Here is a 123,421-nt window from a genome sequence, read left to right on the forward strand (position 1 = left end):
GCTCGTATCCCAAAAAGTCATGCTGCACTGCCTTCTCTTAGCTGTGAGAAGGCCAGCGAGGACCCAGCCTGCGCTGGTGAAAATCTTCCCCACTTTTTCCAATGAAAAGCCAACCCTGCCAGGCATCGTGAGGGCCTCAGGGGAAGCGCAGCTGAGCCAGCTAGCCCAGGAGTTACACAAGTCCCTCCGAGACAGGGCAGAAAGGGGACAGACCAGGGCCAGGGGCTCATTATCCGCCTGAGGCCCGGCTTCTCTGGAGCAAAGTTGTGGCTTCTAGAGCCTGTACTGTAAACTGATTCTACCCGATTCTACTTTACTACTGTAAACTGATTCTACCATCTAACTGATGCGGCCTCAGAATCATTCACTGGTTTGATTTTGTTCTTATAGACCGCATTTTTACCTTCTTGGTATGGAGGAAAAGTATAAAATCTCTCCCCTGTTCCTGAAGTCTCCTTCTTTGGCTACTGAAATGAGTTTGAGGATTCATTAATAAAGCAGCCAATTGATTTAGGAGTTAATTTTTAAGGACGCCTCTGGGAATGGAGCACTTGTGCCTGTATAAATTTTATCTCAAATAGTCTTTTATAGCAGAATGAGAGATCCTTCAGGCCCTGCTGGAGTTATAACTTAATGAAATGAATTACACTTGTATGCAGGTTGCACTCAGAGAAACTCGATGGCAGGGACCGTAAGGATTCATTATCGCTATTCCAGGCACTCATGATTTGTATTTACAGACAAAGTTAGGACAACGAGCAGACTCCCCTCTACCAACAGTATCTCAGGTGGAGCAGCAAAAGAACTTAGTGGGAGGAACGTCTATGTGTGATGGGTGCTGCTAAGTGCAAATGAGCCACACAGCCCAGAAGTGGGACTGCATGCAGCCACAGACCCACTAGCACTTTGCAGTGTGAATCTGCTGGTGGTTAAACCAGATTGGCATGGCCTTCCTTTGCACTTACCTCCTCAGCCACCTCTGAGAGGCCACAGGCACAGTGTATGGGCATACCAAATCTCCTTTTTCTTGATTTTTAATACCTCTAAAGAGGGCCTGGCCAAGCATTTGGAAATGTGACTGTTACATTAAGCATATTAATGGCTTGCAAATTAAGATTCTGACTCATTATATTCCAGCAGCTTCATTATGTTCCTGTGATGCAGAGCTCTTATAAATACAGCCCAGGTAACTAGTAAAAATTAAATTAAACCCAAACACTGTCAGAAAGCTAAAGATGAGACTTCTGTCTGATACAGTTATCTTTTCAAACAGCTGAAGACCTTGCACTGGGGCTACTTAGAGCTTCATCCTTTACCAAATCCCTAGTCAAAAATTGAATTATGCCTATCCAATGAACTTGGAAAGAGTTCTGTCCAGGTACAGTCTGCACGAATATCTGCCAAATACTATATTTCTGTCTCTGTGCTGGTTGTAGAGTTTGTGGATGTCACGTTGGAGAGCAGGGACAAGTCTGTGTGATTTTAGAAATGGAGGAACATGTGTGCATCTGTGCGGCATAGGAAAGGAAAGAATATGTTGTGTGAGAGGAATGTGCAAACATTCGTGTCTCTCAGCAGCTGTGAATCAGTGCTGGATTTGCAGGCAGAGAAGAAAAGCTGTGCTAACAAGAATGCAGGGCTGAGGCCTTGTGACTGACTGGTTTACACTTCAAACATTAAATGCTGAGAAAAGTGACTTTTAAAACAGAGACAAGAGCAGAGGGCAGTCTCACTCTCTGCTAACAAAATGACTAGAGACCAGATGTTGCAATAGAAAGCTCTGCTTCAGCAGTGTAACTGGCACAAGAATCACTGAGAGTTCGAAAGGGCAGAAAATAAATCCCCATGTGTCTGGATGAGGGATCAGTCACTAGAACAGGATTCATCTCAGCTAAATGGAGCCAGTAGGTGTTAAGTCTGTGCTCACCATCCAGACTTCCCTTTGCTAATAGGGTGAGCCACAGAAGCACACTGTGATTGAGGTGGGAGGGGAGCTCTGGAGACCTGGTCCAACTCCCAGCTACAAGCACAGTCAATTTAGATCAGTTGCTCAGCTCCTTGTCCAGTCCAGCACCTTGTCCAGACCAGAGTTTACTATATCCTAGGATGGAAATCACATAGTTCTCTGGGCCTCTGTTCTAATAGCTGATACTCCTCCCAGGATCTTTTTTTCTCTAACATTGAATCAGAATTTCCCTTGGGTTTGTTGCTTCTCATTTGACCACGCTGCCCCTCAGAGAAGAGTCTGGCTCCGTCTCCTCTACGCCCTCTTATGACGTAGCTGAAGACAGCAACAAGATCCCCCTTTAGCCTTCTCTTCTGAAGACGTAACTAACCTAGCTCTCATATGTCATGTGCTTGAGCTCCCCTAATCCGCTGGGTGGCCTTCCCTGGACTGACTCCAGGATGTCATGTCTTTCCTGCATTTGGGAACCTTAAACTGGACACAGTCTCACCCCACAGAGCAACACAGCCCTTCCCATTCTGGGCGTCCTTCTCAAGTGGTCATAACTGTCTCTTCTTTCCCCTTTCCAAGGGATAGGATGAATGGTGACAAGATGCTAAAATAACATGTAATTAATATCCTGGAACTTGAATTTAGGTTTACTGAAGTCGATGGACCTTTCAGAAAAGGAAATATAAGTGGCAGAATGCCACATTGTATTCTCCCAGTCTCACATCCTGCCCCTACACTGGGCTGGGGTGCACAGAGGATGTGAGACTGGGGTGTGCACAGAAGGAATTGTCTCCAGAGTGTTCTAGGACTTAATCACTCAGAGACTTCTTGACCAAAAGCGAGTGTCTTTCTCCAGAACAAACATCCAGATTTTCCTTCCACATATTCTCTGTTTCTTTCTTTCTTTTAAATTCCTATTGATGTTCAGCAGCCACAGTATTGTGCAGCAAGCACCTCCATTGCTCAGTAGCAACACGCATGAGGAAGCACCTCTATTTTATTGATTTTACCACACGGTAATGTCACTTGGTGCCCCTAGAGTTATTTTGAAACACAGTTTCTCTCCGTCATTCAGGATTGTGTGGACCTTTATCATATGCACCTTTGTTGTCCTTCCACTGAGGAGTCCACATCTCTGCAGTTGTTCTTCAAGCTTGTTCATAAGCTCAAAGCAGGTTGGTTTCCCATCATGAAGACCACTCTTTACCATAATATTTTCACTTTTACAGCAATGCTTGTTGCTACCATTCTTATGTTCTTCCTACTCAAGAATATACCAGATAGAAGACAGCAGTTCTTTAGCTTCAACTCTGAGCCTCTTTAGTACCAGGAAAGCTCCAAGAATATGGTCCCCTCTGTATTACCTGTCACATGCCCCCATTCTTCCTTAGACTATGTAGAAAGTAATGATACTCCTGGTGCAAATGAACGTTGTAGCACAATATATATCGCAAAGGAGCTTGCAGAAGCAGAGAGAGGGGGAGTAATGTGACGGCTGAGAGGGTGGTAAGGTGCAAAGGAGATGTAGTGCTTTCTGTCTCCTAGGGTCAGGTTGATTTTGGGAGCATAAGCATTCCTCCTTAAGCAAGGCAGCCATAAGTGCCCCACACTTCAATGGGGCTGGTGCCCCACTGTGCTATGGGAGATGGAAAATGTATTAGGACGGATCATCCATTACAACAGACAGCGTAAAGACCACAGCACAGTGGCTAGTTCACCAGCTGGGAGGTCATGGGCAGACAACAGATCTGGACGAAATTTGTTCTATCAGTCAATGCTGTGATAGAAAGATCTGGTTTTAACACTTAAGTGCCTTCGGCATACAATACAGCAGCTTGACAAGCAAGATGAAAGTGGAACAAAAGCAACTTCAATTCTATTATGGATTGTGTTTTCATTCGGTATTAAATCAGTCTCAGTAATCTTCTGTGACATGTAGCCACCTTTTACAGCCCTCCTTTGTGCTGTCCTCTTCAGGGAGACAAAATAAATATCTCCACAGAACTTCTCATTGGGTGCCCAGGAGGAAAAAGCAGGCAGACAAGACATAAAATGTTCCTGAGACTAACAAGAGGACGTGACTACAATGATTATGTTGAATAATACTGCCTGTGAGGGCAGAAATATTGCACTGCCGACATAACGGGTAATTTTGTAACAGAGCCCAAGGCATCTCTGAGGTGTCAGAACCCCAAAGCTGACCAATGCATATGTAGGGGAAGATAGCTGTGAGAAGCTACTCTAAATGCCAGATTATATATTCTAACCCCCCCAAAATGAACTTGAGCTTGAAAAGATGAATTTGAAAAGATTTGTGGTCAGTGGCTGAGATAAAATTTTATGAGATAAAATTTTAAGAAATACTGCAAGTCTCAGGCTGTGATCTGCAGAAAAACTACAGTAAACCCAGTCATTAAATAGTAAAATGGCATTTAAATGAAGAGAGGCCCTCAGGGAGAAGGAAGAAATTCAGCTCCAGAGAGAAGGGGAAGAAATAGCAGTTATCCTGGATATATGCTTGGTAAAGTTTTCAGAGACATAGAGGTCCAGAATGAAGACTAGAGCTTCAGACACTCCTTGTCCTGTTGAATTCTCATTCGGTGGTTGACTTGGTCCTTTCTTCGGGAAAGGCCACCTCCGTGCCATGTGAAGGAGACACACCATCCCACTCTGAGTTGTGGCACTTTGTCATATAGAGGCCCCATCCATACTGTGAGGTACGTGAGGGAGGCATGTGACGCAGTGGCCTTCATCTAGGTGAGCCCTCTCGGTGCCATGAACTGTATGAGGGAGGTGTGCAGCGTTCATCTAGGAGAACCCTCTGGGTGCCATGAATCGTTCGAGAGAGGTGTGTGACACCACAGCCTTCATACAGTAGAGCTCTGGGTGCCCCGAAGTGTGTGAAGGAGGCCTGTGGCGCCATGACTGACAACATCTGTCTATGCAGGGCAGCCCTGGGTGCAATGAACAGTGTGAGGAAGGCACGTGGTGCCGCAGTTGATGGCACCTGTCTGTCCAGGAGAGCTCTGTGCGTGCCATGATGGAATGAGGGAGGTGTGTGAAGCCAAGGCCTGCATCTAGCAGAGTTCTGGTGCCCTGAATGGTGTGAGGGAGGTTGTGGCGCCATGGCCTTCATCCAGGAGAGCCCTCTGGGTGCCATAAAGTGTGTGAGGGAGATGCATGGTGCCATGGCTGCTGGCACCTGTCTCCATCCAGGAGAACCCTGTGGGTGACATGAGTGGCATGAGGGAGGCATGTGGCGCCATGGCCTTTGACTCGGACAGTCCTGGGTGCCACGAATGCTGTGAGGGAGGCACATGGCACCACAGCTGACAGCACCAGTCTCCGTTCAAGAGAGCCCTGCAGGTGCCGCCAGCTACTGGGGCAGCTGCGGTGTGTCGGGGCTGGACACCGTGGGAGGAGTCCAAGGAGCGTGTGGGAGCTGTAGAGACCGTAGGGGCCTGAAGGGACTGGCATGTCCCAGCCCCCGCCCCATGGCCCCCGAGTGACAGCAGCAAGTGCAGCGTGGCTATAAATGTCGGGCGGTGATTGACAGCCTGGTGGCGGCGGCGGCGGCAGCGGGGCAGAGGCAGCCCGGCCGCCGCCATGGGCTCGTCGCACCGGGCCCTCGACCAGTCCTATGTGGGCAATGGGCTGCTGTTGCCGCGCCGCTCGAGCAGCGTCGAGAGCGCCGAGGAAGCTGAGAGCGAGGCCTGGGCCTCGCGACCCGACCGCCGCAGCTACCTGCTCAGCATCCGCCCCGAGAACAGGTGAGGGCGGCCGCGGGGTCCCCTGGTGAGCCCCATGCTCCTGAAATGCAAGCCCGGTGGCTGTGCCCTGCTCCACAGGAAGGGTTCAGTCCCGCGTCCCCCTCGGCTGGGAGCCTGAGTGAAGCTGCTGGGAGGAGAGGCTAAATCCAAGGAGCGGGAGTGCTGGGGGTGGTGGGGAGGCAGCGGAACGGGGTGCCAGGACACTGCGTTGGCTCTCAGGGCTGCAGGACGGAGGTGCTGACTGCGAACAAGATGTGAAGGGACAGTGGCGTTGAGCCCAAGTGTCTTGAGCGACTGAAAAAGCAGCGCACAAGAGATGGGGCAATGAGGCCGCCTTGTCCAAAAAGAATTTAAAGAGGAGAGGGATGCACTGCACCCCCCAGTTCCAAGATCGCAAAGTGTTTTTGTGCTGGTGGGATCAGCAATTTCCTTTATTTTTAATTATTTCCCCGGTGAGGTGATGCTTCAGTGTAAAGCAAACCGATGCGACGAGCAAACTCAAAAGGGTATCGCAGCGTCTTTTGTCCCTGAAGACGCATCTCTTCTCCCAGCACGCGCAGCCAGGAGTGATGTGCCCACGATTCCCTGCAGGCTTCTTCCATGCTTAGAAGAGGAAAGAAGCTGCCTTGACGTCTGGCACTCGGGTTCTCAAAAGCGATTTGGTGCTTGCTTGTTTGTAGCCCAGGAGGGGAGGCCGAGCTTGTCGCTTCCCAGAAAGGGGATGTATTTTTGTTTTAGTTGCTGGGGCAGGGATTGTCACTGTTGTGCATCTTTCTATAACAGGGCAGGTATGTAAAGTAGACAGTCTTGCTGTAAAAATCCTGATGGACACTAGCTCCTGTGTCTCTTCTTACTTCAGTAGACCCAAGCCGAACTGGCAGGCAGGAGACCGCGCTGACTTCCCCAGCTTCGTTGTAGTGAAGCTGCTTGAGTGTTATCTACGCCAGGCTCCAGGCAAGAGGCCTGGTGTGTGTGTGTGTGTCTTATCTTATTGCCAAAAAGGAATTTCTGCAATGTAGATATGGACTGAGTAGCGATGAGAAGTACATTCCAGGGTTAGAAGTGGCCTTAGGCATAGGCTCTGTGGTAGAAATAAGGCTCTTCTCTCATGGGAAGTGTGAGAAATATGTTGCCACCTTAGGCTGAGGCACAAATAAAGCCCACAAACTACGTAAATGCACTAATCTGCAACTTGCATGCTCTTAAAATGAGTGTGCATTTTCCGTAATGATTTTTTAAATGAGTGATTGCTCAAGGATTTATGCCTCAAAGAATCTGAGATGCGAAAATTAATAAATAGGACCCTGAAAGATTCCAACTTCAGAGTTAGATGTTGAAGATGGGGTGATGCCAAAGTTTAGTTGCTTAATGCAGAACCTTTGTGCTTGTATCCTATCGTGCAAGCTATGTGTATATATGTGTGTGTATATGTTATATACCAGGCCACCTTCAGCACCGGCTAATGCTCATATAGCATCTACAACTAATCTGTGACTTCAGACTTCAGAGTACACTTAATCCCAAAAGGAAGTCTGTAATGGAGTACAATATCTTCCTTATACTGCTTAAAAAGTCCTTAATAAATAAGCTGTTGAGGTCTTTGGGTTTTTTTAAAGCCTGTCTCTCCTCCCCCCTCATTCCCCCACAAGTATATTGCAGCTTTAATCAGTCTATTTGTAAAGGCGGGTTCAGGTAACATCTCCAGTGCTCCAAGCTGTTTTTCCCAACTCCTGGAAACTCTGTGGCCAGTGAAGAAAGTGCCAAGCAACGTGGAGCTCACATGCAGTGAGCCTGACATGTTCCGGATGTGTTGACGACTCTGCAGCTCGAGCACAGGAAATCCAGGCTGGGTCTGCAAGACTCCGAGTCCTCAACATCTTGAGCTTGGCATGCTGGTAGTGTATAGCCAGTACACGCCTATTTCCAAGCAGCAGAGCCTTGAATTTTTGAAGGCAAAGGTGTATTACCTTCATCTTGACATTTAATCTGTAATGGCTTTGTTTTCCAAAAGTTTAGCTGATCCATTTTCCAGCTTGCTTATGTACTTGATCATCAAAGCCTACAGCAAGGCAATTTCATTTTGCTGTGAAAGATGCTCTCCGAATAGCAAAGCTGACGTTTTTCCATTTTTCTTCTATCCATCTATTCATAAAATAGCTTCCAGTTTCCCTGACCAAAAAGAAAAAAAAAAAAAAAAAGGCACTAATACAGAAAGGTCTTGTTCCCTGCTTGGCCCTGAATGTATCTGCAAGCGCTGAAGACTTGAGCCAGGTGCAGTGGAAATTCACAGTAAACTGCCTTGTTGTCTGGGATGCGGGGTTTTCAAACGAAAAGGGCTTTTTGTACAGTAATTAAATAATGCATCCTATCAGTGCTCAAAAGCAAGCAAGTGGAATTGTGTGGCAAGACTTTCAGAAAGCAATTGAGCTTAATGAAATGCAGAAACATCTGGAGAGCTTCCCTGGGAACATTTGAAAAGCAAGATGAGTGAAAGGCAGATAACATTCAGCGGTTTTCTTTTTGACGCCGAATGTATTTGAATTTGGTGGGTTTGAAGCTAATGGAAGCAGAAAACATAAGGTGCAGGCACAGAATTGAAATTGGAGGCTGCTGTGGTTGTTGAAAAGCGGAGCGCATATTCTGATCTGAAGAAAGTGGGTTTTTTCAGGCTTCGCTATTCCTGTCATATATATTTATAGAGTATATTTAACTGGAGTCTTTACGTCCACTCTCTTCACCCCGTCGCGGAACAAAGCACTAGAAAGTGAATAGTGACATGACAGAGGCACTTAAAGGCATGGGAATGCCTTTTGAACAGAAACTGAGTTTGGGATCCTTACTTCTGAGGAGTCTCACGGGAAAGTTTCATCTCTACAGTTGCATTAATGAACTGTGTAGAAAGAAGAGCCTGGGTGGTTTTACTTGGTCTAATTCCTCAGGAAGAAAGAGACACTATGTAGATTGAAAAGATACTGATTTGAAAACAAGTATGTGCTTTTTCCCCTGATTTTTACGTGCAGAAATTGGCTATAGTACTATAGAGTCTGGAAGATCAGGGGTGTTTACAGTTGTCAGAGAACATTCATCCCTTATTACAGAGAATATGGGGGCTATTTACTTTCTTTGTCCTCCCCTTGGAGCTGCTCTTTAAGAAAAACCTTTCCCTTGAAATGGGTAGTTTAGTGGCAGTATATTCAAGGCACAATTTCAAGCTGTCTTTTTTGGGTACCCTTTTTGTAAGAGCTCTCCAAGTTTAGAGGGTATCTAGTTCAAAGATGCAATTTTATGTAGACTTGTGACAGGGGCTTCATCCAAGTCCTAGGAAATTCCTCTGTTGTCTTGGTATGAAACAATTTGCACCTCTTATTTAAGGCAGATGTCTGCCCCGAGGTCTTGCTAAACCGTTGATTCCCTGCTTGAATACCCTTCTGCTGTGGTAGCTTCATCTATGTGGCTATTTATAGAGTATAGTGACATTGCCTCTGATCTCTTCTTGGACAACTGCCTTTACTTCTTGTGGCAGTTCAGCTCAGGAGAGTGCTTTGCAATGATTCTATCTATTTATTTATTTTCCCTAAGCCCCTGGCTCTTCTGTTTAAGAACCATTCCCCATCTTCTATCTCTTTCATTGCACATGAAGGTAGAAGATCTGTTGCTGTAATCGAGCGAGCTGAAAACACAAAGGTGTTAGTTCCTGAAAAACATGCTTAGCTTCCAGGCTGGGGGGCTTCCCTGTTCAGCAGTTTGATGTCTGTGACTTCTTATGGGCCCTGGCTTTTGCCAAGAGGTATAAATCTCTGCTAAGAAAGCCACCGAAGCATCTGAGGGAATTGGGGTTTTCTGTCTTCTCTGACTAAAGTGTCTGAAACCCTGGAAGAAGACACGCCTGGTACTCACTCAAATGGCAGAACTGAGTCTATGAATGGGTCGGTCTCTAGTCCGTAGGCTCCCTAGATGTTGGTAGACTATTGGTACAACTACCTGCACAGCAGTGCCCTGTTCAAACGAGACAGTTTTATGTTATGCAAATAATAATCCCAATAATAATTCCAAGATGCGTTATTGCCTCCCTTTCTAGAGCACCCTCACCATATCTGCTAGAAGTTAAGTTGATCTGAGTAAAGACTGATAGATGACACTGAGGAACTGGACGAGCGGTGCTCTTGGTGAGCACTTTTAAAATCCCCAGAGATACATTGCAGGTGCAAATTTTGCTCTTCTCTGGAACCATCACAATAGAAAAGTTTTCCAAAGCCCAGGATCTCTTCATATTGCATGGTCTCATCTAAAGCAGATGTCTCTTGTGCCAACGCAGAGGCAATTTCCAGGAGACAGGATTAAAATCTGCTCTTATTCTCACTCCATCTCAGCTGGAGAAGGGAGCTCTCGGGTGAATGAAGCTGCTGCTGTGCTGTGCTGACTCCATCTCAGATTTTATAGCCCAATCCAAGGAGTGCAAAGTAGAAGAGCTGTTGGGGGACAAACCTATTTTCACCTTTATAATTTTACAGCCCAAACCCACGAAGCGTAGCAAGTTCAGTGAGACTGCAGCAAGTTCATCGGAAAGATGTCAATTTATCTGAGCATTTTGTTGTACAATATTTGCTTTGCTTTCTGTTGTGCTTCTCTTAATTCTTTGATTTCTTTCAGCCAGCTGCCAGGCTAATGTGGACCACAGAACAAGCAATATGTTAGAGTTTGGTTACAGATCTGCCTCATCCTCTGAGTGTTAGAGGTTCATCCAGGAACACATAACTTAATCCATTTATTGTCCTCTCTCCTCGCTGTTAATGAAATTTAGCTCTAAATTGTTTATATGCAACTTGATGTTCATCTCGGCTCAAAGTGAGTTACCTGCAGGAAAATGCCTTATTCCTCCAGCTGTAACATCGCTTCATTCTGTGACCTTGACGAGCAAAGCCTCCATACATCCCTTTTCCAGCCTGTAAAATAACAATGTGCCTTGTACAACTTCAGAGCACTCGGAGCTGCCCTGTCACAAGATTGCTGGTAATGTTTGCCACGGCATATGAAATACAAACACAGTTGCCCTGTGTGTGCATGACGCGCTTGATAAAAAGTGGGGCACATGGTAGGGAAGGAGACGTAGGTGTAGCCACGTGTACATGAAAGCTTTGTTGTTGGCTTTTCAATTCCCAAACAGCCAAGAAAGTGTTCAGAGTGGCTTGCGTTGGTCTCGGGCAGTGTTAACCTTGGAGGCGGAGAAGTTCATGTGAAATCTTATCCCTAGAAGTCTGCATGTGCAAAGCATGCCCAATAATATCATGGGTCAGAACGGTGGTGGAAGGGAGAGTCTGCAAAGTGTTGTCAGGGTGAGCCCTCGCTCCTGCCCTTAAAATCGGCAGCGCTGCCCTGCTTTTGGTGGGCGCTTGATCTAAGGAGCTTTTGGCAAATAACGCTTCCCTAAAAAGAGTAATTTGGAGTATTGAGACTTGCCATCGTTGACACATTTCTCTCTTGCATTTGCTGAGCTGGGCGGCTAGTGCAGCTCGATCAAATTTTTATGCTGTTGAGAGCTCTGAAATGTGTTCGTGTCTCGGCAGCCCGAGCAGATTGAGTGCGTGTGCTTGTACACATGGGTTAGGGGCCGTTGTGCCGTGCGCTTCAGTGTCTCCTAAGCCCTTGTTAGCTTCCATATGAGGACATGAGCTGGAAGGAGAATGATTTCTTTATCTGAAGGGGGAAAAGAAACAAGGAAAGAGAATTTCCTAAAGTGATTGCATGAGAGGACTTAAAAAAGATGTTTTTTAAAGAAAGATTTTAAATCTATATGTTTTTAGAGCAATTAACTTTTCAGCGTGAGTGAGGTGATGTGCTGGCACAGGCCATCAACTTGAGCAATATTTTTAGTGATTAAAAAGTGAGTGTGCATGACAGTTTGGCCTCTTACCCTTGCAGAAGGACTGAAATTCAGGAAGTGTGAGGAAAAATAAGGGAAAGACTGTCTTCATTCCAAAGAAAATTATGAATAGTCAAAGGGTGAAAAACCACAAGAGGATGAGAAATGCCTGCAGATGTTTAAAAGCATCTGAAGATTTAAGGGAAGTAGAAACTACCCAGAAAAAGAGTAGAGGGGTATAATTCTCATGCTCATGCTGAAGTTAATAACCAGGTCAGTGTTTTTATGGCTAGCTCTTAACAAGATGCAGTTTGCTTCCTAGATACCCCAGGTTGGATCTCCTTCCACGGGTTTTAGGTGCAGTGGACATCTCTGAGCTAACCAGCCAGAGCTCCCTTCCTCCAGTGGAGAGCAGCTTGCACCTTTAGACCTGTGTTTACCTGCTTTGTATGAGGAGGAGAGGAGCTGCTACCTTGATCCATTGATTAAAGCAGGCGCTGAGCTTGCTCGGAGGAGACGAATCCTCTGCAGATGCTGCCCTTAATCAGCTGAATCCTGTGCTCTGGACAGTAACAAATCTCTACAGAGATTTGAGGATACACTTTGAGCTTGGACTGAAACTAGGCACACAGTTGCTGAGGCATATGGCATGCCTTGCTTGGCAGTCCCAGCTATCCAAGTTAATATATTGGTTCGGAGCCTGATGTAGATCTGTTAGTGCAGCCCTACGTGGAGATACTGTCAACTTAACCGAAACAAGGTGAAATGCCAGCTGCTTGTGGGCAGGCCTGTTTCGTTCAAAGCTTTTAGAATTTGATCTTCCTCTCGCTGGGTCTGCAATCTCTAAAAATTCTGCTCGTCTCCTTAGAAAAATGAGGTTAAAATTGAGTTAGTACTTGGGCTCTTTGTTTCGGGTTTTGTGTGTGTGATAATATCGAGGCCCCCCAAGAGACGGTCGGTCCAGTACTCAGCATTGTGTTTGAGGATGTGCAGTGAATGAAGCCTGGGTTGCGTGCTCAACGCCGAGAATTGGAAAAGCACTGAACAGTGTTTAATTACATGATCACTGAACAGTGTTTAATTGCATGATCACATACACAAGCACTAGGGAGTTGTGATACAGGCACCCTTTATTCCAGCTCTTGTCTTCTCAGCGATTGACTTTGCAACCAAGAAAAGACTCCTTCCCATTTATCCGCTGCAAGTAAGCGTCATTAAAAATAGATATCTATAGATCTGCCTATGCTAGCATTCTCCAGCAAGCATTTTAGGATCTTCCTTCTTAGCGCCTCAGGAGATGTCCTTAGTGCATGCTGTATTGGATCAAGGAGCTGACCATCAGTCTGTTATGGTTAGTATTTTATTTTCCAACCAGTGAGCCCCTCACCTGCTTGTCCTCTGGCCGCGTGGACACCAGTGTTGGCACTGGGAAGCCGTGAAGAAGGTGCAGCTGGGGGTGGAGAGGGTGAAGCTGCTGCCAAAAGGGCAAGTGCCACCCGTGTTTGCTGGGTTAAAGCAACTTCTGAGCAGCTAAGGCTTCTCTATTCCCCTGTCTGAACCGTCTTTGCTTCTCTGATCTGAAGGAGAGGAGTTAGAGCTCCTTGAAGGTTTTGTTTTGTCCCAGTAAAAGTCTCTGTGTAAGTAATTATTTATTTCAAAGAAAGTCAGCTTAAAGACCCGGTCTCTTTTGCTATTTTTTTCCCCAGTTCTTCTAGTTACGTGGAGGCTTTGCCTCCACAAATGGAAGTGTTGCATATTTTTTTCAGGAGCAGTTTTCAGAATCCCTCTGTGGTCATTTTTTCAGACAAGACTTTGAATCCTGCTAATTTCTGGGTTCTGTGCAAGTCCTGGTCATGCAGATCTGCTCACTTGGACCTGAAACCATGAACCTCCTTACTTCATGCTGTCTCCCATAATGCCCAGGAGAAGTTCAGGTATCTCATAGTGGTCTAACACAAACGAGGCTGGGAAGGTTCGAGTCATCTGCCCACACCAACGCGGGCATTTGACTTCCTACACAGCGTTGCCCTGTAGGTGTCTACTCTGTGGTCAATCCTGAGGCTATATGGTGAGATCGCCGTGATTTTTTTTTTAAAAAGCTAGATTTTAGAGATTTGACTGGTGTATCCAAAGCAGTATATAAAGACTGTGGAGTTCTCAGTTTCTCCAAAAAGATGATACCTCTGAACTTGAAGTACAGAGAGTGACCAAGTTGGGCTGACAGTGGAGAAGGGGGCTTTGCGGTGGTCCACGCTCTCGAGCGCCGTTGACTCGACCATCTCCTGGGTGAAATTGCCTGCTTTGCGCCCGAAGCTGCGGATGGTGCATGGAAGGCTCAGGTGCTGCTTCTTGGAAACCTACTTGTATAAATGCTCTTACATTTCCTCTCTGTGGTTAACGACCGTTTCGTTTTTACAGCCTTTGATTACCATTTACCATGCGGCTTGCTCGTCCTGGCAGTCAGCCTGAGTAAGGCAGCTGTACCTTCTTTTAATAGGAACTCTGACCTGTGCAAAACGACTCATCATTAATGCATCTCTATAACGGTTTGTTGATTTCTGCTCCTTTCCATGCTTTTGGTTTTTTTGTCTAATGGTTTTTGTATGCTGTTTTTTGCTTAGCTTATCAAGCAGCAGATTCTCTCTCTCCAGTTTAGGAAGGTAAAAACTACATTGCATTAAAAACTTCTCTGACCCAAGCACTTTGCTGAATCTGACTGCATGTGATTAATTTGCAATGCCTTGGTACTAATTAAAGAGAGCACTGAAGTGATGCAATGGCCTTACTCCGTATGACCGCTTCCCTAATATTTGCTTGAACTACAGGCCGTACAGTCATAAATCCTGTGTAAGGTGCAAGAAATATTCATCTTTGTTAGCCAAAGGATGGGTATACAGTTTGTCCAGTTATTTCTTGATATTAAAGTGAGACTTCCATACAGAGCCACATTAAGCAGTAAAGCATATGACTGCGCTGAGATGTGTTCGAAGGAGACGTTTTCTTCTTTCCCCACTGTCCTGTGCTTTATCACTCTGCACTGAAACACATTCATGCAGTTGTACAGTTTTGCCTCTGGCAAAACATCACATTTGGAAATCCGTTGGCGTCGCTGATATGCAGCAGAAGCAGTTAGAGAACTGACTGTGCAGGGAAAGACCTCTCCAAAATGCTCTGCTAGGGTAAGGAAAACGCTGATGAAGCCCACACATCACAAGTCTCCTGTTCCTGAAGATGGCTTTTGTATGGAAATCCCTCTTTAATGTACAAAGGCTACTGAATTGCCAAATGCCTCCTCTGAGGCTGCAGGTCTTTTTTCTGCAACAAGGATGCTCTTTTGGGAAGGCTCTGAGACACGGTGGCTGCCACCTTCTATCAGCTTTCCTGAATGCTCCAAATTACTGTTTTAGAAAGCGGTTTGAATTGGACAAGTCTTGCTGTTGCTGGAATAAGTCAACTGGGAACAGCACCGTGCTGCAGTCTCTCAAACCTGCTGGTGATTAATGCATCGGTTTCTCGGAAAAATTAAATTGACCTTTCAAGGTTTTCTGCTGAGGGCATGGAGTTTATTGGGCCAGTCTTGTCCGATTCACCCACTGTGGCTGCAGCTTCCCCAGCTTCTGGGTACGCTGCCCTCCCAAAGCATTCAGTAGCCTTTGCTGGCTGTCACCTGACCCTGAGGTTTGCACTGAATAGACTAGACTTACTGGTGCTGCCTGCTGGTGTCGGTGGCATGGTGGCACTGTGGTTCTGCGTGCAACTGTGTGTGTGCATCACTTGCACTTACGTATTTTGTCCTTTCTGATAAGGTGCTGGCCATGCTATTCTGTCGCCGGGATGTGAAATGTTGCATTGATGCTTGGGAAGTGCTAACCTCACTCTGCAGAGCGAAAAGGCATTTACTGGTCGGGGGCTGGGAATCAATGGGACCATCAAAACTCCCACCAGTAACTGCCTTGGCACCAGCTGATCTGCCTTGCTCTTTGGAAGTGGGAGATTTTCCTCCTGCTTTTGGAGTATGGAAAGGTTTCTTTGGTTTGAAGCAACTCTTGGCTTCCAGAGCCGTCTGCTGGCCCTGTGGTGGTGTGGGGAGGTGCTTGGCGGGACCAGTCTCCTGGGGCCCGTTGTCCTCTGCAGGACGGTGTCTGAGCTGTGGCATCTGCTTTTTTACCCCCTGTGCCATGTGTGCGTTTGGATTAGACAGTGTTTATGACCCTTGCTCAGTAGATGAGGCCAGTTGGCAACAGCCCTAGCTGCTCTCCCCTTTCCTTGTCATTACCCCATGGAAGTGGTGCCGAGGAGCTAGGTGAGGCTCCTGCTGCATCCCAGTTGCGTGGCACCCAGGGAATTCTTCTCCCTGGATCTCTTACAAACTGAGGCTAGCAGGAAGCCAGAGTGAAACTCATAGCACTGCACCCTGCAGGTAAGTCTTCTGGTGTGGGGGATGAAACAAATCCCTTCTGTGCTTGGAGCGATCCGGGGCCATTCAGCCTTGCGTGCAGCTCAGTCCCTGCTGCAGAGCTTCTCAGTGCACCTGACCTGGCTGCATCCATACCGAGAAGTGTGTTTGATTTTTTCTTTGCCCCTGGACAAGTCTGCTTTCCGAGCAGGTACAGCATGAGTAATAGTGCCAGCATCCTGCCTGTGAGCTGGGGGCTGCTTTGAGGCAAGGGTCCTCCTGGTAGAGCGCTCACTACGTGCTAGGAGCCCTTCTGCCCACGGTGGAGCTGTGTCGGGGTGGTCTGGGGGCTTGTTCCATCTCTTGCATGTCTCTAGGAGCTGATCACTTGTTCAAGGAATATGTCTTTCACTGCTGATAACAGTGTAAGTAGAGCTGCCAGCTACCACTCCTCTGGCAATTCTTGCTATTTCTTTGGAGGTCCTAGCACTTGAGACCTTGGGTTCATCTCCTAGTATAGACATTTAGCTTTCTAATTGCAGAGAAAAATGTGGAAAAGAGACTGCTCTTCACTTTTAAGAGCTGCAGAGCAGTATCCAAATAAAGACCCCACTGGGAGATAAATCCGTTTTCTTTCTCAAATAAAGTCAAGGTCTTCTGGGACCTCCCTTGGTGGCACTTTTCTGTCTCCCAGGGTTGGCAGTGCTGCATGAATACAGTGATTTAGTGCTATCCTCAAATAGTACTTAAATGACTGGGAAATCTAAGATCCATTTTATGAACTTCCGAGATGGTACTGGCTACTTGGATAGTTCTGGCTCATGTCCTGGCCTGAACTTCAGGTCAGCGCATGAACTCCTGGTGCATGTGGCCTGTAATAACTACATGCAGCAGCAAGGAGTGAACTGCTGTCAGCTTCACCTGGAGGTCCTAAGCTCAGGAAGGTGTCAGCCAGGCTCCAAGTATCCTTCAGTGAACTATCCCTGAAGCAGGGAACAGCTTTGGATTCAGAGGTCACGTGTTAAGGAGCCATATTTAGTTCACACTTGGCCTGAAATCCTCATAGAAGTTTTTTCACAGGTAAATTCCCAGTGAATGGAGCAATGCTAGAAACCCCACTAGTGCAATACCGGGAATGGGAAAGTGAAGCTGGCTTTGTTTGGTCTTAAATCAAGATCACAAACTGATTACAGAAATGCTCAGATGTAATCCAGAATTAAATTTATCTCCGCAATTATTTCTGATAGCATTATAGATCAAGGAGATGTCTCCCAAGTGACGCTTTAAATTGACAGTGTCATTTTAGGAGTGAAAAAACAGTCAAGTACCATCACACTATGCTGTGGACAACAAAATGTTGGGATGGTGGGAGGGAAAAAGGGCAGCTAAAACAAGAAGGCCCAACCATGAGGAGCAGCACAGATGGATCTCTAAGACCAGATAGAAAGGCAGGGAAGCCTATGATTTCTTTCTAGGTCCTTCACCTCTAAGAAATGCTTCTTGAATCTTCCAGGAGCACCTTCTGCGCAATCATTTCTCAGCTGACGGAAGAAACCCAGCCACTATTTGAAACCACTATCAAATCCCGTTCTGTGTCCGAGGACTCTGATGCTAAATTCACGTGCATAGTGACAGGTAACTGTCTTTGGTGAATAACCTGGTCCTGCCTCGCTTGCCGGACTTATGCTAAGAAAACTCTAAAGCAAGGGATAACAAGATGACACACAAGTTCGCTGTTGCCCAACTGCCAAGCAAAGATGCAGCAATTGCATGAGGTTCTCAGCTTTTATTTAAAGGAGGGGAAGCAGACATATAACCTTATGAATTAAAAGAAACAAATTTAAGAACTGAGAATGGAAAATGCTACTCACTCCTTGGGCTTGTAACAACTCATTGTCCTCCTCTAATCGCTGTTCCTCTTCTAACCGTGGAGTAGGTAACTTGGGAACACGTAGCTTTGAAGATTACAGCTATTGTGCTGGAGCAAACTTTGGCTTTTGTTGTCTGCGAGTGGCTAGACCACAGCTAGGGCTGCACATCAGTGATAGATCTGAATATCTGAACATCTGAAATAAAAGCCAGTTTCTGCCCAGGGCTAAAAGCTGGGCAGCTAAAAGCTAACCTTGAGCAGCAAGGGATCTGGCCAACAAGGCAGGGAAGAGGGAGGCTGAAGAGAGGAGTTCATACTAAGCTGCTGTAGTGATGTGGCATGGTAGTGTTGATGTTAATGCAAGCAACTGCTTGGCCTGTGGGCTTTTCTTTTCTTTCTGTTTTTTTTTTTTTTAAGTATAGAGACTAAAGCCTCTACTTTTGTTGTATCTGTCTAACACTCTGTCGATCCTTCCTGCTGTTGCCCAGGATATCTATTCCAGCAGGCTACTCTGTGGGAGAAGTTTAGGCAAGTCTAAGTCTTGGAAGAAGGAGAAAATCTCCAGTGAAACTCTACCACAGTACGAAGCCCTTCCTATGATGCAGGAGATGGAGTATGCCTTTGGAAATATGCTGCAAATGAGTTGCGTGCTAACACGGGCAGGCTGAAGCTCTTGTGTGGGAGCTGCCAACTTCGAATTCTTGGCTCTTCCCCTATAGGCTCACTTGTCAGAGGTCAGACTCTCATCTTGTCGGGGTGCCGCTAGTGTATTGAGGTCACAGACTGCTTAACTCCAACAGAACATTTCCAGATTCCTAGAGCAGAACCGGGCTGCTAGGATGAAGCTGCCAAGCCATGTTGTTCAGCCCTTCGTTAGGAGGGCTCAGTCAAAGTTATTTAGGTGAAAAAGCTTTTTTACATATTGCACAGGGAGGTGGAACTCACGAGCACTGTGTATTGTACAAGCCAGTACCTCGGTGGCCAAAAAATGACTCATTTTTAGGTATTTGAAAAATCCTGAGCAGTAGCAGATACGGTGGTTCTGTGTCTTCTGTCTCACCTAGCCTCTAAGTGTAGAAATGACTCAAAACCACAGCTTCCCTCAAAGATGGCACTGCTCTCCCTTCCAGGATTTCGTGCCCCTTTTAAAGTACCTAGTCATGGCTTCTCACACTGGCTTAAGCTTTTGCTGACTGCACCTCGGGGTTGACCGTTCCTTCTAAAAAACGTCATCTCTTCCAAAGTCCCAATGATACCTCTCAGTCCATGTGGACTGTGTCAGTGCAAGAGCCCCAGGTGTGCAAATGAGCTCTGGGTCACTTTTAAACTGGCAGGTAGCTGATGGGGAAGGAAGGACTCAGTGCATGCAACTCCGAAATGCAGTATTTGCTCTTAATAGGAGATGGAGGAGATACTTCAGTACCTGATGCAAGGCTTCCTTGGCAGCAGAAAGTAAAAGCCATTTCTGTGTCCTCCCCATTACCACTCCCTAAAACACCTGGAGAAACTCTTCACTGTACGTTGTACAGGAGATGTTGCCAAGGAATAACCATCTTTACCAAACTGAAGTATCAACCTCTGGAGGTGGATGTGGTCTCTGTCTGGTCTGCCGCCCTTCCTGCAGTGCAGGAAGATCCAACCTGGCAGATAGGAGGCTGTCTCCCAGCTTTGGGTGACCTGCTGTGCTGTGTGGCACATTGCCGCTTCTTCGTCCATCGAGTGCAAAACTTGACCTGATGCTGCTCTCCCCTTTTAAGATGGAGGAAAATGTTCAACGTACATCTTCAGCCCGTGGCTTATTGCAATATTTTACACCAGGAAACTGAACTACAGGAAGTTTTTATACACTTTAAGTAAACAGACCCACAGAACGAGAATTTTGGGGAAAATGTTCTTAAAACCTGTGATCAGTCTGAGAAGCTCTTGAATGCAGTAGGCTCTCCTGGGAGCATAGGATCGATTTGGGAGAGAGGGTCTTGAGGCGGAAAGTTAGCTCCGGCTGCAGGATGTAATCACTAGCTCCACTCTCTCCACTGCTGGGAGACAGCACAGAGAGAAACAAAGTGCCTCTCTGGCCAGCAACCGAGGGGGAACCAGCATGTGTCCCAATGTTGTGGCTTGGGTCCAAGGACGCTTTGGTTCGTAGGTTTTTAGGAGGCAAAAGGTAGACTGTCAGCTACTGCTGCTGTTGTGACTCTCAAGCACTGAATATACGTACGTGACCTACAAGAATATGTTCATGTCGTCTGCTTCTTGGTTGAGTTCCTCTGGGATGGTTGTGCAAACCTTCCTTTCCTCCTGTTGTCTAACTCTGCAACCCTGCCTGCCTGTTACCGGTGTCCCTGCTATGTTTGATTTGACTATTTTGGGTCAAATCCTGCATCAATTATGGCACTTTTTCTTCTTTGGACCAGTTCCTCCAGGCTGGGAGAGTATGACTAGAGGTAAAGTGAGTTGCTTGTGTGGTGGGTGAAGGTCTGACTGTCCACAAAAATATACACATGATAGATCAATGGAGGGAGCTGGGAATAGGGAAGGGGTGATTCAAGAGGAGAGTTGGCCGGGGGGAGGTTGAGGTAAGGAGGGTGAGTAAAAGGAAGGAGACTGAGTGTCACTTGCTCATGGCATGGAGAGTTAGACTGTTCTTGGTGAATTCTAGTACCCCCTTGTTCATGTTACTGGAAGTCTCTTTGCCTTGGTAGGTTTCCATCGTTGCGGGGCAGAAAGGAACGGATCTTACCACGACTCTTCCTCCCTAAGTAGCCTGCAGCCTCTGCTTCACCTATCTTGTGTGGAGAGCAATGGAAGGCCGAGGCAAACTGGGAGATGGCTTCTAAACTTCTTCTGTTTTGCTAATTTTCAAAAGCCTAACTCCTACCTCCAGCCTGATAAGTGGTTTTAAACATAATTTCTCCGGGCAGTTTTGGATGGCCCTTGCAGGAGTTTGTTTTGCATAAGGTCCCCACAACTTTGAAGGCTCCTCAAACTTCAACGGCTTGAGGAAAAAGAATATTTGATCCTGACTCAGCAATTTCTCCATGGGAAAACCTCTGCATGGAAAAATCTCTCCGGCCCCATGGAGCGGCAGAGGACGGTGCCCGGCTCTCACGGTGCAGCAACGCCTCCGGAAGACACACTTCCCAAAAGCTTCTGCTGGGCCTGAGGACACAGCGGGAACGCGGCGGGAGCCGGCCCTCCTCCCCAGGAATGCAAGGCACCGCTCTGTCTGTAAATGCGGGGCACTCGCTGCTGAATGCAGGAGACCAGCTGCTGGCAAATCCCTCTCTGCACCAGCTGCTTGGAGAGGGGGGTCTGCGGGAGTGACAGATTTCCCAAGGACGAGCGCCCGAATTTATGAATGGCCTTGGCCTTGCAAAGTGCTTCTCGTTGCGTGCCGGTGTCCAGCGCCTTGTAGCGCGGTGCTGCCCGGAGCGTCTGTCCTGGTGCCATCGGCTCGCTCGAAAGCGGGTGATCACATCGTCCATGAAGCTGGGGATGCTGTGGCCCCTCGCCGGCCCTGCGTGCAAGCCCCGGGGTTAACCCTGCCCCCAAACTGAAGGAATTCATTCCCCAGGCAGCCTGCACATGGGCTGCCTGCAAGGCGATCGGTGGCTCCCCTCCCTGCCGTGACGCAGGGCATGCCAGCGAGCGCGGCCGCGGCCTCCTCCGTGCTCAGGCATCTCTCCGGCCCCTGCTTGGCTCCAGTTACAGCGCGCAAGGAGGGGCGGGTGGCGGTGGAAGGCACAGGAACGCCGCGGGGCAACTGCTGTTGCTAAACTCTGCACGGGCTGAGCACAGAGAAGGGGGAGAAGCCTTGCCCTGGCCCTCCGTGTACGGCTTTCCAGCCCGCGCTTGTCCGTAGCTCCTTTTTGCTGCGGGCTGGAGCTAGTCCCCATGACGGTGCCACGTTAGTCCTGGGGAGGAGGCAGGTAGTCTTATGGGCACCCGTGGCATGAGCAAGAGAGAGTTATGCTTCTCCCTGGCAGATGTCAGCCAGGAATGGCAATCAGCTGCAGGGGCCATGGGGGGACATGGCAGGACTTCTTGGAAATGAGACGCTTGCTGTTCCTAGAATGAAGGGCGGGGATGGGTGTTTGCAGGATATTAGGAAAATCCACCTACTGTGGAGGCCTCCTGAACGTCACATGCGTGGAACAGCACTTGGGAAGGACAGGATTGCTCTGGACAACACAGTTGTTGTGCATGGAAGTTGTTTTGTTTCTAGTTCCTAGAACGGGAAGAAAGAACAACAACCAGAAGCTCATTCAGCCCAGGCCCTGCGGCCAAGCATAGTCAGTAGGTAATGTCGGAAGAAAAAACATAGGCAAAAGGCTCGATCTACAGCACTCCCTTGTCTGGGATAGTCTTGTGTCATTCTCCAAGGAGCCATTTAGGGCTTGTTCACCTCAGCCACCAGTGTCTGAGGGTTTTGCTCTTGTTCCAAAACTCCAAGGAAGACCTGTGCTATTTGTGGAGCGTGAGATCATGAGCCTCACCTCCACCCATAGCAGAGCTGCCAATGGCAGCAGTGCAGAAGTGAATGAGAGGGTAAAGGACACACGCTGTACAAGCAGAAAGGTTGGAGAAGGTGTACGTTAGAGGCAATGCAGAGCGAGGAACCTCAGACAGGAAAGGCGGAGGGTAGAGCCAAATCTAGAGGACTGTTTGTGCTTTGGGGATGACAGGCCTCTGCCTGAGAGAAGAGCAGGACAGGAGAAGTTACCTGAGCCTATGTCCCCAGCCCGATCTGTTTGCAGTGAAGTCCAAGCAAATAAGAGGCAAGGGACCAGAAGTGGAGACAGGAGAGAAAACCAAATGGCGGACGGGGAGGATGTTTGGTATGTGCTGCTCTTTCTGGTCAAAGACCTTCGGAATCAACCAAAATCAGGACTACTTCTTCAGCCAAAATCAGAGTTACTCCTTGCTGACGAGTCTTTGCTCCCTATCCTGCTTCTGCAGGGCCTTCTTCATGAGAGTAGATGTAAGCTGGCTTGGCCATTGCTGCAGGTTGCCAGTGTCTCTACCTCGTGCCAGGAGACTCCTCACTGTGGAGATTAAAAGGGTCCCGGCCAGCCTTGAAGTGTGTAGATGGGCAACTGCGGGTTAGTCAGTGCCCTGTCCCTGCCTTCTCTGCACCTGTGAGGCATTGGATCTGGACATTTTGTATATCCCTGAATAGCCATCGTTGGATGATTTCCAATCCAGCCACTGTTCCCACAGCCCTCAGGGGCATTGGGGCTAACAGGGGGACATTGGAGCTGGAGGTGACAGCCTCCCTCATCCCACAGCGCATCACGTCGGCAGGGGCATTGGCAAGAAATAAGCTTCAGGTTCCTACCTTAGACTTTGAACACATTAATTTAAGTTTGGGGTATGACGTGGCTCTTGAAACTTGTATCCCATGTCCTTAGGATTAGTTTGGCTCTACCCAAGAGCCCTGTCTGAAGTACAGAAGTGAATGGTGGACTGCTTGCTTGAGCTGTTTTCAACCTGACAAACAGGCAACTTGAATTCCGAACAAGAGCCGCTGTCAGGGAGATCCGAGGACTGTGGTTAGCGTGGGGCGTCCTGGTGATCCACCACCACCTGTGCTGGGGGAGGACGTGTCTGTATGCCTGGCGGGCTTGCCAAGAAGTCACACATATCATGATGTCATTCTCCTGAAAAGGCAGGTGACATCTGTTGTCAAGTGACATTTGCGGGACACGGAACTGGCTGTGATGCAATCAAGGTTGTTCCTGGTCAATGGAAACTTTTGGATCAGCTTACAGACTGACGCTTAGTGAAATGTTGTTAGCACCGTGGAGGGCTGAATGCCTGTTTTCTAACCTTAGGCTTAATCTCATCAAAACATGCCTCTTCGTATAAAAGTGACAGTGTGCTCACCTTCTGCTTGCAGCCAGCGTTACAGGAGACGATCTCATGATCCACTGTCCTCTGTTCAGGAATGAAGGGCTGAAATTTTTTCCCTCAAAAATAGCCCTATTCCTAGTAGTGATAAAAGATTTGGACAAGTGCATCTTGTTTCCACTCACAACACTTCTCTGATGTGTGATTTAAAGAATGGAATGAGCCCAGAATAACATATATCCTCTTCTGCCAGTGTGTTTCCTTTTGCTATTGATTCCTTGTCCCTGCCAGACCAAACTTGCTAGGTTGTTGGCTGTAATGGTGTTCCACGCGCTGACATCCTGCTTCCTCTCCAGGATACCCGCAGCCAGAGGTGACCTGGTATAAGGATGATGAAGAGATGGACCGCTATTGTGGTTTACCCAAGTATGAGATTTTCCGTCATGGAAATCGCCACACGCTGCAGCTGTATAAGTGAGTAAAAAAGCTGAAGAGTAGTGGATTTGCCAACAGGAGCTTTGAGTCTGTTTTCCTTGCCTGGAGAAGCTGGCTCCGTCCAATGTTCTCCTCTGGGGCCCGTGCTGGCTCCCCATTGCCATGTTCCAGTTGTCCCCTCCCCTTCTGCTCTTTGCTCAGATGGCTCCCGACATTACATCTGTATGAGATCCGTTATTGCATCCAAGGATGGCTGTCACTCTGGAAGCAAGAGGACTTCTAGTGGTGGTAGCAGGGCAACCTGGGTGATGAGCCAGGACGAGAATGCTAGGGCTGAGAGAAAGCAAGAGAAGGGAAAGCAGTGACTGGACCCAGATGATGATCCAGGAGAACAGGCACGATACGGACAAAAGCAGTCCATAGGAGTGAGCCTCAGAAAGTCACAGTCACAGTCCATCTGTGAGCATCAGAAAGGGTGAAGGAGGGGAAAGGGACTGCAGACGTGTCCCAAAGCCCTTGAGCACCTCTCCTAGCTTTCACCTTGACTGCAAGAGTCAAGGGCCTCCATTACACAGACAAGACCAGCAGCTGCTTCTAACGCAGAACGGTGGCTGTGTTTCTGGCGAGCCGAGCACACAGTATCCTCAGCCAGCAGAGACTATTGTAGTTTGTGTCCTGGATTTTGGAGGTGGGAGAAAGATGCCTGTCTCTGAAAGTGCAGGATATTGGTATTGCTAAGTCCTGTGAGCCTTACAAGTCTGGTTTGGGCTTTCCTGCCATGCTCCAGGTTTCTGCGAGAGCCCAAGTGACCCGTCGCAGCAACAGGGAGATCCTCAGGCCAGGAGTCCTTCGGAGGCGAAGGTGGAAGCCGTGTGTGTGTGTCTGTGGAGCCGGGTGGGAAGGCTTTGGCCTGACAGCAGGATGGAGGAAAAACAGGAACATAAGAACCAAGCTTAGGCAGTGGGAAGCTGAGAGGAGAAAGTCTTAGAGAGGGATGTGGCTGATGACGGTGGGAATGTTTGGTGCTCGCTGTTCTTCTTTCATCACAGCCCTCTGCTCTCAGTGTTACAGCCCGGGGGGAACTGAGCACTGATTTACATCCGTCTTCCTTATCTGCTAGTGCTGAGAACAAGCAGAGGCCGGAGAGGGAGGCCCGTCCCAGCCACAGGTCTCCAGCTCTACTGCAGGCACCTCAGGGCAGCACCTTCATTTGCTGGCCCCTCTCGAGCAAGCAAGGGGAGAACATGCGTGTGTGCAGCTGTGGAGCCTTGGGGAGGAAAGGTTGGTCTCACGCAGAGCTTTTTGGTTTCCAGGTGCAGAGAGGAAGATGCAGGCATTTACCAGGCCTCAGCTAGAAATCACAAAGGCATCGTGTCGTGCTCCGGGGTGCTGGAAGTGGGAACCATGACGGAGTTCAAAATCCATCAGAAGTGGTTCGCCAAAATTAAGAGAAAAGCCGAGGAGAAACTGCGAGAGATAGAACAGGGCAAGAAACGTGGGAAAGAAAATGTGGAAGTGGAGAAGCTGCAGAGGATGAGCCCTGATCGGCTCCAGAGAAAGCGGAGGCTGACTAGGGATCTGAGTTTCCGGTCAGGAACCTCCTCGTGGGAGAAAGAGGATGTGGCCAAAGTGCACGTTGCTGATTCTCAGTCCAGATTACGCGAGGATATTGCTGAGTCAAAGCAACCGTCAGTGAATGCAATGAGCGGCTTTTCAAACAAACTCATCACACCTTTGAAAGCAGAAGTGACCGCCAATGGAGATGTCTCTCTGGAAAGTGGGGAGGAGAATGGGAACAGCTTTCTTGCATACATCTATGAGACAGTGGAGGAGCTAAAAGACAAACCCACAGTCAAAGACTCTGCTGCTAAAAAGAAAAAGAAGGTGGTGGAACCTCCAGCAGTGAAACAGGAAGCTTCAAAGAAGGAAGAAAGTGGAAGAGAGAAGGTGAAGCCCTCCACAAATCCAAGGTTTGCCCCTCCTGTCCCCTTGCGTAGGAGCGCACGTTTGAGGGTAGCAAGTGATCAAGAGGTGGAAAATATTCCAAAAATCAAAGAACCTGGAAAACCTACGAATGTGGACACTAAAACTAAAGTGAATCAACAGGACTTGCCACCTCCCAAAGGTGACATGCACTTCTCTTTGAAAGAGATGTATTTCAATAATCAAATGAAAGCCACAGTGGGAATGGAGGAGCCAGGAGCTACGGAAGAAGCTATGAACGAGGCTGTGCTGCAGCCCGGGGGCACCAGCAGACAGACAGAGACTGTTTCACCTGCCTCAGAAATGCCCAAGGCAGGACGTGCCTCATCCGAGGGACAGGAAGGTCAGCAGGAAGAACCGAAGTCGGAGGGAAACAAAGCTGCTGATCCTCAGGTAACGGGGCCAGGTGGTAGCCAAGAGAGGGGTTGCACCAAGCAAATATTTGTGCCAGCTGTTTGCGCTGGTTGTGCTCCTCAAGGAAGCTGCTGCTGAGACTTCAGAGATCTCCCCTGCCAAAAGCATCCCACCCCAAAAGGCGTGTTGGGCTTTGTGTGCCCGAACAGCAGAGCTTCCAAATGGACACCCCATCTCTGAATAAATGTCAAACAGGGTAGAGAGGGGAGCAGCACGTCAGGGCCCTTCAGCTGAACAGCTGGTCTCCGAGCGGCCCGGGGGGTGCCGTAAGCCCTCCTGTTTAATCCGCAGGCTGACCTCATGCAGAATGTTTCCAAATCAGTTAAGCAGCGGGCACTGAATGGCTATTTATAGCCGGGGGGTGGATGCCTGGTGCGTGCGCCGCGCAGCGAGACCGGTGACATCTGTTCAGTTCAGCGCCTGAGCCTGCGCCGCAGCCTGCCGCGTTCAGCGAGCGGCCCGCGCAAACGTGTGCCGCATGCCAGGTGTGCCACGTGAGCGCTGCCAGGCAGGGCTCTCAATTTTGTTTACAGTTCAGCATGTATACAGTAGAGCTGGGCAACCGCTGCTGCTGCTTTTTCTTTTTTGGCTCTTCAACCATTGGAAAAAGGCTGCTGCAAGACGTGCTGTGGGGATGCAGAGCCAGAGTGCTGCACCTGCTCCTGACTCTCACTGCATCTTTTCATCAATGTCTATTTTTGTCCCTTAACCTGAAGCTTTTTCCATAAAAATACAAGACTGGAAGCTAGCGGTCTAGTATTTTTTATGTCCTTCTTGCCCCCATTTTCCTTTTTTTTTTTTTTTTTTTGTTAATGACCCCTGCAGTGGTGAAGGATTCTCCAAGTCTGATCAGCATGTGCAATCAGGATGTGACGTTTGAACAGTGGTAGGTTTCTTTCCATAAAGACCAAAGCTGTCAGCGGAGCGCTCAGGGCAAAGCACATCTCTCTTGTGCATCGCTCCCTCGGCGAGTGAAAAAATACTTGAGAGTGGGAAAACATCCACAGGGTGAGAGGGGGGACTGTAAGGTGAAAGAACTTCTCCAGTGAAAGAATTTCCTTTCTCGTCTAGATTTCTTTCTAGCCGTGCAGCCATAGGTAGGTGTACCAGTTATTGGTAAGCAACCTATCATGTTTTACAGTAAACTGCGTGTGTCTGGATGCTGGGGTCATTGCAGTGCAGCACTCCGAGCCCGTCGTTAACGTGACCCGTCAGCATCATTGCAGCACATATGGCCACACAGGACTATGCAAAAGGAATTTCCGCCCCCCTCCTCTTTCTCTTGTGTTTTCATGACACTTGCTCTTCAGGAATCTAGGGCTTATTGGTATACAGTAGCTAGGCTAGGGCTGCCATTCCAAAGCCTGGAGCCTGTATGAAGATATTTTCCTCATAGAATAACCATTCACAGAGGAGAATGTGAGCTCAGTTATCATGCCTTGTTGCAGACAAAAGCAATACAGTTTGAGTGCTTTAGCTTTTTAGGTGATGCTGGGAGGACTCAGGCCTGTATATCACCAAGCAAGCCATTTTTAACCTAGTTTTCAAAGCTGGCGTTTGAGAATATTTACACCCTCCAGTACAAGGTCTGCTCAGCTTTTTCTTCTTTAAACTTTTTCCTCAACCAGAAAAGGTCATAGCCTTAGTGTTGACCTGGCTTTGGCACCTTGTGTTCAGGACTTCTCTTTCGATCTGGGTTTATCTGTTGCAGAAGGTCTCTGCAATATGTCAAGGTCTAAGCTTCCTCACACACAGGGGCACAACTGGTTTGGATCAAGATCATTCTTGACGTATGTCTTCCACAATTTGGAAATTGATGTTTTTATTCTAATTCTTTATGCCCCTAATCTGGTTGTTTTGCAGTTACTTAAGGACAGGCACCGTGTCCCAGAAACCTTTACTGAATAAGCTTTAGTTCCTTCACCCATGCTAAGCAAATTTGCTTTCCTCCTGAAGTCCTCTTCAGCTCAAGATACGTTCTCATTGAGTCTCACTATCCTCTAGAGATGAGTTTTTGTGTAAAACTGCCCCTGTAAACTGCCCCCTTTCCAATTTCCTCTTCCTTTGGCTGCTGTGGTGCTAAGCTGCTTTTCTCTGGACAGAGGGGCCTGGACCTGGACGTACCCTTAGGCTGGCTGTGTCCACCCCATCCCTTTCCATGACACTGAAGACCAAATACTGTGAACTCCCCGTGGGGTTATCCTCGTGGGAAACCTACCTTTCTGCCACATCCCTCCATCCATCAGGGCTTATTGAGAGTCTAGCATTATCTTTCCTGTTTTTTTCCTAAGCACTCGAGCTAAGCTTATGTGTCAGGAAAGTAGAAGGCCTAAGGGGCACAGCCTACCTACCCCAAGGACTCCATTTCAGAGGCATAAAGCTTAAGCCAGATCCTTAGGAGAAAAACTTCAACAGCAGAACCTCTGAGAGGCAGAACCTTCTGCCCCTCTTGCTTAGGGGAAGGGGAACCTTTCCCGTATGTGTGTCACTCCTGGTGAGGTTGTCCTGATGTTGCTATCTGAGCATCCCTCAAGTACAGCATGTCTGACCAGTATCACTGCCTCCCCTGAGTCTCACCCTTGGCTGAATGATTTCACCTGATCTCCTCAGGATGAAGCTCAGCCGTCATGGTGGGCAGCTTATTGAAATGTCTCCTGGGGCACAGCTGTAGTCGGAAACATTTGAGCTTCCAGAATGTCAAAGAAATGGGATGGTTGAATAGTACAGATAATGTTACGGTGTACAATTTCGCTATAAATCATTTGGGCAGCCTCATCTAGAGACTGTGTGACATGTGGGTCGCACCATCTCAAGATGAAGATTGCAGATACAGGCTAGGGGGACATCCAAGCCTTAAGAAAGAGCAGGAAAATTATACAAGGCCTCAGCAGTGGCTGGTGAAAACAGGGAAAGTTTTGCTGCTTGAGAAGGAGCTACGTTGGAGGGGATCAAATTAAAAGTGGCTGAAGATTTTAGGGAGGTAGGGCAGCCTGCTCTGTTGTGCACAACCGAGATGGTGAAAGACAGCAGAATTGGAGCCAGTTAAATGAAAAACTGTTTTTAAAACTGAAAACCATGTGACAGCAAGCTGTGGGACACACCACCACGAATGCTGGCGAAGCCATGAGGGCCTCCAAGGTCCATGAATGTTGAAGATGCCAAGTTAGAATAATTGATGCTTCAGATTCAAAGAGAGGCCACGCACTGTGGTGTAGTATAGAGGAACCATAGGCACAGCTACGTGGAGGTGGGCAGTAGTGTTCATTTTCCATTTTCACTTTATTTTTTTTCACTAGGTTGCAGTAACAGTGGGAGCACAGCCTGCTAGTGACTTAGAACATCCAGTGCCTAGTCCAGCAGTAGACACTGGGGAGCAAGTCAGCACATGCGAGGAGCTCAGGAAAGAGACACCCATCAGCCAGGAGACCAGAGAGTCTGGAAAAAGGACAAGCCCCAGGCTGAGGCCTCAGGAAGCACCCAGGCCACTGGCACCCACTCCTGACCATGCACAACCTATCGAAGAGCTCCCTGCCTCTTGGAAAGAAGCAGAAGGCCATTCCCAGACTCTCGAAGGTGGAGAGACCCAACAAGGACTGTCAAATGAAGCGATCAAGAGCCAAGTGGAAGGAGAGCCGTTACTAAGTCAACCGAGTGCTTCGGTGCCTGGAGATAATCTTCCTCTCCAGCAAAGTGCCCATCTGATGGCAATAGAGCTTGAGGAGAGCAAAGAGCATCAGGCAGGGGCTGAAAAGAGCTGTGCAGCAGCAGGGCCATCTCCCGAGGCTGCCGCTGGGGAGGCGGGCGGGATGCCTATGGTGCTGCAGGAGCCTGAAATGCCGGCTCCCGTTTCAATCGTAGCTTCCAAGGAAGAGCCGCTTCCTGCTCCTGCAGCAGGGATGTTGGTGCTTCAGGAAGCACCGCCTGCACCGCAGGGCAGCCCCGGGGAAGAGGCTGCAGCAGGAGGAATCCCAACTGCAGCCCCGCTGCCGCCACACGTGAGCCGAGACATGGAAATCAAAAAGGCAGATGAGTCTGCTTTGCAGGAGGAGCTTCTGGTGAAGCCTTCAGAGGAGGAGAGCGCCCAGCCAGTGCCTATGGAACCTCAGAGAAAGGAAGGAGGAGAGCAAAGAGCTGCAGCTTCAGGCCAGGAGCCAGCAGCACCATCAGGCACCTCTGAAGGAGTCACTGAGGTCCAGCCACAAGTACCGCTGGTTTTGCCAAGCCCTGAGAAACCTCAGCAGGTATCTTTGGAGGAGAAGATACAACACAAAAACCTTGTGACTTCCTTAAAGAACTACCTACTGCTGCTTTTGAAAATGTCAGACAGCAGTAAGGAGCTCAGGAAAGATGACGCTGACCCCCATGAAGAGGAGCAGCCTGCTGTGGAGGAAGCAGCGCTCCCAGAAATTGGCATTGCAGGCCTGAGTCCCCGAACCTCAAGGAGAGTTTTGGAGAAGGTACAAAACAATCAACTCTTCCAGACAGCAGAAAACTTACTTCTGACTCCCAGGACATCCAGGCGAATCACGGGTATGATCAATGAGGAATTCATCACCAGCAAGGAGATGCTGGCTAGCAGGCCTGTGCCGCCAAAGAGACGCACCAGGGTAGCTCCTGAGGCGGAGGGGCCGCTCCAGCTCTCCGTGCCCTCTATCGTGGTGGGCGGAATGCCAACAGCAGGAGCAGGGCAGTCTCCTAATGCCGCTTCTGATTTGCATCCCGCGAGCCGCGAGAGAGAGAGCCACGGTGACCCTCTTGCGATGCTACCTTGTGCCACCCCAGAGGAGCTTGCTTCTGGGGCGCGACGCAAAATATACCTGCCAAAAACCAAGCAGGCTGGGGACGAAGAGGATGCAAGCCCAGAGAGCCAAGGGCATATGAGAAGCCCTACTGTTTCTCCACGGCAATCCAGGAAAAATGCAGCCCTGTTGCAAACCCCTGTCCTGGCTCCGGCTCCTCCTGCAGAGCAGCGCTCACCGACCCTCATGAGAAAGATGGCCACATTGGAGGTCCCTAAGCTGTATGAGGAGCCCACGGGCGACGGTAGCAGTGACCGTGAAGTCCCTGAAGATGCTAAGACAGAAGGACAACCGGCAGAGTCTAAGAAAGAAAGTAACCCATTTAAAGGTAAGAAAAGAGATAATTCCCAACTCTGCACTCTGAATAGCAGATGAACTGTGCTGTAGAAGCATGTTTCCCTGTTGCCTACAAAGGGAGCCTGTCCAACCAATGTGGTCTCCTGAACAGAGCCCTCTGTGATGGCCGGCTGGGGCCACGTGAACTTTGTGCATTTTCAGGATTTTCAGTACCAGCCTTTGGCTGCTGGAAAGCCAAAAGTTGGATGCAAATATTTGCAGAGTCAGATGTAGCTGGGAAATATGGACTAGAGAGAGAACTTCTGTCTGAAGCAGAGGATAAGCATGAACACTGCCGAGAAACCACTGGGTTCTACTGTACCCTTCAGGGATTAGTGCAGGGATGGCAGAGGAAGGCCAGGAAAGCTAGTGCTGATACTGGTTGTCAACACAGCGCAGACTTCCCTGTCCAAAGGAATTACATAACACTCTTGTTCTTGGGCTGCCTGTCTTGGGCCTTGCCCTGTCTCATGCTGCTTAGGGATCCAGTGGGTGTGAGCAGGTTGTGTACTCCTTTTCCACTTCCACGGTCACTATTAGTTGGATCCCTGGTGACACAGAATGAGGAGAGGGGCAGCCTGGGTGCTGGGATGCTTGCGGGAGGCAGGCAATACTTTCACAGAAATCAGTATTTTCACAAGTGTAGGACTAACCTTGATAAATCCCTACTCGAGTGAGTAAATGTTGCCTTCTACATTTCCTCTACGTTCCTTTTTTTTTCTGCATTGCCTCTTACTGAGCCCAGCTTGGTAGTTCCATGCTGCACTGCTGAATTAATTTGTACCACTTTTACCCCATTTTATTTATCCAAATAGACATCTGAGACCTTTCTTGGGAAGGTAATGTCATACCAGGGTGTGCAATGTACATGGGGTACCTAAATCCTAAGCAGCAATGTTGGGGTTGGCTAGCTTGTCCCCGCAGCTTGTCTCACTGTCGGTCTCTTTGCTCCCTTAGCTCCACAGGTGATTCGTAAGATCAGGGCAGAACAATTTTCCGATGCCTCAGGAAACCTGAAACTTTGGTGCCAGTTCTTCAATATTTTGAGCGATTCTAAGCTGATGTGGTACAAGGATGAGATCCCTGTAGCAGAAACCCGAAGGAGGTAAGCTGCCAGTTCTGCTTTGCTTTAGTCTTTGTGTGTAGCCGTGGATTCATGTCTTAAATACAACTTGGGCCATTATGTTTACTGGACTGAAGGTGCCTCTTCTGTTAAGGCTCCTTGCCTGGCAAGGGAGCTCCTTGCATGGAATGATCTTTTGTGAGCTCACAGTGCCTGGAGAGGGAAAGATTGCCTGGATAGGGAATGGCTGCCCTGCTTATCCTGTTGATACTCCATCCAGAGTCTGTTTGCAGTCTGGGGGCTGATGTTTTGAATAGCAGAGCCCTGAGGTGGGCCGAGGTTGAACCCAGACCTTGGTGAGGTGAGGGAAGGGACTGTGTGCTCAGAGCTGGAGTTGACATAAGCTGAAAGCTGGGACCCCTAGTGATACCCGTGATGGTGGCAGTGCTGGGAGGGTCTGCTTGCTTCAAACAAGCAGACACATCCATACAAGCAACCCTGGTAAGTGTCAATGAAGCAAAACAAGCTCTGGCCATACCCTCTATACCCTTGGCATTGCCCTTGGGCTTGGAGAGCATCTTCAAACTTCTGGATGGCTTACTATCTTCTGATATTCCTTTGCATGCAGTAGGGAAAGCTGTTTGTTCCGAATCCTAGGCAAGCAATGACTTGTGTGGCAACATCATCCACTGGGATTTGTCTGATGTATCTGAAAGTCACCTGAGCTCCCTTCATGGCGAGCAGGTAGAAAGAGGTGCGTGTGGGACACAGATTGTCTCCTGCGGCAGGTATCTGAACTGGGGCAGAGGGACTAGGAGCAGCTGAGTCTCAGGTTGAGGGTCCCACCTCTTCCCTGTGCATCAACCCCCTTGTTGATTCATGCTGGCCACCCAGGGTAGAGATAGACTTTTTTTTTTTTTGGGGGGGGAGCTATGTCCACTTTGGCTAAAGGAATTGCCAGCCCTAAGCTTGGTGATACAGACTGGAGAAAACCTGCTGATATGAAGCTGATTCTCTACCACTTTGGAGAGGGAGAGGCTGCAGGATGGAAAGCAGTGTTTTCCTGCATGCCCTTGGGCTAGCTGGGAAGTGCAGGTCCTTTTCTCATCAGACTTTGCTTCCTTTCTAGCCGTTTCCCAACGCTCCAGAGGCCGTGTGGTGCCCGCGGCAATGTACTAGCCTCTGGTAGGACTGACATGATGCTCTGGTTTCTCGCAGTGCTGGCGACGAGGGCCAGGCAGCCTTGGCCATTGTGCAGGCATCCCAGAAGGACTGCGGGGTCTACCAGTGTGTGATAAGCAATGAGTACGGCACCGACTCCACCGATTTTCTGCTCAGCCCAGAAGGTGAGGAGCCCTTAGCAAGTTGGGCAGCTCTCCTAGTCTCTGGAGTGAGCAGTGGGGTGGTACAGAGAGCCACGGAAAGGGCTTGGTGTTGGATCATGATGGGGGAACAAAATGAGTCCTGTCTCCAAGGTGTGTATCTAACCAGCTCCTAGCAGCAAATCCCACCTTGGGATCATGTCTCCCTGGAGCACTGTGAGGGCAAGAGTAGTGGCACAGGGCACAGATTTGGGCTGCGGGGGCCCTGGCTTCAGTTTTGGGGAGAAGGCAACCGTAATGACCGTGGGGTGTGTGGTGAGCCTGGGCAAGAGCCCCTTGAGGCAGCAAAAACAGATCTCAAGTAGAGCAGAAGCTGATGGCCAAGCCAGGATTGTCCTTATTAATTTATGAGTGATTCAGGACATTTTCTTTGTGATCCCTTCACGTGGGAGTGCAAAGGGCCTTGGTGGCAGGGTGAGATCCCGACAGGACCCTGAATGCCCTCCTGCCTTGTGTCTCCTCCAGTGCTGTCAGGATTTGTCTTGCGGGAAGAGATTGAAGGTAAGGGTGACCTGCTGACGAGCTGCGAGTGCTGCTGCAGCCACCACCTCTTGCTGCGTGGATGCAGGCAGCTCAGCGGCGGGGGCACGACGCGCTTGCCGTGTCCCTGCTCACCTGCTCTTCCCTCCACCAGTTGGTGAGGAGATCGAGATGACGCCAATGGTGTTTGCAAAAGGCTTGGCTGACTCGGGCTACTGGGGGGACAAGTTCTTTGGGCGCGTTGTGAGCGAGGACATGGAAGTGGGTGCCGGCTTCCTGCGCAAAGCCTGTCGCGCCAGGGCCATCTACGGCCTGGAGCCTGTCTTTGAGTCTGGCCGGACCTGCGTCATCAAAGTGCACAATTTCATTGTCTTTGGGACCAAGAATGAGAACAGCCTCATCGAGAAGAACTACGATATCACCATCCAGGTGGGCACTGTGGGCTGGCACCCTTGTGGGGCTCTGGGTGCCCTCCCCTTATCTCCTGCACTCCTTCACTGTCTGACTGAGCCATAGTACTTGGCTCTGTTTCCTATTTCTTTATTTCCTTCAACTTTTCAAATGTTCTGGGTGGGCTGAGCCAAGTTGTTCCTCACTCCAACTCTTTTCTCAGAGCAACACAGGGCTGCTTGTAGGATTCCTGTCACTTGTCCTTTGACTGCCAGGACAGGGAACAGACCAGTAGTGGTACCAAGGGACGTGGCAGGGAGTCCCAGGGAGACTTGGGCACTGCTTGATGTGAAGCTCTGACTCTTCTGCTTGAATTCCCAGGAATGTAAAATCCAGAACTCCAGCCGAGAGTACTGCAAGATCTTTGCTGCAGAGACACGAGCCGTTCCTGATTTCGGAGCAGTGCCTGAGTAAGTAAATGCTATGACTCTCTGTTGGCACAATAGCAGGACAAAGCAGCTGGATGGTGGGGAGGGCTCCCACAAGAGCTGGAGCGATCCTGAAGGGTGGTGTGCTCTTCCCCCATCCTACAGGGCATTAAGTCCAAGGGAAAAGCCCAATGCCCGGGCATGTTAAAGCCCCAGGAAGTTGTGTTTAGGGGGAAGAAGGGTGCCAGGGACTGCCAGGCTGATTTCTAACTCTGGCAGAGATGGAGAAGGCCATGCCTGAAGACGTCTCCATCTGCTGAGGTGGGAGAGCTTGTCAGCTGGTGCTAACCCGAACTACACGTTGCTTTGCAGGATAATTCCTCTGTATCTGATTTACCGACCGGCTAACAACATCCCTTATGCCACAGTGGAGGAGGATCTGGGGGGCCCCTGTGAGCAGTACTGCGTCACCGAGAGAGATGGCAGCCTGGTGGCAAGGGGCACCTCGGAGGTTGTGCTCAAGTGCTGCACCTTCCAGCACTGGGTCTACCAGTGGACAAATGGCAACATCCTCGTGACTGACATGGAAGGTAATGGGACCTCCTGCCTGATTCCTGTGGCGAGGAGGGGGGAAAGCCCTTAGGCCCGTGTGCCATGAGCACGTTGTCCTTGCTCCAGGGGCACTGGCCTTGCCTGTGCTACTGCTGCATCCTTGCAGCAGTACCTTACTGTCCAGCATCCTTGTCTGGACATAGACTGGTTGTTCTGTCTTTCATTGCAGGGGTGGGATGGAAGGTGACCAACGTGAGGATAGCTACCAATCTGAAAGGGTGAGTGACCCTCCAGCCGCTGTCTCAGGGCAGCCCAGGCTGTCTGCTTGCTGCTTGTGGCACAAAAGAAACAGTGCTGTGGTGCACACAGCCACCTCCATCTTCACTAGCCAGTGGCCAGCAGCTCAGTAAGACCAGGCCTGGTGTCTCGAGTCCCTCCTGGCCCACATTGCTGCTGGTGCTGGAGAACCAGGTGAGCGGGAGGTCTTGTGTGAGCCAGGGCTGAGTGTGGCTGTATTGCAGGTACCTGGGCCTGAAGGAAAGCTGCTTCCCATCACTGTTGGAGCAATTCGCAGCAACCCACCAGTGTAACCACTACTGTGCCATCCTGGGCCTGAAGACTCTGGAGCCAGTCAAGCCCAAGGGCTCCAAGAGCCCCTCCACGGGCAGGAAGTCTACCCAGTCCAGCCCCCAGTTTCCAAAGAAGGGCCTGTCGAGCCCCCAGGGCACCCGCAAGGCTTCCGTGAGCCCCAAGAGCTCCCGGAAAGCTGGAGAAACAGCAGAGGCCCAGGCAGCCTCCAAACACCGGGCTGGAGAGAACGGCAAGTCCGGCCACCCTCAGTAGCCAGAGCCGCCTCGGCTGGGACTCTCCACTCCGGCCCCGAGCCCACGGGGCCAGGCAGCAGCGTGGCCCCGCGTGGCCCCTCGGGAAGGGGGAGGCCGCAGCAGCAGCCGCTGCCGCCACTCGCCTTCCTCCGGCTCCCGCCCCGGCTCGTAGCGTTCGTGTTGTGTGTGCTGTGCTAGTGACAGAGCGACCCGGCTGGACTCAGGGCCGGGGGCGTTCACGGCGCTGGCCCCCAGCCACCGTCTCCGTTACCTCTTTAATGTATGTGGAGCCTCCTTATCGTGGAGCCTGGGGGGGGCTGCACAGCCCTGTGCACTGGGGCTCGCTTGCCGCTCTAGGCTGTCTGTTCAGCTTTCTTAAGCTCAGCACAGGTTAGCCCTTGCTCCCCGGGCTTTGCCTGCGCTGAGCTGATCCCCACGGCCCATGTGCTGGCAGTGTCCCCAGCGCTTGCCAAGGTGTCGGGCAGCCTAGGCTCTTCTGCCTCCCAGCATCTTTGTGCTCCCCCTGCGCGTGCCACTGCACATATCCCTCCTAGTGAAGACACTGCATCAAACCCTGCCCGCGCTCCATGTCACGGCTCTGAAGGGCCACGAAGGGCCGACACCGCTCACCCCAGCAAAGCGCCAAAAAAGCCCACACTTGGTTTTAGCGGCGAGCTGCAGCTCTTGTGCTTCTCTGCTGCTGCTGTTTTGGGGATCCTGCCATGCGGGAGGGCACTCATGTCAGTGCTGGTGGCTGATGGCGACAGAGGTTTGCACCCCTGCCTCCCTCTGCCCACCCAGCTTCCTCCCGCACCCTGGGACAAGCATCGTGGGGTCCCAGCACCCTTGCCAGGTGGATGCTGAGGCCGGGGATGCTGCCTGCGGGTGCCAGCCCTGCCACCGCAAGGCTGCTCTACCTCACACAGGGCACCTGGCAGCTGGGGGAGGCCTGCCCTGCATGCGAGGGCTGCTGTGGCACATGGGGTCACTCCAGCTCTCTGGGTCTTGCCACCCCTTGCCCATTTGCCATATGAAAACCCTGCCCAGCCACATAACACCAGCCGGTCACCCTCGCTTAGCACCACCTCTGTAAGGCACCAGGCCATGCCCCCATGGAAGGGTGGGCTGCCCAGCTCTGGGACTTTAGCCTCTCAGCCTCAGCAGGAGGCGGCAATGGATGGGTAGCGGTGCTTGGGCTGCAGAGTGAAGTGCCCCAGTTGCATCAAGCCTCCCTCAAACTCATCAATTCTTCAAGGTGACCACAGCCCGCAGAGCATGGTGATGGGCAGCGCTCGCTGCGGTGACGCTTGCTAAGAGCTCCTGTCCCAGCTCTACCTGCTCCTGTCTCACTGCGGAGCCTCCCCTTCTCTAGGGCTCTGGGGGATGGGGTTCGGTGCCTGATGCCACAAATCACGTGGGCACTGTTGTCCCATCCCAAATGTGGCTTATGGCAGCCAAGCAGAGGAGGGGATGGCTCAGGTCATTGCTCCGGGGCCCTGGTGCTTGCCGTCAGGTCATAAAGACGACATACGTACATGGCCACGTTGGCAAATGGCTGTGCTCGAGTGCAATAAAGCGAGAAGGACTGGCCTGGTTCCCTGTGCTGTGGTCCCTGCGGAGAAGACGCCGCAGCTCCCTGCGGGCAGGTGGGACTGCCTGCGTGGCACCCAACGAGATGGTGCAGCTTGTGTTCGGAGATGGATGGGGCTTCCAGGAATGGCTCTGCTCTTTGGGGACAAGAGGGTGGTGGGGACCACTTCCTGAAGGTGGCACCTGGCAGAGGCTCACCTTGCAAGGTCTGCAGCAAATATCAGCTGTTGTGAGCTCCAGTTGCAGAGGACAGCCCCAGCAAAGCACCCCAAAGCATCCTGTCTTCTGGCTGGGTGCCGGAGAGCAGCACAGTGGGTTCATGGCAAGTGCACAGACATTTGTAGGGTTTATTGAGGAGCTGTCGCCTCCGTCTGCAGGGCCAGCACCTAAGCGTGGGTTGCAAGGCTCACGGTACTACCTGGCACCCATGGGGTGGAGAGGAGAAATACAGATGCACGGGGTTGTGCTGGGGATTTCTGTGCCTCGCAGGACAGGCCTGGCAGATGCCGGTGCTTGCAGGCCCGTTACCCGGAGCAGGGAGCTGCCTGCGCCTTCAGGTGCCGCGGCAAGTCCAGGCTCACCCTGCGCAGGCCGTGTGGTTGTAGTGTCCACAGCACTGCGTCAGGCAGGGCACACTCGCCTCCGCGTCTGCCCAGGCGCCCATGAAGGAAAGGGTCCCGTTCTCCCCAAGCACTGAGCTGGAAGGAGAGAGAGACACAGTCAGGACAAGCTTCAACTTCTTCAGCTGCCACCCCAAAGCCAACGATTTGAATCCTGCCCATCCGCTGTGCCATCCTGGCAGGTGCTGGGTGCCAGCCATGGGTGACATGGAGCTGTGGGGTGTGAGGGTGAAGAAGATGGGATGCCTGGACAAGCTGCCAAGTCCACCATCCACCTGTGGCTGCAACCCTAGCACATGTGGATCCCTACCTAGGACCAGACAGCGTGGGCCTCCCACAACCTGACCATCACCCACCTGGCAAAGAGCTGCTTGCAGCATGTGTACATGGTGTAGCTGGTGGAGCTGAAGTTGGTGTTGCTGAGGAAGGTCACACAGTCGCTCACCTCTTCTGGCAGGTAAAGGAGGCCTTGGAGAGAGGACTTTGTGGTTAGGGATCCTGGACCATGTTTGAAAATTCTCTACCCAACCCATGCATGCAAATTCTGTACTTGGACTGTGCGTAGGAATTCTGTATCCCACACCTGGACATCCCCATCACAAGCTGCTTCAGGGAGCCTCTGGGAGCCACTTGCAGTACCACAAACACCCACCCTTGAAATATCATGATCCAAGCTCTGAAGAGAGTGGGGAGCCCCTGCAGAACTGTGAGGAGAGGTGGCTTTGGAGCCCTAACAGAGCCAAGGGAAGGACAGGTCAACTTTCCTCATCCTGTCACATGCATTTACAGAGGGTTTCACACATCTGCCTGCCCCTTTCCGGCCCTTTCTTGACTCTCGGCTTGCCCCGGGGGCTGCACAGCAGCAAGCCAGGACCCACCTGCCAGGCAAGCGTTGAGCATGGAGACGCAGATGCCGGTGAACAGGGCTCGCAGGATGGTGGAAGCAAAGTCACTCTTGCGCTGGGGTACCAAGGAGGCTGCCGGGACAGAGCAGACACCGGCACAAGCTGGACCCTTGTCCTTGCTCCGCTCCGAGTTGGGAGCAGCTGCCAAGGGAGCTGCATCCCTGGGGCCCCTCTGCCACATGATGCCTCCTGCACCCCCGGGTGTTTGATCAGGACCCCGGGGCTGTCGGCACTGATGGCGCTGCCCTTTTCCTTGATGGCTTGGTAGCACCCAGGCTCACGCGTTGTGCCATCGCCTTCACCTTTGGGTGCAGCACCAAAATCACCCTTACCACCTCATGGAAGTCCCGTTTCTCACCTGTGTGCTGGCAGAGACTGGATGCAGAGGCTCACAGACAGCCCGTGCCTCCTACTGCGGCCGACCCTGGGCCTGGGATCAGGGACCCTGGACATGGGTCGCACTCAGGACCCCTGTATTTGGGTTGTACTCACTCAGGGCTCCCAGCATGATCCCGATGGAGCTGAAGTTGGCAAATCCGCAGAGTGCAAAGGTGGTGATGCTCTCAGCTCGCTCCTGCAGAGCACAGCAGCAGGGGGTGGTCACATCAACACAGCAACAGCCCCAGAAGGCCCACAGCACCCAGAGATGAGCTCAGCACCGCGCTGTAGCTCCTGGCCCAGTTGGGCAGGACGGAGATGAGTCTCCCTGCAACCCTGCCCATTCCCCTCCAAACTTTTGGGAGAGCAAGCAGTTAGCCTTGGGCTAACTTGCTTATACGAGAGGTTGGGCCGAGAACATAGAAGGTATGGAAAAACCCTGTAACACCATGATCTGCCCCATGGAGAAGTGGAACAGGGCTTCACTGATTGACTCACGACAACCAGGAACCCACCAGGAGAAGCTGGCCGGCGCTGCCCTCCCACCTCAACACAGTCATCCCCCTGCACCCACTTCACCAGACTCTATCCTTGCCCTGTGTTGGACAAGGTGGCAGGTGCCTCTCACAGATATCCACTGCTTCTGGTTCCCATCCCACTCTTCCAGGCCTGCCAGACGGTTCTTCTTGTACGTGGCCAGCTGCTGGTATGCCACAAATTCGTTCAAGAAGATCTTCATCCCCAAGAGCTCGGCCACCAGTGGTGAGTCTGCCCAGTCTGCCCCCATGAGAAAGGCCACTGGCATGAGCACGTAGGAGCAGATCATCTGGGAAAGGCATCCCAGAAGAGAATTAATTAATTCAGAGCTGAACATCTGCATAGCTCCCAACTTGGCAGCTCCCAGACACCCAGCAAGGTGAATGCTGAGCATGAAGGCGTCTTGGCAGTCTACTGAGGCAGCACAGGGATGGAGGGATACCACAGACAGGGGATCTGGCAGGGTGAGGGCCATGGGCTGCCTTCATGGTCAGTGGTGGCTACCTGGAAGGAGAGCCCCTCGATGTCCACCATCTCCCCAAACCAGCGCAATGCGGCATTGATAAACTCCAGCACTGCCAAGAAGGCGATGAGGTTGGCCGCAATGTTAGCCACGAGCCCCACGGAGGCAGCAGCCCCATTGCTAGCAGCTTCCAAAATGTTCCGCTCCTCCCTGCAAGGGAAAAGAGCCTGAAGGGCTCATATAGCCAGGCGTCCCCCCATGTAGCATCAGCTCTTGGTCCCTGGATGTACCGCACTGTCCGCACATGACACAGGCTCGCCCAACTTCATGGTTGCTCATGGTCCCTGTATCTACCCCCAGATTGTTTCCACAGCTTCCCTGCCTGTCCATCAGCACAAGTGCAGCCCAACTGCTTCATCCCTCTGCCTCCACTTACCCACAGGAAAGGCGGATGCTTTCTTTGCCCTTGAACTTGGACTCTTCGACTTCGGGATAGATGAGCTTGGACATGGCCAGCGCGCAGGGCGCAGCCATCACAGAGGCTGCGATCAGTGACGCTGCGTCTATCTGCAACATGCAGACCCGCGCTCAGGCCTGGCGCCTCGGAGCGAGGCTGTGCTGCCTGATGTGCCACCCCTGGAACACCCTGGCTGGTGTTGGTGGAGCAAGGCTTGGGGCAGCTCAAGGCTCTCCATTTGCTCAGCTGGCTGATCAGGGCAGGATCCCATCCTAGCTACATGCTAGGGCAAACCTGCGTGAAGGCATTGCTGGAGCCACGGCTAGCATGGAGACATCCATCTCTCCTGCTCTTTGACCTCATCTTGATGGTTCCCGTTCCTGCCTTGTCCCTTTTTAACACTATCGGAGCAAAAGTTTGTGCAACCTTGTGAACTTTTACCTGCTGACAAACATCCAACCTTCCAGCAGGAACAGAGTATTATGGTAATAGCCTCTTCTCATCCCTCCTTTGCCCTCTGAGTGGTTATTCCTTATTTCCCTGATCTTTCACCCTTAGCTTTCTGTTTAAAGAGACTAACTAATGTTTAATTAGCAGGATCCCTGCCAGCAGGTTGAGGGGAAGGATTATTCCTCATTCCGGAGCACTTGTGAGGGCACATTGGGATACTGTGACCAGCTTGAGAGAGTGATAAACTGGAGAGAGTTCAGCAACGGATTCCAAACAGGATCTCCAAGGAGATGCTGAAGGAGCCGGGCTTGTTTAGCTGGGAGAAGAGAAGGGGAAGGAAGTCCTAGCTGGCATTTCCAATTACCTAAAAGTGGGTTGTAGAGAAGACCAAGCCAGATGCTTCTCAGAGGCACTCAGTGAAAGCAGAGGCTGCAGTAGGGGAATGCCAGTTGGACAGGAGGAAACCGGGGCAGCCATGCGATGCATCAGAATGCTAGAGGGGATCTCCATCCATGAGGATGTTCAGCACCAGGACAAGGCCCTGGCCACCCTGCTCAGGCTTTGCCAGGAGCCCTGCTCTGGGCAGGAGAGTAGATCAGAGACCCTCAGAGGGTCCTTCCAGATTAAAATATTCTGTGATTCGATTATAAGATTTGTGTAGATTTCTGAACAAGGACATGCAATGAGAGTACTGGGGCAATTCCTTTGAAGCAGTAGGAAGACCCATTTTTGGCCAGGCAAGCAAAGGTGAGGCCAGACATGGATACACCCCAGATATACCCATGGATGCTCCCAAGCAGGTGGCATGTGGCACATGCCTGCTTACTCATGCACTCACCCCGAAAGAAATGTAGGCTCCCATCACACTGCCTGCTATGGTGGAAAAGCCACCAGTCATCACAGCGTGGATTTCTGAGTTGGTCAAGTCTGCGAGGTATGGACGGATGAGCAATGGGGATTCACTCTGCAAGAGAGAAAACCCTCAAGGGATGGCCATGCAGGGCTGCAGGTCTCCAGGGAAGAGAGGGGAAGACTCTTGCTCTGTGGCAGGCTCAGCTGCACGGGCTAAAGAGATAGATCTCTTCCCCAGCTTGCTTACCTGTCCTACAAAAATATTCCCTGCCACACTCAGGGTCTCAGTGGCAGTGGTGCCCATTGAGACCTGAAGCACCCAGGAGATCTGTGGAAAGACAAAGACACCAGCTTCAAAAAGCTGCTGCTGTCCTCTCCTGTGGAGTGGGGCAGCGTCCAGCTCTCCAGCCTGCCCTCACCAAGCTGCACAGAGGTGATCTTGGTGAAGACTACATAGCAACATCAAGATGCACAGCCTACAAGCAACACCAGCCCAAGGGCCAGGCTTTCTCAGGAAGATGTGCAAGAAAGAGGGATTTTGTGTCTATCATTTTAGCAAGGCAAATCACCCCAGATTAGTATCATCCCAGTTTCCATGGGACACTCCCCAGCTGAGCAGGGTAGTTAGAGAAAGCACCAGATCCTTCCCCTTTCCACCATCATGTCAAAGTCTGGTGTGAGGCCCTACCTTGAGAATGAGCCACTGCATGACGCCAAGGTAGTAGAGGATGGATGTGACACAGCTCAAGAAAACGATGATGGGCAGAGCCTGAAGGCAAGGCACCAGGGCACAGGATTAAAGGGGAGCTGAGCAGCACATCTGAGTACACCTGGGGACCAGGGCTCCCCACTCCTTAAACTGGGCATGCTGTGGTGTTGCAAAGCAGCACAGGGCATGGGCCAGCCCGCGCACTTGGGGTACCGCTGCACTGGGCATGCCTGGCAGGGGGACAAGGGTCAGTTCCCAGTGCAAATTTCCCCTGGCCCAAGGAGATCCATGGGTGCATACAAGGCTGAAGGAGACTTGTCCTGGAGCTATTTGAGATCTGGTCCAACAACCATAGTTGCATTCAGTTCCATGCTCCCCAGATACTCAAACTGGAAGAAAACCAGGCTCCCTTCTCCCTCCCCATGTCCCCATACCTGAAAGGCAAAGACTTCTTCAATGAGTGTGTTCCCAAAGACAAAGCGGGAGCCAGCTGTGGTGTAACTCAGGAAAACCTGCAAGTGGAGATGTTACACAGTAGGACAGATATCTGCATTGGCTTTTTCCCAGATATCTCACTTCTACCAAGCAGAGTCCTCCTGCTCCAATCTCTCAGCTCAGTTCATTGCCCCAGTAGATAATGGTCCTGTGAAACCTAAGCTGGGGATACTGGTGGGCTGTCTCTAGGCCATGGGGCACTGCTCCAAGCCACAAGGGACACAACCTAAAGGTGTGGGCTGTCGTACCAAAGCAGAAAAGAGCTGGCTTTTCTCCAATCCCAAACACAGCCTTTGTTTTGAGCGTGAGGTACCTGCAGCTTCTTAACCCAATGCTACCCTTAGTTCTCCTTGCAGATTCCAGGTCAGCTACTTAAAGAGCACAAGCACAGGATGGGGCGAGCAGACAGACAGTACCTGAATCTGGTCACCCAGCCACTGGAATGCTTGGATGCCAGGGGTTGTTCGGAGGATGAAGAGTCCAAGTAAAAACTCCAAGCCAAGGCCCCAGAGAACAGCTCTCCAGGACACCTGGGACCAAGAGCAGAATGGGCACTGAGATGTTAGCAGGGCCTACAGACTTCCATCTCCAGCCTCCTTCCTCTGTCAACAATTGAACATGGAAGACACCATCACACAGTGCCCTGAGTGATGGTCACACGAATGCTTCTGAAGAAAGTGCCATAGAAACCTTTGAGCATAAGGTGCTGGTAGAGGAAGGAGAGAAAGAGTTGGTGGGACTCAGAAAATGGCTGATGGAACATAACCTACCAGGCTTACCCAGGAGAAGAGCACAGAGATCTTCTAGTGGTTTGACTAGTATTATACATTTCCTAGAGCTAAACCTGAAATTCACTAACTAATTTGGAGGAAGAGGGTAGAAGAATTGCCCAAAACATTTAAGCAGGTTTGAGATGGAAGTCAATGGGACATCACTTCAATTGCTTCTTCCCAAGCCACTCAAAGCGCCCTTCCACCTGGCTGAAACTCCTGAGAGGGTGCAGTGCTGGGTCTGCCCCAGCATGAAGGAAGTGCTGCAAAACAGGATGGAAGTAACAAGAGGTAACCCTGAGGTGAACAGTGAGAAGGAGAGCAGAGTGATGGCTTTGGGACTACAGCCATTTAGCCTGGTCTCTGCTCCCCAGGCTATGCCAGTTCCTAGCAATGCCCAGGAGCCCTGCTGCCTCCTCTGCTTCCTTTGAGGAACCCACGGGCTTCTCCTCTGCCTCAGTGTTGGGTGATCAGGGGATGCCAGTAGGCAGGAGGCACTTGTTCCCTGCTTCTCCCTCAGCTTTTGGTGCTGGGCAGTCACACCCAGCGAGGGGAGCAATGGCTAGGCCACATCTGACATCCTTACCGCGCCGTGGTGCTTCGAACAGACAAACAGGACCAGAACCAGAAAGCAGAAACCAGCAAACGAGATGAGCTGCTTTGGATTTTTGCCGGTGTCCAAAACCAGCCACGCGATCAGACCGCCCAGGAGGACCACACATAGCACCCTGCAAAAGAAACCCCAAGTTGTATCCCAGAGGGGATATCCCCCCGGGGAACAAATGAAGGACAAGCTCGGGAGCTAATTTGTCCAGGAGATGCCACCGTAAGGGCCATATACCTATTGAAACCTTGGGGTTAGGCATAAATGAGGGAAGCAAATTGCCATCACACTTGCTCTTTGGTTGAACCTGCCATAATGGGCATCACTACTGAGGCAGAGGGGTTGGCAGTAGGTCATTTTTGCCACCACTTTTAGTGTTGTCCCCAGGCTGGGCAGGCCTCATCATTCACAAGGCGCCTGCACAGTACACGGCAAGTGCCCAAAAGCTGTTGGCCATGCTGGCCCAGCTGTGGCTGGGAAGCCACACGAGTGTGGTTCCAGGCCCAGGGGAAGACGTGGCCTGTCTCTTCCTGACTCACCATTTCAGCCACGGCCAGGACTTTTGGAAGCATTTCCGACAGGGCCTGAGGAGCTGCAGTACCTTTGCCCCGCAGTGCTTCTGGAAGAAACTCCAGCACATGAAGAAGACAACCAGAGCAGTCATGATGACCAAGGCGAGGGCTCGCTGGAAGTTGAGCCAACAGGCTGCAGCGACGTAGCACAGGTAGGCTGGGGAGGATACATTCAGAGTCAGCAATGACAGGACCATGGGATCATAATACTAACTGGGCCCAGTGTTGATGTCTGTTTCTCCCCAAATCTCCTTCCCCAGCCTCCTTTAGAGCCCCAATCTGCATGTGGGGAGGCTTTAGGGAGCACCACCCCAGCAGCCTGGCCCATGCGTGACAGCATCTCAGCTGTTTGGGGGTATACATGGAGTGAGCAGAAGAGGAAAGCAAACCCTCTGGGTAGGGGAAGAAAGGTGAAGAGGATTGGAGGGTGCAAGTAGTGCTCATTGAACAGGAGTGGCAAGGTGAGAGAGAAGAAGACAACAGGGCTGGTGAGAACAGGTACAACCTCCAGGTAGATGATGGTGTTGGAGACTGGGAACATGACCAGCCAAGGGTGACAGAAGCACAGCCTCAGCATTGAGGAGACCTCACCTACACAAAGGAGCCCCAAGAAGACCTTCCGTATTGCCTTGGCATGAGCCTTACAGAAATGCTTTGCCTTGAATGCCGGGTGCAGGGCCTTCCTGAGGAGATTCACACAGCAGAGATATGAGAGGCCCAGAAGATGCATCTGGGCTCCATGACCAAAACTACCAGCGCCATATCACGACCTTGTCTCTCAGGCAGCATTTGCAGCAGTGGTATGTCAGTGTAGATGTGCCTTGGCCTTTGCCAGCTCTATCGCTCTCTCCGACCTCGCCACCGCTGCTTTACAAAACCACATGAAGCTATCAGGCAATGTACGTCCTACCTTATCGCTACAGCATGACCCTACACTGCTCCCTGATCAGGTATACGCAATCCAGGTTTGACAGTACAAAAGCTTCCTATGACTATTAGAAATATCCTGCAGGCAAAGTGCCACAGGCATCTCCAGAGGAAAATTTACCTCCAGTAAGAGAAGAATCTGCCTTTTCTTTCTCTTCCTCTCTCCTCCTTGGTCTTACTACATGGATCTTCAGATTTTTCATGGAGCTGCTCCTGCCCCTGAAAAACACCATTAGCCCGAGCATCCAGTGCCCAGATAGGAGGGGAAGGGGAGTCTTACCTGGGTGCTGAAAGCTGGGTTATCCAGGCCCTCCTCAAGGTTGACCAGGGTTATCCGGTTATCTTCCATCTTGAGATGGGCTGCAGCTTCAGTGTATTACTGAGACGGCACTGCAAAGGGTCAACACGCCAGCTGGGATCACCTCTGGAAAGGAGAAATATCTGACCCTGATTTTTGAGTTCGGGACTCTGAGAGGAGGATATCCTTTGCAGGAGAGATCCAAAGAGGCTCTTGTACCAGCAAATCGAGAGACTAACTTTGGGGTCCTCAAGTCATGGGATTAGTGTGCTGGCTTGCTTGCTGTTGTCCGACTCCAAGGTGTTCGTTCTTCCTTGCTTCCAAGGGATTATAGCTGAAAATTAAGCCTACGTGACTACGACGGAGTAGGGAGAGCCAGCAGCACTCCTGCAAGGGGCCAATGGTGACCACAGGCCTCAGTGTGGGTCCTCTTGCTAAAGTCCTGTGGAATTTTGAAAAAAAAAAAAGAAAAAAGAAAAAGAAAGACCACACCCATCAATGAAAGCTCTTAATATAACTATGTGACTGGAGGATAAGAAAGATGGTCCTTTCACACTGAAGGAGGAATAAATGGTGTTTCTCATGAGGATTGGTCAAAACAGACAAGTCAAACTGGGAAGGATGAGACAGCAAAGCTAAAAAACAGTATTTTGCCATGGCAGAAATCCTTGCAGCAATTCCATTTGGACCCCTCCTGGGTTCCTCTCCCTGAGTAAGGGGCTGGATGAAGAGCAGGAAAGACACAGAGGAGGTGGCAAGCAACCTGCAGATGCACTTCTGTCTGAGCAAGGAGAGAAGAGAGGAGTCCTTGTTTTGGAGGAGAGATGGCTGAAGGGAGATTAAGGCTTGTCACTTAAGGATGGCATAGAGAAGGTGAGGAAAGCAGGGTTATCCATAGTTTCTCACAGGATATTAGGGGAATTTCTCACAAGCAGAGGGGAACTCAGCAAATCCATAGGTCCACAGACAAGGAGGTGATCACAAACTGCGGAAAGGGCAGTGAGACGAGGCCCAGGGCACGCTCCGGGACCTCGCTCTGGGCTCGGAGTCTCCCTGCGTCTTGTTGAGAACTGGCTTTCTCAGTGCCAACCGTGGGCCCTGCTCCTCTCCGTGGCCCCGGGGACCCTGCTGACCAGCCCTGCCAGCGCTCCCCTCTCCCAGGCTCAGGGTGCTCCCCTAGGACACCCCAGGGCTCGAGGACCCCTCTGACCTCCTCCCAGGGACCCCAGTCTCAGAGAGCCCCTCAGGCCTCCCAATGAGGGGTCCCAGATCCACTCTAGAGCTCTGGGACAGCCTCTACAGCCTGTTCCCCCAGGCTCAGGGGGTACCTCAGGCCACCCCAGGGCTCATGGTCCTCCTAGGATTGACCCAGGGCACCAAGGGCTCAGGGACCCCCAGTCACCCCAGGGCCCAGGGTGCCCCCCCAAGGCCCAGTTCCCCCCGCCCCCACAGAGCCCCCTCCCCCTGCCAGCCCAAGGCTCCGCCCACAGCTCAGATAGCCCCGCCCCACCCTCTGGCCCCGCCCCCAACATAGCAAGCCGGGGGGGGCTCCCCACCAAGTCCTTCAGCGGCGCTTTGATTGGCTGGAGGGTATGGCTGGTAAACAGATAGCCAATAAGAAAGGGCCATGGGGGGGTGGGGGCAATCGTGCCCCCGCCCCCGAGGGTCCTCGCCCCGCCTCCCCCCACAGTGCATTTCCCCGACGGCCCCGGCGCGTGGGCGCTCCTGCGCCGCCCGCGGCCTCGCGCCCCGCCGCGGCCTCCCGCGCCCGGCCCCGTCCTCGCGCCTTCGCGGCCCCCGGCGCTCACCCGCACCAGCCCCGAGCCCGCCGGGCGCCCGGCCGCGCAGCTCCCTGCCCCGCACGCGGTTATCGATTAACAGCTCGGTCCAAAGACCTGGGCTTGGCCGCGGGGCCGGCCCGGGATCGCGCACGCCCTGGCCCAGCCCGGCGCGGCACGCGGGCGCTTCACGACGGCGGGCGCCCGAGGAGGCAGCACGTCGCTTCCCGGGCGGCCCCCGCGGTGCCAAAGCCGCCGTGGAGTCCTTGCCAGTGGCGGCTGTCATGGAAGCGGCTCGGCTGCCTGTCCTGACCCCGCATTCCTCCCTCTGCGACCACGCGGCCCCTCGAGCCCCGGCGACCGCGGGAATTCCTGGGTTCGGCTCCTTCCCGCAGCCCAGGCGCGGGGGCCCGCTCTGCGCATGCGCGCGCGGCCGCTGCCGTGAGCTCACCCGCCGCCCGCCCCTAAGAGCGCGCGCGCCGTGGCGGCGCCCCAGAGCCCTCGTAGCGCGCCGTGATCGTATAGTGGTTAGTACTCTGCGTTGTGGCCGCAGCAACCTCGGTTCGAATCCGAGTCACGGCATCGCCCTCCGGGCGGTCGCACGGCACCCGGGCTCCGCTTTTTTATTTTCTTTTTAACCACTCCCCGCTTTGCTTTTACTTCAGTTTTACAACTATATCCCTTTGGCACCCCAGCAGCGTTCCCGGCCCGGGCAGCTCTGTTCCCGGTGTCCCCTCCTGCCCAGCACGCTCCTGCCGGGATGCTGGGCTTTGCCCGCAGGATGCATGCCCGTAACGACACCTAGGTACCCCCGTGCTCACCCTGGTTCTTCGGCAGCCCCAGGGCGTCCCTCTGGCATGGAGCCAACTCCCCACGGCGGGCACGGCCTCCAAGCGTGCCCGCTGTATGGTGCCCAGGAGCTTGCGTGGCCGGGGGAGTATCCCCGTGAAGTGCATGCAGACTTCTGAGGGTGAAGGCAGCCCCCATGGTGGCCTGAGCCTGCCGGGGGCTGCCGCTCGCCACGGGCCCGCCTGAGCATTCACAGCCTGTGCGCTGGGGCTCGACTCCTCTCCCCTCCTGGAGGAGGCAGCCGGAAGCCGCGGACCGGCCCTGCCACTGCCCGCCAGGAGCGAGACGGGTTTTACAAGGCTGGCGGGAGGAAAAAGGGAATCATCTGAAGGCTGAGATGAAGGAAGACAAGCCCCCCCCCCCCCAAAAAAATTCATGAGCTCCCATGCCGTGCGACCGCCCGGAGGGCGATGCCGTGACTCGGATTCGAACCGAGGTTGCTGCGGCCACAACGCAGAGTACTAACCACTATACGATCACGGCGCGCTACGAGGGCTCTGGGGCGCCGCCACGGCGCGCGCGCTCTTAGGGGCGGGCGGCGGGTGAGCTCACGGCAGCGGCCGCGCGCGCATGCGCAGAGCAGCAGCGCGGCGGATCCCCCCCCCCCGCCCCGGGGCGGCGCGCGCATGTGCGAGGTTCCCCCGCCTCAGGGGTGGCGGGTCCCTGCGGCGCCGGCGGGGCCGGGGATGGGGCCGTCACCCCCCCGAAACACGGGGCACGGGCCTGTGTGTGAGGGGGGAAGTCCTCGTCCTGCCCTGTGCCCCTCTTGGCCACTTGAGCCTTCCCCCTTGTAAGCCAGTGGTGCTACCGAGCTGGGCCCTCAGTGAGGAGCAGCCTGGAGCCCTGCGCCACCCGCCCGCCCCTGCGCACCATCCCCTTCAGCTGCTGCATTGTCCCAGTGCGATGCAGGAACAAGGTGTGGAGGCCTCACTGTCACCCAGCGGCAGCAGAGAAGCCAGAGCGGATGCCCGCAGTGACCGGGAGGTCCTACTAAGGGACTTCTGTGGATGTGGAGTGCCCACCATGCCGTGGCATGGCCATGTGCTGGGCACTGCATGGGTGCAGGTTCTCCTGTGGGTTCAGAGAAGGGATGTGTCGCTTGGCTGCTCCTCGGGCCCATGTGGGTTGGGGGAAACAGCAGAATAGCAGTGATCTCAACCCTCGCAACAGGCACCAACGAGATAAAGGCTGTAGCAGCAAGGAGGGACCAGCCAAACACAGAAGCAGGCAAGGAGGTGACGAGTGGAGACGGAGATCAGTGGTGGAGGCTTTGCTGGTGTGCAGAGAGAGGCCCAAAGCTGCTGCCCCTCTTCCCGGAGGCAGGGATCCCACACCAGCACCAGGCTGTGCCACCCCATAAGTGCTGAGCTGGGAATGGGATAGAGCTGCTCCGAAAAAATCGTGTTGTCGTGATCTTTTGTGGCGTGGTTTGATCCACAGGACTTCACTGGTGTGGCCCAGATGGGGCAGACGCACTGGGATGGAAAAGGGATGGGGGGCTGGCTGAACTGCCTGATGGATGGTTCAATCCCTTTGGGTTTTCCTCAATGTCCAGGCAGGGCAGCTACTCCGGGCTGCTCTTCTGACCTTGCTGTGTCCCTTGGTGGCCCTCGAATGCCTGTGGCTTGTGTCTGATAGGATTTTAAGGGTGCCTGCAATGTCGAAAGCGCCAGCGCAGCCAGGCGGAGAGTGCTGCCGGGCCCAGCCATTGCCACTCTGTGGCATGAACATAAATCTTCCAGCTGGCACGGGGACAAGAGCAATTCATCACTCAGCGGCTCTGGCAGCTGCTCTGCCCCTCTCCGGCTGCTCCCCCGCTGGGGCAGCCCCCCGCCTCCTTTCCCCACCTCGACAAGGCAGACGGGAGGTAGCGCGAATGGCGCTGCCGCCTCTTTTTGTGATCTCTGGAAAAGCCAGGGCAGCAGAGCGGGGGCTCAGGGAGGCGTGAGGGACACCCGCGCTGGGAGTAGGTGCTCCGTGTCTTCCTGGTGATAGAAATTTGTGCGCTGTTGAAACCGTCACTGTCATTTCCGGGTAGTCAGAGGCCGTAAATTCAACCTGCGATTTTCTCTGCAGCTGGAAACCCACCTTCCTTGCTGAGAACATCAGCACCTCCCTACTGAGTTATATCTCCTAGCTCACCATCCTGTATCCGTAAGTACATGGGATCTTTTCATCTCCTAGGGAAGAGCACAATATCTGAGTCCCTCAATACTCTTCTGGCCTCCCACCAGTTGCAGCTCAAAGATTTCTTAGCCAAATGAGCTCTTCTAGCTCATGTGCCCCGTGTGCCAAGGACTGAAGGTGACGGACTCAGGGTTTTCTGGACATCAGCCCTTGGAAGTTCAGCTCGGATGCTCTTCAGCCACAACAGTGTGTGAGATTGTCATATTTTTCCTACAGCCCAGGCTTCAGAGGGCATTTTCCAGTCCACAAACAAACTAACTTTTTGCCCTTTTTTTTTTTTTTTTTGGCATTTTGCATTTTGGGGTCTCCTTGCCTGATTCCAACACCGAGGGATCAAGGAGAAGAATCCCCAAACTAACGTGCGACGCAATCACCAAAGCTTTTCCACCCAAACATCCGGGAGCACAAAGCCCAGAGCAACCTCTTGTCCCTTTCCCTGTGGGTCCCGCATGCAGCTGGGATGTGATCAAAGCGACCCAGACGCCACGCTGACGGTGTCCCTGCCCTATAGGAACGCTGCCACTTGTCCCTATCTGCCCTGTCTCCTTGTCTTGTTGCAGCTGCCAGCTCCGAGCCCTTGTGCTGCCTTTGTCTGCGAGACAAGCAGGAGCCTCCTCCGGCAGCAGGGATTTATAGCCCGCGTGCAGCCGCCTCTAACCCCTCTTTGTGACGCTGAGCGGGCGGAAAACAGGCAGCCTGCCCGGGATGACGTGCCCCTGCTCTGAATTCACCTTCATTTTCTGCCTCCCGTCCGTTCTGGAGACACCAGGGTGGAGGCTGGACTGGGGTGAATGCCACTGGCCAAAGGACTTGTGTCCCCTCTGCCTGGGGGAGCAGCCCCGGTTTTGCTCTTGTCCTCTGTGCCTGTCCTCGTGACAGTTGATGAATATCCGTCTTAGAGATGGATGGGGGGCACCAGCTGGTGGTTTGCAGCCCCTAGGCCACGCAGAGCTCCAGTCTAGGGATGGATATTGCAGCTGGATTAATCCAACCCACCATTAATGCTGTTCTGGGGTTCGCAGGTCCCTCACCAGCCCCAGAGCAGAGGCCTCCGACCAGCACGTTGCTCTGATTGAGCTGCAAATGCTCCAGCTCCTTAGTTTGCTCTGCCTCAGATCGATGAGCGCAGGCGGCTCCAATCAATTCCACTTTAGCGCTTGCTATTGAGTTCAGATCCCCGCTCTCCCAGCTGGTCCCGCTTCCTTTGTTCGTTCAGGGCAGGAATTCGGGCATCTAATCCCATGCGGAAGCTGCTGTGCCTTTGCGGGGCACGAGCCCCCAGTACGGGCAAATAACACCCTGCGGATGCAGATTTCCTCCCTGCTCTCCCCGTGGATTTCGATCACGGTATTGCTGGAGCCCTGCAGGAGTCAACCTGTCTGGGGACACTGTGAAAAGGGGAGTGACTAAATCAGGCGCTTTGCATGATATAATGATATGGCTGTTGCCACCAAGCCAATGTCTAGCACAACGTTCCCCTGCCACGAGCCCGGTTTGGTTGGGGAAACACCCAGGGCAGCTGCAGGGAGGTCCTGCAGCTTGGTACCCTCGTCCCCGCGGGCATCGAGTGCGGCTTCAGTTCTATGGGACTCTGAGCATTTGCAAAATGATTTTACTGATGAAAATGTAAAAAAAACCCCAGGGTTTATACAGTGACTGTTTGAAAATGTCCTTCCAACCCATACCTTACATTTGAAAAAACCTGTTGAGAAAAACAGGCTTTTTCTCATGCTTGGCGTATCAGTCCTTGGAGTAATTTTTTCTCATATCTGTCACCCTGCTCTCTCGCTGGCAAGTTTCCAGGGTGCTGGACCTGGATTTGTGGAAATGAAGCCCCGCACAGCTCTCCACACCTCGCCAAGTGTTAATGAGATAACGGATCACACTACAGAGCGGTTGTGGCGCTCCAGGTCATGGACATGAAGAGGGTTGTCGGTGCTGAGGGCAGAGGCAGGAACGGCGCTTGGGACAGCCAGGGTGACAACCCATGTATCTGGCTCCAAGCTGGCAGATGTCTGTCAACAAGTTGTCTCGTCTTCCTGTGGTCAATTAGCAGAGTTCCAATTATATTGGCAAATGCATAATGATTCCTTTTGACAGAAAGGTTAGGAAGCTGCAAAAATTGTCGGCAAGAATTTGTTTCGCTTGGTAAACGCACATGCTCTGGGCATATCCTGCGTGTCTGTGCAGACAGCAAGAGAGTGGCCTGGAGGCCCTCAGAAACCCTGGGTCCACATCGCTCGTGCAAGCGTTAGCACCAACAGAAACGTCCTGGTGTGTGTTGCTTGCGAGGAGCAATGTGTCACGTATGCTCCTCTGGCCACACCATTCACCCCAGACTTGGGAGCTGAGCTTCATGCTCTTCGTGTGTTCTTTGGCCCTTGCTGCTCCTGTACAGCCTGTTGCAGCGAGCTGGAGCTGCAGAGCGTCTTGTGCTGGGGCTTCTCTCTCCCATGCCAGTCTGTCCCCTGCCCTGCCTGGGGCATCCGGCTGGGATGTGCAGGGATGGCTGCTCCATGTAGACACATCCCATTTTCTTCCAGTCATGGGAAATTCGAACATGACAGGGGCAAACGCACTTGGTGGGTGGAGAGTGGACTGCTGGAAGAGGGATACTGCAGACCTGGAAGCAGTTTTCCAAAGCAAGGATGCTGCCTGCATGATGCATCTGGGAGCAATATCGCTGCTGCACAAGCGCAGCTGCCCTGGTGGGACTGTCCTGTCTCACCTCTCATGGCCAGGTCTTTGCTGGTTGCCCAAGACAGGCATGTAGCAACATTTCCTCGGAATACAATCCCTACGTCTCAATATTCCAAGGCTCCTTGTGCCAGGCAGGGAGTCTTTGTGTTTAGCAGTGTTTGACAGATTTCCTTCTGTGGGTTTGTCCAGTCTTGCTTCTAAACCATGTAGCATTTGCAACATCCTGGGGCTGCGCCGCAGTACAGCACCACTATCCACAGAGCCACTTTCTCCCGTTTCACTCTCCAGCCATGCAGATCTCACTCCCATGCCCCTGGTTGTCTCTTTTCCACGTCAAAGCCCCAGTACATGAGAAACCCCATGTGCAGAAGCTGTTTCAGACCTCGGGCCAACCTACCACCCTTCTTGGAGTCTGTTCAGCTCTGCCATATCCTTGGGATGGGGGCATCCTTGAGTGCTCGCACTCCCTTGAGTGCAGGTAACTAGGATGGACCCACCGTCTCTGATGCAGTCCCTATTTAACCTTTTCTCTCACAAACTATAGTTTTCATCTTTGCTGGGTGTAGAGGTCACATTTTCATGGACTGTCGGTGCCCACTGGCTCGGTTCAAGAAAGTCACTGGCTTTGGGAGGAAGAAATTCCCTTTAAAAGAGCTGTGCTGACTCTTTCCCAATATGTCATATTTACTCATCTGTCCCCTAACGATGCCAGTTTCCTCCTCCTTATGCCAGTTTTTGTTCATTTGTGCAGAACAGATGTGTCATTTATCAGTCTGCGTTTCCCTGGCTCTCTCTTTGGAAGCCTTTTTGGCGTCACAGTTGCCACCTGCCAGTCCTCACATCCCCTCCTGTGCCCTGAGTCGAGGAAGGCCATGCGTGGCCAGCACACGAAATGCTCTCCGAGTCCCCGAAGCTGCAGAAGAAGGATCAGGTGACACGACTTGCTGCCCTGCAAGTCAGGGGTGATGCTGGAGTCAGGGCGAGCAGCCGAGCCAGGACCTGACGGAAGCGACACGGTGGCAGTGCCCCCCCACCCTACAGGTGCTCCACAGGTGGAGCCTGTTCCTGCACTTCCTCAAGAGTGTCCTGGGGCACCAACACTCTCCTTTGAGGTGCCAAAATCCCTGATGATGAGAGATGGGCACCGTATCCAGGCCTCTGCAGGCTAATAGGCCTAAGGAGCACCTAGGCTGTGTCCACCCAGGGGTTAAATGGGAAGGGAAGGCCACATGACCTCCTAGACCAGAGGGAAAGGCTCATACCCTGTTCCTGGCCTGGAGTGCCTGAAAGTGCTCCCAGCCCGACTCGTGGATGTGGTGGCGGGAGCACAGGCAACCCAGGGCAGCAAAAGGGGCTTCTCACATCCAGGACTGATGCTGCTCCAAGAGGACAGAGGAGGACACGCACAGCGCTCTGCAGCTCTGGCAGGAGCCCGGAAGACATTTTCTGGCTTCTTCTACGTGACGCGTGCTCAGACCTGTTTGGGAAGTGTTTACCCAGGCAAGCGGCGTTTGCTGCCTTTGGGGGGAGAGAGGGCCCTGCTGTGAGCTCCAGCTCACAGAGACAACAGAAGAGCTTCAGGGGAGCTTCAGGAGCCTCCTGAGATGGAGTAGGGTGGGAACAGAGCTCCTGCAGGTAGATCTACCACCCGTGGGTCCCTGCAGGCCGCCTTCCTCACCTCTTTATGCAGTCCAAGGGAACGAGCCAAAAATCACTTCTGTGCAGCCATCAGTGGCTCTCCTCCCGAGTTAAGGGTGTGCGAGCAGCAGACCCATGGTGTCCTTTGCTCCTTCCTCAGGACTCCATGGGCTGATGGCCACCCGAGCAGCAGGCAGCCCCGGGAGGCCGAGCGTCCTGCCTGGGGCCTCTCACCATGTCTGCGTTCGGGAACGGAGTGAATGTTGAGTCTGGCACGCGAGCGGCGCAGTGTGTGCTCCTCTCCCATCTGCCGTTCCCACCCCGAGTTCCCTGACAGTCTCTACACAAGCCGTGCTACACGACAGCCATCTGCCAAGGCCATCCGCCGGGCTCCAGCCGGGCCATGGGGACTCACAGAGCAGAGTGGCATCGGGACCACCAGAGGTGGCATCAGGGCCTGTTTCTACAGCGCAGGGAACAATCCCAGCTACCAACATGCGTCGGATAAGAAGGATATAAACAGTGTCGCGATTGGAGCAACACCAGCTGCAGCGTGAGACACAGATGGAGCTTGGCTTTGGCAGTGTGAATGCAGAAATCTGTCACTTTTTCTGTAGAAGCATCAAACCTGAAATGAATGGCTGTGAATGGAGAGATGTCGGTGGTGCCTCGCCACAACTGCAGAAAAAAAGTATGAGCAGCTTGTGCCTGTGATGAGCTGTGCAAGGTGCAAGGAACACCTTCGGTCAGAACTTGACTCCCCTTTGAATCTGAGCACCAAGAAGTCTCCTCAGCCCGCCAGGTACCACCAACGCTCTCCTCATCCCGCCAGGTACACTATCATCCTGTGTTAGTGTGTTTGGCCTGTTCCCTTGGGAAGACACCAACCTATACAATGTTCCTCCCTGAAGGCTCAGGTGCTGCTGATTCCAGGATGGCATCCGGGGGTCTTGTTCTGGATGTGCCATGTGCATGGGGCTTTGCTACAGCCTCAGGTGAGGTCAGGAAGCCTCATGGTGCACAGGGAGCCCAGATTGAGGCTCTGCAGTGCCAGGTGCTGCACGGAGCCCACCTTCCTGGCTGTAGCAGGATGTGGAAGAGTTTGAATTGCAGCATTTGTAGAAGAATTTTCAAGAGACATAGGCCCCACGAATGGTCGGGAGGTCCTCCGCACTCAGCTACGTTCGGACCACGGGCCTTCTTCCAACCGTAACCATGGCCAGGCCATGGTGTGGCTGAACCTCAGCCAAGGAGGGCGGAGGGGAGGGATTTGCCAGGATGGGATGGTAAGGAAGGAGCTCTGCGATTCCTCTTGTACTGCAGTATTTGTGTGAAAAATAATAATAATAAAAAAAATGCCATAAGCCAGATCCCTGCTGTCTCACCTCTCAGGGGACTCAAAGCACGTGTTTTCCAGGCCGGAGGATTTAACAAGTGCTCTCTCCAACAGATGTTGCTGAGCATTCTCCTTGGCTATTGACAGCCGGTGGAAGTACTCTCAATCCTGTGTGCCATCAGCCCGGCATCCTGCTTCCTCCCCAGTGCAGGACAGACCGAATTACCAAGAACCTCTGGTTTCTCCGCATCTTAATTGCAATTTTATCATCTCCATCTGCTTGGATTTATCTTGTTGCTCCTAGAGCCCTGCCTTGTTTTCATGCCATTCCCGACAGACACTTCTCCCCCTCCCGATGCCTCTTATACCTTTTTTTACATTTTGAAATTTCTAATCTTAGTTGCTGAGTGCTGTGGTTGTCTTTTTCCCTAAGGAGGAAGCTGCCCCGTTGCCCAGCTGGAATTGGCAGCTCCGTCTGGGTTCCTGCTCAGTGAGTCTGGGATGCTGTGGACTCACAGGAGACGGGTTCAGCACTGGGGCTATGCTGCCATTTCCATGCGGGCAGCCTCTCTCCGCGCATCCTGTCCTCCCCGCCGCCGGCACCCTGCAAACAGCCAAGTGCCTGTAATCCCTGCAACAGCTTATGCAGCTGCGCTGAAACTGCTCCGAGCCAGGAGGCTGCGCTCTCCCAGCGACTCTTCATGCAGCCAAGTGCCTTGGGGACCCCAGTAACTGATAGGTGGCCACCCCAAGGGCCAGATACGCAGACGGGACCCTCTCTGCCCTCTGCAAGGCTCCAGCTCCACAGGGAGTCCCACTTGCGGGGAGGTCCCTTCCCTTTCCCCCTTGGTCTTGAGAGACTTTGTGGCACCCGTCGAGCCGGGCAGCGCATGGTCTGGGAGAACAGTGGCTGTCCGGGATCACCTGGACCCCTGTTTTCATGCTCCAGCATACGCAGGGCCACGTGGTGGTTCTCCAAGGGCCTTTGGGGAGAGGGCAGCGCCTGGGTCGCTCTGCACTGGCTGTCCCAGCGCTCCAGGGGTGCTGGGATCCAGCCGCCCAACAACAGGAGGCTTTTGGGGATCGGCTACGTGGGAACCAAGTCCCGCGCCCCCGCCGCGACCAAGCGCGCCAGGTGCTCTTGCTCACGGCCTCTGCCCCTGCGCGCCCAGGAGGGGACCAGGTTTGTGCTCCACGGGGCGCTGGGAGCAGCGACTGCTCAGAGGAGCGCGGGGGACCGTGCCGGGCCGGGCCGGGCCGGGCCGGGCGCGCGGGGCGGGCGCTGGGGGGAGCCGGGCGGGGCGGCGCGGAGGGCGGGCCGGGCCCCAGGGAAGCGGCGCCGGGGCGGGCGCCGCCGGAGCAGGGGGCGGGCGCTGGGAGCGGGGGGAGGCAGCGGGGCCGGGCGCCGCCGTCGCCGCCGGAGCGGAGCGGAGCGGGCGCCGCGAGGCGGGGGGGAGCGGGGCCGGGGAGAGCCCCGCGCGGAGCAGGCGGCGCCGCGCTCCGGCAGGTGGCACTGGCCGCCTCCCCCGCTCCGCTCCGCTCCCCCCCGGCCGGGGCTGCCGCTCCGCCGCCGCGGCGCGCACTCCGCGAGCGCCGATGCTGCTGAGCGGAGCGGCGGCCGGCTCGGAGCGCGGCGGCAGCGGCGGCGGCGGCGCCGGGGCGGGAGCGGCGGCCGGCGGGGCGCCGCAGTGCGTGGGCACCATGGCCCGCTGGCTCCGCGAGCACCTCGGCTTCCGCAGCGCCAAGCCCGCGCCGCCCGCGCCGCCCAAGCCCGACTACCGCGCCGGGCCGCCGCAGCCGCCCCCGCCGCCGGGCGGCGCCGCCGAGCCGCTCGCCGCCGCCGCCCAGCCCGACATCGTGGCCGCCTACCGCCTCCAGAAGGAGCGCGACTTCGAGGACCCCTACAGCGGCGCGCCCGCCGCCGCCGCCGCCGACGGGCCGCGCTACGTCTCGCCCAAGCACCGGCTCATCAAGGTGGAGGCGGCCGAGAAGGCGCCCGCCAGCCCCGTGCCGCCGCCCGCCGCCCCCGCCTCGCCCCCGGCCGGCCCCGAGCCGCCCACCGAGCCGCCGCAGGAGGTGAGTGGCCCGGTGCGACCCGGCCCGTCGGGGGCCCCTCCGCTTGCGACGGCCTCCCAGGGGCACCCAGGCAGCGCCACGGCCTGGGGATCCTCCTGCCCCGAACTGGGAGACGTAGAGTCCTGCAGCTTGGGATGCCCCTGCCCCAGACGTGGAGGTTCACCCAGCCCCACGGCCTGGAGTGCTCCTGGCACCCAACCTGGGGATCCCCCAGGCTCCCAACGCGGGGAGGGTGCTCCAGCCCCACAAATCGGGCTGCTGCAGGAGCCTGCGCCCTTCTGGCCTCTGTGCTGGTTGTGAGCGGCAGGGCCTGGCTGGCGCGGAGGGCAGAGAACCCCGCGCGGTCTGGGACCTCTGCAGCCGAAGGCGTGCTGGGGCCCGGGATGTGCTTTCGGGAGCTACGCTGCTCCCAAAACTGCTCCCAAAATGCTTTGGTGGAGCAGCTGGGCCCCGAGAGCGCTACTGCTTCCTGTCCTTCGCGCTGGCAGCAATAACATGCCCGTCAGATGTCAGCAGCAGCTCCGCAGGCACTGCGGAGGCGGCTCTGCCTGTCTCCTCTGACTCCCTGCCGGAGACAGGTATAATCCCCAGCAGGAAATGTGTCCGCTCTGAGGTGAGAGCGCAGGGCCTGCCGTGCGCCGCGTCCTGTCCAACCCCCGCTTCGCTCTGCCACGATTCCTTTCCAGCAGAAGTGCTTGGCACTGCGTGGAGGTGAACGCCGGCGTTGGGCGCTCACGGCCCGGGAAGGCTCTGCCACGCAGCGCGGCGCCAGCCCGCCGCCTTCCCGCCTGGCTGCCCCCAGGCCCACATGCCCTCACGGGAAAGGCTCATCTTCCCCCTGCTCCTGCGCAGGGGCCTGGCCCGCCTGTGCCAGCGGTGGCGCGCGGGGCCTCCCCAGGCTGCCGTGCTGCTTTGTTGGGGAGAAGCGCCGCTTTTGTCTGCCGCCTTCGAGCCGCCGTCTTGAGAGTCGAGCTCCGGGCCGTGCCGGCGCCTGCCGGCTCCCTTCTGCGCTGCCAGTCGCCGTCGCGAACGGGGCGGCTGCCACCAGTGGGCTGGAAAGCTCCTGGGAAGGGAGAAAAGTCTCCAGCAAGATGAGGGGCAGGAGCAGGGGACACCTCTGAGCTGGGGAACAGGTTCTTGCCGTCGCTGGGGAAGAAGCCAGAGGATGAATGCACTGGGGCGGCAGCCGCCAGTGCTGGGCCTCAGTATAGAGGAGCCGTTGTGGGGACGGTGCAAGGAAAGGCAGGAGGGGTAATTAGTGCCCGTCAGCACTGCGATGTGCAAGATGGGGCTTGTCAAGTGAACTTGACGGGATCGCAGAGCTGGTTGACGGAGGGAAAACTGTTGATATCATAACAATATCCCGGGTCTTGGCATGACCTGACATCCTGATTAAACAAGCACGGGGCAGAATCTGCTTGGGAGCATTTTGAATGGATTAGAAACAGGTGTTCCTTGTTGCAGCCTGGCTCTTGGCTTTTGAGTGTGAGAAGACCAGGCAGATGTTGGAAAGTTTAGAGAAGAGCCTCAAAGCTCTGGGGCATCTGCAGAAATGCAGCTAATAGCATGAGGCTGAAGAAGGCCCTTGCTCTTAACCGAGGCAGACAGTGATTAGATTATCTCCTGATCTTCTACATGCCTCTGTGGGGAGGAGGTTTGTGATTCCTGAGGACTGCAGTACCTGATGGACAAAGATAGAGCTCACGTGGAACACATCTAGCTTGGTCATCCTTTCTGCCTCACATTTGCTGTCCCCAAGATGGGCTCAGCTATGGAGAGGGCTCCCCAGTTGCTGGGAGAATTGGTGGTCCTTTCTGGTGGCCTTCAGACCAACCCTTGGCTGCATGTGGCCCAGCAGAGAGGGACCTGGGAGCCCACATAGGCTCCTCTGGTGGGGATGCAGCCCTCAGCATCCCTGGGTGCTCAGGAGGTGGTTTGTTGGGGCTTCCCCTTCCTCCTTGGAGGCCACATTCTGCCCGGAGCTCAATCTGGGCTCATTGGCTCTCCAGAAGGTGGAGGACAGTCTGCTGGATGGTTGCTAACACCCCTGATGTGTGCTCATAGTGACTGGGACTCCATCAAGCTCCTGGCTATTGACCTTGAGTTGTGATGATGCTGAAGGCGAAAGGAGAAATTTAATTCTAAGCACAGGCAAAGCTGTGCTGGAGCAGAGAGACTTTTTGCTCGTGAGTGAGACACGCTAGCGTGGCATTGCCTAGGGCTGTGAAGCAGGAATGGAAGTGTGTAGTACCTTAGCTGCTAGGTATGGGCATGGGGTAGAAGCAACAATCTGCTCGAGGCAGACTGTGTGGCTCTGGCCTGGGTCAGTGCTGCTGAGGCTCATTGAATGTCTTCATTAGAGACCTGACAGTGACGAACGTGGTAATAAACTTTGCAGCCCTTCCAAGCAAGGAGGACGAGGATGGGCAGGGCAGGAAGGAGCAGCGATGATTCCAGCTGCGGGGAGCCGGGTCGCGCGGTTTGGCCAGGCCAGTGTCGTTGGTGTTACAGGCCCTGCACCCTGAAGATGGGGACCACGTGCCCTGGGAGCCCCGTGCCCGCTCGGGCCACGCTGCCCTGCGTGGAGAGGCAGGAACGTCTTGGCAGCGGCACCCTTCCTGCCTGAGCCTCGAGCGTGCGGTCGATGGTTGTTCCGTTCGCCTTTCTTTTCTTTGCGTGGGATTTGCAGCATCTCGTGGGCATGGCCAGCGCCCCTGCACTTCAGGGCAAGCTCTGCTGTAAAGCTGCGGTTTCTGGGCACGGAGTGCCCCGGGCAGCTCCTTCTCCATCTGCGTGCTCTCTACAGTCCTTTTGCTCGCAGCAGGGGATCCCATGCAACTCACCTGAGCAAAGTGGGTACCTTTGAAAAGTTGTCTTCTGGGCACTGTTTTGGGTTAGGAATGGGGAGCAGTGTTGCCAGGATGCCCCTCGATGCAGCAGAGAAAGAGGATCTGCCTCTTTTGGGAGAGAGACCTCCCATTGCAAGAGAGCATGGGGACACGTGGGTGCCTGGTGGGCTTGGGGATGGGGTCATTTCTTCAGGCTGTTGCCTCTCTTCCTAGCTTCACCTGCAGGAAGGATCTGGTGGGCAGCTATTGCGACCCACTGGCTTGCAGTGCTGGGAGGACCCACCACACAAGGACCCACCTTGGTGGGGCGCTTGGAGCTTGTGCTGTTCGGTGACATCTGCCTCTTCCTCAGCACCCTGGGGTCCCTTGTCCTCAATGAGCCATTGCATGCCAGAGGCAGTGGGGACAGGGATCACTGTGTCGGGATGTGCCGCTCCGAGCGCTGCCTGGTGCCCACAGCTGCTCGGTGGCCCCGTGATTAGGGCCAGGCCTGAGCTCTGGGCTCCCCTGGCGCGCACAAGGTCAGTGCTGCAGGGTGTGGGAACGGCCGGCCAGGAAGCTCCTGGGCGTGTGTCTTTCCTGCAGGAGCCTCCCCGAACTGAGTCATCCTGCAAGATGTCGCGCCGTCCGCACGGGCTGCCCTCGTCCAGGGTCCTGGGCGTCCTGCGCGTGCACCTTGGTTCTCCCTGCGTATCCCGGCCTGGCCTTACCCGTCAGGAATCCTCTAGGCAGGGAATCTGTTTCCCGTTTGGAAGACCAGCACCTGCTTCACTTTTAGGCTTTGCTTTGACCTCTGCCAAAAGTAGTAAGCTGCAAGATGACAGCCTTGCGCCCGTCTTTGGGTGCATGTGCTTGCAAGGAGGGCAAAACTTGGGCAGTTCTTGCACCCCAGGAGAGAGCAAACTGGCTTCAGCTATAATTTAGAGGGGCCCGAATGCAAAACAGAGTGTTTTACTGACCATCTGGTGAGCTACTTTACAGCTACTTTATCTCCAGGGCAAGCAACTTTGGTTGCTGATGAAGTGAAGAATCTCTCCAGGTGTCCTTTGGATAGAAAGAGACCTTTCTGTTAAGCAGGGTGTCTTATTAGAGAGAAGGGGAAGAAAAAGAAAAAAAGGCCGCTTGGACATTTGTAGGTAAAGACAGTGCAAACAGCCTTAACTCTGACCTGGGATTTCTCTATCCGAACCATGAACTGTCTCTTGGATAGCTGCCATCTGTCTTGTTCCCTGGTGTACAGGGCAAAAAATCATTTTACCGGCGCATCAGCAGCGGCAGCTTTCTGCAGCCTCTGATTTTTACCAAGCTCGGTGCGTGCTGTGGCTGTTTCTGTGCACACAACCTGCCCGTGTCCCTGCTCTCCCTCGCTTGGGAGCATCAGCCTTGGCAGGAGCCTGCGTCAGCTCCTGCTTCCTGCCCCTGCTCTCCCGTGGCTCGCCATCCGAGGGGAGCACTGAAATCCTGCCCGGGTGATAGGTACAAGCCCAATTTGGGAGTGTGCAGCACTGACTGTGTATGGCGAATTTTGAGCGTCTGCCTTTGTCAAGGGGCTTGGGCTTTGTGCAATGCGTATTTAACGCTTCTCTTTCTTGCCTTAATTTTGTCTTTTTTTTTTTTCCTCCTTTCTCTCCTTACAGAGAGCATAAATAATAGAGGAAGACAAGCCTTAGCACTGCATTAGGGACCTGAGTGTGCATTGACGTGCTAGATAAATGCAGGAAAAATCCTCGGGTGCCTGAGAAGAATGTGCTGAAGGTGTCCAGGAGCCATGGAGACCTGACTGCTCTGTGCAGAGAGCTGTCCTGGGACCTTGGCTGTGCGCTTCAGGCACAGCCTTTTCACCCGAACGATTTTGAATATAGCAAATAAACCTGCAGTGTGTTTGAGAGGGAGCCAGCGTGAGTTTAGCAGAGCAGCCTGGCTCTGGGGGAGCTGTGTGGAGAGTGGGGCTGCCGACTGAATTCTGCCACAAAAGATGCTCAAGTCGTCTGTGTGCTGGCAGCAGGACTGAATGTAGCCGTTAGCTGCAGCTTTCCTACCTCTGATGCTGCAGGAGAGAATGGGAAATGCCATCCTATCTCCTAGCCAGAGCATTTGAATGGCATACAGGGATTGCCCGGGCAGTGAGCGGCTCCTTCTACCGTGCGGTAGGCAAGCAAAGCATCCGAGTCTTTGGCCTTTGACTGGACCGGGACGGAGCGCGACGCCCCTGGGAGCTGTCACGGTGCTGGGGGTCACTGCGGTGACAGCTCCGGCTCTGCCGCCCCGCTCTGCGCCCTGTGCCCTCCCGAGCGACTGCGGGCAGAGCGGCTGCAGCGTGGAGCCCCGCGCGGCTCCGCAAGCCTGGCGCTCCCATTAGGAAATGTCAGATCCGCAGTTGCCCGGGCAACCTTAATTCGGGCCCCCGCGTGCAAATGCATTAGGACACAATTGGTAATTGCGCGATCCCTGCTGTTTGTCCTCCCGGAGCCCTGCTGCGTCGCCTGCGCCGGCGAGGAGATCCATCCGCGCTGCTCGGGCTACAGCTCCCGCTCGCTTCCTTCCCCATCCCGGAGCTGTTGGAAGAGTAAAGTCAGCATAGTGTGACCCCTCTGAACCCAGAGGAGCGGACGCTCGGGTGCCTCATTGGAGACGTTTGCTCTGGGTCTGAGCTAATCCGGGTAAACTGCATCTCACTTGCGTAGAGACCATCTAGCTTCTGCAGCCCCTGGAAGCAAAACCAGCAGGGTTTAGGTCGCTTAACAGGTTCACAGCAGGGACCTGTTGGGGTTTCTCGGCTTCATTCTGCTTCCTAGATGGGCTGTCGGAAGCACCTCAGTGGGTGCCACAATCTGCAGCCTCACTGGGGCTTGTGTAGCCCTCCCTTCCAAAACCGGACCTAGGAAGCACTGGGGAAAAAAGTTAATTTCAGTGTTTTTGCTGGCATTTGCAAAGAAGTCAATGAGCTGGGGCTAAGGAGCAGATCCAGCAGCTCCCTTCTGCAGTTAGCTGGGTTCTAGCCTGCTGCTTTGGGGAGACAGGGTGATTCCCAGCTTTTGCAGGACTGCCAAGGCCAGGGAGGGGGGACTTTACGCTATTTAGAAAAAGGAAATGCCACGTGTGTAGTCTCATGGCTACAAAGCACTAGTGCCCTGTCTTGCCTGGAGTTGTTTGGTGTTTTTGGGGTGGGAGAAGGCAGCCAGGTGTGAGTGTACCTAGCAAAATGCATCTAGGAAATGGGCTTTGTGGTGGGTTTTAACACGGGCAGGTTTGGCTCCGGGTAAGAGGAATGAGCAGGCAGCCCCTTCCTGACCCCGGGAGGTTCATCCTGCTGCGTTTCGCAGCCCTGCAGCAAACTGTGGAGCACTTTGCAAGGAGCGTTTCTGAAGAAAAGTTTTGGGCGGACTCTCCTCGTGCTCCAGCGGTGGGGAGCAGAGTGCTGCAGTCCCCAGGGTTTAGGATCGCCCTCGGGGTGCTGGGAGAGCCGCCGGGCCGAGCCAGGCAGCGCCGGCCGCATCTCCCACGGATGATGGAGGAGACAGCAGTAACAGCAGATTTCCTGTCTCCCGCCAGGCGCTGGCTGTTCCTGGAGCCCCGTCCTGGCTTGCTGGCACCAAGCCCTGCCTGCAGGGCCAGGAGGAGGTTTTGCTCTTTCCCTCTCATCTGGAGAAGGCCTTTACTCCTAGCAGCCATGTCTCCTTGCACTGGTGTTCATTTGCTCGTGGTTTTGCACCCTGCTGACCCTCTTGGCCGGGAACCCGCCACTGGGGAGTCACCCACCGTCCCGGGCCCCGCAGAGCCGCGTTCCTGCGAGGGCTCAGGACCCTGGCGAGGTGTTTACGGCTCCAGTTCCGCTTCGCTTTTCCTGCTGCGTTTAGTTGCTCAGGGCTGTTGTCGGGCTGTCCTCGCAGCGGAAGGAGGAAGAGGGGCTGTTTCAAGCGCCGCTCCGGAGGACGAGGTTAATCCGGGAGCGACGCGGGGCGTGAGGAGAGCGCAGTGGGGAGGACGGGCGGCTGCCGACGACCGCGTGCCGCGCTCAGGCCGCTGGCCCTGCCTGCGGGAGCTCGACGCAGCCAGCGTTGCTCTTGGAAAACCCACAGGGCCAGACAGCTCGGGGCTTCAGCATTGCGGGTCTGCAGCTCGCATCAGCAAGCTGAGGTGTTCGGGTCCTCTCTACCCATGCTTTAGGCCGTCATTCTTTGGCAGGGCACAGTCTGTGTGGTTCCAGGCTTGCTGGAAGCTGCTGAGATGCTGAGGAGCAGGAGGGTGGCCCCGAAGGCTGGGGAGGACTGAGCTCCATGATGTCTTCTCTTCCTCATATCCTTTCATGGCACCTGCTGTCTGACAGGGCAAACTTTGGGCTTGTTTCTTCCCTCCTTGTGGTGTTCACAGGCCTCTGGCTTGGGGTTCTTGGTCACATGGAGGAGTTTCCCATTTTGCTGCTTGGGGTGCTTGTGGGGGTCCTGCAGGGACCTGGGAGGCAGCAGAGGGGAGCTGCTGCTCTGCTTGGTGCCATTTTGTTAGGAAACTTCTTCCGACTGCGCTGACAGGCCTGCAGGAGCCCTGGAAACAACCGGTTGGGCCAGCTGATGCCTCCTTGCTGGGAGCCTGTAGCTGTGCAGGGCCGCGCTGGGGAGGTTCGAGATCCTGCTCCATGGGCCCCTTCTCCACCTTGGGTGCAGAGAACCCGACTGCGATGCCTTTGGCAAGGCTGCCAGAGAGCATCTGCGCGCGGGATGGCGGGGGGCCCTTGCCTGGGTGTCTGTGCAGGCGCTGCCGATGCTAACGGAGGAGGCCGGGCTGCCTTCTGCTCCGCTTGGCTCAGGCCCAGGTTTCGGGACAAAGGCTGGAGCGTTTCCACCGCCGTGAGCCTCGTGCTGGTGCCTGGCAGCGTGGCTGGCTCCCCGCACCTGCTCTGCAGAGCCTCTCTGATACGGGTGGCGTGGTGAAGCCCATCGGGTGCTCTGCTTCAAAAAAGAAAAAAGGATGTGAAAGGGAACGGAGGAGGCAGCAGCCTGCGGCTGTTTTCCCGAGCTCTCAGTGCCCCTTCGCTTTGTTGCTGGTGCCATCGCCCTCTGATGCCGGGCGCGTGCCCTGGTGCAGGCCCTGGTGCTTTTGCTCCTGGGCTTCAGGACCACTTGGGGAAGGGTCTGCATTGCCACAAGGGGTCTGTAACAGCAGTAGTATCGGCAGCATTTGCCCCTCGCTGGCTTTGGGGGTCCCTGCTGTCACTTTGGGCCACTCGTTTTGCTCATGGTCATGTTTCCTGGGGACTTCATGTGGCCCCTTATGCCCTGGAGGAGGCAGAGAGTACATTAACCCTTCTATCCTGCTGCTCTTCCAGCTGGCCGTCCTGGAGGACTATGCAGATCCCTTTGATGCTACCCAAGTGGCTGGTAGCCAGACAGGACTCGAGAAGGTGATGGAGAATGATGGATATATGGAACCGTATGAAGCCCAGAAGATGATGGCTGGTAAGACTAAAAGCTTTCTGCAAAGGCCAGTGTACTCTTAGTATCTCTAGTTGCTGCTGCTGCATGAATTCGATGGCCAGTCTTCTTCCTAACCCATGACATAAGCTTGTGCCAGGTCCCCAAGATAAAGCTCCTGAGAGCTGGCTGGGGCATCACTCTAGTGGGGTGCAACCACATTTTCTCAGCATGACCCACATGTGAGGAGCTTGCCGTAGCCAGAGCGTTCTTGAAGGGTAACTGAGCAGCAGAGGCACCTCTGTGTTTCTGCTGATTGCTCTTAGCTCGGCTCCACGCTGTGGTGCCGCCTCCTGGATCATGGTCCCTGCTGGCAGACTCGCCCCAGGGGCAGCGGGATGGCCAGGCACGGCTGAGCCGCTGCCTTTCAGCGCTGACATTCGATACGTCTCGCATAATACAAGGAGGACGTGGGAGCCATTTAATTCAGCTGCCACTGGTCCTGAACGTGCTGTTCGTCGGCAGCCGCCGCAGCGGGGTCCCCAGCGGGCTCGTTTATGGCTCGCAAGCAGGAGGGGTGCGAGCGTGCGCTCCCGACGGCACCGCTCTCCCCGCTGCAGCGCGCGGGGCTGTTACGCCAGGTTGCACACTGTAGGCTCCGGCTCCGCTTTGCAATCCTGCGGTTTTCCTGGAGCAAATGGTTTTGGAAAGCTGAAGCGGCTTCTGGAGGAGGCTGTTGCTTTTTTTGGGGGAAAAAAAATGCAGTGAGCAGCAAAGAGGCTTATTGTGTCTGTGAGGAGACGTGTGTTCCTGTTCAACTTGAGGGAAGGGCGTTTTATTCAAATTTCCCTTTTTTTTTTTTTTTTTTTCCAGACTAGCTGTGCTGGATGTTCAGGGAATAAACCTGCTCTCATCGCTCTTGCAGACCCTGTAGTTGGGGCGCTCTGTCCTTGCAGACCTGCTGGATGTTTTGCCATGGGGAGGGAAGGGGTCTCAGTGCTGGGGGAGGGCAGCAAAGCTGGCTCAGTGTTTTTCTGCCCAGCAGATGAGTTTGGCTCCCAAGAGACCTGCCCGCACTGGGCACTCGGGGAAGGGCTGTGGGGCACCCAGGGTCAGTGTCTGTCCAAGAGACCTGCCAGGAGCTGTGCCAGCACCGTGCCACGGTGTAGCTCCCTCTATGACCCCTGATGAAGTCCTCCAAAGTGTGCTGCTTCCTCATACTGCTCCTCCGATGAGCTTGGAGGCTTTAGCAGCTGTACCCACTTCTGTTCTGCAGCCTGGACGGAACAGTAGGGTGAATCCAGGAGTCCTGACCATCTTTCCCTGCCGTACAGTGACACCTGGACGTGTGGAGATAAATCTGCATTCCCATGGTGGTGGCATTTTCCCCCACCGTGGTATCTCTGGCCTCTCAGCATCTCCTCTCCACGGAGCAGCGGGGAGACCCCTTCACACTGTCCATCCTGAGACTGGATGGGGCTGAGGCATGTGGGGAGCCATCATTTGGTCCCAGCTGATAGCAGGCTGGCTCCCACCGAGGGAAATACTGCTGCTTTTTGCCCTTAGCTGGGTCTGCTGTTTCTTGCAGGTGATTGTTGGAGCTTTGGGATCTGCTCTTTTGGTGATGTGCCCTGCCCGCTGTTGTCCTTGGCTGAAGGGAAACCCTTCCACTTGGCCTTGGGGACCGTGGCCAGACTGTATTGCACATAGAGCTGATGGTCCTACTCTTTCATTTTCTGCTAGAGATTCGCCAGAAGGGCTTACGGGAGGCTCCAGCCCGGCCACTGCACCTCTACGACACTCCCTACGAGCCTGTGTCCGGGGCGCTGGACGCGGACGGGGAGCGCCTGGCCTGCCCGAGGCCCAGGGAGTCCCGGCTGCCCGAGGACGATGAGCGGCCGCCTGAGGAGTACGACCAGCCCTGGGAGTGGAAGAAGGAGCGTATCTCTAAAGCTTTTGCAGGTGAGCAGGACGGAGACAGTCTGCGGTTGGGGAAGGGTGGCTTGAGCACCTCGACAGGCTCTTCCCTGACAGTCCTGTGTGAGATTTTGCGGAGGAGGGAAGCTGCTTCCTTGGGTTCCCCTTGTTTTTGCAAGGTCTGCAGCAGCAGCCTTTGCCTCGTGGGAAGGATCTCCCACTTGCAGAAGCTGTTTGTCTTCAGCAGGGCTGGTGGGAATCAGCTGGGAGCACTGGAGGGCCCAACAGGAGTACCAGCCAGCCCAGCTGGACTGGTGCCCGGAGCTGCCTTAGCAGCTTCTTCACTGCCCATCATCTCCAGCTCTGCTCTAGTTGTCAGTGCGAGTTGCCCCGCACTGTTGCAAACTGCTGAGCAGAGGCCAAGCTGAACTTTGGGTTTATTTCGGCTTTTGCATGTCTGCCGTTGCAAAGGCAAGAGCTGGTCACTCCCCTGGGAGCCTTTGGCCGGAGAGCATCCGCCCCCCTGCCCTATTTATCCATCCTGCGGGAATCGATTGCGTTTGTGTTTGTTAATGAGGAAATCCATGCTGTGCATTAGTGCTGGCTCCAGTGCCAGCGCTGGCTAATTGCCAGGCTTTTATCTAGGGTGCAGCTTAATTGCAGCAGTATGTCTGCACCGCTGCCAGCGTGCGCGCGGCACCCGTGCTGGCAGGGGCTGGCGCCAAGCAGGGATGCAGGTGGAGCAGCATCGGCGCTGGGGCTCGTAGCTGGGACAGCGATTCAGCTTTTGGGCTCAGGCCCTGCAAGCTGGAGACTGCAAGCGTGTCAGGCTCTTGGGTTAGGGCGTCTGGATGAGCCTGCATGGGTACCTGGGACTCCTGGGTCCTGGCATGGATGGGTGCAAAGCCAGGTGTCCACAGCTTGGGTTCAGCTCACTGGGCTCCATAATGTGGAAATGCAGACACTGGGCTTGTGCTGAGATGTGTCTGTGCAATGGACTTGGGGAGATTAGTTGCCTTGCTTGAGGTGCATAGGTGAGGGTGATGAAGTGGACCCTTTAGTTTTGCGCCGAGCCCCACGGGGAATTTGTGCGTGGTGTGAAGCAGGATGCTGTGTCCTGGGGCACACTGGGACCTGCTGGCTGTTTTCTCCTGGAGCTGGAGCAGGTCCTGCTGTTGCGAGACCTTTGTCCTCTCTTGCGATGTTGTAACCTCTCTGCTGGCTCTCTGCCCCTTTGCTAGGCCTGTGGGATCCCGTGCTGATGGGCATGTGGAATGAGCATCACGAGCAGAGTTTGTCCACTTTTCCTCATCCTTCTCGTCACAGATGGTGGGTTGCCTGTGTGTGGCCTCAGGAGCTTTGCAAGTGCTTTAGGGCCTGGTGTGCTCATTGCCCCTGGCTGTGAAGCGGGAGCCAGCGAGCTGAGCATGTCCCCAACCTGCTGGCGCATGGCAGGGGAACTCGGACCGAGCTGGGTGACTGGGAAGCGCCTGGGGCAAGATGGCTAAGGGGATTTAAATGCACGGACAGGGCAGATGGTGATGAGACTTTCAGCCTAGGTCTACTGGATGGACTTGCACAGAGGGTTGGGGAGACCACATGCTCTCTCCCAGCCCCAGAGGCTTCACTGAGGCTGGCTGGGAAGACAGAGGAGGAGGGTTCAGGGTCTTGACATGGGGAACTTGCATCAGACCTGTTCCTGCTTGGTGCTGAGGAAGGCAATAAGTGGCAGAGCTGCGTGAACACCATCAGCTCCGAGTGTTTCCTACTTGATGATTTTCCAAGGCCTGAGGAGATCATGAGCCCATCAGCTCCGTTTGCTCCAGGCCTTCCCTGGGCCTAGCCCTGCTTGTGAGGGCCCGCTGTGACGGTGCAGGTTCCACTGCATGCCTTGCTGTACACCTCAGCCAGCTTCGAGCTGCATGTGCTCAGGCTCCTGGGCGTTTAATCCTCAGGTCTTTCCCTGCCACAACTGCTGTCCTTCTCTGTAGGCCTTGTGTTGCTGACATTTATTTCTAAGCCCTTTCTCTTTCTCTCTCTCTCTCTTTCTCCTTCTCTTTCTTTTTCTCTCTCTTTCCTACCCCTCTCCCCTATTATCCAGTTGAGATCAAGGTCATTAAAGACCTGCCATGGCCACCACCGGTGGGACAGCTCGACAGCGGCGAAAGCCCCCTGGATGGCGAGGCCGGTGCCTCCGTCCCTCCGCAGCAAGGCCAGCTGAGCTATGAAGACGCCAACGGTGGGTCTTGCGCGACCAGCGCGGTGTTTGGGGAGGCTGGAGCCAATGCCCGATGGGACCTTGCCTTGCTGGCCCTGCTGCCAACCCGGGCCTGAGATGCCACAGCATCTCAGAGGTCGCTGACCCTGCCACATGGTGAGAACACTCGCCACGTGTCCTCTGGTCATGTGTCGGGGACCAGGTGCTTAGAATTCCTCTATGGCTTTACTAGTTACTTTGGTTTCTTGCCTCTTCCTCCTTCTCTTGGCATTAAAGAGGTGCAAGGACAGCCTTGTGGCTCTTGCAGGTTCTGCTACGCTCATCAGTCTGTGTCTGACAGCATCTTCCATCAGATATCAGGATGGAATGTAAGACCAGGACAAGCATATGCTCATACTCCCCGCACAAATTCTCCTCGTGCCCAGCAGTCTGCAGCTCGGAACCTGAGCCTGGACCAGGCCGGCCTTTGTGTTTGGAAGCCCATAACAGATTGTCCTTCCATGAATTTTTCCAAGTACCTTTTGAAGCCTTCTAAGCATTTGACATCCGCAACATCGTCAAGCGGAGATCCCCAGTATTTCCTCTTGATATTGGAACTGCTCCCTTGATAACTTAATTTGATGCCTGTATGGCAACTGCTTCTTGCCATACCGGACCCCCTTTGCCATGTCGGTGCCACATGGAGCTCCGCAGACATTTGGCCTCCTCCTCCCTCCTCCCTCCCCCAGCCCCTCCTGGCCTCTCTGCTTGTCCTTTGCAGGACACGAGACGTTCGTCCTCGTCTCTTCCGTCTCCTCCGGTTATATGACATCTCTTTGTGCGCAGTAGTAAAGACACCCTAGGGATTTATTCAGTGACAGAATTACTGTCTCCTGCTTTGTACTCTTCTTTGCCCCCAAATTCTTAATATTTGATCGATTGTTTTTATTTTATTTCCAACTAATGAACATTTAGCTGATGTTTCTTGGGACTCCGAACACCCATGTCTCTTACAGGGGGTGTAACAGCTTAATCAGATCCTACCACTGAAGATAGGGCTGTGTGGTTTCCTTTTTTTTTTTTTTTTTATTACCCATGTGCATCACTTCATTTAGCACTGTTAAATTTCATCTACTATTTTATAGCTGAGCTGCTCAATTGCAGGAGACCTTTCCAAACCCTTGGTGGCTAGCGCTCGTTTTCGCTATCCTGAACGGCTAACTCTCGCAGGCACGCTTTGTCATTTCAGATTTGCTGTGTTTTCAAGTTTTTTGTGTGCGTGTTGAGCGGAAGAGACCCTGGGTTAATCCCCTTTGGACTTTGCTGGTTAATCTCCCTTATAAAAGGCAATGATTGTTTCTTCCCTTTTACCTGATTATTAATTTTTTAAGGGCTGTGCTTTCATGCCATGGTGGATTAGATTTTTTTAAAGAGCTTTAGGTGAGGGTTTTTGTCAAAATCTACTCATGCTGTATCGGTTGGCTCGGGCTCATTCACGTGCTCTTCACGAGAACTCAGCTGGATCGGTGCCACGTGTGGCAGCACCGTGTCTGTCTGGGTGTCACTAATTCTCCTCCCGACAGACACTGCAGTTTGCCAGGTGCAGATGTCTGATTTTTCTTATCTGTAATTAGCCAGATCCCTACAGAGCTTTGTAAAAGGATCGCAAAGGCTTTTGCTACCTCCTGGGTGTTTTTGAGCAAGGGATTGCACGTGACCACTGGTATTTATTGTGAGTTGTAGGGGAAGTCCAGAGCGAGGTGGCTGATCTCTGTGGTATTGTCCCAAATCCTCTGTAAAGGAGACCTTGGTATTGTCCCGAATCTTCTTTTATGGATGCTTCCATCTGAGATGAGTCCTCAATGTGTCCAAAAAAAGAGAAGCCTTGCAGGTAGAAACTTCTGTCAAGAAAATTTCTTTGCTATGCAGCCTCCTCTCTTCCCTCATCATTTCTTGTTCCTGCAGTCACCCTGATGAGCTTCTTGTTCCTGATGAATGCATCAGTTTGTCATTTTTCATGGTTTTAGCAACGCAAAGTCTTCCTCTCTCTCTTTATTTCACTTGCTTTGTTCTGTTTAGTTTATTTTGCCAGAGTTTTGTGTTTATTTTCTACTTTCCCTGTCTGGTTGCGACTTGAACTTCTTGAAGGATGTCTCCTCATTCCAAGGGGCTTCTTTTAATGCACCGTTTCATCATGTGCTCTTCCTCTGTCTCTCTCTGACAGATGCTCTGCATTTGTTCTGAGCACCTCATATGCAGACTTCAAGCTGTCTCTGGTGCCAGCCATCATTTCAGTGTTTTGATTGTCTTTTTAATGATCGTCCCAATTTTTTAGGTGATGAGTTGAAACTAGAGTTTTGTTGTTAAGTGCAAGACTGAATGTGGCAGTTTAAAAACAAGACTATTGTAGCAGCGTTGCTGGTCTGGACTTAACGTTTCGTCCCCGAGCTCCTCCTTGCCGTTTTTCAGCCATGCAGAGCTGTGAAGGATTCTGAATGGGTTTTCTTCAGACTCCTATCCTCTCCTCTCAGCCTACAGGCAGGCCAGGATGCCTGGTGACCTGCTCCTGGGTAGAAGTGCCAGTGGGACCTTGCCTTTCTCGCAGTCCTCATTTGCTTGGAGCATGGACCAGATTTCCCTCGAACAGCCTCCTTGGAGATGCCTAGATGGAGATATCCTTCTCCTCCTACTTTGGTGGCCGCTATTTAGCTTTCTGCGGATGGGAGGGCTGAGCCTGGCTTAGCCCGAGCCCTTGGGCTCCCAGTCATCCCCAGAGAGCAGGTCCTGTGGGACAGGCTGAGGGCAGCACGCTGGCAAAATCCTCCCAAAGGAGGGGACGAGGGTTGGGAGTGGCTCAGCCCAGCGGCTCCTGGTGATCTGGCACTGGCTGAGAAGGCGTCTGGAGCGCGTGGCAGCCGCTGGCACCTTGTCCTGGGGGTGAGGGGACGCCAGAGGAGGCCGTCGGGGCTCGGCTGCCTTTGGGGCGCCCGTTCCTCTAGCCGCCGGCGGCAGCGTCGCATCGGCTCTGCTCGTGGCTGCCCGATCAATAAGTAATTTGTGAGAGGGGCTTGTGTTGCAGGGCAGCAATAATGAACTCTCTGGAGGAGAGCGAAACAATATTATTAATGCTGAAATCATCCTGCGAGGAAATAACAGTCAGCGGATGGCAGAGTCCCCAGGGCACGGCTCCGCTAACACCCTGCCACTAGCGCGTCCCCCATCGTCCTCCCCTGCCAGAGCCACGGCAAGGCGGCCAGCGACCGGCTCGTGAGGCCCGTGGGGAGCTTGGTGGGATTGGGCACACGTGGTGGAAAGGCTGGGGTGGCCGCATGGAGGTGCCAGACCCAGCAGCAGTGCCCCCGAGCACCCCACGAATCTCAGCTGTGGAACCTCCTACTCATTTGACTACCCTTGAGGAGCTAAAGCTCAGGCATTTTTGGGGTGTCGTGCAATAGAAATGAGAGGCCAAAAGGAGAAGGCTCCCTGGAAAACATTTCCAGGAGATAAGACATTGCAGAGATTCCAGTTTGCACCAATTTCCAGCTTGGCGCAGCTGCAACTTGGGACTCTATAGAGAGCAAGAGGCCCAAAGCTGGCCTGGCCTATCTGTAGTTAGGCCAGGAGGATGGAGAAGTGAGTGGGGACCCAGAGTGATGCAAAATGTCTCAGGTGCTTCTGTGGCCAGCAGCATTCCCGTAGAGTTTTCCAGGCAGAAAATGCTCTCTGAAGCTGGCAGGTCCATTCTCAGTCCAGCCCGCTGCTCTGCATCCAGTCCTGGTTCTTGCTGGGGAAGCTGCCCTGCACCTTCTGATGTGCATCTGTCTTGCAGGCCAGGCGGAGGGCCTGGGGTACAGCCGGACTTCGCCCTGCAGGGAGGAGAAGGCCAGAGCTGCCCTCAGACACGGGACCAGCAACCTCAAGAGCACAAAGACGCTGAGCTTGGAGCCGGGGCCCTTCCTTGGGGAGAGGATTGACCCAGCCCTGCCCCTGGAGAGCCAGTGGTGAGTCCTGCTGCAAAAGAGCTCCCTAGCCCCTCTGCATGCGCTGAGATCCCCATAGTGAAGAAGCCCAGGATGAACTTGGTCCTGAACTTGGTCCTTTCTTCCCTGGTACCATGCCTCTGCCAGCTGCTGTTTGCCCCACACTTCTTGGAGCCCTGATGTCTGTTGGTGCCCTCTGCATCCCTTTTACGTGGCCTGCTCCTTGTCCCCCATCACCAACCTCTTTTACTTACATCGCTGAGCCTGAACGCTGCTCCTGTCCCAAGGGAGATGCTGAGTGAGCCTGTATTGCTGCTGCCTGACAGCAGGGGTACAACCTGTTTGGGCTCTCCTTGTGCAGGATGGGGCGTCCGCATCGGTTGTACCGCAGCAGCTTTCTGTTCTCTCTCCTGCCTACAGCTGGTACCACGGGGCCATCAGCCGGACAGATGCGGAGACGCTGCTGAGGCTCTGTAAGGAGGCCAGTTACTTGGTGCGCAACAGCGAGACCAGCAAGAACGACTTTTCCCTTTCCTTGAAGTGAGTGGCTTTACTCAGGGCTGTGGGACCGGGGTGGGTGGCACCTTCAGCTGTGCCATCCTCTGGCCGCAGCAGCAGCGATGCTGCCTCGTGGCCCTGAGCACTAGTGACTTGCGTGCAAGGGCACCCAGAGCCCAGGTATTGCACATGGTGAGCCAAATGTGGGAATATCCCTGGATATCGTAGCCAGGGGTGCCTGTGTTTGTGGCTGCTGGGAGGTGTGCAACATCTTCTCATGCCGTGGGTCTTGGACTGGGAGGCGAGCCAAGGGAAACAGGGTAACTTGGAGACAACTGCAAGACACTCATAACTTGCTGTAACACAAAGTTTGCGATTCTTTGCTGCCTAACACAGGCCCTTGACGTTTGTGTTGCCATTTGGCAAAAGTATCTTGCAGAAAGGCTTGCTAATCTGAAGGCATGCTGCTTTTTCCCTTGGCAGTGTTTGCAATGCAGACGGATAAAATGATGTGCCTTATTACTCATCCGAATGTGCCTGATTACAGTTTCCAGCTCTGGCTTCTCATTATCCCTTTCTAGCCTAGTTTTGTGGGGGAAGAAAAAAGTTTGTGTGATCACATTATTCATGGAGTTGAGGTTCTCCCTCTGTGCCTCCCAGCCCAATTAAGTGTTGTAGCTTGTTGCTCTGCCATGTTATAGAGAGGGTAGCAGTTTAAAAAGTGCCCACATCCAACACAGCCTGTGAAAACAGATTTTAAAAAAGTGGGGACAGAATTAGGAAGGGATATTGGGAGACTGTGTTAAATTTCCAAGGAAAAGCCCTCCGTGTGGGCTTAGCCCTTCTCAGGCTGCAGCTTGGAGTGCTGATTGCAGGGTAAGAGAGGTTAGAAACACCCGGCTTGTGAGGGAAGTTTGTCACCTTATCACACTACAAAGTCCAACCTGGGGATGCCAAAGTGTCCTCTTGGGAACCTTACATGATGCTGCTACCTTTCAGTTTTCTTTCTGTAAAACTGGGTTACGCCACTTTGGTTTGTCCGGAAGGAAACCTCACCTTCTCAGCAGAGTTTGGTTTCTGTTTGTTTTGGTAGATTTTGTTGTACTCTCTCCAAGTTTTCTGGGTTCCTAGAAAATGTGAGTCCTGAAGCCGCATGAGGCATCATAGCTCAAATCCTGCCTGGGCGGGAGTCCTGCTTCCCAGACCTCCTTGTCCAGCTCTTTTTTTGGGACTCTTTGGGCGGTGCCCTGTGAAATCAGAGCTGTTCCCGGATTGAAGATGGATTAGCAAATACTCTGTTGCCCTCCTGCAGTACAAGTATGTCATTCTGTTCCTGGCACACATGGAAAAAAAAAAAAGTATTTATGGAGCACTTCAGTTGTCTCTCTCTGACAACAGGCCATGTATCCCAAGCTTCTCTTAATATACTCTATGTTTTTCTACCTGTGTTTCTCCCCGGTGATTTGAGCTTTCCCCACATATTACCCAATGCCACAGTTGGGAATCAGATTGCTTTGTCTTTATTCTACCCTTTTTTTTGTTTCCTTTTTGCTGCCTTCAATAGGAAACCAGGGCAGACATTCAACTATAAATAGTCTCCCTTCCTTGTATCCTTGTAGCTTTTAGATCTCTCAACAAACCTTTCAAAAAAAAAAAAATCCCTGCTTTGATTTTTCTTTTTGGTCAGATTTTTTCCTGACAGTTTAATTTTCTCTTTTGAAGCACCATCTTCTACTGGCCTGTTGTATTTTCCTCTTGGCCTTTCCTATTTCTAACTGTTTTGCAGAGCTGGTGGTGCCCCAGTGATTCGTCTTGCCCTTTTGGGACAAGGTTCGAATTCAGGCAGTTTCAGATAGGGGTCAGTAGGCCTTAGGCAAGAAGATTAACTTGTCTAATTTGTACAAACATGAATGATTATTTGCCGCCTGCCAGAGTGAGACTTTCAGCAGCTGTTTTCCAAAGTAGCATTTTGGAGATGAGCATCACAGAAGTGATGAATCTCTGGTGGGGTTTGAGGCTGCGAGAAGCCCTCTCAGCTATCAGCTTCCAGGTGATGTCTGGCACCATGTGCATTTGAGAGTCTGAGAGGTGACAGTGGGTTTGTTGGCCTTGGGCCAGCTTGAAAACACTGTTGCTGGACCTCTCTCGTTTTTGTCACCTCTCTTCTAAGGTCCCCAAGGTCACCTTTGTGTCTGTGTCCCTGTATCCACCAGTCCTGGTGGATACCACCTTGAATGTCTTGCAGAGCAGCAGTGGTATTTCCCAGCTCTGTTCTGGGGCATCATGGCATGCTGTTTCTTGTGTGCTTAGAGGGCTCTTCCCACTACAGTTGTCTACGTGTTGTCGCACTCGTTGCCTGTCTTTGCAAGTTGAAGTCTCTCAGTGATCATAGGACTCCCATTGGGTCACCCCATGCTGGCCTTGGGACCTCTTGTTCCTTCTCACATGCACATGATGTTGAGCTGTAGTCTTCTGGCTGTGTTCCTGAAGGATATAATTCCGTTGGCACAGGGAGCTCCAGGCAGCTGCTTGGACATTGCCTATCTGCTGGCTGTGTTTACAGAGAGCACACAGCTTCTAAAACATGATTTTTACTCTGTTGCCTTTCTCAGTAGGGCCTTTTTAAGGCAAATCCCCTAGGACTTCTTTTCATGTAGTTGTAAGCTGGTTATCTGTATCTCTTTTTTTTTTTCTCTCTCCTTTTTGAGGAAGGAGGAGCAGCCAAGGAGATGGTCTGAAAGGAGAGCTCTAGTACTGACCTCAAGCCCTTTTGTGCCACTCTGAAGAAAAATACGCACAAAAGAGAGCAGCAGGAGTAGCTGTATCCATAGCATGTCAGCTAGCCTGAAGGATTTAACCCTGCCTTGACAGTCCTGTCTGATGCAGGCTAGCCAGCCCCTGCCTTGTGGCTGGTCCTAGGCAGAACTGTCCTGTCATCTCAAACACTCTGAAAATGAGTCCTATGTGGTTCGTGCCTGCATAGCAGTGAGGCTGCACCGTGGAGGCCTGTCCCCTCGCTTGGGGCAGGGGCTGCAGGCCATGGAGGAGCATATTCCTCCGAGTTTTGTCTTTGTCCTCCTGGCAGCTGATGGCAGCAGGGCTGTTGAGTTTGCAGCGGGGTTTTTGGAGCATCTCCCTGGGGATCTGGTGTTGGTCAGGTCCTTGGGCAGTGCTTGCTGTTGTCTCCGAGCTCTTCTTGATGCTGACCCCAGCTTGGGGGCTGGAGAAGGTGTCCCCCAGCCGTGACCTTGCTCCCCAGCACCCGAACCCAGGGAGTGATTTGGGGCACAACAGCCTGTATCACTTCTCCGTGGACCTGTACCACAGCCCTCTTGCTTTGGACCTCCAATAACCCTGTGCATCGCTCCACTGCCAGTGGTAGTAAAGGAGCAGGTCTGTCTGTCAACAAGGCACAGCGCCGCTGGACACCTGTGCATGTTCGGTGGCCTGGTGCACGCACACGTGCGCACACACAGGGTGCCCACGTGTGCAACGTGCTCCCTTCGGGGCTGTGCAGCCCCTCGTGCCGCTGCTGCTGCAGCTCTTCCCCCTCATCCAGGGGAACACGGGCTGGGGCAGGTCTCCCGTTGGCGGCTCCATAGCCCTCCTGGGACCGCGTGCCACGGCCTTCCTGGCAGCGTGGCCGTACGCGGGCCTGGCTTCTCGCGGGGAACGGCGCCTCTCCCCCGCCTGCCTTCTCCTGGCCTCCCCTCGGGGCAGTCAGTTCCCTGCCGCTCAGCTTGAGCGGCTCCTAAATGGATTGCAAGCCTATTCTGCTAATGCAGCCAATCTGTCCGTTACGGGCACCGTCTCCTCCAGAGATCCAGCTGGGGGGATGGGACCGGACTGTATGGAGTTGGAAACAGCTCAGCATTGCTGATGAGGTCCTGTCTGCTTTTAAGTCATCAATATTTTGCCGTAATGTGCATTCCAGACGCTGCAGACAGGCTGTGGCTCTCCTCAGAGACGCAAATTAATAGCAACAGGGCCATTAGCCCGTCACTTGGAATCAGAGCTCGTGGCATTATCTGCCTGCACAGCCTCAGATGGCTCAGCGCCCGCGCTGTGCCGGAAAACGGCCTTGCTGCGCTTAGCGGGTTTTTTACGGAGCCTGCAGGGTCTGTGCGTGGGGACACACGGCTGCTCTGGGGCTGCAGGAGGAATCCTGCCTTCAGCTGCCGCGTGGCGAGGCTGGGGAGGCACCAGCACAGTCCCCGCGCATGGGCTTGTTGCACCTTGCGAGGCTGCGGTGCTCCTGGCATGGCCCGCCGTGAGCATGTCCCCCTGCGTCCCGTGTGCCACGGGCTCCATCCCTCGTCATGGGGAGAGTGTTCGTGGAGGGATGCACGGTTTGGGAGGAGGGCAGGCCTAGAGAGTTGGGAACTGGAGGATGCGGGGCAGTGTGGGTCCAGTTGTGGCTGAGGCAGGGAGCCAACAACATCCCAGACAGGTATAGGAGGTGTAGGTGTTACTAAGCTCCATGAGGCCAGAAGCAGGGTAAGACACTGGGAAAAGCTGCCTCCTCTAACCCTCCCTTGTTCTTCCCTTACAGGAGCAGCCAGGGCTTCATGCATATGAAACTGTCCCGGACCCAAGAGAATAAGTATGTGTTGGGCCAGCACAGCCCGCCGTTCGACAGCGTGCCGGAGATCATTCATCACTATGCCAGCCGCAAGCTGCCCATCAAGGGGGCTGAGCACATGTCCTTGCTGTACCCGGTGGCTATCCGTACCCTATAGTCCTTACCCTGCACGAGCCTGGCTCGAGGCCGGGTGTACCCAAAGCTGGCCCGTCCTCGGGGCTGAGCACTGTGATGCCAAGGACGAGCTCCGGAGTGGCAGCCCGCAAGCGGCTCCTTGGGCACGGCCGGCGCTCTCTGGGATTGCTGCAGCCACATCCCTTGTCCTGCTCTCTCATGGGGATCCCGTGCTGCTGTTTTCCTTCTAGGCTGCCTACAGGAGATGCCCCCGTGCGAGCAGCTGAGCTGGGCCTGCTGCCACGCTCGCCAGCTGCCCTTGCCGGCCTCCGGGCAGAGCTCAGGAAGCAAGAACTGAAGCTAAGGCCGTAGGAGAGGCCTGGGGCAGGACAAGTTGGGGGGAAACCTCTACCCATGCGCTGCACAAGGGAGCTGGAAGGCCCAGCCTGCAGCCAAGGAAGCCCAGAGCCATCTCTGGCAGAGGGCAAGGGGAGCTAAGCAGGGCCTGCCTGGGGCTAGCAAGGAGCCGGGGGGACCGGGCAGGCTTGTGGGGCCCCAGTCTGCGTGGGTGCTCGGTACTTGCCACCTTCCTTTGCCAAATGTAAATAGTGACCGTCTTGGCCGTGCGTGCAGCACCGCTGCCTAATAAAGCAGTGCGTAGTCGCCCTGGTTGCCAGCCTCCTGCTTCGTGAAGCCCTAAGCACGCTCTTGTGCTCTCCCTCCACCTCTGGGATCAGGAGCTTCTGCTCTAGGAAACCTATAGAGCAAAACTCAGCGTGAGTCAGGGGGGGAAATCTCTGATGTATACCCTCATCTCTGGGTGTTCAGTGACTGCTGTCCTGTTCTCCATCTTCCTGTCACTTTATCTTTAGGTCAGTTTGTTCATCCACTTCCTCAGAATGAGTTTACATGCTGTAGCTATTAATGCATATCTTGCCTTTTCACCTTTGGTTTTTTTTCTGCATGCTTTCTGCCATGCTCTTGCCAATGCACTTCTAACCGTTGATCAAGCCAAGCTTAAGCTATCTGTTACTCATATCCACTAGGTTTCCTTGACCCTCCTTTTCCTGGGGCCCCCAGAGGGGGTGGAGGGGCCAGATTCACCGCTGACCCTCAAAACTTGAGCCTCAAACTTCAGCAGAACAGAGGGCTTGGAGAGCTTGTAGTCCACTGCCATCCTCCTTGTCTATGTTGCAGTGGGCATCTAGGTCCAGCGGATGCCATCGATGGCACTGAGGGGGCCCAGGGGCTTGTTGAAGTGTGTGTTGAAAACCACAGTCATCCCCATCACCTGCTCCTGGGAAGGAGTCTACCTGGGAGCTTCCTTGGGGAGAAGGTGGTGATGTTCCACAGGAACATGGGGACCTTGTGCACTGTCTGTGCCTACCTGGGGCTCGGAGAGTTCCAGGCTCTCAATTTTTAGCTTGGGAATCGCAGTCCCAGCTGGTGATCGTGGCTTTCGACCAGAACACTCTCAAATTGCAGCTGCAGTTTGGAGCCGGCAGGGACCATGACGTTTCGTTTTGGGATGCCTCAGCCTTTGTCGCTCCTTAAAAGGCAGCGGTTTGAGCTTCTCCTGGTGCTTGGTGTCACCTTACAGCTGTGCTGGCCCAGGGGCAGCTCCAGCTCACTGGCTGCCTCCCTCCAGCCCTACCAGCCTTCCAAGGAGGCACCTTGTCCTCCAGGGATGGGCCAGCTCTGGTCGGAGAGTTTTCCTCTCTTCGTTGCAGCTGTGAGGAGGATGGGCAAGTGCCAGAGACTGCAGAAAGGGCTGGCAATGCAGGGATGCTCTTCCAGAGATGCTCTTAGATGCCCTTGGTCCATTTAAAAGGCTTAGAAGGCACGTTAGCAGCCCTGGAGCTAACACGCTCACTCTGAAGCTGGGATTTGGGTGCACATGCTTAAATTAAACAGCTTTCCTAATCCTCCTAATGTGGCAAAGTGTGCAGCTCTCTGCAGAGACCAGCGTGCACACAGGCTCTTGCATAGCAGGTGGCAGTGGGACTGCTGGCTGAAATACCTGTGCTGACCCCACAACAAGGTCAGCAGATCCCTGCAGCTCTCCCAGTTGGTATCCAGACAGCAGCAGGATTTTGCCCGTGGCATCTTGCCTGGTGTGCTGGAGGCTGATGGTCGGGGTATGACACGATGCCGAAAGACACCCTGAGCTGCAGAGAAAAAGCTAATTTTGCAGCTGCCCTGGCAGCTAACAGCAGACAAGAAGGCTCAGATCAGCTTGAATTGAGCCTAGCACCTACTTCTGACTCAGAGAAGGTGAAAACCCAGCAGATGGTCTTCAGGGGACCTGGCACAGGCAAAGTTCATGGTTACAGATGGTAGCAACCAGGTCTGGTCCTTGCAGTCAGATGGGCACTGTTCTCTCCAGTCAGCAGAAACAGCCCTTTCATGGGGGAAGAACAGGGGGGAAAAAGAAAAAAAAAAAGAAAAAGGTCTTCCCCTGGGAATGGGGAGAGTGGAGAACATTTTTTTTTTCTTTGTGTCCAGCTGGAATTCTCTTCCTGCAACTTATGCTGTTGCTTTTGCCTTTCCCTGGGCACCTCTGAGAAACAGCTTTGCTCTGTGTAGTTGGAAATAGCAATGACATCTGTCTTCAGCCCTCTCTTTGCCAGGCTAAATACGGCAACTCCTTCAGCAACACCTTGTATATCACATTTTCTAGCCCCAACCACCTTGGTGACCCTTCACAAGACTGTCTCCGTATACTGCGGGGGACCAAAACTGGACACTGTGCCCAAATGTAGCCTCACTGGTGTCAAGTGTAGGGGAATATCCACTTCCTTTAACCTGCTGGCTACACTCATAGGATAACTCAGTTTGAAATGGACCTCAGGAGAGATCTAGCCCTATCTCCTGCTCAAAGCAGGGTCGGCCATGAGGTCAAACCAGGGCCAGGGAAAGCTTTTGGGGAGAGAAGCAGATTTGCCCCAGGCTCAGTTAGACTTTCTGCCTTTTTCATAGCATTAGCGGGATGGGTTGGGATGGAACCAGGCAGAAAGCGGGTTGCAATTTCCCTGTAACTTAAGGGCAATAGGAAGCCAAACAGACTGGACCTTCCACAGTGGGTGGAGAAGGGCCTACAAGAAAGAAGAAGGAGCAGGGTGCAGAATGCAGAGCGATAGTGAAGAGTCAGCCCATGGCCTGATGTAGGGTCTGAAGATGGACCCGAGTTTCTCCAGTGGGACAGATTCTGCGGAGTTAGTGTCTCAACTTGGGATCCCCATAGAAAGTACATTGTACTGGGCTCTGGGTCTAGTCAGTGCATCATACCCTCTGTGGTCAGAGTTGATCTTCATGAGCTCTCCAGAAAGTTTAGGCAGTTTGAATCAGTCTTCCATGGGTACTTTAGTGTTCCCTCTGCCATCCTGTAAATGAAATGGGGCAACCTTGCAACAAAGCTAGAGAGGATCTATGAGGATCCTCACTCCTGCAGTAGACAAGGCCATTGAGAAACCTGGTGGTGGCATTGGACTTACCTTGTTCTGGGCACAAAGGTAGACTAGGCACCTTTTCCTGTAGTAATTTTCAAGCAGATTGCAGCCTGTTGCAGCCTCCTGTGTCCTCACAGCTGCTTCTGTTCTGTCCCTCCTCCCTGCAAGGGAAACAGCTCTGTCATTTACGGCCTTTCCTCTAGTCCCTTGCTAAGCCCCCTGTAATCACCAAGCTGTTTTAGCATGCTGCAGGCCCCGATAATGAAGAAAGGAAGTTTGTTTCATAATTGGATTAACATGCACTCGCATGGCAGTCGGGTCGGAGCTGGCGCAGTCCCCAAGCCCTGTGCGGTTCCAATGATTGTGGTCCAGCCGAGGGCTTGGGGCTGTGCTCAGCCGAGGTTCCTGGCTACTCTCGCTCCTCCACAGGACTTTGCTGGTTGAAAAACGTGTTCCTGCAGGAGGAAGCCAGTCAAGAGGGATGAAAAGCTGATCCAGGGTAGAATTTCACCCTGTCTCATTTGGACGTGGTTCTCCAATTCCTTCACAGACCCTGATGTCTCCTGGAAGACCCTGATGTATGTGCTGGAAGTAAAGCAGTTTGGTCAGTATCAAGCCCAAAATATGTTTCCATACCCCACCCTGAGCCATCTGTGCTCCTGAGTCCCACTACAGTGCTGATTAGACTTGCAAATCCGTGGGTTATTCATGCTGAGGGTTGCCCTCAAAGGTGGCTTCAGCCTTTCCCACAGCACGCTCTTTCTCCAGTACCTTCTTGCTTTAACACTTTAGGGCCAGACTTCACCCCAAAGGATTACACATCACAGGAGCTCACACAGGGATTCAAGAAGGAAATTTCAGATACTGGAGAGCATCACTTTGATCCATGCAGGATGGGGTAAAGCCCTCAGATGAAGATAGGATGTGGTGCATCATCCATGGCCCCTCCCTGACTGTCTGGTCCAGAGAAAAAGTTTCCTTCAGCCCAAATCTAGCGATGAGTTTAACCTCAGACCTACCAGTGCTTGAGGCACATAACTGAAAACACAGCGCCCTGTCTCCAACTGCAGCAATCCCCAGTGCTGCAGGAAAAGGATCAAATACCCTGACAACTCATCTGCCAAAATTTATCGCAAAGGAGAGACATTTCTTCCTGATCCCTGCAGGCTACCAGCAAAAAATGCAGTGTAGCACATGCATAGCGCACACACGCATATGGTGCACATATGGCCTGGCTAAATGCCTCCTTTCAAACCCTCTTGTAGAGACCAACATATTTGACACAAGGGGCAAGTTTCAGCTCCTAGCTCAAAGACCAGTCTTGTTCAGCCCCTTCAGTACACTTTCCCAGCACAATCTCAATAGCAGTCACTTGCTTCTGGTGCCCTGTTTGAAAATTACCCTAAAAGATCTCCACTTGGATGCCTCCATCCAATTTTCACTCTATATTTGTCACCAGTTCTGTCCTTTTCTTTGCACAGTTTTCAATGGGTGTCTCCAAAATGGCATGCTCAACACGATCCTTCAGGTGAAGATCTTCTTTTGCTACTGATGAGGCTTTGTCCCTCCTGAAAATGCGTCCCAGACATGATGATTCCATGCCCTGGTCTCAGCCTTGAACCTTTTGCTGCTAATACAAGCAGGATTATCACAAGGCCAGGGATGGAGGAACAGTGATAAGAACACCACTTCACTCATGGACTTCCCCTATTAATATAACCCATCGTTAAGCTGGTTAGCCATTTCCTCTTCCACTTTACACAGTCTACAACCCCCATCACTTCCATCTTAGAAACTGGTTCGTATTGGCTGTCAAATCAAACCTTTCATTTAGATCTAAACGGCCTAAATGCTGTGTGTCACCATGTCTGAGTTAATTATTGAAGAAAAAATCATTACATTAAACTGACCCAATGCATCTGTGATAAATGCTGTTTCCATTTGTCTTCCTATCTTTAAGCATCAATTCCTTCCAAACCTGCTCATAGCCTTAGAATGGCATTAAAGACTATATGTTTTAATACTGCTTTTTTTCTCTACTGAATGTGGGTGGCACATTCACTGAATTTGTTTGCTATTTGAGTAGTAACCTAATTGCCTTAAAATGTGCCCTTTCTTCAGAGTGAAGTGACCCTACTCTTTTCCTCCTTGATCTGCTTTTTATGTAGCCTGAGATTTTTTTTTTTTTTTTTGATATTTGAAGGTACATAGAAGTGCAGTTCAACAGTGCTTTGGGCAGTTCCTACTTTGTGGGACATGGTTATCTGAAAAAGCCCCCTGACCTGCTGCTTTAGGTCTTGTGCTCTCCTGTTTGAAGTGTTCATATGTATAGAGGCATCCCAAGTTCCTTTTTAGCAGTCTGTAATTGCTCAAAAGGTCAATGTCAGGTTATGCTACATAGAATAGGTTCCATCCCTTCTACATTTGCTCCCTTGGGCTTGTTAGTCCACTTACTGTCCCTACCTCTTCTCTGTTTCTGGTGGAACCTGCTAACTTTGGAGGACTTCTCAAGTTTTGTAGTTCAGCCTAAATGAAACTTAGGACTCTTAGCAAATGGGGAAGGAGAGTGACCTGCCCTGTGATCACTCAGCATGCATGCAGCATCTCCTGGTCAGCTGTCGTCCCATGCATTCATAGCATGTCCTCATTTGGTGGTTGTGCCTCAGGCACTCGCTCCATCACATCTTGCGCGGCTGGATGACCCACACAGCTACAAGTCTTTCTTTAATTTCCAGGATAAACGTATGCATGCTGATTTTTTCTCCATTAAATGGCAGCACCCAGCAAGCCCTGATTTGTGTGCGGGTGTGACCCACGGGCTCTCTGCACGTGTATGTCCTTATTCACTGCTCACATGCGAGGTAGCCTTGCTGTGTGTGTGCAGTGCGGGGTGATTTACTGCCCACATGCAGCATTACAGCCTCTCTGTGCATGCACGGTGGGTCCTGATTTACTGCACACATTAAGGGCTACCTCTCTGCAAATTCACAACACGTCTGCTTTAGTGCCTGTGCTCAGCGCACCCTCTCCGACCGTGCACAGCGTGTCCTGATTTACAGGGCAGGCTCCTCCATCACTTTGCCACTGGGTAGAACACCTTGAGCCACTGCATATCCACACTACCACCTCTTTTCAAGGGGAAGAGTCTGATCCGTTTGCCAGCTGTGCACAGGATGGTCTCGGGCTTAGCATGTCTGCAATGGCTGGAGAGCAGTAGGGCTTCCTTTCCCGTGCATGGCATAATATCACTTATTGCATCTGTGTTGGCAGCAGCTCCTGATGTCCTGCGCATACGCCACGAGCCCCCTGCACAAGCATGGCACGGCGGTGCTTTCTGCAAGCATGGTGCTACCTATTACAGCAGGTGCTATCCTTGTCTCCCGACATTTGGGGAAATGGTTTTTGGAGCCTCTCTGTCCTGCTTTGCCTGTGCCCCAACACAGAAATGAAACAGAGCAAAGGCATATTCACCAAGACTGAAGCGAAATGTTTGAGGAAGACATGACCTCATGGCTGAAAGCGCTGGGAAGGCCCGTCCTCCCATACTTTGTCCTGGGAAGTTTTCCAGGCCCAGTTATGATGCTGGTGGCTGGAATGCATGGAGAAAGCTGCCAGACTGAGGGGAACTCACTAGGTCTGGAGAGGAGAGGGTGTACGGTGGGATTCTGCCAGTTCATTTTATAGAAGGAGGTGATTTTCATCTTTATGGGGTGGGGGTGAGGTAAAAAACATCTTCCCCCACTCTGCTGTGACTTGTAGTGAAGCTTACAGATTCCACAGACTGGTGAAAGCGGCTCAGTAGGGTCATCCACACGGTGAGGGCTCTTTTCCACATGTTCCTGCCCTGGATAATCCTTATTTGTGCTCCCCCTTGCTTTTTGCCATGGCACAGACCCAGGGGAAGCTTCAGACAAAGTCCCTAAAACGCCTTTACTTTTTCATACTCCAGATTAGCCTACACTGTTCCCAGCTACTCCTGGTTTAGTGATGCCTGTCTCCAGGAGCTGTGCAGAGGCTCCCATGCTCCTAGCTGAAGGCCTCTTCAGATAGCACTTGTCCTTGCGTTTGACTTTCATACAGTCCCAGAGGAGTCGCACACCACACAGCACTGACACCGAGCAGGAGAGGGAGCAAGCACAGGGATTTGGACTAGTCCCGTCCCGGCCGTGGGCCACTGATTGCTCCGCTCAGCTGTGAGTCCTTCTGAATGTCCATTATCTGGGGCAACACCAGGCCTCGTAGCCCTATCACTGCTAACCCCACAGCTGGTACGGTAATTCACACTGGCAGCTGCTGTTCCCGCTATCAGTGCTGCGATAATTGTCCTTTCCGGGCTGGACCTGCTCAGGGCCATTAGCAGCAGTATCGTTCTTTTATCATAATGTATCTCATTCACATCTTGACAGCTACAGTAAATGTCTGTCTGTTACTGCCTGTAAGGACGCAAGGTCAAGTCGCCCTGTGGCGGGGGATAATTTAGACAGGCTCACAGGTTGCTCAGAGTGAGGAGAGGGAGCGTATGTCTCCCGCAGTGCATTGCAGACACGGGCCAGGCTCTCTCATGGCAATGCTGGGGGGTGACATCCCCGCATCCTGCCTCCGTCCCTGCCCACTCTCTCCTGCGGCTTTGCCATCCGTTCAGGAATGGAGCTTGTCACTCTGTGGTCTGTACGTGCTGGGGTGGAGGGAGTGGAGACATGGGTGATCCCTCCTTGATGCCGGGGACGCTGCTGATTTCCATTTAGATAGAGGAATTTCAATCTAAGCTTGACGTCTCTTTGCCACGGTGGAACTAGAGACCCAAATTTCCAATTTTCTTTCCCACACAACACCAGATGCTCTCTGTTGGCCTGTGAACCGAAGTGTGTTACAGATGCTGCAGGCAGGCAGTCGGTAGCATGAATGCAGATGATTATTCATGGGTAGATCCATGGGGCAGCTGGCATGCAGGGGGGCTGCGTGGGTCCTTCCCTGCTGTCCCGCCTAGTGCTTATAGCCCCTCTCATTAACACCTCCCCGCAGCACTACCATCTCGGGCAAGGAGATAAACACCCATGTAAAAGCACCCAGAGCAGGCCCCCTGTGGTGCAGGATCTAGATGGCTTGGAAGACAAGGTATAGCCACAGAAGAAGACACCCAGATGATCCTGACACAAAGGCAACAAAAAGAACGGAGTACTTTTCTGTTCCATCAGGAAAGAATGCAAGAAGAAAATCAGCAGGGGGGGCGGGGATGCCCCAATTTATTGCCTGCATCAGGTACATGTTTGAATGATCTGGTGCAAGCTGCATACAAAGAAGCTTGTGATGCTCGACATGGTTGCCTTAATTGCCTTAATAGGGCCTCTATTCCTGTAGGAATAGAGAAACACCCACATCCACTCCAGCTTTGCTCAACTGAAATGCAAGTTTGTGAAAAAAAGAAGCTAGAGAGGATTACTGTGGGAGTTGTAAACTTGTGTGATGACCAATGGCCGCCGCCTGGAGCTTTAGGGAAGGTGTCTACCACCAGCGAAGAAAGCCTTGAGAAATGAAGTTAGGAAGCGGAGCAGAAATGTGAGGGAGGTCACCAAGAGCAGAAAGGCAGACGGACCAAAGGGAGGGCTGTGAGAGGCTGAGCGAAGTGCTGGATTCCAAGTGACTTTTTCCTCGTGAGGCATAGGAGAAAGACATCTGCTTAACCCACGTGAAGTATGTTCCCCTCCATGGGGTTTCGGGGCAGGTGTTTTAAAAGATGGCACAGACTCTGCATGCCCAGCAGAGGGTGGCAGCACCTGATGAGTCAAGAAGCAGTCCCATGAGCCCAAACCTACATGTGGCATGATAAAAGTGGGAGGGAGCAGGTACTGCATTCTGCAGCCACTTAGTTTGGGCTGACCTTGAAACGCTGAAAGAAATTGCTTGGCAAGGATACCAGCGATGAGCAAACTAGTAGAGGATTAAGACAAATATCAAAGCATTTGTGAAATGCTGTTGCCATCTACTGGGCTTTGGTAAAAGGGGACTGAGGGAGCCGAGCCAAAAGCAGGCCCAAGAAGGTCTCTGTGGTTTCAGTGCTGTTTCAGGCTCTGCTTTCATACCCCTCCCGCACCACCTAGTTCATTCCTGCCTCTGTGGCCACTGAGGAGTGGCACCGAGATGTGTTCTGTTGACAGCAATGACCTGTTGGAGATGGTCAGCTTGTCCTGCATGACTTTGGCACCTGAGGGTGCACACCAGCATGTAGAGTCTCCGCTGTGGTGTGCGACTGCCAAAAGGAGTTGCTGAGAACTGCTGTGGCACCACGGGGCTCCCCTTGCTTGCTCTGGGAGCGCCTCTCAGGTCCTGCCAACTGGGAAAACATTTACGTGATCCCTGGCGCACATGTGCAACACCGCTACGGAGGAGATGAAGGCACCCAGCAGCAAAGCATGGAGGCGCACAGCTAATTGAATGCAAATGTCACAGGCTAATAAAGCCTAAGAAGATGCCCGGAAGCAGAACCTGTTAGTGAAATGTGTGTGAAAAAAAGGGAAATCTGTCTATTTTTAGCAATTTGGGATGTGTTTTGCAATAAATTAAAAGGTGCATTGGACAGGAATAACTACAGGTCTTGATTCAAGATTTGCTTTGCTGCTGGCTGGGCAGCCCCAGCTTTGCCACCATCATGGCTCCAGAGGAAGCAACCAGCAGCATGGTGTGAACCTCAGGGCTGCTGTGCTGTCCCCGAGTGTCACACCAGGCCCAGCCACCCTGGTGCATTCAGTGACCACAGTGGAGGCTTTGGCAGCACCGTCTGGGATGTGAGGAGGCTGCACAGGGACGCTGGAGGCTGAGCGGGGTCTGGTGGGGCGTGAAGGGGCTGAGGTGGCCGTGTGGGGCTTGACGGGGCTGGGCGGGGGCTCTGAAGGGACTTTGGGGGGATGTGTGGGACTTGGGTGGTGCTCCGGGGGGCTGAGGAGGCCGCGCCGGGCTGGGGAGAGGCTGCGGGGGCGCGCGAGGGGCTGCGCGCGGGGCCGAGCGGCGCCACCACGCGGTTCCCGCGCGGGGGGGGGGGGCGTGGCCAGGGCGGTGCGGAGGGCGTGGCCAGGGCGGTGCGGGAGGGGCGTGGCCAGGGCTGTGCGGAGGGCGTGGCCAGGGCGGTGCGGGGGGCGTGGCCAGGGCGGCGCGGCGGGGCCGCCATTTCGCGGGCGGCGATGGCGGGCGCGGCGCTGGACGGGGCGCTCGGGAAGGTGGCGGCGACGGCGGCGGTGGCAGCGGCGCGGCCGCGGCGGAAGCTGCTGAGCGCGGAGGAGGCGGAGCTGTTCGAGCTGGCGCAGGCGGCGGGCAGCGGGCTGGACCCGGAGGTGTTCAAGTGAGCGGCGGGGCGGGCGCGCGGCGGCGGCGGCTCCCCCGGTGCCGCCAGCGCTCAGCCCCGAGCCGTGCCCCCCGCAGGGTGCTGCTCGACCTGCTGCGCATGAACGTGGCGCCGCTCGCCGTCTTCCAGATGCTCAAGTCCATGTGCGCCGGGCAGCGGCTGCCGGCGGGCGCGGAGGGCGGCCCCGCGGCGGCGCCGCTCCCCGCCGACACGCGAGGTGAGCGCCGGGCGGGGGGACCGGGCCGGCGGCGCGGGCGGACGGGCCCTAACGTGTCTGTGTCTCTCTTTGCCGCAGAGGCCCCCGGCGGCAGCAAAATCCCCGCGCCGCTCGCCCTCGCCTCTGCGCTGCGGCCTCCGCGCCTCGGCGGCGCCAAGCTCGTGCCCTGCAGCCCCGCCGACGGCCGCCCGCCTGTGTCGCCAGGTCCCCCCGCCTCGTGCCCGCTCGCCCGCTGCCTCTCGGCGCCCCCGGCCGCGCGCGGCGCTCCGGGCTCGGCGGCTCGCGCCGGCGCCGCCGCGGGGAGGGCGCCGCGGCGGGCGGGCCCGCGGGCGCTGGGCGGGCGCTGGGCCGCGGGCGGCCCCCGCGGGCCGCTACCGAGGGCGGCGGGAGGCGGCGAGCGGGGCGCCCGCTCCGTGTGAGCGCGGGGCCGCGAGGGGCTGGAGCCGCCGCGGGCCGGCGGCCGTGTGGGCCGTATTGCCCCCAACCCGTCCCCTCCTTAATATCCTGCTTTTATTTTTTTTTCCCCTTTCTTTCTTAAGATAGTAGCTTGTGCTGTGTCACGTCGGGAAAAGGTGGTTCCTAAAGTCAGTGCCGTTAGGTTACCTACCTGGATACGCTAAACTGCCGACTCTGCCTTTAAGCCTATAAAAACAAAACAAAAACCCCTCAAACTTCTACTACCTACTGTTAGCTAATGCTGCTTTGGTTATACCTAACTCGCAAAAACAAATCCTCAAGATTTAGGCATCGCTTGCAGCAAGGGGAGTCGCAGTGCTTCGGCCATGGGGTGGCTTTGGCTGCTTGTCCTGACGCTCGCTGCCCCATTGAGCGGCGTTCAGGGGGAGCATGAGCACGTGGGGACCTTTTTCCCGTTTTTCTGCCTGTTGCTCTTGGTGCACCTGGGATGAAATGGCATTGGGAAGCTCTGCGGAGCCGGCAGCTAAAATAGTGGCTGCTTTGGAGTATTTTCCTTTAGACTTTTAGTAACAAATTTAGCCTTGAGTTGTGCCTTTTTCTTTTCTTTTTCTTCTTTTCCTTTTTTTCTTTTTTTTCTCCCTCCAAACCCAATTCTAATAAAACTTCTACTTGTTCTCTGAATCTTCCTGAAGTGACTTTTGGCTGGTAGCCTGCAAGTTCTGGATATCTGTGGATTACGTCTAAAAAGTTTAAAAGAGGTAACTGAAACTGCACCTGTTGTCACTACTCTTAAGTTCACTGTAAAGGGCTTCTCATTTCTCTTCTGCTTAAAAATACAGCAAAAGGGGCTAATGGTCAAAGTAGTTGGATTTCACAGTCATTGCTTGTGGTTGTAAAGGACAAAATTGCATGTCTAACACCACGTTTTCTCCACATTTCAACCACTGCTATACCAATGATGCAGGAAGGATCATTGGCCCCATAGAAATGAAGGAGGCCAATTACAGTTTTGTTGTCTTTTTGTTTTCCCATCCTATCAGCCTTTCAGGATGAAAGCTGCTATACCTGTAGTTTGGTCCGCAAAAAAATTGCGCCCCAAAACTGCAAAAGTAAACTCTGCTCATCAAGGACTGTGGTGACAGCAGGAGATGAGTGGTGGGTGGGATGGGTGGTGAGCGCAGGGAAAGCCATTGAGCTCTACCTGTCACACTGGCATTTAATCTAGTGGCTGAAGGCGGCTGTACAGGGACTTGGGAAACTTCCTGAATTACTAAAGGGAATTAGGCATAGAGTGTGTCCGTAGCACCTTGCGCTTCACCTTGAACATTTCGTCTCTTTTGCTGAGTGGAATAGGTGCTCTTGACTGAGAATTCCCTCATGTGAAGCTATCTGTGGTAAAGAACATGCTCTTCCCGTGCTGTGTTAAGAGGGGGCAGTTCTGAACAGAGGATGCTGTGAGATTTTGCTCTTTATTCTTTTCTCCTGATGCTGCAGGCACAGTGAGACACTCAAGGAATTATGCATGAGCTTTGGTAAGGTTTTTGTTCCTGTCTGTCTACTAATCTGGGCTGCTGCTGCAATTCTAGTTTTAGCTGCTGGTAGGCTGATTTGGATCTGAAATTGCCCGATGGCCAATTGTTTGATAATCATTGCTAAATTTCTCGAGGGGAAAATCCAGAAGCCTTTTGCTAGCGTTGACCTGCCCTGAGCACTTGCCTTCTACTAGCGTGAGGTGGTACAAGTATCTTAGGCCGAATGTCCAGAAATTGTTATATTGTTTTCAGGGCTTAGTTCAGTTTTCAGTTGAACCAAAGGAGGCATGTAGTGAAGTTCAGAGAAGATAACACTAGTACTGTTTTGCTTACAGTAAACATTCACAGTATTAGTGTGGCCTTCAGCTTTCGCTTGTGAGATTGAAGTGTTGCTTAAAGTACCTTCAGGGCTGCATCTCAGCTGATGCACTGAGATTGCTCTTTAATTTGGACCCGCCAGGTTTGCAGGAGGATCCTGCCTGTCACAGTCCCAATGTTTTACTGAGTGTCTGTAATAAATGGTGACCCTGGATCTCCTTTTTTTTGGAGGTTAGTGCTTAGTACCGGCAGAGATAGAGATGCATGCTTGTCTCCTCTCTCTCTCTCTCTCTCTCCTCAGACTAAATCCTAACCAAATCCTGATGGACAACACTAGTCCAGTCTTGCTAGAAGGTTTGGTCTTACCAGTTGTGTTGGGCTCTTTTAGTTTTCTGGAAGCCTTTGCTATATTAGAGCAATATCTTGCTTTGAATGAAAACTTCTCTTTTTAGTTTCTTTCAGCCCAAGTGTCCTTGCTGTCATCCTGGGCCTGCTCAAATTACACCGCAGCTGATACATATGTGAATGAAATCATCAGTGAAAACCCAGTGCACTCAGAACTTAGGCTCAGCAGTGGTTTATCACTGTTTTAGTCCTTTCTGTGACTTCTCCATTCTCCTTTCTGTGAGTGCAGAAGTGACAGTGAGCTCTCCCTGGCATCAAGAAAAGCACTCCTTTTCCCTGGACTGGGTTGTGAGGATGTATTTCCAGCTTCTTGGCTGCTGGGGAGTCTCCTGTCTGCTTTTAGAAATGGGTATGTTAGTGTAGTGCCCGGTCTTGCCTAAGGTGGGCATCGTGCTAACCAGCTGTGCCACCTTGCAGCTGCACAACTTTGGGCTAGCTCACATCTGGCAGCACAGTGCAGTGCTGGTGTTTGGAGGGATGTGTCTGGCACGTCCGAGGGAAGGTGTGTGGAGCTGTTGAAGGTCGTGACAGCGAACAAACTTCCAGAGCTCTCCCAGTCTGAATGGGTAATGATGACATAAAGCAGAACTGGATGGTCACTACCAGCCCTATATTTGCTTTGCCCAACCCCCTGAGGCTCATACAGCATTTGTGCTATAAGTACCACAAGACAGTAGCTTGTTTTACTAGGGCTCTTTTTGGGGGAAAAGTATGTAGCTGTCTTAAAGATACCGTTAAAAATTGGTGCATCTTCAACACTGTAAGTTTCTCTCTCTTAATTTGGAAAAATACTCAGTTAGCTGAAATTGTAGAGGAGGAAGAAGAATCGGTTTAAGGGAGTTGGAGACTAAGTGTTAACAGGCTGACTGGCTGGATCTGTTCTGCCAGGGGTGTTTGTTTTGCTTTGCCTCCTTTCCCTCTAGGACCTGCTGTGGGGAAGGGGAACCGAAGCTGCATCTGCTGTCGAAGATGCCTCTCCTCTTCAAGAGGCTGGTGCCGCTCCTGGACAGCACCAGGCATTTGGAGATAGGAGATGCTGTCCCTGTGAAAGCAGGACTTGTCTGCTGATAAACCCGCCCAAAATCAGTGGTTATCCTATATAAGCTTATTTATCTGCCTTGCAGCTTCCTCAACTCCATGTATCTACTTTGGCAGCTGTTTTTTTTTTTTTTTTTTTTTTTTTTCCTTTGGATAGGGGATAATCATGGTGTTCAGCCCGGAGCAGCGTTTGCTGCTGACTGCATTTCTGATAACTGTCTCAAACTGAGAGTTTTTGAGCATTAGAGCATCCGTGTGACAGATTCAGCTAGAATTGACTGCATGTAAGCTGTGCACAAAACTATTAATCACCAGTAATTTATTTGAGAGGGAAAGAGTTGATTTCTAAAAGGAAAGTATATCTTTTTGGGCAATTCCCTTCTGTGGATGCAAGGGAGAGGTGTGTGAAGCCCTTGGGGTCAGTGGTGCAGCTATATTTTATGGCTGTTAAATATGTAGTTTTCCTACCTGTTGTTTTCTGTCAGCCCAACATCAATCTGCTGATACATTTCCTGTGTTTTTCTACTTTTATGTATGCCAAAGCCCTGCTCTTTCTTTCCAGGCTAGTGAGTGTCCAGTCAGGCTCCTTTTACCACTCACACTTCCACTTTTCTTCATGTTCCTTTGTCCCATTCCCATGTGTCTTCCATACAGTTATTTCCCAGAGCTTCCTCCCCAGCTACCTCTTTATAACCACTGAGCTGCTAATGTGAGCTTGCTTTTCAGAATCCCATCTCTATTTTGGGCATCTCAACTTATTAATTTCAAGGCTACCATAGGCCCTTGCAACCTTCTAGTCTGCTATGCACAGCAGAGATCAGGGTGTTTTCCTTCTTGCACTTTCTCTGATTGCCTTCAGCTGCAGTCAGGTTTCTTTCTGGGTGACAACTACTGCTCCAAGGACCCAAAGTTATTTTTACTGCTCTGAGGTAAGGCTGGACGCGTTAGTTGCACTGCAGTCTTTTGTATCCACCTCCTCCTTATCCAGCCTTGCATTGTCGCAGGGTTCATCTGGATTTGTAGTGCAGGCTTCTCTATTAAGGAGACAGAGCAGTTGGCACGGATAATACTGCATGCAGCTCAAACGTGATGTGGGGAATACCCCCGCAGAAGCTAAGGACTTCCCTTTGAATGAACTTAATCTCTTTTCTATAGCGTGTATTTCCATATTGGTAATGCTGGCTGTTGTGCTTTGGATACCTAGTGTATTATGCTTTGTTATTCTGATCATGGTTTTAGCCTAGGCTGCACTGTGTATTTTTTCTTAACCTGTACTCTAGGTATGGTGGATGTGGATACCCAAGGTAATGTAGATGGATGGCTAAAACCAGGAGTTGTCTGGAACTACAGATGCCCTCAAGGTGAGAAGGTAGCAGAGGCAGTTGGCAGTCTGATCAGTGTGGATGTGGCCGTGTTCAGTCACGTTTTCAGCACAGAGGGGCTTTCGGCCTTACGCGAGGCTGTAAGGCTTCCTCTCTGCTGGGTATTTAAGCAAATGCCTTGCTCTACTGGGGATTAGATGAACACTGCACTGAATCACTTTTAGTAGCTTTTTGACTGTTATTTGCAAGCTGTTTTTTGTGATCGTGCGATGTGAGGCAAGATTCAAAAAAAAAAAAAAGGGAAAAAGAAAACAAAAGGAGGTGGGATTTAGAGGAGGACTCTAAATGCCAGGCTTGTCGTGTGTGGCTTTGTGAAAAAGTAATGAGATGCAAGTGAATCATGAGCAGTGACTAATTTTCTCTTGCTCCCTCCCTCCCCCTAGAATCCGGGAAAAATCTTGTGTGTAATGGAAGGTAGCCATGATAGGAGCCAGGAAAACAGACTGAGAAAAGCTCCCTAAGGAAAATGAGGAATATCTCCATCTTCCTATGTAATCTACATATAAGAGTGGAGGAGGAGGAAGAAATGAGGTTGTCTCAGGTGTGATCAGGAAAACCAATCCAAAGAGAAACAAACAACACACAGGCGTGGGGTAGTCTTGTAGGAAAAGACTGATGGTTTTATGTCAATCAATAGGTGGGAAATGGTCTCCAGTGGCTCAGCTGAGCAGTGTCAAAGGGAGCAATCTCTGAAGAATGGGACATATGTATGAAAACCTTTTCTAGGTAAACCAAGTTTGGGTGGTTAAGTTGGTAGCCTCCCAAGGTAACGTGGCCACCAGAGTGGTGGAAGAATTCATTGTGCAGATATAAATGGAGTAAGCACCATTTCAGAGCTTTACAGAGAATTGGCTTAGAAAACAGATTGTTGTGTTCCTCAGACTAAGGCAGCCCTGCTGCCCTAGGAGCTAGGGAGTTGCTTCATGCCTTAACCAACCTCTTGACGTGTAAAACTGGGGGGCTCGTAGTGCATGTGTTTAAAGTGAATTGCTGGGGCAATTCAGGAGGCTTGTGTGTGGTGAAAAGGATCTGAGACTTATTTTGTCAACTTGCTCTTCTGTAATTGCTTCTAGTGACGTAGCTGAATACATAACCCTTTTTACGTGAGAATTGAGGAGGATAAAAGTTTTCTGCAGGTGACTGCAGAAATGGCCTTTTAATGTTTTTTTTTAACTTTTTTTTTTTTTAACACATTATCTTCAGATAAGTGCATGCAAAAGAAGACACACTTGGCCTCAGTGCATATTTTGGTCTTAACCCCCTGGGAAGCTGTATGTTAGAAACATCACCCTACTTTGCCTCTCCCTGTATTTGAAAACTGTTCAGGTGAATTTAATGGTATGATCTACCATGTTGTATTGGTGTCCTTACTAGGCCCTCTCAGGGCAGCTGCTTTAGCAAGGGTTGTTCTTAGTTTTTTGAGTCTTCTTTCAGCTGAGAAGTACTTGATTAGGTTCACTTTTGATGCAACTCTTGGGTTTGCATACTTGAACTGCAAGTGTGTGTGTGTCAGCCTTACACATCCAAGATAAGGGCATCAGGACAAGTATCAGTAGAGTCCTTTTCCTAATCCGTGGTACTTGAAGTGCAGAAAATCTGTGGTAGCTTAATTCTGTGCTTTGCTCTTGTGGATCCTGATATGTCTTAAACTGGAGGATATGCACAATCTGTACCAGTCCCTGCACGCTTTGTGAGCTGTTTCTGATTTATGGATGTAGATATGACACTTCCAAAAGCATGGTGGAATCCCATGCTGATGAAATAACTGGCTTGTTTTACCGTGGCTGAAGGCATTTGTTTTATCTGAAGGTTTCTCTTTACAGAGATTATGATTCTATTTTCCCAAGTAGTTTCAGATAAGTCAGAAGATCAAGGACCTGACTCCCTGTGTAGCACTTAGCAGTACATGTGTGTTGTTTTCTACATGCACATGGTTAGAGTCATGTTGTACAGAGGTTTGGGGACCTGCAGTCTTTCTGGATATGTTGGGAAGGTGTGTGCATTCACCTCTATATTCACCTCTGTTCACCCAGTCTGTCTATAGATATACTGGGTTTTTAAAAGCCTCATAGTGAACTCTAATGCTCCATTCCTGCAATTTTTTTTTTCAATTGAGCACTGTAAGATCATGTATCATCAATTGCCTTTGCAATTTGTTTTCATAGGCAACACTTGGATTAGTAAAAATTGCTGAAATGCTTACAAGCTTGAGCAAAGAAGAATTGCAAGGCTGGCTGGCTGTCTTGGGCTGATAACTGCTGGCAGGATCCCTACCGTGGTTTACAGTAACAGACTCTAAGAGCACCTGACTTGGCTGGGATAAGTGAATTTATTTCTTTTGATACCTTAGTTTGTCAAATGTTACAGATATGAAGGGGCCGCATGTGCTTAGTTGGAAGCTTTTGGGATGTCTTTCCAGAGCTGCAGACTGTTAATTTGTGGTTTTGACATGAGTCCCGCTCTCAAACGGTACTTCAGGGAAGGAGGATAGTTTGGCAAGTAAGGCAGGCATATACCTATGGTCTGCTTCCTAGCAGTAGTGCAGACCCTCCAAGATGAGGATTTTTGAACCGTGCCCGTGGAGACTTTCCCATGTGGAGTAGCTATTGGTATTCTGAAAGTTACTCTGATACAATTACCAGCATATCACTCTCCATTTTAATTGCATTCATGTAACTACAGAAATTCAGGAAAAAAAACAATTCTCTGCATCCCTGCTTTTGCTTCCTCCTTATTGGTATTCTTTTTTTTGTGGTTCTTCTTGGAACTCAGTCTGTTGTAAAAGCTTTTCACCATTCTGCTCCATGATTCTTTGTCTTTTTATTTGTGTTTTTTTTTCCCTGCAATGCAAGTGCTATTTTTTTATCTGAAGTATTCTCTCCAGTTCCAGGCAAAATCAGACTTGCTCACTTCTTGCTCAATTTTCCCCACCTATCTCTTGTTTGCAGCACTGCTTATTCTGTCCGTCTTCAGGCTGAACATGGCAGGATGGGTGGATGCCTCTTGCCTGCCGCAGTCCGCGCCTTTCTACCCATCGCTTCTCTCCATTCTGCTTCCTTATAGAGACAAGTCTGTTGTGCCTATAGAAAGGCAACACCTTCCTGAGCATAGTAAGGAAACCCGTGAGTGGTAAGGAAATCCTTTAAGGGATTTGGAGCTGCTGGCAAGCTGCAGAAAATGATAGGAAATCCAGACCTGCTCATGAAGGTGCAAAAGTGCTGTGAATAGATGGGTTTGTGATATGACTGCAGTCTTCAGAAAGAAGTGGACACTGACACATCACTTCACTTATCCCAGCTACGAGATGTTAGATGCTCTTCATGTTCTTCTTGAATTGCTGCCTGCAGTGCTGATGTTCCTGTGCAAAACGAAAGCGATTGAAGAACAAAGTTACTGATTACTTAAAATTGATGGAAATTAATAATGCTCCTACTGCAGCGCGTTTTGACTTTGTGGCCCTGATATCTGCTGAGCTAAATCTGCGAATTTGCTTTGTGTTGGATGCTGGATAAATTTGCACCTTCTAATAAAACTTTGCCTTTTGCATGAGTTCCCAAGGAACGCTTGCAGCTTAGATACAATGCCATTAATGCATGGGGCTGGGATTTCAAAGTAATGTGTGTATTTGTTCATTCAGGGAGAAATAAATCCAGTTCTGCTGTCAGCGGGACCCAGGTTCTAGGAGAGAGGAGCAGCCGGGAAGGATCTGCCCAAAGGATGCCTCGACAACCAAGCGCTAGCCGGCTGCAGAAAGTAGGAGCTTCTGGAAAGAACAGTGGAGGCAACAGTAGCTAAATAAGATACTGGCTCTGTTTTTTGATGCTTGAAAATGTACATAATCTGTCCTGTAAAAATTGCATGTTTTGTATCTACTTGCGAGGCAAATAATATTTGTAATATCTGGAACTGTGATGGCTTTTATTTCTAAAACTTCCTTTGGCGACTTGTATTACTGGGAGTTGCCTGAAGGCTCCTAGGACAAGAGGTGTGAAGTGCAGTAGCACTTACTTTTCTCTGGGGAGATCAAGATGTCTTTCAAGGCAATTCTCCATGCTTCTTCCTTCCCTGAAATCGGGTTTGACACATTCACAGCAGCAGGAACACAACAGCTGAATTCCAGGAGATGGATGGTGTTGATATGGGCTGTGTACTGCTAGAGGAAGAGCCTTATAATGAGGGTAACTGCACTGGAAACTTGAATACCTGGTAGGACATGTCTTTACTTGAATATTGCCATGTCTTCTTCACGTGCAGGGTTATGTAAGGTGTTAACATCCTAATCTGAAAATCAGTTTGACCTAATTGTGTGACAACTAGTCCTTTTGGTGCTTAATATATATATATTTTAGTTCATAGAGTGTTACAAGAGCCTTTTGCCTAATTGAACCAGCTTAAATGTGAAGTTTTGCCAGAGTTAAAAATAGCTTCATCACTCTGGATAAGATATAAGCAAGTGGCTGAAAGGGATAAAAGAAAAAAGCTGTAGTGTTGCCATCATCATGCTGGGAGTGTCTGCAGACATTGGGCTTACTTGTTCTTTCCTCTCTAGCTCAGAGATCTTAGTGAAATTCATTTCTCTGAATTAGGAGAAAGCACTTGCTCCTGTTGGCTGCCTCTGTTCTTTGAGGGGGATTACTAGCGTTTCCACAACTCTGGGACATTTCCCAAGCCTGAGGAAACAAGTGCTAAAATATTTTTCCCGAGCAACTGAAAAGTGCTGGGAGAAGAAAACTTGTGCAAAAATCCTAATGGTGGCCAGATACTCCTTCATTAGGTGATTTTTTTTTTCCTCTAATGCTAGAACAGCTAGGACTAACACAACAAGAGAGCTGATTAATATTCAAAAATCACTTCCTCCAAGCTCAAGATTGGTACCACCCTATGAGTAAGAAGTCGGGCACAGGGGCCAAGAGACCACGTGGATGAGCAAGAAGCCCCTGGCAAAACTCAAGCTCAATATGGATTCACAGAGGGGAAAACATGTGTAATGGACCTGGTGGCCTTCTATGAGGGGCTGACTGGCTGGATAGATGAGGGAAGAGCAGGGGATGTTGTCACCCTTGACTTCAGCAAGGCTTTTGACACTGCCTCCTGTAGGGAAGCTCAGGAAAGTGGGTGAGATGAGTGGACAGGCGGGCGGATCAAGAACTGGCAGAATGCAGAGCTCGGAGGGTTGTGATCAGGGGTGCAGAGTCTAATGGGGGGCCTGTAGCTAGCGGTGTCCACTGGGGATCGTCCTGGCTCCAGTCTTGTCCAACTTTGTCAATGACCTGGATGAAGGGGCAGAGCGCACCCTCAGCAAGTTTGCTGGTGATACCAAACAGAGGAGTGGCTAGAACACCAGAGGGTTGTGCTGCCACTCAGAGGGACCTGGACAGGCTGGACAAAGGGGAACCTCATGAAGTTCAACAAAGGTAAGCGCAGGGACCTGCAAAGAAGGAGAAGTAACTTCATGTGCTAGTGCATTTTGGGGGTTGACCTGCTGGAGAAAAGGATTTGGAAGTCCCAGAGAACTGCAGACTGACCATGAGCCAGCGATGTGCCCTGGTGGCCGAGAAGGCCAAAGGGTGCATTAGGAAAAGTTGTCAGCAGGTCTAGGAAGGTGGTCTGCTCTTCCCTTCTGCACAACCTGCTTGCTTTCTATGGTGTGATGACTGCCTTGGTGGATGATGCGAGAATAGTGGATGTAATTTTCCTTGGCTTTAGGAAGGCCTTTCAGCATAGTCCCCTATATCATCCTTGCAGCCGTGGTGGGGAGATGTACCTGAATGGGTGGAAAACTGGCTGGACTGCTGTCCTCATGTGTAGTAGCCAGAAGTTGATAGTTCACTTAGCAGCTGGTTGCATATAACTTTTCTCAGGTGTTGGTGCTGCTTAGTGTCACCAGTAAGAGCCCCTTGGACAAAATTGAGTGTGGTATGATAGTGATGGGTAAGTGTCATGAAACATGTACTGACAGACATGCACAGATAAGTGCATGAGATTTCACCAGAGGGGCGTGAGATCTGTGACGTTTCCCTGGTGTGGTGGGAAGCGCAAACTATCTTTTGTGATGATGGTTGTTTCTGTTGGGGTTCTCTGGAAGTGGGGAGCAACTTCCTCCCAGATCATTGTTGTCATGCCCAGGTCTCAGCCTGGTTGCACATACCTCTTTTACCTCTAAGTCCTTCCCAGTTGCCCTGGTCCTGCACCATTCATGGAAAAAGAGCACTTAGCAGCTATGGAGAGTGACACAGATCTTTGGTTCATCAGAGGGTTTTTTTTTTTTTTTTTAAAAGCAGGTCTTGGACAAGGTGGTGCACATGCCTTGATCTGCTCTCCACTGGTTTGGGTTTTGTCACCAAGAGCCTTTTCCTTTATCCTGAAGAGCCACAAAAAGAGTGGTTCTTCTGTAAGATCCCCAAGCAGGGAACCTGGTATCTTCCTGGATCAGGAGTGTTCAAGCCCCTCTGCCTCTTCCCAGCCTGCCTTCGTATCGGGCGGATGAAAACCAAGCTGGCTCCTTGGCTCTGGTATCTGTGGTCAGGAAAAGGTAGAGAGGGCTGCAGGGATGTGTTGTTCTCTGGGACCTGCTCAGAGACCACAGGCAGATCCACAACCATCCTCCCGGTCCCAACCGATGATGGATGATTTCCCTGCCCCACTCCCGTGTCTGAGCCCTGGGATGGACATTGAGACCCGTGTCTGACCCTCAGCAGCACATGTGACCCCGCTTGTGTCTGTGTCCCCACATCTGACCCCCCAACCTCATATCTATCTGCCTCCCACCTCCTCCCCTGAGACTTTTGGAGACGTGTGCTGATGTCCAAACTCAGGCTCATTTCTGACCCCTCTTGCAACCCCATCCTCGTTTTCTCGGGGCTCCCAGCACCAGGCTGGGATAAGAACGTTGGGATTGTCTGGGGCAGCAGAGAGCATGAGCAGGCTCCCTATAGCAGGCAGAGGGAGAAACGGGTGAGCGGGAGCAGAGTGGCGCAGCGGAAGCGTGCTGGGCCCATAACCCAGAGGTCGATGGATCGAAACCATCCTCTGCTAGGTTTTTTTTTTTTCCCCTTGCTCCCGTCACTCCGCTCTTCCCGCACAGCTGAGGGTTGCCGGGCGCCGCTGAGGGCTGTGCAAGCGTTGCGATAGCCCCGCAAAAGAAGGGACGGGCGCCTTTGAGGAGAGAGCGGAAGAGAGAAGGGAGAAAGAGAGGAAAAAAAAAAAAAAAAAACACACAACTGGCCCGTACGGGGATCGAACCCGCGACCTTGGCGTTATTAGCACCACGCTCTAACCGACTGAGCTAACCGGCCCCGCTGTTGTGGAATGCGCCAGCCCGCCCTGAGGTGTTACTTGCAGCGGCGCCGGGTGGATGGGACTGCGGGTGGAGTAGGGGCGCCCCCTACTGAAAAGCGAGGGAAAAAGAAGAAAGAGAGAAAGGAGAGGGAGGAAAAAAAAAACCTAGCAGAGGATGGTTTCGATCCATCGACCTCTGGGTTATGGGCCCAGCACGCTTCCGCTGCGCCACTCTGCTCTACAGCAAAAGCTCTTTCCACCACTGCTGATAGAGGTAGCGCTGCTGCCTCGTCCACCTCCTGCAGAGCCTCCCTCCAAGGATGGGCTGGTAGGAAGGTGAGCAAGCTGCTGGTGGGGAGTTGAAAAGAATGACGGTGGTTGTGTTTTTGCATGGGGTGCTTTCAAGACTGGGGACTTGTTTTGGGAATGCTGGCAGTTGAGAAAGAAATAAAGATGTTGAGAAAAAGGAGGAAGAGGAAAGAGGAAAAAAGAAGAAAAGGAAGAAGAAAAAGGATAAAAAATGAAGAAAGGAGGAAGAAGAAAGAATAAGAACCAAGAAGAAAGACGTAAAGAAAAAAAGAAAAGAAAGCCAGGGAGGTGGGGGAAACCTGGGGACTGTGCTATTCATCACTTCACACACTTCAAATTGACCTCAGAAGGTATCAGATAAATTATATTGGTTCTATGGAGCAAGTCTTGTGTGCGAAAGGAGAATATGCTCTGCTGGTGATGAGATTTGACTCGCTTTCTGCAAGAAAAGCTAAGACTTTTCCTTTTTTTTTAGATTTTTTTCTGCATATTAGATATTTTTGTATGGCCAGAGCCATGTTTTCTTATGACAATAATTATTTTTATACTCTCTTGAAGCTTAATCATTGAGTAGAAAGAGGGCAAAAGATTTAAAGATGCTAATTTATGGCTATATTTCTGTAGCCTACGTAATGTTTCAAAGCTTGCATTAAGTATATTTATTAATTCAATACAAGATGATTTACATTTTCTAGGACTTTTCAATAAAAACTAAAATGAGTAGATTCTTTAAAGGCTTTGAAGAACACAAATTCCTTGATATTTAATAGGTGAGGTGTGAACAGTGGTCAGAGAATCAGTGATACTCTCTGGGCAAAGACATCTTGCTGACAAATTTTCTCCTTCCCAAGGTTTTGCTCAGGGCATTTTTTACTTCTTTGTTTCGTAAGCTGTAGATGATTGGGTTCAGCATAGGTGTCACTACTGTATAGGAAAGAGCTACCAGTTTCTTGTTGTTTAGTGAAAGGCTGGACTTTGGCTTTAAATGGATCAGGCCGATTGTGCAATAGAAGAGTGTCACCACCACAAGGTGAGCAATGCAGGTGGAGAAAGCTTTGTGCCTTCCTTCAGCAGACGGTATTTGGAGGATGGCACAGATGATCCGGGTGTAAGACGCTGCTATCAAAATGAATGGGATCAAAACAATTATAACAGTAGCAATGAACACCAGAAGCTCAAATAAGTATGTGTCTGAACAAACCAGGTCCAGAAGGGGGGAAATATCACAGAAGAAATGCTCAATCACCTTTGAGCTGCAAAAAGGATAGCTGAACAGCCAACCAGTAAGTCCTACAGCAAATGGAAAAGCAGAAACCCAGCATGTTATGACCATGTGAAGACACACTCTCCTGTTCATTGTGGTGACATAATGTAAGGGATGACATACAGCCACGTATCGATCATATGCCATGGCACCCAAGAGAAAACACTCAGAAGTGACAAAGAATATGACAAAGTAAAGCTGCAGGGCACAGGCAAAAAAGGAGACAACCTTTCTCTCCAACAACAAATCTACAAGCATCTTGGGCACTATGTTTAACGAAAAGCAAATTTCAATCAAAGACAAGTTTTTGAGAAAATAGTACATGGGAGTGTGCAAGGCAGGGCTGGTGGTTGTAATTACAATGATGAGAATGTTCCCTGTCATGGTGATCAAGAACATCAGAAGGATTCCCTGAAAGAGGAGGACCTGGAAGGTGGCAAGGTGGGAGAACCCTTGCAAGGTGAAATAGGTCCAGTTTGTGACCCGTGCTATATTGGCACCTTCCATCTGAAAGAGATGTTCCTCTGAGGTTTTCCAGCTCAGCCTGTGTGATCCAACATGAAACAAATAAAGAACAAAATGTTTATAGGGAGGAAGATGTAATTATGAATTCAACAGGCTCGGTGATCAACTAGGCAATTAAGAGCCATCTATAATAAACTCAATATAAATGCTTATAATAAAACAAGGAAGTAAGAAAAACAGCCACATTAAATACAGAAGAGTTACATTTTGCCCTTTTGCTTTGCTTCTAATTTGATTGTTTTCTTTCTAACTAAGCTACTATGTTATTGTGTCTAGTTAGCATTTTATGTCAACTGATTTTTTTGGGGAAAAATATTTTAATCAACAATTTATGTATTATATTTTGTATGTGCAAAATGTGGATTTATTTCCTATGGAGCTGTAATATAATTAAAATATTTGCTTTATTAAAAATATATATATTTCCCCTTGTTTCACACACATATATTGCACATTTCTGACAGTTTGAAGAGTGGACAAAGAATATATTTAGCTATTGGTCTCATCATTACAAAAGTATAAACTAATGATACACCAGATTTATGTTTTCTAGTTAGCATTGCTCTACTTTCAGCTCCCTGAACAATTACTTATTGAATCAGTGTTTTAAGTAACCTTCTTCCTGTAGACCTGTACAATCTACCCGCTCTTATTTAGATGTTTGCAATGAAGGTGTCCCCCCCATCTGAGATAAAATCTGCATTCTTACGCTACATAACATTTCAGTATGTTTTTCCAACACACTTGTTTTCTAGACTCCATCTTGCCACTACCTGCAATGCAGGAATGAAATAATAAAATTAGACAGGCCATCACAAACAAGATATCTCTATCTTCTTGATCTTTCCGTTTGCTGAATAATTGCAAAACATTTCACTCAAAGTACTGCTTCTTAATTTGATGTCTTCTTTTTCTAAATGCTATTGTTTAATTACTTGAATGAGGTGCATGCATCTCCTACTTCAAAAATGAGGATGAGAACAGGATAGTGTTTCATACATGCTACATAAAACAACATAATCTGAAATGTGAGAGTTTAGGTCAGATGAGTTGAACACTTCCACTGAGATGTGAAAATATATTCTGTATAAAAGTGCAATGTTAAACCTTAGTGATGTTTTATTGTCTTCCAGTGAGGTGAAGATTTTCACAGGGACCTACACAGTCCAACATACAGCTTAGAGTGAAATCCAGCAAACTTCCTGAATTTCCTTCAGCAAGGATGAATAAACTTGGGTATTTCCTTAGCTGCAACTTCTGCCCATTGACTTACTTTTCACTGGGCACCGTTCAGTAGTTCAGTAGTTCTAGCTCCTTTTTTTTTTTTTTCTTTTTTTCTGAAGACAGCAATGAGACTCCCCCTTTTGCCTTCCCTTTCTAAGAAAATCCATTCCTTTCCCTCTTCTCGCATGTCTTATGCTCCATCCTTGTGGCTCTTTTCTGGATGCTCTTTAGTTTCTCAGTCTTTCATTTGTATGGGGAATACTAAAATTGGATGCTGTTCTCCACAGGCGACCTCAGAAGAACCAAGTAGGGTGGAATCAGCGCTTCCCTCAGCTTGCTGCTTACCTCTGGCTAGGTGGTTATCCCTCACCACCTCATGAATGCACTGCTGGCTCTCTTTTGACTTGCCCTCCCGTAGTACACATACATCCTTTTCTGCAGAACTGCTCCCTAGATAGTCATTCCCCAGTCTGTACAGAGGCATATAATGTCCCAATGCCAAACACTTTGGCATTTGTCTTAGCTGAACTTCATGAAATCCTGGAGTACTCTGCGACCTGATTGCATCGCTCTGGGTAGCACTTCTCACTCTGAAATTGTGCAGCTACTTTGTTTCTTAAAAAATAAAAATAAAAGGCCATGAAGGAGGCTTTTCTGAAGAAATCCATATTTCTTTAGAAAAAAGCTTTTGTGTTTTCATCTCTGAACATTCATATGCTAAGCATCAGCAGCTGAGCTACTCATTTACATTTCCCTTAGAGCCTGAAAAGAAATAAATGCTTTTAGGCGTTGTTTCATACATCAGAAGAGATATAAAATAGGCTAAATGCCAAAAGTGCTTGAGTTTCTTACATCTCAAAGGAAGTCTTAACATTTAGCTCTGACATCAGTGTATCCATTGCAGATGGCTAGAGCGCTCAGATGCATTCTATCCTGTCCCATAAATATACAAATGCATTTTTCCCTTGATCTGTCAATACTAACACACATTATTCTTGCCAATTTCTGTTACCATAATGTCTAGAAAATAATGATATACCTCAATTTTCATGAGAAGCAGTTGAGAGTTTTTGATATGATGCCTTTGTTACCCATTTCAGATATCGGGATACCTTTTTTCCCCATTTGCGCGATGCTTCATGTCTGTGAAGATTTTCGTGCACAATTTTGAAGAGTTGGTGAGGTTTGCCTGTTTTTTTGTTTTCTGACCTGCATTTTATTTTACATGTCTTTCTGAGATGGGAAGTCCTCTCTATATTCATTGCCAAGAATACTCAGAAGACAAAGCACGTCCCTTGGTATTGTAGCAGGCAGTGAACAACTTAAATTAGGGAGAGTCAACTACTTTTTTTTCTTTTTCCTTACATGAGTGAGACAATAAAATTAAGAGTAATTAAAAGTTCAAGCAGGGAAAAGTGCTATTTTCTGTTGGAATGCATTGGGATGAGGGAAATACCTGTAGCTATATAGTTTTTTTTGAATTGTCAAGGAAGCCTGTCTTAATGACAGAAAAAAAATCCCAAACAAATCGGACCATTTGTTTTATACGACAGTCTGAGAATGGGTAAATCGCCATCTGGAAACAATTCTCTTTTTATTAACATGAAGGTAGCAGAGCATATCACTCAGAGGCAAAAGCTGACATTTGAATGGACAAATTTAATTGAAATGGTCCCTACAGCTCTTTTTTTTTTCTACAGAAAATGATAAATTTATGTTTCCAGAACTAAACCTTGAAAAATGTCTGAGACCTACATTGAACATAATATTTTGTGAAAACTTAGGAAACTCATTAGCCAATAAAAGAGGAATTTGTCATACCTAATTTCAGACATTTGTAACCCAGGGTTTTGATTGTTGCTCACACACCTAGTGGTGTTTGAAATGTGCTAGAGTATCCAAGACATCTGCAAAAAGCTGGCAAAGGCGAAAAGACCCTACTGATTTGTCTTACCGATCTCCTAGGAGACCTGCCCCCTTGTTGGAAGCCAGATAAGATACTCCCAGGTATCTCAAAGGGCCCTGAAGTTCTGTATTTGGCAAATTATTTGACCTCTAAATATTAACAGCTGAGCCAGTCATAGAATCACTCCTAGGAATAGACACTTCTAAGACAATCCATCATATCCTACGAAGTCCAAAATATCACACTATAGAAATGTCTTTATGTCTTTTTTTTTTTTTTTTTGGCTCTACTGAGTATGCTGGTACATAACTGACTAAAACATATGTAGAAGTTAAATTGCAGATATCTAAGTGTTAACTAGTTTTCTAGACATTCATTAGAGTAAATAAAGAAATATAGACATTTATTGATCTGGAGAGGCTCTGTCAGTCTCATACAGCTTTGGTTGTCATGTGGTACTATTTCTTCCTATTTCTGCTAACCACCTCTCCAGCTATTCCTTCCTCCAGATCCCAGGGCTGTTCTTGCTACCATTTTCTTGCTTTGTCTTTCTAACTGTTCTCAAGAGACACATTTCCTTGCTGCAGTGGCCACCCCTGGTGCTGCGCTTCACTTCTTACTCCACTCTCTGCTCCTGCTCTCTGTTCTCCACTACTCATTGCACTGCTGGACACTATGAAGAAATGTGAAACTTTTCTTGCCATACTATTTCCTTACGTTTTTAGCCATGTTAAATCTTACTAAAAACACACATTGCAATCATAATTCTAAGATCTATAGAAGACTCCTAACAGCTCTTCCTTTTTTTCCCAGAAAACTCTTTCTCCAGCTTTTTGGCCATCTTATTTATTTTTTTCTGTTTGTATCCTAGCCTTGAAAACAACACCTTTAAAGTGGTCACTTGACTTCTATACGCTGCTTGTAGGGTACAGCAAGGGCAGCTCCTGCACTCCTCTCAGGGACAGATACACAAACACAAGGCACACTATGGTCAATGATGTGTATTACCTCTGCGTGTCAGTGGAGGCTCTCCAGCAATTTTCTAATCAAGATAAGAATGGAGCAGGAGAGTCCTTACATGGCTGAGCATCGATCCATTGTGAGGAACACCACGGGACACTAAATGAGGTTTTTTTGTATTATACACATGCTCAGTAAACACATTGAGCTCATTGCCAATCTCGATTGAAAGCTCAGGTGTAGTGTAACCCTGGCACACGCTCAGCCATATGGTTCTGGAACAGTGAACATTATTTACCCTTTTTTAAAATAGAAAGCAATTCTCTGAAATACAGTAATTTACTTGCCTGTTTTTGCAGAGCTTCCTTTACCTCTTTGTTTCTCAAACTATAAATGAGAGGATTGACCAAGGGAGTGAGAATGGTGTAAAAGGCAGAGAAGATTTTGTTCAGAGATATTTGTGTATTGTAATGAGGAAATACATAGACTGTTAATATGGACCAGTAAAAAAAGTATCACCACTATAAGGTGTGAAAAGCACGTGGAAAAGGCCTTTTTCCTTCCAGTGGCAGAAGGAATCCTCATGACTATGAAAATGATAGACAGATAGGATAAGAGGGTCAACAGAAACGGAGGCAGTGAGCATACGCCTGCCACAACAGAAGTGGCAAGTCCTGCCACATGAGTGTCACTACAGTAGAGTTTTACGACTGGAAAAGAATCACAGAAAAAATGTTCAGTTTCATTGGGACCACAGAAATCTAAATTTGAGATCAGGAATGTCAAGATAGAATTAGAAAGCTGCTTATCCAGGATGCAACAGCAAGTTGTAGACAGAGCTTGCCACTCATACAGACTGGATAGTGCAGAGGTCTGTACACTGCTAGGTACCTGCTACTTAAAACTGAAAAGCACTTAAAACTGAAGCACTGCACACAGGCTTCTCCTGTGGGGCAAGAAGTCTTTCTGACAAATCTCCAACCTGTGTAAGCAAATTAAAAATTAACTTTTTTTCCCATTAGAAAACACCACAAACTTTGCCATAAAACATTCTGATGTGAAAAAAAAGATTTAATTTCTTCCCATATTCCCACATTTCCACTGATAATATACATATATGCATTATGTTCATTATATATAGCTATGAATCCATCCTTTATGTGTAAATTTTTATTATTTGAAGGAGGCTAAAAGAGAATAGAAGTTGTAGAACAACAAACTAATGCAGACAGCACTTCTAGGAACTTAAGAATTGTGAAATCCCATGACCTCCAATAAAAAAAAAATGCATGAAGAACATTTATGCCATCAGCAGCGTATGTTCTACCTATCAAAAACTGCAGGGCACACAAACATCCCTCCGCTTGTTGCAGTCACCCTGCGCCCGAGGCCGCGGGTGTCTCCGGGGCACGCGGAGGAGCCCAGCGGGAGCGGCGGGAGCTGCAGCCACGCGGCCAGCGCGTGACCAGGCAGCCCATTGGGCGGCCTCGCGCGGGATCCCCTCGCTGATTGGCTGGTTTGTTGCTGGGCTCCGCGTGCTGCTGCGGGCTCGGGAGCTCTATAAGTTGTGTTTAACCCGAGATAGAAGTTTTTGGCTCGCCAGCGCAGAGACCCTGCTGCTCAGCACGCCCACACCGGTTGTTTCAGCATCCATGTGTTGTTGCCAGGCGTAGAATGAAGGACTCCCGACCGGAGGAGTGAAATTCACCCTTTCATAAACAGGATAAATCCTCTTCTGAAAGCAATGTAAGCCTCTTTTTTACTGATAATAGAGAGTTTAGCACACTAATGTTTATCAAAAATTTTATAAAATTGAAAAATTTTAGTTTAATTCAACCCTACTGTTTGTTACTGTTACCTTTTTTATTTTCTCTTGTATATACTGGACTCCCTCGGTCTCTCTAAATTTTCTTTCTTTCTTTTTTTTTTTTTTTCCCCTCTTCCCAGAACACTTGTGGTTTTGTCTGGTCTTTTCTGTATTTTTAAAGTATATCTTTAAAATTCAGTGGCCAAAACTGGACATAATACAGTGGTTAAGGTCATGCCACCAAAGGAATTGAATAGAAAAGTTACTTCTCTTTTCTTCTGTATAGAGATCATCATCTTTGCTTTTACCCAGATAGGTGTGGACTTGGAAGACATATCAAAAACCTTATGGGGTTCTATAATGCTAGATACAAAATACAGTTTTTTGTTTTGTTTTTGTTTTCCAGCTCACTGTCTTCCCAGATATATTTGGCAGTGTCTGTCTGAGATTTCTTCAGTAGTATTCCTGTCATCTAACTGAATATCTGCAGTGTAGACATCTCCTCTACTCAACTCAGGCTGCTTTTATAGTCTCTTGGGAGAAGTGGGCACTTCAGATTAATTCAACCAGCAGGTTTTAGATTTTACATTGTAAGAGTTTAGTTATGGAAGGAAGTTATTTATTTCCTTTCATGGCCAAACGCAGCAGTTAAGATGGGTCAGTGCAGGCTTCTTTCCCATTGAGATGTTATTCATCACATGTGCACTACAAGGGAGGTAACCAGACACTATATAATGAATGTCAGATAAAGATACTCATCCAGTCTGTCCTACCTGGACCACTTTTGGTAGCATAACTATGTAATATTTTCACTTTTTTTTTTCTTTTTTAACTACACAGATATAATTTAAAATTTTGCATTAAATCTCATTTGTTCAAAAAGCCAAAGCTGAGCTGATTTGCCAGCATCTGACAAATGAAATCACTGAAAGTGTGTCCCTTTTCTGTGCCAATTAACAAACTGTTTAGAGCAACACTATTTCTTACCTGAAACTACAGGAACATTGAAACCTGATCCAACAGTCTTTCATTTCTCAAAGTTTGATACCCAGTTTTATTTTCTTTAAAAATTGGATTTTCTTATATAAAAAAAAAAAGAGTTCCAGCACTTTTGTTGGCAAAGATACCCCATGAAATAGTTCTCATCTTTTTATTTTGCTACCAGCTGAATATATCCACTGTCCTTTGCTGCTCTCACAGGCAGAGAGTGTTTCTCCCTTCCCCTTGTCTTGAAAAAAAACATTTTCAGAGCTGAGTCTGGTGAATCACCCCAGGGGATAATCAAGCAAGCAAAAGCCTAAGAGAGAGTGATTCATCAGCCTCATATACACATAAGTAATCATTCTCTTCTGAACTTTGTTAGTCTGAATTTTGGTTATTTTGCAGACTGGGTGGACTCATATCGGTAGATATTGTGACTATTGAGTCATGGCTCAAGTTTATTATTGTGGTCATTGCTGCTATCTGTTCAGCACTCCTTTTGAGTTCTACAGAAGCTCTGAAGTCTGAAATTCTTTACGGCCTACATTCAATATCAGGCAGCAAGCTGAGTGTCAGCTATTTCTATCAGCCTCTGGAGATGCTACTTGTAATGTAGGGTGAGTGTTCTTCTAAAACTTTGATAGATTGTTCCACAGCCCCAGTCCTTAACCGCAGCTTGCATTAGAAGACCAGGCGGTCTGCACATCATCTGTTAGTCAAGGTTCAGCATGCTTAATCTCCACAGCCAGCCAGGAACAGGATCTTGAATAAACGTCTCTTGGCTTCATCATTATTTACCTCTGTAGACATACTGTCTGGAAAACAGTTCACTTTATTGGGTGCAATCATAAAAAGAGCTTCTTCTGGTGAATGCTAGCTTAAAACAGAAGCAACATTCACACAGTGGGGGAAAAAAATGTAATAAGGGAAACACAGTCAGAATGTGTCTAAAAACATGCAGGTAGCTCTATGGTGGGCCACCTCCAAGTGGGAGGGAAGGACCCATAATGTTTAGGGCTAGAACTCTTTAAAAGGCAACGTACAACTCGCAGTAAAACACCTGGATCAAGGCTTTTTGAGGTCGTATTTGGTGCGCAGTTGTGTTTAAATGTGTGAATATGCACATGTATATGTGCTCGTGTGTAAATCTGTACTTCAATTCACAGTATGTTCAGTATTTGGGAGCCCCTGATGCAATCTGAGAGAATAAAGAACTTAAGAATTATAGAGAGCATGAGCTCTATGCTCTAGGGCCTGGTGTGAGGGATTTATATGTTGGATATGCATACACATATATGCATATGTACACGCAGTTATTGTATTAACTGCTATTATAGTGTTAGAAGTCAGTTTGGGGTGGAGGAAGCCTTGGTGCAATTTCGTTGAGCCAGCTAATAGGAAGATGTTACTTGAGAAGAGGCAACACAAGCTATGCCTTAGCTTTGCCTTGGTGGCTGCTGTTGCATTAACTCCAAAGCAGAGCCCATGAACAAATCTGCCAGCATTGTAGGGGCTTTTGGAAACAGCAAATAAGCTAGAAGGTTGAATTACTTAAAAAAGCACATGAATCCATATGAATGTGCAGAGTGGCAAGATTAGCTCCCTAAACTGGGAGACCTCTGATACTTCTTCAGATGTCTTTGTACTGTCATAGAACTTTGGGGAATGTCCCAGACATGTATCATTCCTCATGTCATGCTATGAAACTTTACTCTGACAGGTTGTATAACATAGCCCTCATTTCAAGAACTTTGAAATTAGTGTGCAGCTATCATCCCTGGAGATAAAATGGAGTTGCAGAGATGTGAAAGAAACCCTCTTCAAAGATGAGGAGTTAATCAAGAGTCTGCCTTTGAAACTTGGAATGCCCAAAGACAATGCTGGAACTGCAGTGATGTGCTGTTGATAACTGGAAAACAAGTATAGTGATGAACTACCTTGTTTTGGACAGCTGGTGCTAAACTGAGATCTTCACTGTAGGTCCACTTTATCTCCTGGGGAGAGAAAAGGAAAACATGCTGAGAGAATTCTGGTACTGTGCTGGGAACCCAGAATTGTTATTTTAGATTTCTGACTGGAAAGAAACAGTCCCTGTTTGATGTTGTATGACCCAATGCTACTTCTTGCCCTCTGTGGCAGTAGAGGGATGTCATGCCCTAACAACAACGTGTTTTGACTGATGCTTAGCCATATGTAAACCTCTCTGCTCTTCATGCCTTATGAATGGCAGACTTTGCAATCTTAGTCACTTGATCCTGGTACACTGGCCTTCTAACTAATACCTTTCTTCCACCACTGACATTTTGTGCCCAGATCAGAATTGTTCATTTCTTTGGAAGTTTTACTCAAGTGATCCTAATCTGCCGAAGCGACCTTTACCAGATGGAACTTGTACTTTCTACTCTGTCCACTTTTTTTTTTTTTTCTTGTACTGGAATCCCTCTGCTAACTCTTGGCACACCAATTCTAGGTGCAGAAAACACAGCCACAGAAGATGCACTTTGAGTGTTGCACGGGAACTGCTGGATAATTGGATTCATTTCATCTTGTTGACAGGCAATAACTCAAGACTGAAGTATAGGAAAAAACAGGACACTTAAATTTCTGAAGTTTCTGTCTCGTTTTTAATTCTCTGCCTGATATTTGGCATGCATTTGATGCCAAAGTCAAGTGGGAAAAGCACTCAAGAGATATGGTCTATAGCCCAGACAGCGTGATACTCCTCATTCAGCTTGGTTTTCAATCAATCGATAAATTAAAATATTTATAATTCCCATTAGTAAAATTGTCAAAAGAGATTTTTGCATTCATATTAGAGAACATATAATGAGTCATGGGGGACTTCTGCGGAGTTCATTTTGGCTGTAGTATATGCAGAGGTTTATTAAGGGCAGAGTAACCACTTTAGAAGATAAATCTCTTAGCTTTCATGTGAAGATGATGAAATGACAGTCTGCAGAATCCACAGAGTTGGTGACTGGGGATGGTGATCTCAAAGAGTAATCGGCATGCCATGTAGGTAATGCTGTCAAAAAAAAAAAAAAGTGTTCAGACTAGAGAATGGGAACAAAGAACTGGTGAAAAGATTGATTCTCTACTGTTCGTGGAAAGATTTTCTGTCAGTGGAAATTACCAATGTACTGAGGTGTAAAGCTCAGCAGTGACTGACATGGTTTTCGTATGCCTGTTGCATCTTTGGGCTGCCCCATTATTTTTCAGATGATTTCTTTGAACAAATTGATCTGGAGAGGAAGTTTTGTTTTGTTTTGCTTTATGTGCACGCAGGTGTGTGTATATTTGTGTTTGTGTGTTTTGAAGATAATGCCATTTATATTAGACTCTCCTCCCCATCAAGATCTGTTTCTGGATTACTTAGACTACATTTCTGTTGCTTTTGCTAGCAATCCTCAGTTTTGCATTCAAATCTAAGTCAAATGACTTCCAAAACCTGAACTCCTTTTATCTGTAGAGCGTAACCCTAATGTGAGACAGTCCTTCCTGATGTCTGAATTTTGCCTATCTTGTAAGTCAATTAGGGCATCTGAGATCCAGAATATTAGAAAGTTTGTGTGTAGGTTGACCGGCTGGAGAATTTAATCTGATGTGACCGCAAGCTTATATGACAGCTCTCATCTAGAGAGGTGTGAATAACTTTTGCTGCTTTGGCATAGTTGGGTGATACACAAGGCAGCATGAGTATGTTAAAGCATATGGAGAGCACGAAAAATAGAGAACGGGGGTATGTATAATTAATAAAAGGAAATAGGCCAGGCCAAGAAAATGACATGTAATCATCCATACTTAGAAAAGAAGGAAAAAACCCCAACATTTAGACCCGCTGCGTCATCTTATCCCTAAGGCATACCAGCTATGAATGAGAAAGTGAACTAAGGCAATTTGCTTTTTCATAGCAAATATTGCTGAAACATTTTCAGAGTTGGAGTACTAGATAAGTTATTAGGACATGGAGATTGGATCAAATATTGATTTTGAAAAGTGTATTTTTGTAGATATGCTTTGAAAATAGCTTAATTATTTTTTGCATTACATTTTAGTGTTTGCTTTTCTCAGGATTCGGCATAATGTCAGCTATAGGAAAACAAAAGCAAACCTACATTATGGAATTCATCCTTCTGGGATTTGGTAATTTCCCTGATCGTCTGCCTGCTCTTTTTGTGTTGTTCTTAATGGTCTATATAGTGACAATGTCAGGGAACATCCTCATCGTTGTGCTGGTGGTGGCTAACCAGCATCTCCACGCACCGATGTACTTCTTCCTCGGCAATTTTTCTTGCTTGGAGACTTGCTACAGCAATACTATCCTGCCCGAGCTGTTGTCCAGCTTCTTGATGGGGACAGAAGTATTTTCTGCAGAAGCTGCATGACACAGTTTTTCATATTTGGTTTCCTAGTTGGGGTAGAGTGTTATCTCCAGGCAGTAACGTCTTATGTTTGATACTTAGCATTATGCAAATCTTTGCATTACACCACCTTAATGAAACCTGAATGTTGCATGGCACTAGCTGCTGGTGCCTGGATAAGTGGTTTTACAATTAGCTTTGTTATCATATTGTTGATGTGGCAAATTACGTTTTGTGATCACAGAGAGCTTGACCATTTCTTCTGTGATTTCACACCTATGATAAAATGCTCCTGCAGTAACACATTCCTGATAGAAATTGTAACTTCTTTGATGTCTGCTGCATGTATTGTGCCGCCATTTCTTTTCACTATATCATCCTACATTGTAATTGGCATTGCCATCTTAAGAATCCCTTCAGCTACAGGGAAGCAAAAGGCATTTTCCACATGCTCCTCTCGCCTCATTGTCGTCACTGTTTTCTATATAACTCTCATGCTTGTCTGTTACCTAAAATTTACAATTTCACAGCTTTTAACAAGTCGTTCTCTGTCTTCTCTACTCTTGGTGACATCCATGGCGAATCCACTTATCTCACCTTCTGGAATGAGAAAGTCAGAGGAACCCTGGGGAAAGCACTCTGGATGTTTATGGATGTATATAAATGACATATCAAGAGCTGTGGCTTCTGGGACTTTTTTTGGCCACATATAAAAAATAAATCACAGAATCATAGAACATGAGAGGCACTGAAGATAGGAAGCATCTCACCAGTATTAATCCACCAAAACTTGCTGCCAGGGGCTTACGTTGGTGCTCTCGGATCCTTTGACAGAGTAATTTCCAGATGGGAATTTCATATCCCTTTGGGAATGCTCTTGGCAATTCAGGACTGAGAGGCATTTGGTGAGCTGGAGGAGTATTACTGAGGTGGTAGGGTCTAGGAGGCAGCATTTTTGCAGAGACTTGGCCAAGGCTTTGTGATAATTAAGAAAGTAGGACGCAAGGAGTGAGAAGTGGGCCACCCACTCAATGGAGCTAGACAGCGATGTTGGAATGACTTGTGCTTGTGAGCTATCACTGAGGAGTACTGCATCATCTGGGGGAAGGTGCTCTCTGTGTGCGAAGATCACCCATCCATTTCTGGAAACGTAGAATGATGTTGGGAGGGAAGGGAAGTTTGGGTATAGTAGGGGCAGGTATTAAGTACAGCTGGCTGTAATTTATGGCTCAGAGGCAGTTCTTGAGCAGTGGGGTGTGGTGGGATGGGGAATAGGTCTGGATCTGGAGCCTCTCTGTGAGAAGATGGCCACCATCTATATGGTGTCAAGTTGCTGGGGGCTTGCAGGCTAGGCTTGAGGAGTGTCAGGGAAGCTGAGGTCCTAGGGCTAGGTTTCAGGTCTGTGCAGCAGTTCCTGAGCCTGGCAGGCTGGGGTGGAGGGTAGCCCCAGGTAATATGTAGGCCAGGCTGATATGCATTTCTGTGCTTGTGTGCGTCAGAGATGGATATCGTCAAGCTGCACCACAACAGAGAGGTCTATACTGTTGGCAGCCCCATGGCTGATGTCTGTCAGGGCGACCAGGAGAGCAGAAAGAGATGTCTGAAGCTTGCTTTGCCGTGCTGCCTCTGCTCCCTTTCAGGAGCCTGGGTGTGCAGGGGTGCTGTGTTGCTGCAGCCCTTCTGCATGCCCCACACATCCAGACAGGAACCTCAAGCACGTGAGGGCAGAAAGCATCTCCTTCAGATGGACTGAAAAGAGCTACTTTCTTATAAAGTTTGTAACTTTTTTGTCTTCCTGTAAACACATCTCTGATTTTCTCATCTAATCAGCCTCCTGGGAGGGACACTTGCATTTCCCCTAACAGCTCCACCTCTAACACCTCTCCGCAGGCCCCATTAAAACTTCAGGAAAGTTTACTTCTGTGCCTGCCCTTCACATTGCATAACTTTTCCCCTAGGGCTTGTTAGAGTGAGGAAGCTATAATGAGCTTCTTGTTGCCTCTGATTCTCTACACTCACTTGGTACTAACAGAAGAAATTAGCATTCAGTAAGAATTTGCTTGGACTTGAGGATTTTAATGAACACATGACATAAAAGGGGATTTTTTGTTTGTTTGTTTCTTATTTTTAAGCCTGACACTGTTAAATATATACGCTCCAAATGAATTTAAAGAATGCACATTTCCAGTAGCAGCTGACCATGTCAGACAAAAATGAGCATTATCCTTGTGGTTACACATTTTGTGGGCTGTGGTCATTTCTCTCATGAATCCCAAAGAACTAAGATGTCATTGATAAAATCTTCCGTCTCACCAGTCCTTTTGAAAGCAGAAATAAAGCTGCCTTAGAGTCCTTTAAGAGCTGCAGCTCCTTCTGTAGCTTTTCATGTAAAATCAGCTGCACATTCAGCTGGGCTGTGTAATCCCCTAGTTACAAGAAATCATGTCATACTTTAAGTAACTTTTTATTAATATTTGGAATATTTTTTAACTCTTTCACTTGATAGTATGATGTACCAGAAGGACCAAACTATTGCCCCATTTCTAGAGACAGGTCACATTAGGACACATGCCAACCAGAACTTAGACATGAACACAACAAGATGAGAGAAAGAAGAGTGGAGAATTAGTGGGAATTAACAATGAGAATCTTTATTGTTATATGTCCAAGATTTAGACAGACAAATACCTTTTTTAAGCTTTGTATCAGATTGATGGAAAAAAATGCTTGATAAGTAGACAGCAGGGCAAATAGGCAGGTGGATATATTGGTGTATAAATACAGAAAGAGGCCAAAACTCAGTTGGATATTTAGGTAATTAAAGTATTAATAATAAAAGTATGTGTCATACAGACCCAGACTGCCTTTCTTCTAACAAAGGAGAAATATAATTATAGAAGTAGGGTAATATTTACAAGGTGTGAATAATTTTTAGGTAATAATTTTGCAGAACAACATGGATTGATTAAAATGCATGGAAGATGTTGAATTTATGGAGTCTGCATATTTTAATTTCCCAATATCAACTTTTTAAAGAAGTGATCTGGATCTGTTTTTTGGAGGGGAAAAAAGAAGATGATGGCTAGAAAAGTTAAGCAGATATAAATGATACAAATACATAGTAATCTGTTATTAGGAGAACAATTATTTCTTCATCCAGGAGTCCCTCACGCCATCAGAAAAAATAAACCAGCAAGCAGCTTCATACGTAATCTTCTGTCAAAACATCTCCTCAGACTTTGCTTGACTTCCTGGTTCCTCAGGCTGTAGATAATGGGGTTCAGCATAGGCGTGACAACAGTGTAAGTGGGGGGGGAAACCATTTTCTTCGTGGTGGTTGAGAGCCTGGATTTGTGTTGCAGGTGAATGATGCCAACTGTGCTGTAGAAAAAAGTTACTACCATCAGGTGAGCTGCACAGGCAGAAAAGGCCTGCTTCTGGCCCACACCTGAGGGTATCTGAAGCACAGCATGGATAATGCAAAGGTAGGAGATGAATATCAGTGAGAATGGGATCATCACTATTACGACAAGAGCAATAAAAATCAATAGTTCAAACAAGGTTGTATTTGCACACACTAGCTTCAAAACAGGAGAAACATCGCAGAAGAAATGATCAACCTTGTTTGTCCCACAGAAAGACAAGGTAAATAACCATGTGGTGAAACCCACAGCCATGGGGACACCAGATAGCCAAGACCCAATAGCCATTTTGACACAGACGTTCCTGTTCATCATCGTGCTGTAGTGTAATGGATGGCATATTGCCACTTGCCGGTCATATGCCATTGCTCCTAACAGGAAGCACTCACAAGTGACAAAAAGTACAACACAGCTGAGCTGCAGGGCACAAGCTGTGAAGGAAGTGACTTTTCTCTCCATCAGCAGAGTCACAAGCATCTTGGGGACAATGCTCAAGCTGTAGCAGATCTCCACCAAGGCAAGATTCTTTAGGAAGTAATACATGGGAGTGTGTAGGGCAGGGTCAATGGTTGTGATGACAGCAATAAGAGAGTTCCCTATCATGGTGGCCAGGAACACGATGGAAACTGCTGTGAAAAACAGGAGCTGCATCTTGCCATGGAAGGCAAACCCCAAAAGTAAAAAGTGGATAATGATGGTTTGGTTTCCTGGCTTCACTTCCTCAACAGGATGCATCCTAAAAGGACAAACAAACAAAAACAGAAGAATTAGTAGTTTGGGATAGACTTATGGTCTCAGAAATAGTTAAGAGTTGCTGATAAAATTGGGTTTGAGATATGTGATAAGGTATGGCTATGCCAGTGACTACAGAGTGAAAGGGCTCAGCAGGGCAACCTGTACAAGTTGATCTTTAACAATCACAGGGTGAGATTCATCTTCTCTAAATTAGATGAACAGTAGATAGACATACAAAACTGAAACAGCCTTTCTGTGTCAAAAATACCTTGAAAAAATGGATATATTCAATGGACAGGTTATCTTATCATGAGATACAGCTATGATGAACTAGGAGAACTTCATTTGGATGGGCTGATATCTCTCACTTACCTAAGAGCTGTGCACTGGAAACTAGGTAATATCAATGCCAGTCCTTACAAGTGCAACCCTATTCAGAGCAGAGCAATAAAGACAGCTGAAAAAAGATGGCAGAGCCAGATCATAGGGAGATTGTTCTCACTAAATTTGGGTGATAACAATGCACATATTTGGTCTAATTTCTAATTTAGTATTAGAAATAAAGAGGTGCTTTTAGAGCATAGCAACCTGATGAATATTAAGGAAGACTTTAGAATTGCATTACTTTTGCAAAACTGCCTGTTTCTCAGTTTACAAAGAATAGATGGCTTATAGATGTCTGTATGTAGATATTTAAGTTTAATCAGGATAAATTCCAGATTGCGAATTAGGAAAGTCACACCCATGGTGGGAATCTGGCTTCAAGCTAGAAGAGTAGAGTAACCATAGAGTAAGAAAGACTCCTGCTACCGACACAGTGGTGAAACTATCATTAATAACCATTTCAGTCATACAAAATAGCTTATGACTTTGAATTGACTTAGGACTTCAGAATTTCTGAAAATGCTTTTTTGCCTTTGCAGTCATGAAAGAGAAAAAAATTTCTGTTACTTTCTAAATGTTCCTGCTCAAGAAGAGCATGCATGTATCTTGCAGGTGCTGAGTCACAGCTGAGACCCCATTGCAGTTG

At 50.8% G+C, this 123,421-nt stretch overlaps 7 protein-coding genes and 4 non-coding genes across 16 annotated transcripts; 5 read left to right on the top strand and 6 right to left on the bottom strand.

The window, feature by feature from the left end:
- The first annotated feature begins 5,554 nt into the window (after positions 1-5,554).
- On the top strand, positions 5,555-36,829 carry ALPK3 (alpha kinase 3). Of its 3 annotated transcripts, none has more exons than XM_088538233.1 (14): positions 5,555-5,727; positions 14,209-14,247; positions 17,497-17,618; positions 24,060-24,177; positions 25,452-26,514; positions 29,832-31,662; positions 32,628-32,775; positions 33,952-34,079; positions 34,581-34,616; positions 34,750-35,024; positions 35,367-35,455; positions 35,786-36,003; positions 36,195-36,243; positions 36,487-36,829. In XM_088538233.1, the coding sequence occupies exons 1-14, from the start codon at positions 5,564-5,566 to the stop codon at positions 36,806-36,808; spliced, it is 4,602 nt and encodes a 1,533-aa protein (XP_088394359.1). In that variant the 5' UTR covers positions 5,555-5,563; the 3' UTR covers positions 36,809-36,829. The 3 variants fall into 3 exon arrangements, with proteins under 3 accessions (XP_088394359.1, XP_010225936.2, XP_088394358.1); XM_010227634.2 differs by having other exon boundaries at positions 25,452-26,502; XM_088538232.1 differs by lacking the exon at positions 14,209-14,247 and having other exon boundaries at positions 5,564-5,727.
- Positions 36,830-38,918: 2,089 nt separating this feature from the next.
- LOC104580193 (sodium/nucleoside cotransporter 2) lies at positions 38,919-47,506 on the bottom strand. The gene is made up of 17 exons (XM_010227653.2): positions 47,399-47,506; positions 47,240-47,337; positions 46,783-46,874; positions 46,159-46,348; positions 45,602-45,743; positions 44,662-44,775; positions 44,185-44,262; positions 43,730-43,810; positions 43,289-43,369; positions 43,028-43,153; positions 41,719-41,849; positions 41,324-41,492; positions 40,911-41,108; positions 40,397-40,478; positions 39,878-39,976; positions 39,356-39,467; positions 38,919-39,077 (listed from the first exon to the last, which is right to left on the bottom strand). The coding sequence occupies exons 1-17, from the start codon at positions 47,465-47,467 to the stop codon at positions 38,957-38,959; spliced, it is 1,983 nt and encodes a 660-aa protein (XP_010225955.2). The 5' UTR covers positions 47,468-47,506; the 3' UTR covers positions 38,919-38,956.
- A 2,198-nt stretch (positions 47,507-49,704) lies between these two features.
- Positions 49,705-49,776, top strand: TRNAH-GUG (transfer RNA histidin (anticodon GUG)). Its single transcript has one exon. It is a non-coding gene; the product is annotated as a tRNA-His (tRNA).
- Positions 49,777-50,454: 678 nt separating this feature from the next.
- On the bottom strand, positions 50,455-50,526 carry TRNAH-GUG (transfer RNA histidin (anticodon GUG)). Its single transcript has one exon. It is a non-coding gene; the product is annotated as a tRNA-His (tRNA).
- Positions 50,527-59,500: 8,974 nt separating this feature from the next.
- SHF (Src homology 2 domain containing F) lies at positions 59,501-82,190 on the top strand. 2 transcript variants are annotated; one of them, XM_088538217.1, is made up of 7 exons: positions 59,501-59,980; positions 68,153-68,282; positions 69,981-70,199; positions 72,256-72,393; positions 76,181-76,352; positions 76,752-76,871; positions 81,382-82,190. In XM_088538217.1, exons 1-7 carry the CDS (start codon positions 59,501-59,503, stop codon positions 81,566-81,568), a joined length of 1,446 nt encoding a protein of 481 aa, XP_088394343.1. In that variant the 3' UTR covers positions 81,569-82,190. The 2 variants fall into 2 exon arrangements, with proteins under 2 accessions (XP_088394343.1, XP_088394344.1); XM_088538218.1 differs by lacking the exon at positions 72,256-72,393 and having other exon boundaries at positions 59,591-59,980.
- Positions 82,191-92,149: 9,959 nt separating this feature from the next.
- LOC148590987 (mitotic-spindle organizing protein 2B-like) lies at positions 92,150-101,430 on the top strand. Of its 3 annotated transcripts, XM_088538176.1 has the most exons (4): positions 92,150-92,307; positions 92,388-92,527; positions 92,606-92,731; positions 101,257-101,430. In XM_088538176.1, exons 1-4 carry the CDS (start codon positions 92,150-92,152, stop codon positions 101,412-101,414), a joined length of 582 nt encoding a protein of 193 aa, XP_088394302.1. In that variant the 3' UTR covers positions 101,415-101,430. The 3 variants fall into 3 exon arrangements, 2 of the variants coding, with proteins under 2 accessions (XP_088394302.1, XP_088394301.1); XM_088538175.1 differs by lacking the exon at positions 92,606-92,731; XR_015914204.1 differs by lacking the exons at positions 92,150-92,307; positions 92,388-92,527; positions 92,606-92,731 and adding an exon at positions 93,559-93,702.
- A 3,410-nt stretch (positions 101,431-104,840) lies between these two features.
- On the bottom strand, positions 104,841-104,914 carry TRNAI-AAU (transfer RNA isoleucine (anticodon AAU)). Its single transcript has one exon. It is a non-coding gene; the product is annotated as a tRNA-Ile (tRNA).
- Positions 104,915-105,063: 149 nt separating this feature from the next.
- TRNAM-CAU (transfer RNA methionine (anticodon CAU)) lies at positions 105,064-105,135 on the bottom strand. The gene has a single exon. It is a non-coding gene; the product is annotated as a tRNA-Met (tRNA).
- Positions 105,136-106,002: 867 nt separating this feature from the next.
- On the bottom strand, positions 106,003-113,364 carry LOC104580194 (olfactory receptor 10A2). The gene is given in 6 exon segments (XM_010227654.2): positions 106,003-106,881; positions 111,457-111,594; positions 111,596-111,879; positions 111,882-112,031; positions 113,159-113,215; positions 113,304-113,364. Coding segments are annotated over 6 exon segments (1,569 nt in total).
- Positions 113,365-117,955: 4,591 nt separating this feature from the next.
- On the top strand, positions 117,956-120,207 carry LOC104574158 (olfactory receptor 6Z7-like). Its single transcript, XM_088538202.1, is given in 3 exon segments — positions 117,956-118,211; positions 118,214-118,734; positions 120,193-120,207. Coding segments are annotated over 3 exon segments (792 nt in total).
- A 1,194-nt stretch (positions 120,208-121,401) lies between these two features.
- LOC104574157 (olfactory receptor 10A7-like) lies at positions 121,402-122,414 on the bottom strand. The gene has a single exon (XM_010221411.2). The coding sequence runs from the start codon at positions 122,389-122,391 to the stop codon at positions 121,402-121,404; it is 990 nt and encodes a 329-aa protein (XP_010219713.2). The 5' UTR covers positions 122,392-122,414.
- Between the last annotated feature and the right edge of the window lie 1,007 nt (positions 122,415-123,421).

This window comes from Tinamus guttatus, unplaced genomic scaffold (assembly GCF_059628265.1).
Source record: "Tinamus guttatus ecotype Peru unplaced genomic scaffold, ASM5962826v1 Tinamus_guttatus_pri_ptg000942l, whole genome shotgun sequence".
In the NCBI taxonomy this organism is placed as follows: Eukaryota; Metazoa; Chordata; class Aves; order Tinamiformes; family Tinamidae; genus Tinamus; species Tinamus guttatus.

Coding starts and splice junctions, on each gene's coding strand:
- SHF (XM_088538217.1), top strand. CDS start 59,501: ATGCTGCTGAGCGGAGCGGCGGCCGGCTCGGAGCGCGGCGGCAGCGGC. Junction 68,283..69,980: donor AGCCCAGAAGATGATGGCTG/GTAAGACTAAAA, acceptor ATTTTCTGCTAG/AGATTCGCCAGAAGGGCTTA. Junction 72,394..76,180: donor GAGCTATGAAGACGCCAACG/GTGGGTCTTGCG, acceptor TCTGTCTTGCAG/GCCAGGCGGAGGGCCTGGGG.
- LOC104574157 (XM_010221411.2), bottom strand. CDS start 122,391: ATGCATCCTGTTGAGGAAGTGAAGCCAGGAAACCAAACCATCATTATC.
- LOC104580193 (XM_010227653.2), bottom strand. CDS start 47,467: ATGGAAGATAACCGGATAACCCTGGTCAACCTTGAGGAGGGCCTGGAT. Junction 46,875..47,239: donor AGATTCTTCTCTTACTGGAG/GTAAATTTTCCT, acceptor GAATCTCCTCAG/GAAGGCCCTGCACCCGGCAT. Junction 41,850..43,027: donor GAGCCTACATTTCTTTCGGG/GTGAGTGCATGA, acceptor TGCATGTTGCAG/ATAGACGCAGCGTCACTGAT.
- LOC148590987 (XM_088538176.1), top strand. CDS start 92,150: ATGGCGGGCGCGGCGCTGGACGGGGCGCTCGGGAAGGTGGCGGCGACG. Junction 92,308..92,387: donor CTGGACCCGGAGGTGTTCAA/GTGAGCGGCGGG, acceptor TGCCCCCCGCAG/GGTGCTGCTCGACCTGCTGC. Junction 92,732..101,256: donor CCGCCCGCCTGTGTCGCCAG/GTCCCCCCGCCT, acceptor TTGTTCATTCAG/GGAGAAATAAATCCAGTTCT.
- ALPK3 (XM_088538233.1), top strand. CDS start 5,564: ATGGGCTCGTCGCACCGGGCCCTCGACCAGTCCTATGTGGGCAATGGG. Junction 5,728..14,208: donor AGCATCCGCCCCGAGAACAG/GTGAGGGCGGCC, acceptor TTTTTTGCTTAG/CTTATCAAGCAGCAGATTCT. Junction 31,663..32,627: donor AGAAAGTAACCCATTTAAAG/GTAAGAAAAGAG, acceptor TTGCTCCCTTAG/CTCCACAGGTGATTCGTAAG.